The 144,179-nt window shown below is 39.1% G+C and overlaps 1 protein-coding gene and 1 non-coding gene across 5 annotated transcripts; both read right to left on the bottom strand.

Annotated features, from left to right (window-relative positions):
• Positions 1-3,358: 3,358 nt before the first annotated feature.
• Positions 3,359-116,600, bottom strand: LOC145986682 (putative fatty acyl-CoA reductase CG8306). Of its 4 annotated transcripts, none has more exons than XM_083120987.1 (9): positions 116,463-116,600; positions 33,961-34,223; positions 31,445-31,693; positions 29,142-29,287; positions 27,582-27,691; positions 11,799-11,991; positions 7,622-7,861; positions 5,746-6,003; positions 3,359-4,151 (listed from the first exon to the last, which is right to left on the bottom strand). In XM_083120987.1, exons 2-9 carry the CDS (start codon positions 34,159-34,161, stop codon positions 4,013-4,015), a joined length of 1,536 nt encoding a protein of 511 aa, XP_082977113.1. In that variant the 5' UTR covers positions 34,162-34,223; positions 116,463-116,600; the 3' UTR covers positions 3,359-4,012. The 4 variants fall into 4 exon arrangements, with proteins under 4 accessions (XP_082977113.1, XP_082977114.1, XP_082977115.1 ...); XM_083120988.1 differs by lacking the exon at positions 116,463-116,600 and adding an exon at positions 66,165-66,306; XM_083120989.1 differs by lacking the exon at positions 116,463-116,600 and adding an exon at positions 66,125-66,219.
• On the bottom strand, positions 62,648-62,722 carry TRNAA-UGC (transfer RNA alanine (anticodon UGC)). Its single transcript has one exon. It is a non-coding gene; the product is annotated as a tRNA-Ala (tRNA).
• Positions 116,601-144,179: the final 27,579 nt, after the last annotated feature.

A 144,179-nucleotide genomic window follows, 5' to 3' on the forward strand; every position in this document is an offset into this window, starting at 1 on the left:
ATGATATGACTAGGTATAGAGCTCGGAAGATTTTAGAAATCCATCAGTCTACCTTAGTCTATCATCCTTCTTGAGACATCTAATACTAACAATAAAAGTTCAATAAACCTGGTCGGAAGTACCTGACATCTTATTTTTGAAATATGCTCACTTGTACAGTCACGGGCACTGCCGGCTTGTAATGAATACACTGACTTTCAATGGAATCGTTACAAGCCGGCACTGTCCGTGACTGTACTACCCACAAGAGATGTCCCTTTTATGAAAATTTCACACGGGTGACCTGTAACACATGTTTCACGTCACTGGAAGGATTATGCATCACATTGTATCACTATGGTGTGAAACTTTTGCTGGTGATTGGTTTGTTCACAAGTAACATGTGTAGCATGTCACTTAATGGACCAATTGGTAACAATGATGTTTCACACCATAGCTATGCGACTGTCCCACGCTGCATAAGCCTGCAATTGATTTTTATCTTCAAGTGGCATGCAACAGTGTGAAATCTTGCATAGTGCTACTCTTGTAGTTGTCTTATTGTGAATATGCATCTATTTGATCTACCCTCACATTAATAACAGTTTGCAAAAGTCAAGAGTTTGTGTCTATTTTCTGCTAACCTTGTGAACTCGGGAAATAGTAAATGTTAAAACCAATTTTGCATTCTCTCTCTCTTTTCAGAAGATGCACATGAACCTCAAGACAAAACAGCAACTCTTAAACACGGTACAGAAAAGAAGGTTAATGAGGATAATTTTAGTACATGTTATTATCTAAAATAAAAATAATAAAACATGTGTGATCTTTGCAAGTTCAATGATTTTACAATTACTTTTTCCATATTGAACTACCAGAACTACAAATATGGCATTACTACATTAAATATTGCCCTACACCTCATACTGGAAATTGTACGTTAGTAGTTTGTTCACTTTGAGATTTCCATGTACACTGGATACAACCAGGGTTGTATAATACCCCACAAAGCACGAAAGCTTGTGGCAAGCTTGCTTCTAGATTGACAGAGCCAGTTGGATATGGCAAGGTTAATATAAACAAACATGATGCAAGCTTGTATCAAGCATGCAGATTTCTGGGACAAGCTTCCTCTAATTTTGACATGTAACTATTTGGCTTTATTCAAGCTTACTGCAAGCATACAGTATGCTTTCAGCACGTTTTCACTTTACATGAAGAGCTTGTTTCAAACATTACTGTGCTGTGTGGGACATGCATGGATACAATGCACTAGGTGGGAATGCCTATGCAAATTATCATATTGTACTCAAATCACTACGAGAGAAATAACAAGAAAAAAAATGAAACTAACCTATGACTGAGCATTATTGCTGTTACTCACCTGCTGAGAATTCTTTGAAAAAGCCAACATATTGTGTACAAAAATAAATAAGTGTTTTAAGTACAAATAAAACAAAATAAATCTTATGATATTAATAATAATAAACATCGTTGAATTTAAATGTTTCACATACATTGCAAACTCCTTTATTTTTTACTATCCCACTGTGTCTCCATTGGGGAGGCCGGGAGTATGAACCCTATATGGTGTGGTATTTGCATTATTGTTATTTCACTTCACATTTCTGCCACTTTTGACTAATTCCGTTGATGAGGATGAGTGATTATTAGTTGAAGCTGATGAAGGAAAACTCGCAAAGAGCACCTACATAGGTATCGTGTGTGATGCTGCAGTCATTCTGAGAGTATAAATAGACTGTAAGGTTTATATATATATATATGGGGTTCATTGTAAAATATTTAGTGGCACTTGATGTTGAATAAATAATGTGAGACTATGCAGTGCATATCTTTTGTAGTACACTCGATACCTTACAGTGGCGCAACCACAGGGGTGCCATTACCCAACCCCCCCAACCTTGGTTGGAAATGAGTTCTGGGGGGGCAAGGGGGACAAACATTGACGGCCAATTGTACCTGCAGGGGGCAATTACAGCCCAGATCTTTAAATTTTATGCAAATAGAAATACTTTTCATAAAATTTTCTTGCTCGCTTCGCTTGCAATACCTCCTTTTCTTAGTCTTATTAAGTTCAGAACCGTAGCTAGGGGATGGCGGGAGACATCCCTGGGTGCCAAACGATCTTAATGAAAATAGTTGTAAAATTGATTGATTGATTTGTGTTTTTCTAAAGTCTACGTTATGCACAAATAGCCTAATTGAGACTGGGCCTTAAAGTGGGTTCCAAACCACTATGTGCCTCCACCAGGTATCGAACCCGGGACCACTTGATCACAAGACGACGTTGTTACCACTACACCATCGGAGAGGTACAAAAGTTGTAAATGATAAAATGCCATGGCGTTCCGTGAAATTATTTGCACCCTATTAAATTAATATTGATTTCAGCCTGCAAAAAAATTGGACACAAAAATTTTCTTGCTCGCTTCGGGAGCGTGCACATTTCCGAGACAATTTATGCAATTTTTGCTGTTGGTTTTTGTGAGATGGATGAATTGGTTGTGTAATGTATTTAAATAATATATGTTGTATATAATATTTATTAGAGAAAATTTGAATACGTACACAATTTAAGTGTCCACGTCACTCCACTTTGCATATATGTGAAACATATATCGTGCATGAAAGTTAATGTAAAAAAGAATTATATTTGGAATGCATTTATCAAGCATTTTCTGTCTTTCAAAAATATACTGCTGGACAAAAAAAACCGGACACTTGCATTTTTTGTGATAACGCAATGGGTCGATAAAAGCTCTGGTACAAGGGCTAACTAAATGTTGCAGAAACTGAATTAAGTACGAATGCATAAACAAAGTCCGAGCCTATGAATGGTGCATATGGTACTACATGATCTGCCAAACATTCTGTAATATACCTGCGAGCTGTTATTGCAATTCAGATGTCAAATATTAAAGTGTCCGGTTTTCATTGTCCAGCAGTATAGTTTATGTGCTTAATTCCGTTATTAATGTGAAGTTTGAACATGTTAAAAACAATAATCAAATCGTTTCTTCAAACACAAATGCTTTAGCACAAACTTCTACCCTCTTCTTGCATAATTTACGAGGATAATAACGTCTTTGATACTACCACTACTAATAGTAATAATAATGTTGGTCCTGGGTTCGAATCGAGGCTTGGGCATGGATGTTTGCGAGTATCCATTCATCATTTTCATCATGCTCACTCATCCACATCTTCGCAAATTAGCCAAAAGTGGCACAAGAAGCAAAGTAAAATAAGCAAATCAATAATAATAATAATGTTATAACATTATTAGTAACATTGTTGTTATTATTATTGGTATGTTTATCCTGGTACTTGCCCCCCCCCCCCCCCCGACAAAAATTCGTGGTTGCGCCTCTGATACCGTAAGGCTTGGGTGGACCATTGGCTGCTGCCAGGGCAGCAGTTTTAAATTTTCCTCGCCTTTCGAAAAACTGCTATGATATTTCAAAATCTGAAAAATTACACCAGTTTGGAATTCCTTCTAGAGCCTTGACATAAATTTTCATGTGGTTTGCTTTCATCCTTATCTAGATATTTTCAATAGTTTTGTGATTATGTAAGTCTATTAAACTATTGATAATATCTAGTTGGAATGTGATAGTGGTTTTTCGAACAGTGAGGAAAATTTGAAAACATCTGCCCTAGTGATAGCCAAAGGTCCATCTGAGACTGAAGTTTGAATACACAACAATATCTGCCCAAAATTAACAAGTTACATTCAGAAGCAAAGTAACAGTAAATCATTATTTTTTTTACTAACTTGCATAATGCTATCTACCTTCCTATTTTGCTTTCTACGTGATTATTCTGTTTTTAACATAAATATCAAACAAGATTTTTATTGACAAAAATACAAAATTAAGTACATGTCACACATTAATATCAATAACCCATTTGTTTCAAAATAGAACAACCTGATTATTACTGGCTTGCGAAGCAAAAGTACAAGTGTCAAACGTCCATTAATCATACACCTTCTCCCACGTTAGCAACCACCTTATAGCAAACTGAGTAAGAAGTATATCACTGGAAGGCACCAAATTGAACCAATCATGCTGAATCCAAGCATCTTTGAAAATATCCACCAAAGCAGTACAAGCAGCAAAACTTGGAGTACAAAGTCCATGCAATTGAATCTGAAAAAGATAATAATAATAATAAATAAGAATGTATACATAATTAGACACGCAAGACACAATGTTGGCATGTACTATTTAAACACTTTGAAAGTAACTTATTATTAACACATTAGATTAACATTCGGGCTCATGCATAGCCAATGGTTAGCACTCCCACCTTTGGTGCGAGAGATCCCATGTTCAATTCTCGCTGGGAGCCCCCAAAATGTCAGTGTTGACCCAGTGTCACGAGGACAATTAAGGAGCTATTTGACAAGAAGTAGCAGGCTCCGGTCTCAAGAGTCGAAAACAGCAGCAAAGGGACTCAATGTGCTAACCACATGTCACAATAAAAAAGCCCCTCTGGCAAGCCCTGGCCCGAAGAGGGTTTAGTTTTAGATTAACACTATTTTGAAATGTACTTTCTGTGGTTATAGTTGTCTATTTGTTTGACATTTTCACACAAATGCATTTGTGTCTTGTCAAAAACAAAAATGATCTAAAAATGAAACAGCGTATAAGAAATTTGAAATTAGGATTGGAACAACAATAGCAACCCCAGTCTGTAGCTAAGGGGAATTTAATTTGTTCCCCCTCTGCCCTTGCACATGATGTAAGAAGGGAATGAATCTTGAAAATCACATAGGAGTTTGTTCTCTCCGTTAATTGTTCATAACAAACATTGAAATCAAAGTGAAATTTGATAAATTTTGCTTTGTATGATTACTTTGCTTTGCTTGTTAATACTGGAAATTGTGAATATTTGTAGTGATGCATTTTATGGGAACTCTTTGTATTTCACAGCATATATGAATAAGTGACCCCAGATGAAAGAGAAATGTTCAATGCCTGATCCTTCGCGCACTCTACTTGATAAAAAATCAACACTTTTATTGTTAATAACGTCAGACAATTATCTGGCAGAAAATGTGGGAGTAGTCTCTTACACTGAACCATGCAAAAATGCCCAATAATTAAACCACTAGGATATGTTGCCAAAACAAATTACAGCAGCTATGATTCATATAACCTGAATACATACTGAGATGTGTTGTCATTCTTTGCAAATAGCGAGTTATTTGTGGAGTGGATAAAATCCCTGACCAGGATAGAAATTTACCTGTATTGCCAAAGCAGGGTGTCTACCTGTCAAGAGATGAACATGTAGGTCAAGAAATCAAGAAATTATATTTGTGGTCAATAATTTTTGCTATTTTTTTTTACAGTATAGTGAATTTACATTGTTATATACCTGTACTGGGATTTAATAAAATTGAATATTTGGAAATCTAAAATTAATTGAGTTGTGGTTAATATTTATAGTCTCGTATGCCTGAAGTTTTGTAAAAATATTAAATAATGTGGCCACTCCCCAGCTTGAGTTTTCATCTTATAGCTAGCCTTGTGGTAGGAGTTTTCCATTGAATAAAAATATCTATTTTCTTAATTTCCGAATGTTAAGAAAAAGGAGGAAAAAGGTCGAGAAAAGGGAAAGAAAGGGCAAGAAAAAGTCACGAATTTGTTATCTTGGGGGAGAAGGGGGTGGGGAATCCAAGTATTAACCATAATTCATTACTGCATGTGAATAAAGTACTAAAATCAAAATACTTACACAGCAAGTTTCTTTCTTGCAGCAGGCAGGGTCCTGTCCTCCTCTTTGTTCAAATATCTCCTGACGCCAAGTGTGAAATCTTCAATGTAGGGACCCCACTCCAATGTGTTCAGGTCAATATCAAAAAGTTCCCTGTCCTTCACGCTCAGTTTGTTAACAAGTTCTCGTGACTTTTCGTTGTTGAATTTCCATTCATTAAATATAAAATACTGAAGAAGGCCCAATGAGGCATTAACTCTCTTGTGCAAACGAACAACACTGTAAAGTAAAAAACAATTACATTAGAATGCATACAGTTTCCCATTAACAGATATCACAAGTATGTTGATATGTTACTATCACTCGAGTATGTTCAGATTTTTCTTGCTAAAGGCACATCATACAAAATACACAAAATCTGACTGACACTTTTAAAACGCAAAATTATATATGTAAAGAATGTATGCAAAATTTTTCAAAGTTACTGACGTAGATTAATATTGTCTGTCTGTATAATTTCTTAAATCTATCTTAGCCAAATCTGTTGTTCAGCATGAAAAGCATGTTATCACTTGCAAACATGCTACGTCTTAACTGTGTAGCCAGTAGAAGTCATGAAAACCTATAAACTCAACCCTCTTGCCAGTGGCATGCCCAAGGGGGGAATGGTCAGGGTCATAACCTCCCCAACCCCTTTGGCCCAGTAAAAAGCATGTCAAAGGCTTGAAAATCTGGCAGAATATTGGTTGGCTACTGAGAAAACGTCCTTGGACAGTCCTTAGCAGTCTTGGACATGCCCAATGTTAAAACACTATTCACAGTGGACAAACAAAACTATTATACTGCAAGGAAGCTATCCTATACACTAAAATTGTATACTCGCAATACATTTAAAAAATAGCAAAGAATGCAATCACAAAGGTACAGATAGCAGTCATTCAAGTTGCATTTTAGCATTGGTCAGTGATGGCAATAAGGGTGTCTCAGACCTTGCAGTGCAGGAGGGAGGAAGAGGTTAAAGGGGATCCCTCAAACAGTTGGAGCCACCTTGGGGACTGAGCATGTTAAGTGGTTGTCCTTCGATGTTCATCAAAGTTGCCAACTTCAAGACTCAGCTATCGCATTGGTGTTCTTTTCAGTACCATGTCATGGATGATTTATCCACCCATTAACACAATCTAAATTGCTCAACAAGTAGTAATTTATGTCCATTTTAGGTGTTAATTTCCCCATAAAAATGGGAATACAACATAAATTTTCAGTGTTTTTGCAACAGCATTGCGAAGAGATATGAACTGGATGATAAAAATTATTATCTCACATTAAATTATGAAGCAATGGTCAAGTTCCATTGGAATGTTTACATATTAATAAATATTTGAACTACATTGAACTGGTATAATTTTCAGGTACATTGGTACCAGTGGAAATCAGTAAGAGTATTGACATTAGTTTCAATATTAGTTCAAAGTGATATCAGCTCAGTGTTACTTCTAACCACTAATAACTTTGTGTGATTAAATTATACGAGCTTTTCAAATAATGGAGTTTCAAAATGTGATTCATATAGGGGTTCTTCTTCAGTTCTGCAGGCAGGGCCCCAAAGTTGTATTCCTACTACTGACATTAGTCATAACTTTTTACTAATAAATCATGCTTTAATTCATCAACACAACTAATAGGTACATATTGGCTACAAATTGAAAAACCTTTACTCCTGCTGTTCACCTTGATGCCACCTAGCCTTGAGTATATTCACACAATTATGAACAAAATATCATCCCTAATTTATTGGAATACCTTTGTGCAAATTTTAAGTCTGTTTTCAAGTTTTGTTTTTTCATGGAAAAGTTACACGAAGAAAGATAAGAACTTCATTGTATTAGTTCATACTTACATTGGCCTTTGTCCAGTTAATTTTGCAACAGTGTCCAATACATATCCTGGTAAGAAATGAACAAATATGGATGAAAATTTGAAGTGTAGAATAGATGGGACAAACTTCATGGTTGGCGACCATACGGCACCTTTCACTGGATATTTCCTCAAAAGGTGATTTACCTTATCTTTCACATTTGCCCACACGAAAGGCTTCTGTGTGCTCGTTGTGCAGTGGAAGATGGGGATGGTCTCAGAGCTGAAATAATAAGTAAATAAGTACATCTTATTTGATCAGTACAATAGTTCTTAATTGTACACATTTTTTTAAAAAAAATGTAATGCAGGAGTGAAGATACGTATGTGATTATACTAAAGCAAGGATTCAAATCCGATTTAAACAATGAGTTAGAACTTTGCATGGAGCTTTGATAGTTTGTAGTAGCTACATGTGTAATGGTCAATATAATATTCAACAGCAATAAAAAATTAAAACATTTGATTTAATTTGATATTCAAAGCTTTGAATGTGGAACGTGGAGAGTCAACCTCCTTACTTGCCATCTTCTGAAGATGTTACGTGATTGTCACTAAATAGAAAGCAAACAAGAAATATACAACTAATCTCAAGATACGATGTACACAATGATATTTTTTACATGTAAGTGTTTATATGCCATGTGCATTGGTGTAGCAAAATATCACGAGGCACTGGACGAGTTTAGAATATGAGGCCCCCACCCATTCATTAAACTTGAGATCTCAATGTGAATTGCTACAAAATCTTCAGGCATATGTCAGCAAAATATTATCAAATTTAAATGATGATAATTATTGATTACATATTAATATTACAAATATTACAATTAATATCAGTGTTTTCTCTATAGAGCCTTTAACCTTTTGCATCCCGAGCTTCTCGATCAAGATCCTACATGTAACCCCTTGCATCCCGAGCATCTCAATCGAAATCCTCTAGCATGCTCGTAGTTTTTACGTTATAATGTCGCTATTTTTGGCTGGATTTGCAATTTTTCTTTTTTTACATTAATGTTAACACTCATATTAAACAATTATGACTCTTGCATGTCTTCGCGTCAAACAAAAAAAGGTGGGAAAATGGCAGCTTCTTTTGTGCAGCTTCCTCATAAAGGAAAAATAATTCCGACAAACAAAGGCTGGATTTGTTAGCAATTCTTTTCTTCCACCACTGGAAACTAGACGGGTGAAAAGTTTGCTTCTCGGTACCAAAGGTCACAAGGAATTTTCCCCGTGCCGCCACAAGGAGGGGGGGGGGGGAGAGGGGTTGAGGAAAACTGTGCTATTACATAGAAAACTTTGAAAGCAAGACGAAAACAGGTCTTTGTTGCCAAGCAGATGTTTTTCAAGTTGCTGCAATGTGACATGCATCGTCTAAAAATAGAAAGTTGTTCTTCCACTTACTCGACCAGTCCGTTCTAAACGCCTTGCTCTTCAAGACTTTCCATCCGAATGTGAGGCGCTTGGGGTTCTGCCATCGGTTGACTATAAGTAGCAGCTGCACAGCCCAGATCATCTGGGACCAGAACACCATCTTGTACACACGCTAAGCGGTATGAGGTTCGTGGCTTCTGCCATTTCCCCAAAATGGTAAGAGAACAGCAACAATGTGCACTGTGCGGGCCACGAACCAAACGCTGCAGCAGGTGCCGCTGCATCGCGTGTGATGTGCCGCTGTGTCTGGAGCCATGTTTTATGGAGTATACCATCAGTGAGAGTCATGGCTCCAGATCAAGCATGGGAGCTGCAGCAGCAGAGGTAAGTACAAAAGACATCATATTTGTACTTCTTTTCCAATGACTTTTTGACCAAATGTGCACTTACGTATATTCTGAAAGAGTCAGTGGACTGCAGACATGTCGTTTTGGGGGGTACAAGTCGTGTTCTATTGGTCATATGATAATAGTGAAATTATTTTAGTGTTCCTAGCGATTATTTCCATGTGTATTGTTACAATGTCTTGTACTTTTTGTTGGAGTGGGGGAGGGGGCAAATCCCCTATTTTTTTAAAAAAAATCTTGAATTTTCAGGTTCATCCCCCCTCCCTCCATATATATGCCGAATGTGCATAAATTTTATATAGTCCGAATCTATGGTTCATTCAGAGTAAAACTATATATTATTTTTCTGTTTACGGCAATTAACGTTTGATACAGTCATTTTTATAAAACTCTGCATTTTGCTGAAAATCGGCTCGGGCAGCAAGGGGGTTTACATGTGAAAGAGGCTCAGGTGGCTAAAGGTTAATGTAAAGTTTTAGTTTCATTTTAAAGTTGATTTTTGGAAACCCTTTAAGAAACCTTGATCGTAATTTTCTTTCAAGATGAAATCATTACCAATTTGATCCTTTGTCGAGGGGCCACTAAAAGGTGTGGGACCCATAGGATTGTGCCTACTCTGCCTAATTCAGCACTGCATATTAACATCAGCTACAACACTTTTCCTTATATTCCTTTTCAAATATTTCAACACACACACACCTAAACTTTTATTCTTCTGCTTTGTTATTTCGGCTTTCTTTTTCTTTTAGATGTTTCAGATGAAAATGTTCTTCCCACATTGCAATCTCTACCAACATTAGTGCCTCCCCGATGGCACGGTGGTAGCGTCATCACCTTGTAATCAAAGGGTCCCAGGTTCAATACTCGGTGAAGGCACATAGTGGTTCGGATTCCACTTTAAACTGTAGGTCCAGTCCCAATTAGCCTTACTGTACATAAAGTGGACTTAAAACACCAACTCAATCTACCAACTTTAATGACAACTATAATATCACTACACCATGTGCAGTTGCCGATCTCTGCAATGGAGTGGTTAGCACAGCATGTTACAACGCCAGGGGTCCCCGGTTTAAATTCCAGCTTAGGCATGGGTGTTCCTTACGAGTGATCCTTCATCAATTGCATCATCATCTTTGCAATTAGCCAAAAGTGGCAGAAAACCAAAGTAAAATAAACACACATGATTAATCTATTAACAAAAATTAACCTTTTCCATCTATTTTCTTACTTCTATTTATTACAATTTCTTTGCATCACCCCATGGGACAAGAGACCCCTTCAGCTGAAGGGCCATGGGCTGTCTCCCACTTCGCCCATCCCTTGCTATGCCTATCGCCATGTGCTTCACATTAACTGCTACATCAAAACTCTAATTTTACATTTCTGGAATTGTACATTTTCCTGCAGACTGGCTTGATGGCCAAGCCGATAATGATTGAATTTCGATATTGCCATCCTGTTCCAGGCAATTCCCCTTCATCAATAAAAACATCAATATCCACGATTTGCGAAAAGCAACAGAAAAGCAACGCAAAATAACAATAGAAAATATCCTGCATCAAGCTCCATGGTCACAATAAAACATCATCTTATGAAATTTTCCCAAATTTTACATTATATTCAAGTCACAAACACCTGAAAAATTCTGATCAAACTTTTAATCAATGAGAGGGCAATGTACAGTGTCAGAGAAATCTCCGTGCCCCTACTCGCATGTATTCTGTTGCGACCGTGTTGGATCTAGCCACTATTAGTTTGTTTGGGAATTATTTTGTTTTCGTGCTTTGCATCCCTGCCCTGAAGGTCACATGGAAAGTTTGCTAAAACTCATGTCAATTGTGCCATAGCTGATGTGAGTGGACAGTTACAGTGCTGAGGAACAACTAGTGATATGTGTGTGGGAGGGGGGCACAACCAACAACGCACAGGGCAAACAATGTACTGTAATAAAATGTAATGTTCCCAAGTATATTATGATGTAAATAGATACATGTGTTAAAATAAATAAATATGTCATCTATATCTAGGGGTAATATGTACTGTGAAATATAATCTAAGGGTACAGAAACTTCTCACACACACTGTACATTAGGTGCAAATTTAGGAAATTTACGATTTCTTTCCCGTGCTCTTTCATTTATACAAGAACAACACTATATGATGGTGCGCCAATAGCACTGAATGTCTTTTTCTCTCACCTCATTCATGAACAAACAATAGCAAAATCTAGTTATGGACTAGTTACATTAAGTTTGAATTGCAAGGCAACAAATCTATTTAAGTGTAATGAATCGAAATAAATTTGGCAGACAAGAAGCTTCTGTTTTCCAGATTGATTCCACCAGTAACTTAATGTTTATTGAGATTTAAACTTACTTTGTTGTTCCTGCATACCATCCTGCAACAATCAGTTCATTCACAACTACATCAACAGGAATGTAATCATACACGACGTCTTCTTTCAGTGGAAGCCTTCGAATTATTCCTCTCGCAGCTCCCATTATAAAGCCTGAAGGTCCGTTCATCGAGTTAATCCATCCAGGTACAGGTTCCTTTCTGGCTCCAAGAACTAGAAGGTGAATGGAAAATTTTAGCACTTTACTTACTGTTAGTTTTATGAAAGAAAAAGCACCTTTATAAGAATATTTCATATCTAATTTTACTTCTATATCCATATTGTCAAAACTATACCTAATTTTACTTCTATGTTCATATTATCAAAACTATGTCTAATTTTCCTTCTATATCCATATTGTCAATGCTGAAAAAATACATTAGACCAAGTTTATTACAACAGATTAATGCAGATTGTATCTCTCACATTTATTTTATTATGGAGAACTTTATGTAAAATTTGTGGTGTAGAAAGAAAAAAAAGTGTTTTAAACAATGTACAGACAATTATAGGTATGGACCAATATGATTTTTTTTTTTGCTGATACTACAAAATATAGATATAAAAATTACTGATAATGATACTGACAACCAATATTCTATCAATCGACATAAAATTACATTTGATTCTTAAATAACATGAATAGTTCATTAACCTTCTCATGTATTACATGTAACAGGTGACTGCAGTTTGGGTATATACAGTTATGAGTTTTCTCAAGTTACATCATCTAACGCAGAAAGTTCTGTAGCTCTGTCAAACGGTATGAACTAACTTCAAGCTTCATCACTCTCAGAAGACAAAATACGTGTTTCTGCATCAACATTTACACTCTGTAAACAGTTACCAAAACTAGTGAAAGGATGCCAGATTCTTTGTATTTTTTAAACTTATTACTTTCTCCTATATACTTTACAGTTCTTATTTCTGTAAGTTCCCTGTACATGGTGGTGGAAATATTGAAGAAACATGAACTTAGTCACACAAGTTATTGTGTGTGTTTTAGTGGTGGCTTTTTCCTGGGCTATCAATAGCTTTCAAGAGCTAACATCACCCATCTTCCCAATATACACACTAAATTCCTGATGATCTGGCTTTCACCATTGATGGGTAAATATGATTATCATTAAAAGAATTCCACAGAAATAGTGTGAACTCATACTGACCTTTCCTGGACCAAATCGTGGTTATTGCCTAACTTGCCTACAGCATGTATATATTGGACAAAAAACCTGAATGAATAGGTTCATGAACAAATACATAAGTAAGTCAGTAAGTAGGTCACAAACGTTTATTCAAAATTACTACACGAGATACTGACTTGGAAGCTTGTTTTTATTTTTCAACATCATCTCCATCAACATTGATGCACTTATCCCATAGCTTTATCAGTCCCCCATAACATGCCGCATAAAAGTCCTTGAGCTGTTGTCCCAGCCACGGTTGCAGCTCAACATCTTCATCCGCGAAACGTTTGCCTCCATTGTGTGCACACTTTTTGGAAATTTACATGCTCATGCATTATGCTGAAGGCTAAACCATGAGAACATCCTATTGCAGTTGCTATGCTGTGTATCGTCACTCGCCTGCCAGGTTGAATCATCTCCTCCACCCAGAGGTGTCTACAGGGGAGGGGGTATTCATGATGTGCCTGCATCATGGGAATTTGGGTATATCTTCACGCAAAAATAAGGGGGATTGTTTTCTTTGATTCACTTGTTATTAAGTTATAGTTATTGTTATTATGTAGTTTTCTACCTATCTGTGGGTGATTGTGGCAATGGGTTTGAAGTGAAACAACACCTCTTATGCCTTTAGAAACGGTTTGGAAGGGGGGAAACTTGCTGTTTGCATTAATACAAGGATGGTGAAGCAGACAAACTCTTAAGGCGAAGGGGGACAATTAGAGACTCAGAGGTTTGTGGGAACACTGACCAAGGGAACGGATGAGGAGGCGTGGCTCAGCGAGAGCAGGCCTAGTCCACAGCTGCCTCCCTCGTCCACTTAGCGCCCAATACAATTTATGACTGTTGATGGGAGCGAGGGAGAACCAAACAAGTCCGCGGTCAACTTTCTTGCAATCTGAGAAGGAAGCCACCAGATGGGGCCAGAGAGAGAACTTGCCCTGAGATAACTGTTCATGAAATTTAAATTTTGAGTTTGTGCTGACATTTCTAGACTTTCGTTTTCGGTATCCAGAAAGTGCAGAAATCATTTACGGAAGTCTGAAACTGACTTTGACAATACACGCGACGGTATTTTCAATTATTATTTTTTTCTACAGATCTTTCGACGCGTAATATTATGCATCAGGGATACCATGAAGGAGAGCAGAGAAAGTGATCTCCGTATGTTTGTCTTTTATAATAAGACCTCGATTCTTTTATAATAATAATGGACTCAAATATGAACTTTTCAACAATAAAGTATTATGAATTCAATTACAATTTTATGATTTGTAAAATAATAATATTAATATACGTAATACATATTTTCTTAACGACTGAAAGTCAAGACATGGAATCTTACTCTGCCACTCCTCCCTCCGCAGAAAAATCCTTCGGGTGCCCTAGGTCGTCTGAGGAATGAAATGAATTAACTTTACTCCTATTTTTATGTGATAAATCAAATAATAATGTATTTATGGTTTTGGGTGTTGTTCAAACCCCATAGCCTACATTACAGTTTACCAAAGTCTCCAACGGGGAGACATTATCGAACAGTAAGTCTCCGTCTCGTCTCGATTTTACAAAGTTTGACTTGTCCTCGGTCCTGTCTCTATTTTCAAGAGTTTTCTCATTGGAATTTTGAATATTAAGATGTAACAAACTTGTACCAATCCCTTCGAGTTCTGAGATTTCGTGCGAATTTGGTTTAGGTTAATTTTTCAAAGGTCACACATTCTGATTAACCAACTATCCAACGAGACGAGAGTGTCGAACAGTAAGTCTCAGTGTTTTCAGTCTTTAGAGAAGCACGTCTCAACTTTGGTCTCGTCTTGGAAGTCAAGGAAAAGTTCCCCGTGCATGTAGCACCGTGCCGAGGAGGTACATTTAGTGGATGTGGGGGATAGGGCCCCACATATTCTCGATCTCGGCAGCTTTGGAGGTGATGTTATCAGCATCACGCTGCGACCGCCTTTACCTCCCACGGTTTCCTCCAGGTAACCACTGATTTGAGGCTGGGTGAAAACCGGATCCGTTTTTAAGTGAGGACAAGGCCGGAAAAATTCCGACCTTAATCGAACCCGGGTATCCCGCGTGGCAGTCAGATACCATACCGACTAGTCTTGAAAGTCAGGTATCGAATATCAAACAGCCATCTCAGTCTCGATCGACTAGTCGCCAAAACCTGCCCTTCAGTCAACCGGTAAACTATCGTTTTCTACCGAATTATAAGTTTCCTGTCCTTCTCCAACAGTGCTGATTTGAAAATCGCAATCTAAAAATGTGAGCTATAAAGAGCGTCCGAAAAGTAAAAAACAGCCAAATGCGAAGAATACACACACACACACACACACACACACACACACACACACACACACACACACAGAGAGAGAGAGAGAGAGATGTGTGTGCGTGTATACAACCATTATATATATGCACGCAGGGTAGACCAAAAGTCGCAATACATAGGAAAATACCATTTTGTTTTTAAGTTTTTCTATTTATTTATTTTTTAAAGTGTTCTTTCTAATGCGTGTTCATCAAGAGTGGAAGAAACGTATTGCAAACCAATGGTAACCACGTAGAGGATATTATATGAATACATTGTTTCTTATCACAACATATTTATTTGTCCTATGTATTGCGACTTTTGGCCCACCCTGTATATATATATCAGCCACGTATCTAGAAATATGTTTCGGGGGGGTCCGAACGAAGTTTTTCAGGAATAATAATATTTAATAACAGTAATGTTTAAATTATTATATAAAATTAAATTAATACTAATTACAATATATAAATTAATATTATATTATTATTACACGATTAGGTAAAATGACTATAAGAATAGAGATATAACAGCGCATATTCATTACGTAGCTTATCTGTAGTTAAAATCGAAATAATTTACATAAAAACAAGTGACCTGGCAATGAAATTATGTCAAATAGATAAATAATTGAATATTTACCGAATAACAAAAATGATGTTACATGTAGTTGGAGAAAAGTGAGTTTCTGATATATATTTTTTGCATAAATTATTTTGAGTAGTAGTGCACATAAATCCTCTTTGTAGTGTCATTCAAAGCAGTATGATCCCAATATAATCCTGGCCTTCTAAAAAGTTCAGAGGAAATTAATAACCATCGACAAATGCTAATATTTTCATTACTTCATTTTAGTACTTGGTAAGGCTCTCAGGGCGTCCAGACCCCCCCCCCCCCCTTCTAAATACGTTCTTCCTGTTCTTCCAAGCCATATGATCCCAATATAATCCTTGTCTTCCAATAAGTTCAGAGACAATTAGAAGCCCAATATTCACGAAGAAATTTTACAGTTAATTGTTGGATTGGAGATGGTGTGGCAGATTGGATTTTAACGAAGTCGAAGTTCCTGTCCACTGTGCGTTTGGTCCTGAAGTGGCAGCCGCTCACCCCCATCACCATGAAATATTTTGATGCAAACCTACAAAAATAACATGGATAATTTTTTTTAAGATTTTGCAATCATTTAGATTTTCTTCTTGTATAAATGTATAGGTTGTCTCTAAAGAGATGCAGAAGTCTGCAGTCTACTATATTTAGTAATTTTAGTTTCTTAGTAATTTTAGTTTTATAACAATTTCTGCGAAGCTAGTAAATGTTCCAATTTGGTCGGGACAGTTCACCATATTTGATCCCTCTTTTGACTTTTTTCGAACTGCAGTCTTCAGAAAATGCTCTCTTTTTGTGGTTAATTCACATTCAGACATGTTCTTCATTATTAGGATAATTCCATAGTTTTGGTGGATACATTCAAGGTACGAATACATACAAGGAAGGAATGACAAAGAATGATGTCAGCCTGTGTGTGAATGTTGCATACATCTCTTGCTCTCTCTCCCTCTTTTTTTAGGGCTGGTAACAGCTTTAGGTAAAAAAGTACTTCTACAGTCATTGATAAGACTTTAAAATTATATCAAATTGGACTAGTAAGAAATGGAGCTGTAGCTGCGAAGGTTGTTGTCATTGTCACCCTAGGCCCCTGGATCATAGAAATTAGACCGACCTGTTATTTCTCGTACATTTCTCACCTTCCTTCGTCGGGAATAAAACATAGCATTACAGGTTAATTTAATAGGAAACTAATGTCTTTAAAGTTTCTCATTTTTTGTACATCCACCTAGTTATTTTTAATTTGCAATCGATGTTGCAGATGTGAACAATAACACACACTGCTTTAATGAAGACTGTTCTTCTATTAGTCACATTTCTTGAATGCTATGTTCTCTTTTCATCGAATTCAACGGAAAAGAGTAGGTGCATAAAATTCCTACAATGTCTAAGTATGCCAGCTACGTCTAGGTAGGGGAGGGTGCAAATTTGGTGCAGGGATGCGAAAATCATTCTCGTCCTGGACACTGAAATCTCTAGCTACAACTCTGATAAGGAAATATTTCCTTTCGAGAGACCATTAATAGATTTACACCATTATAGAAGCATAACACAATAAATGTATGAAAATTTAATTATCATTTTAATAAAAAGCAATACAAAATTACTTTGGTACATTTATAAAGTAGCAAATTAATTCCTTTGACTGGTTCAAAATGTCAAGAAATTAGAAGATAGGTGAAATGTTTTTAATAAGTGAAACATTTCACCTATCTTCTAATTTCTTGACATTTTGAACCAGTCGTTAAAGGAATTAATTTGCTAGTTTATAAATGTACCAAAGTAATTTTGTTTATATATGTTTATAAATATAAATATATATAAATAAATGAATTAATTAATGATATTAATTATTTAATAATTGACATATATTTCATGACAGTCCTCCTCCGTAGTCGAGCGGGTTAAGGCGTTCCCTCGTCTTGAGATCGTTCGCTGCGGGACGGCGTAAGTTCGAATCCGGCTCTGGTCGGAATTTATTCGGCCTACGTATAGGGCCGGTGGCAACCCACCATCGTGAGGAAATTGGGAAGCTACGAGTGAGTGAGCGTAACCCGGTCGAGAAGACCTACAACAACGGCTGGGGGTTCGTCGGGCTGATCACCCGTCACCCCAATACTGGTCTGAGACCTCCACGCTATAAACAGGTGACGGAGGAACAGTGTGGGAGGGAGACCAGCAGTCGGTAGGTAAGCCAAGGCCCTTCAAGGTGCTGTAGAGCTGTGGGTTATGTTATATTTCATGACAATTTATATATATATATATATATAACCAAGGTTTCGGACTTGGCCCGCCTCAAAAACATCCTGGTACTGGCCTGATCGCACTCCCTAAATTTCTTTACGCACCCCCTCAACACCCCTAGATGATAAATCCAGGCGCCCCCGCTGCCTTTGCCTCCTAGTTTTGGCACCCAATCGCCTCTTCTGTATATAACCATATACCCAGAACATTTTGAACGGCACATATTCTTGTTCTAGAAATCGAGATTTGTGCATATTGCATGATCTAGGGCTCACGAATATTAAACCACGAAGGTCTCCACAATAATATTTCCTTCGGAAAAAACATCAAAATGTTATATTATTTACTATTATTAACTAATATTTGTCACAACACAATTTACTGGGGCAAGGGAGGGGTCTATCGTTAGATGGTTGTAGGGAATCTGAGAAAATGCTCATGGGAGTATTGTTTTTATTATACTCTTGGGAATATCAAACTTCCAATGCCGCAGAGATGCATAATATAATAAATCAACTATCCTTTCACAATGTGAGTTGATTGAGTTTATTTCACTTCGCTGTTTTTCCACTTTTGGCTAATCGCGAAGATGTGAAGATACACTCACAAAGAACACCCATGCCCTCACCGGGATTCGAACCCGGGATGAACCCTGCACGACGTGCTAACCACTCCGCCACGGAGGCCGGCATATGAACTGATCACATTGAATATTTCCGTCATGTGATGTAAAGTGAAGTTTTTGCGTTTTTTTCTCCATAAGGAATGAAGGGGATTCTATAAACATTTATTCATCATGATTTTCAAACATAGTGTATTGCTAATGAACTAGAAATCGCTTACACTTGCAACATGGGGAGAAATTCACACTATATCATGTGGTATGGTTATATTTTATTAGCAGTACCCATTCCGACGATGTAGAAATAAATGTACACCTGGTACGAAACTGCCAAGTCTTCTAATATATCATGCAATTAATATGAACATCAAACCCAAATATGCACCAAGTGTTTTAAATCGAGTCAAATGAATTAATTCGTTGACAGCATGTGGATTTTCCTCAAGGAAAAAAATATGCAAAAATCCGCCGGCGAATCATCACCACTCATCTTCATCTTCGACATTAGTAAAAAGTGGCAAAAAAACCCAAAGGTAAATAGCAAAACTTTAAAAACCAAGCGGGACTCCAACCAAGTATAAAAAATTGAAGTACTGGCCTGGGTTTGTAAATAAAGATACAGAAGGTTCGAAACATGTAGGGGAATTCGTACCTGTAAGTCCCATGACGTTACCAACATCTTATACTAGCACGACGCCCTCTCTTTTTACTCTTGGAAACAAATGATTTTCAAATTACTGTATAAATGTTGACATTCCTACAGTAGCAACCAATGTCCCGGATGTTAGTTCCCCAACAAACTTTCACCCCGCTTACTTCTTGCCTTTGTCCTTGAAAATGTATCAGAAAGAGGTAACTTTTGTTACAGTGACAACAGTTAGAAAATAAAGTATCAGTGAATATATATATTCAGTGTTCGAAAAATCTTCTTCAGAGCTAGGCGCCAAGAAACCACCTACTAGCAATTGTGCATACTATAAGAAGCTGAGCCGGCCCCCGAGGCGGAGTGGTTAGCACATCGCGATACGAAGCAAGGGGTTACGGGTTCGAATTTCGGCCTAGGTGTGGATGTTTGTGTGTGTTCATTCATCAATTTCATCATATCACTTATCCCCATCTTCGCAAATTAGCTAAAAGTGGCACAAAAGGCGAAGTAAAATAAAGGAAGTCAATCAAAAATCGATCAATCTATAAGAAGCTGAACATCACCGTATTCAAAACATCGCTAAATCGTGTGAGAAAGCTGGAAATGGGGGGGGGGACAAAGAGTAAGAAATTGTTACTGATTCTATGGAATGTTCACAACGTTGATAAAAAAATCATTTGCTAAATACGTTGATAAAAAATTGCTAACTTACGCTGTACTGCAATTTGAACTTGGAATCTTTAAAATTTCGTACATGCAAACTTAAAGAAAACGACAATACTACAGCAAAATATCACAGTCGCCAGGCTGAATTTTTTAGTCGCCATGGCGACCTGGCGACAGGGATTTTTCGAGCCCTGTATATATATATAAAATAACCCATGGCTTAACAGCCCTCGAAGGGCCTTGGCCCTCTCTCCCATACATATATACTATATACAGTATATTAATAATTACTTACAGATTAGGGGTTAATTAAGTAATAACATAAGAAAATTGGGTTTAATTTTGTAAACGCATTGGAAATTGAAACTGATTATCTTTTGTTACAGTCACAGAAGTTAGGAAACAAAAATACTGATATGTATCATCTATCAGTGTAAACGTTAGATTCTGGAGAATGCCTGGATAATTTGCCCATTCTTCGCAAATGAGGAGTTTATGAATAAGTGATGCAAGGAAACCGGATATTTTTCAGAAAAGGATTGATACACACACATACATACATACATACATAGAGAATGAACTTCGATGGAAAACATACCACTTACAAGTTTTCTGAAGTGCAATTTAGATCCACTTTATGCTCAGGTAGGCAAATCGGGACTAGACCTACAGCTTGAAATAGGATCGAAACCACTGTGTCATGTGCCTCCAGCAGGAATCGACCCTGGAGCCAGGTCACTGGCACTGTCACGCTTAGCCAGTCGATTGTTCCTCAAGGACTCATCGGTTATGACGCACAAGCGGCTACAATCAGTACTCCTTGAAAAGCATAATGTATGAAAAATACACGAAAAAATCTGACAAAATTTGTCTATTTGTGGATCACTGTATGAATCTGTTTGAAATAGTTCCCTTGTACGAAGAAAAAGTAAACATAGTATTCGATGGAATTCTGATCATTTCCAAAGCATTTCCATGATGGAAAGTAAATTCGGCAAAATACAGAGCATTCCCTGACATTCGCTATGAGACTCGGCGGAAAGCGGCCCGGCATCGGCGCTTGTCTTTCCCGGTGAATGGATCCGCGACAGTCGCTTATATTAAACCTCGTAAAAAAGTTTAGAGTAACAGGGTCAGTTCTGAATAAAAGTGGAAAGAAAAATGGGAAAATAAAGTATACAAAGACAATCCGCACACCATCCGTGAGTTAAAATATAGTATTGTACAAAAAATCGGGAGAATGACAGTAGACGAACTTGCACGTGTAAATGTCAATTTCCTTCGGAGATGCCAGGAATGTGTTCAGGCCCGTAGCCAGGAATTCTTTGCAGGGGGGGCAAAGTCAATCCTAGAGGGGGCAAATTTTTAATACCTTGCATCACATTGGCAAATATAGCAGGGTACACAAAGGCATTTGCCCCGTCCCCAAAAGAGATAAGTAACATAAAAGGGACGATATTTTGAAACTCAACGAATATAAAAAAAAACTTCGAGCAACATTAAATAGCAATATTTCGATATGACCTTTCCAGACTGCTAAAGAATATAAAGTTTAACATAAATAGGCTAATAGGGACTGTATCTACTTGATATTTACAGGTCGATAATGTTAATAGGCGATTACTATGTACCAACAGATTTGGGCCTATCTGCAGAACTGATTAAGGGAGCCATTTATAAATCATGCTTCATAATGATTCCCTCTAGTTTCCAGTATGAATGATTTTTACGCACAAGGGAATCTAACGACAATCCAACAACACTATTCTGTTGTGTTATGCAAGAAAAATCGAATTAATTAAATAATAATGGTTGCATATTATCTACACTTGATGAATTGTGTAAAAATTTGTAATATAGTTTTTTGTACTTGCTAAAACATGAAAACATGGGTCCCTTAGTCCACCACGGAATCTCTTTCCTTCAAAGGGGAGTCTCTTGCATAACTACAGAAAATGTTTGCCTACTGGTTACGTTAACAATTTGCAAAATTTTGTGTGAATTGTATTACATCATAGTTGAAATGCATGTTTTGACACATGACAAACAAATTGGAATCCCTTGATTGATCATTGAGTTCTTGGATTACAGTGTCATCATTAATATTTCATATTAAGTTTCATAGAAAGAAACTGTTTTAATAGGGCACAAATAATTTTACAGGATGCCATGGCATAGATCGTTTGGCTCTCAGGGCCGACTCTCGCCGCCTCATAGCTATGGCTCTGAGCTTGGACTATAAGAACAAAAGGGAAGGCGAGCGAAGCAAGCAAGAAAATTTTACGAAATGTATTTCTTTTTGTATAAAATTTGAAATCGAGGGGGGGGCAGTTGCCCCTCTGTCCCCCTTGCAAGTGCCCTTTGCCGTCTGGAAGAAAAATGCAAGAAACACGTAAAAACTAATTCCATCATGAGTATCCAATTGTCCTGCTATTCTTATATTCTCCTAGTCTTGTTATTTTACTTCAATGTTTGCTTCCCCTAGAATGGATTTCCGTCCAAGGTAGGGGGGACATTGACCCCTGCCCCCTGTGCTTGCGGCACTGTTTATGAGTGTATCTTCATCAATTTCACGTCATCACTCATTGTTGCGATTAGCTACGTGGCAGAAAAGCAAAGGAAAGTAACAAAAATCAAATATCCACTCCCTCCTCTCTCTCCCTCCTCTCTCTACCACATGAATCACTATTATCAAAAGGTAGACTTGGAAAACAAAAAAAAATTAAGCAGTTCCAAGTTCATAGCAACACATCCAAGAAAAACTTCCGAACACATTAGGCGCTTTTAATATAAGCCTACTCAAAATGTCACAACTGTTCTAGATACTGAAAATTGCGAAATCATTTCCCGAAGTTTGAATCTGGAAGAGAATTTTCCCCCAATCCTGATACGACATTATACGGAATCCCACACACCCTAATAATGATTGATTGATTGATTGATTTGGTGTTTTAAGTCCACTTTATGCACAGTAAGGCTGGACCTACAGTTTAAAGTGGGATCCGAACCGCTATGTGCCTCCACCGGGTATCGAACCCGGGACACCTTGATTACAAGACGACAACGCTACCACTGTGCCATCGGGGAGGCCTATATACACCCTAATAAATCACAAAATCAATAAGTGTCTTTATGTTGCTAGAGTAACACATGATATAATTGTAAAGATTAGTGAGAATTCTAGGTAGGAATGTGTACGGCACTTTTCACAGGGGGGCAAGGCAGGCTCTCAGGGGGGGGCAACTGCCCCCCCTGCTCCCCCTCTAGCTACGGGCCTGAATGTGTTGCAGCAGAGGGACATCATTTTCAACACCTTCTGTAGTCAAGGTTAGTACACAATATGAAAACTGTAATTTTAATAGCCGATTCTAGCGACTGTCGCTGACCCGTTCACCGGGAAAGACAAGCTCTGATGCCGGGCAGCTTTGCGCCGAGTCTCGTAGCGAATGTCAGGGAATACTCTGTAGTAGTATGCTTGCAAGTTGGAAATGTAAAGTATATATTTTTTTTCGTTTTAAACATACGTTCAGTGTGAAATTCACATTCAGTAAAAGCAAAATAAACATTCAATACACAAAAACCTGTCTATTTATCGTCCGAAGTCACAGAGCATCCCAAAATTATCCGGACAATTTGTTCATGGAAATTAAAAAAAAGCCCTGTGAACAAAATAACACAGTTTTATTTCCCACCCCAGCACTAATAAATCATCGTTCTTGAAGCAGAGATGTCCCATAGTTTAATATATATTGTGCGGAAACGAAAAATTGCAATGAGGAGAGGTACAAGTTACAGTAAAACAATAGTTAAACAATGGTAAACCAAATAAATATGGATATAATGTAAATATGTACTGTATTTGTTCGGTTACATATACATTGAGACAAATCCATGAAGAATTACATAATTATTATAATAACTCCATGCCTCTCCTGCATTCTGCCCGTAATTTTCCAGGCTTGTTCAAGTACGTTACTGCATATTACAAGAAACTGTATAATATGTTTCCTGATTTTCTACCTGAAATCTATTCCCTGTTGTCTGCTTTGTTTTTCTACCGTCTCTACTTTTCAGAGCTTCCACGGCCTTCTTGCCTGTCGCGAATCCCACCCTGCAAGCTTGTTTACTCTGGAGGACCCTTCAGAAATATTTTTCCTCTAAAACGAACATGTGTTTCTCGTTCGGTGACCAGTAGACAGACCTCTTCTCGCCCCTCCCCCTCTGCCCTCCGCGACGAGCCTCGAGGGGTGAAGCGTGTGCCGTGGGTAGCTAGCAGGCAGGCAGAAATTTAACATTACGCATATGGGAGAATTACTTTACTGGTACTCTTGGGAATATCAAACTTCCGATGGCGGAAAAAAACATATGATGGGGTAGAGGATCCATTGAAGATTATATTTTCAGAAGGAAAATACAAAACTCCCATTGGTTTAGCCGTAACTTGAATTTAAAGTTGCTCCTCCATAAGGAATACATGGGATTCTGTAAATACTAATTCCTCATTTTTTTCAAAGACCGCATAAGGCGTAATAATCAACTTAAGAAACCGCTTCCACTTGCCAAATGGGGAGAAATTCATACTCTTCATTTCTGGCGGAGATCTTTTTACTAGCATTGCTCATTCCGACGATATTGGAATAAATGCATGCCTGGTGCGTTATTGTCCCTCTTCGCCTTAAGAATAAGTTTCAGTACACTAACAATGTCAGTGAGCCTGAGCAGTTTTGTATGTTTTATGTTAGCAAACATGAAAATGAGTCGTGCTTTTCCTTTCTCTAGTCTTTTAATTTCAACTGCAATGAAAGGTTTCAAATGTCATGCACTTTTCAATTGTTGGCATCTCAGCCAGTCTGGTGTTTTCTTTTTGGTACATACATACATTCATTCTTTTTTGATACATTTTCCGACATTCAGGCTACAGTTTTTAGTGTTGGATGATTTCAGGCATGATTTGTTTCTCTTGTATGTGTTCCTGTGCTACGACTGACTGGATAATTGCAAAATACTACCAGTTTTCAATGTCTAAAGCTTACGAAAAGCTTTGAAAATTTAATTTTTAAAAAATGAAATCAAATTATCGACATTCAAACAAAAATCAATTACTGCATGTTTATGCAAACTATATTTGTATGTGTATGTTTGGGGGGTTGTGATGAACATTTCTTTTAGGGGGAATTTTGATGAAGAACTTTGGAGGGGATGCATCCACCCCTGCCTCCACCCGTACCATCTCCACATACAGTCCTCAAGTACGATCGCTATTTTTAAAATGAGCTGCCTATACGTGCATCTGCTATAATGACACCTTTAGAGGCTACTCACAACTATTTTCAGCTATCCCACACCTATTTATTGACTTCCTCTCATAGTTCACAAAATGCATGTGCTGCCAGCACAGAGGAGAACAGATTTTGCTGCAGGGCCACCAGGAACCATGGGGCCCAAGCAAGGGTCCGTCCAGAAGAACTACACCTAGGGCCAGTCAGCGAGATCAATCTGGAAACCAGAGGATGAGGACACAGTTTTCTCCAGTTAGTGTGCTCACCCATGCTTCTTACATCTCCTCTAAGTTGCATCATAACAAGAAAATAAATATATCCATTCAGAACTCTTAATAATTAGCTCTACCTCTGAGTAGCTGCCCATTAGTGACAATCTGGAATGGCTAAGGAAAATCACTCCATTTGGATCACAAGACACACCCCTGGTGAGCTTTTAGTCTGTTCCACTGTTGTGGCACTCCTCACTAAATTGCTGACACAAGCTTTCTTTCAGTTACTGGACATGATTGAACTATTCTAGTACACATAAATCATATCTACGAGTGCTGCAGTTGGCAGTACCGTGACAAACTGACGGAATGGTGATGCGATCCTCACTCTCAGAAACCATAGCCAAATTCTTCATGGAGAATTTTGAGCATGAGTCACTTTCCACGGCTCTATTGAGGTCTACTGACTTCTCCAGACATTTCGATCATCACCTAACAGCATGCCAAAGCAAACTTGGTGGATTACCTAAACAACCAGCACCCAAACATTACATTCAGATATGGAAATCCTCCACTCCTGAAAATCTTCCCACTGGAACATAGGGCACCGATCTCTATCTCAATGCAATATTCACGCCTCTCTCACAGCAAGCCCAGTACTATCTGTCTTCGCTGAACCTTCTCCATCAGATACACAGAACATCAAGACAAATACAGCATCTATGCACAGTGTTCAGGTAAAATAAGTACTCTGAAAAGCAGACCAGCAAACCTGAACATTCCAGAGACACTAGCATACTAGAATTCTGGACACAACGCATAGGACAAAAGATATCTGTGGAATTATCAGCAGCATTCCGAATGCTGCACCAAGATCACCTACGAAAGACAACGGCAGCAGTCTATTACACAAGCCCTAGGATGATCATGGACAAAAAGCACTGAGTTTGCAGTATAACTTTAGACAAAACTACAGAAAACACCAGAGCAAAATTAATATTTTTCACCCAAAGACGCTGAAATTAGCTGAATACTCTAATAATGAAGGTCACAGAATTGGTGCCCTTCATCGACTGGGACCTGATCTTTTAAGAGAAAATGAAATTGTAAGGGATGGACATTTCGGAAGGGACCCAAATGTCAACCTTGCAGTATGTACTCGATTGCATTTTGCAGATTAATTAGGTTCTGGCATCTGAACTCAGCATAATTCTCTGTGGGACTTGTGTTGCGTGCCCTTGATTGTAGTTTCATCCATTTCAACTTATCATCATTCATCCTCATCTTTGCGATTAACCAAAAGAGTCAGAAAAGCGAAATAAAATAAATCAATTCAATCGATCTTAATTTTTCTTGAATGTACGCATTGTAGAAAGATTTTATAAAAAATAATGTGATCAAAATTTTTATCTGAAATGAAAATAAAACAGACTGCTTGTTTTCACAGTTTAAGTTGATATAGTACAACAATGTAACATTGACAACATCCATTCTATAACTGATTCTTTTTTGTTTAAAAATTTTTAACCATTGTTATAACTGTATCTTTAATCAAACTAATAAAAACGTCACAACGAAAAACTGTGTTTTTATGCATGTAATAACCGTAGACTACAAGAGAAATAATTCAATCAGGAATAGAAGTCATGGCATCCGATTGGCTGGCCACCCACACCAGGATCCTCCCACACAAAATACATACATACTTACTTCTAAACTTCAATGCTTCAAAATGGGAGTAACATTACCTCTTGAAACGTCAGAAGCCTATCCAAAACTCAATACCTATCTGTCACTTACCCATTCAAACCCAAGCTTCAGATATACATAGATACACATTTTAAGTTAATATGAAACTATTTTAAGTAGCACCATTTTTTTGTTAGCATATTAGCAAGTGTATATAGAAATATGTAATGATTTTTTTTCCTGAAATGAAGAATTAGAAACTTATTTCCATAAGAAACATGCAAAATGCGAAAATTAATACTAACTGATAGAAGGCCTCACAATTGTTACAGGAAAGCTCCCCATTGCTTTTGCTACCTCATGCTCAGCCAAAGCCTTTGTGAACGTATACGTGTTGGGATATTCGCCCAAAACGCTGAAAGCAGAAATAAGACTATGTAAAACATTTGGAATTTACACATTACTTATGAAAGAAGCTAGAAGAATATAAAACAATTACATGAACGTCTATAAAATTGAACAGAAAAATTGTTCAAATGCTTACAAAGAATTTATAACATGGTATATTTACATGATAAATTTACCATGCTGACATACCAGATTTTTTAATATTTTTTTATTATTTTATTTTTTATTACTGCACATGATTAGTACAATATTCTTTTAGAAAATCTTGTTTTTAATTTTTATATTTCTTGTACAATTATTCAAAGTTGATCTGAATCCAGAACAATTATTGCTTCAGTGTGCTCCAAGTGTAAATTCCTAACTAGGAACCACCACTGCGAAGGCCAACGCTTCAGTTGAAGCTGAGCGACGGGCACATAGAGATGTCTGCTACAATCGACTCTCTCACCAAGTGCGAGGTGTGTTACTGGTTGACTTTATGGAGCCGGGGATCACAATCAATGTGGCTGCATACTGAGATACATTCCGCAGACTATGAAGAGCCATCCAGAACAAACTGAAAGGCATGCTGTCTTCATTGTCTTGCTCCATGACAATGCCCGACCTCATGTTGCTGCGTCAAACTCAACACCTTTATCAACTATTCCACTGGGAAGTATTTAATCACCATCCCTGCATCCCATACCTGGCGCAGAGTGACCTCCACCTTTTCCTGGCGGTCAAGAAGTGGTTTGGAGGACGGCCCTTTCACACCAATGAGGAGCTTCGGGACACCATGAAGACCTGGCTCAACAGACAGGCAGCACCTTTTTTTGCAAAGGGCATTGGAAAGCTGGTGCATCACTTTGATAAATGGTGATTACGTTGAAAAGTAGATTATACATGTATGTAACTTTTGTCAATAAACCCATTTTGTTATTCACTGTGGTTTTGATTTTATGCCACATCAGAGGTTAAAAAAAATAGCCCTCATAGATGCATCCGCACATTCGTTTTACCATTACATCACAGTAAATAATAACTATGAAAAGACTTCCTGCATAATGAAGCTAAGGAAAGCAATCTACAAAGAGTATTCTGCCACAAATTGTAAAATGCAGGAAAACACTCATTGGAAAAAAAATATTTTTTCGGGAACTGACAAAGTGTCAACAATGGATTGTTTGCTCACATAGACTAACAAAAGCACGAAAAAGTAGTGCCTATAAAAATGACTCACCACAATACAACAACAGTTAATTTTAGAATATATTCTATGTTTAGACGCTCCACAAAAAAGGGCCACTCAGAGTCTAGAAATAGATGTGCCGTAGGTAATACGTAGGTTAATAACAGAAACAGAAATTTGTCTAGTCACTTCAGTGGATGGAATAATCTCTTATTAATGACTAACTTAATGAAACAGCATTCCATTTAATCTATCCTGTAATTAAAAGCAAGTAAGAACAGTTACAAACCTGGGCGTCAATTCATTAAGTGCATCATCCTTCAGACAATCAGTGAAGCTAATAACTTTCTCTGCATCCCCAGGGGTTGGATACAAAATTTCATCTACTTCTTTCCTTGGGCAGTTTGCATAAGCAGTGGATACATGTACTAGAACCTGAAACACAAAGGCAATATTTCACATGACATTTTCTTGGGGTTGTTTTAGCATTTCATTGAAGTAAATAATGTGGTAAAAAACTGTTCAAAGTCTCAAAATGAGACTTAGAAATACATTTACAGATTTACACATTTGACAGAATTTATGTTGAAAATATTTTACTTGTAAGGGGGGGGGGGGGCACAGAGAACTCTGCTATGCCACTGACCTCAGTCTTTCATTCTTGGAGGGTTTTAAGTTTGTCTCAGTGATAAAATTTTTAAAAAAATCATTTTGAAGATCCGTACAGATATTATAAATTCTTAGAAAATTATATCAGCTTAAGTGTTCCTGTTAAAGCATCATGGAGAATCCTCTTATTCAATGCATTGGCACTTTTGGAATAGAAATAGGCTTGCAATTCGTTTGTATTTGTATTTATGTTATCTTAACATTGCATTATTGCCACTTTTGGCTACTTACAATGATAATGAGTAGAGGCATGCACATTTTGTTTTTGATGAAAACACAAAATATGAAATAACAAGCTGTAATGTTCATTTTTCATGTTTCTGAAAGGTCTGAGGTGCATTTTTCTACCCTGTTTTGTCACGAAATAATGCGAAATGAACTGCAAAATGCGAAATTGACTCTTAAACACGAAATTTACCATTTATATACCGACGCGACACTTTCTGAAGTCTGAAGTATCCTGAGAGTTATGCAATTCATGGAAAATTGATTAATTCTGCTGTAAATATTTGAGAAGTAAAAATGGACCCCTTTACACAGGAATCAACTTAATACTCTGGTAACTACATAAATGTGCTATTAGAAGGGATAAGTTTATTTTGTGTAATAAGTGCAGTTTTTAAATCAGATTTAGGATTATATTCACAATTTTAAAACCAAAATGTCATTTTATATAGCACTTTTGATGTGATTATAACACCAAAATTTTATTTTATTTACCGCTTTTGAACCTGAAATTGACTCTGTTTTTGTACCAAAATTTTGCTTTTTTATTTACCAAAAATATGTGCCTTTAATGAGTGATGATTAATTAGTTCGATATTGATTTGATTTTTGTTATTTAGGCATGGCATATTATATGTCATCTAATACAATGATTAACATATAATAAATATATACAATAAATATAAATTATTGTGATAAATCAGGTCAAATTTTCAGAATATGCCATTGTTAGTATCGCTCTCCTGCCAATTTTGGCAGACGACGAGGATAATAAGAATAAATTCATGAAGGAACACTCACAAAGAACACATGTCCAGAATGGGATTCGAACCTGGGACCTCTGGGGTTTCATAGTGTTCTGTGCTAACCATTCCACCATGGTGGTTGATGAGTGATAATTGATTAGATGAAATTGATGAAGGGGTGCTTGCAAAGAACACCCGTACAAAGGCCAAGACTCAAACCCAGGAACTTCAGTGGCAAGATCAAAAGTTTAAAACTTAAAGACGTCTGCTACCTAGTTGGGATGATTAATTTTCCCATCAATTTTTGTTGTTGTTATACCATTCTATTAAGGGTTGGGGCAGTTTGAGCTTACAATGCAACAAACTTCTATACAATATCAAGATAATGAAAGGTGATGTTGTCAGAATTTACAATAATGTATGGTTCTTTGACAGCAGACACATTCATTTTGAATATCAATGTGGTTCTTCCAAAAACAACATACATTTAGACCAAATTATTGGCACATTGTTTTCAAAACCAGAGATACTTGCAATTTAAAGTGTCAGCATTGTTCTTGGAAATCAATTATACTCAGAATTTAGAATAGTTCTTCGAAACTAAGGTATTCAGAATTTAGAATATTGGCATGTCTTTTTTTTTAAATTAGAAACATTCAGACTTTAGAATATTGGAGTGGTTCTTCTAAACTAGAAACACTCAGAATTTAGAATATTAGCATGGTTCTTCAAAAGTACACACATTCTAAATTTAGAATATTTGCATTGTTCTTTGAAACCAGAGATATTCAAAATTTAGGATTTTTTTTCTTTAGCATACAGTGTTATTTTGAAACACTACAAGGCTATCCACCAAGACAGGTTTCGAAAGATCAAATATGATCTGTGTTTACAGCAGCTCTTGGGTGAAACAATTCCGTATCATGAATGTAAACAATACACATAATTATACCTTGAGCTTCGGTAGCTTGTGACAGAACTGGACAACCCTCTGTGTTCCAAGCAGATTTGTTACAACAGTCGGCCTCAGAGTTGATTCAAAATCCAACGTTGCAGCAGAATGAAACACTATTGACACAACATTCACAAGTTTTGCTAAATCATCCGGGCTTATACCCAAACCGTCATCTGAAACATCTCCACCAATAGGAATGATTTTCTTCAAGACATCAGGGTTCTCCTTCTTCACAATTTCAAATACCTACAAAGAGAGATTCAACAAATAATGTGCTTGATGCTGTTAAAAATTTGGCACTGGTCACCTAATATATCATACCTAACTTATTTCAACAACCAAACACCGGAACACTGTATCAATAAAATATACTTTATCACTACAAATATTGATATTCTTGATTCAATTCTATGTAAAGCATACATACATGTACATGTACATACACAAAAACACACACATATTGTGGTCTATAAGGTCTGCCAATGTCGTTAGTTTCATGCCTAGGGACAACTCAGCATTTAGAAAAGGTGCCTACTTCTGCTGCCAGAATATTGGTAAAGAAATAAAGATTGAGGTCGGGGAGAGGAAAATACAGTTTTTTAGATACATGTAGGGTGTGAAAATGCTGAAAACTGGTGGGGGGAGGCAGATCTTAATCTACACACACAAATATATAAATTAATATGTGATATGCATATTTATAGTGTTATTAAATATAGAAATAAATTACTAAATATTTAAAAATGCATTATTGTTAAATACATATTAAGGAATTAATTTGTTACTTTATATATTGTGAAATGAAACAAGGGAGCCATCATAAAAATCTCAATTTTCTAAAACCATTCACCAACACTCAGTCAAGAAGTCAGCTGTCACATTCCATCGCTGCGTAAGCAATGACGTCAGGGTATGCAACATTTCTATAAGCGCTACCGGGTTTTGTGGTGTATCAGACTCATCAAAAACACAAAACCCGGGACGATTCATCAGCAAAACCAAGCAGAGCAATGACGCTAAAAAGCCCAATAAATTTGGAAAAGATGCCAGTTGATCGAAAACGCTCCATGAGAAGTCTGTTAGCTGAGGACACTGTGACAAACGTCGAAGGAGACCCGAGGGCAACCACTACTCCACCATTGTCACACGGCAGCCAGCCTTGCTTCTTGGGCTGATGCTGTTAGCAGCCTCCTGCTCCGTACTACGAGGCAGACGCTCGTCATCTACATTCCCGCGAGTCCCAAAGGGAACCCTGCCACAGCACCCGGACAGCCAAGGTCTGCACAGCCATCCATTGCCACGGCCAAGTCTTGAGGCCCGCGGATCCAGACATGACACTGGCCAACCAGGAGCGAGAGGCTACGATAGTCATGAGAAGTCCAGTCGCCACTACCCAGGCAGCCTACATTGCCACAGAACCAGAAGACTGTGGGTTTCACGGACAACAGAGAGTTACACGAGCCTAATACCTGACGTCTGGGCCGGACTGCCTGATCGAGATGAGAGTTCGTCGACGCATAACATCCCTTGTTTCCTTCCACGCCACGGCCAAGGGGTTGATAAGGGAGATTGTAGGGGGACCATAAACTGGAACCTCTAGCTCTATCATCTGAGTCTGACAGCATTCACAATACGATCCCGTGTAACCACTGAAGAATCAGTGAACGCATCAATATATATCAGAAATATATAAAGTAGCAAAACAAATTCATTTACTAACTAGTTGAAGATGACAATACATTACAAAATAGTTGGAATAGTTTTATTATGCATAAGTTTTTGTTTCATTTTGGCTTTCTATTAATATAAATCAATAAGATTTAAAGTTATATTTGTCTGTTAATGATCTCTTGACACAGAGAGAGAGAAAGCAAGCATGCAACACTCACACCCACACTACTATGTGTTTGTTTTTAATAGTATATTTGAAAAACCTAAATGCTTATCTTTTGTTATAACAAGAACTGTAACCCCTCCCCTGGAAATTTTTGGTGGGGAATTTGTGAGGACAAGATTGTTGGTTGGGGGAAACCCAGGATTTTGCACCCTACACAAGTGAGAGACAGATAGAGTTGAATGAATACATGTCTGTGTGTAAGAGCCCTAGGCAGGACATCACAGGCCATGTACTCCAAAACAGGTACATGTGTTTTGGGCTGTGTTAATTACGATTGTCATTCAGTCAAGGCAGTCATAATCATACAGTACATACACCAGATAAGTAAGAAACAAATTACATAACATTCATGACAGAACAGTGTGTAGTGCACGTCAGTGCATTTCAATGATGCACTGTATCCTTAAAGTCAACAATTTTACAATAACAAAAAGTTGTGTTAATATTTTATTACTTCTACTATTAAGGTTTATTGCACTTAAAAAATGTTAAATTGTGGTGCGAGTCAGAAATGCTTAAGTAAAGTTTTTGTGAACAACAGAAGTTAAATTTTGTGCACAGCAAAGTTGAATCATTACATAACAAAATGTAATGCAATGTTTAACACAATACGTACTGGATTTTTTAGTAATTCCTCAAGTCTTGTGTGAATATCCTTTCCCTTCTTTGGTCTCATAAGTGCGTAGATGTTGGCGATTCCAGGGCATGAACGCAGGAGCTTTTCAATCAGGGCCATTCCGAGGAAACCGGTGGCCCCGGTGAGGAAGATGGAATTCTTGTCATAGAACTTCTGCACAGGACTCAAATCAGAAGCCATTTTGATGGGCTGTTCTACTACTGTCGTACCACTAAGAAAGAATTATTTCTTGCATACAGGGCCTGGAAGAAAAATAAATAATTAGATATAAGTCAATACTATATGCAATAATAAAGATTGGCAAAACATTAATAATAATAATAATAATAATAATAATAATAATAATAATAATAATAATAATAATAATAATAATAATAACGTAAACTGTTTGTTACATTTGTTAGGTAAATAAAATTGGGCTCTAGTATTTCAAGAAAGTGAAACCGAAAACATATGGGAGAAGTTCATGACCATACTAACTTACTTCATAAATCTTGCATGCCCCTTAAAAATAAAGCATGTTCAACCAAACAAAAAAAACAAAAACTTGGGTCACAAATGAAATAATACACAAAAAGAATGACCTCAAAGATATTTATGACAAAATGCGCATAACTAAGGAAAACAAACTTTGTGAGTCATAAAGAATAAAGAAAAATGAATTTAAAAAACTAATAAGATACGAAAAATCCAAACACCTCAAAGATAATATCAGAAATAATAGTAATACATCAAAGGCAATTTGGAATATCATAAATGAGCAAAGAGACAAAAAACCCAATAAGCGTAATGAAAATACCACATTATTTGGAAATGAAGTAGAAATAACTAACCCTAAACACATTGCGGATACATTCAATAAGTATTTCTCAAACTCCTATGTAAACTGTCCCATTGACCCCAAAAGTGCCCAAACAACTAAAATTGAATCAAATACTGTACTGAACTCCATTTATTTAGATGAAATAACCTTAAATGAACTAGAAACTATGATAAAAAATTTAAATAATAAGAAATCAGCAGGTCCAGATGGTTGGTCAAATCATCTAATTAAAAAATGTTCTCAATACATTACATTACCACTACAGTATGCTATAAATGCCTCTATCAATAGTGGAATTTTCCCAAAAGTACTGAAGAAAAGCATAATCAAACCAATACTCAAAAATGGAATGGAGACAGAAATAAAAAACTATAGACCAATAACAATCACATCATCTTTATCAAAACTGTCAGAGTAAATCATTTTTAATAAAATATACAAATTCTGTGCCAAATATAACATAATTAGTCCACTACAACATGGTTTCCAAAAGGGTAAATCGACAAGTACAGCTACTTCTCAATTTATTGAGATAATTATAGATTCATTAGAAGATAATGAGATACCCTGTGCTATTTTCCTGGATCTGTCCAAAGCCTTTGACTGCTTAGACCACTCTATGCTCAAGCAAAAAATATACAATCTTCGCATTAGAGGAAATACATACAAACTGATACAATCTTTTCTCACGGATAGACCACAGTACACCCAGATACTACATACTGAAAGTATGTCCCAGGTTCGATCCCCGGCCGGTTCAAATCTGGAAACTTTTCTAACATTGGAAGCGGCGCGACCTGGGGTTAACCCTGGGGGGTAAAGCTGGTCAGGGGCGTGATTCTGATCACATCACCCCCCACTCACGACCGGATCAAGAAAGTGTGGGGCGTTACCCCCACACCCCATATACGCCTTCATGGCATGGTGCTAAGCACAGGGGAACACTTTACCTTTTTTTTACCTTTATTATTGTCATGAAATATATGTCAATTATTAAATAATTAATTAATATAATTAAACATGTATAAAAAAAATTGGTACATTTATAAACTAGCAAATTAATTCCTTTAACAACTGGTTCAAAATGTCGAGAAATTAGACAATAGGTGACACTTTTTTAATAAGTGTTAAGATTTTATTTAATTATTGCTTTCTATTAAAAATGGTCAATAAAATTTCATACTTTTATTGTGGTATGTATCTCTAATGGTGTAAATCTGTTAATGGTCTCTGGAAAGGAAATATTTCCTTATCAGAGTTGTAGCTAGAGATTTCGGCAGCCAGGATGAGAATAGATTTTCGCACCCCCTGCACAGAATTTCCAACCATGTACCTACTCTTTTCCGTGGAATCCAACGAAAATAAAACTTAGCATTCAAGAAATGTGGCTAATAAAAGGACAGTCGGTTGTGGATCCTACCTCATCTTCATTCAAGCAGTGTGTGGTATTGTTCTCATCTGCAAATTTGATTGCAAATTAAAGATATGATATATGCAACTAGGTGGAGGGGCAAAAAATGAGACTTTGAGAACACATTAGTTTCCTATTAAATTAACATGTAAGTGCTGTGTTTTATTTTCGATGAGAGGAGGTGAGAAATGGAGGAGAAATAGCAGGTCGGTCTGATTTCTGTGTTCCAGGGGCCTAGGGTGACTATAATGACAACCCTCTTCGCAGCTACGGCTCCGTTCCTCACTAGTCCATTTTGATATAATTATAAAATCTTAACTATGACTAGTGGCGGCGATTGGGTTCCAAAACTAGGGGGTGCAAGGTGCCAAAACTGGTGGAGTGGGGCAAGGACAGTTTACTTTCCCTTGGTAGATAAAGTTTAGCATAGTGCGGGAGCAAAAGTGGCAAAAAGTGGGGGGCAACTGCATCCCTCGTACCCCCTAATAGCAGCCATTGTCTGTGGCTATAGAAGTATAGAAGCTGTTACCAGCTCTCAAGAAAGAAAGAAAGTGACAGGCAGAGCGAACGAGAGCAAGAGATGTATGCAACATTCACACACAGACATTATTCTTTGTTCTTCCTTTGTATGTGTTTCTGATATTATTATTAGTAAAGTATGTTTGAAGTCAAAATTAATTGCTTATTTTTATTGTTATAACAGAAACTCTTCCCCTCGGAAAATTTTGATGGGGGGGGGTGAATTTTAATAGAACAGCATCATTGGTGGTAAGGTGAGATACCCCCCTCCGCCATGGGAATTCGTAGCCTGGATGTGACCACCAACACTATGGTAGTATTGCACCTGGAGGCTGGACGTGCAATTGTAGTGTTGCAATATGATGGACCAAAGTAACGGGAAAAATCAACTCAGTGATAGCCTCCCCCCCCCCCCTCTCTCCCAGACCCGACAATCAGCAATACAGTTGCTTACAGAGAAAGGCTGTCACATGGCATACAGCTCTGTGCTTATTGCTTACAGTCCATTCTGAAAAGTATTTGAATAATACAATATTCACAAATTAACAATGTTTTCAATTTTCTTATACCACCACCATTGAATAAAGATAATCTATGTTTACAAAGTAAGATATTTATAAGTTAAGTGACTTGTATTAAGAATGATTCTTATAATGAAGAACATGTCTGAATGTGAATTAACAAGAAAAGGACATTTTCTCATCAAGTCTGCAGTTCGCAAAAAATCAGAATGGGGATTGAAAATAGTGAACTCTCCCGACCAAATTGGGATGTTTGGTAAGTTTGCATAAATGGTTATAAAACTAAAATTGCTAAATATACTACAGTGCAGACTTCTGGAGTCTACCTCTCTCCAGAAACAACCCCTTCATTTATGCAAAAAGAAAATTGAAATTCTTGCAAAACCTGAAAAACCGTACGTGTTTTTTTAGTATTTTTTTTTTTATAGATTCACATTAAAGTATTTCATGGCTCGAGGGGGGCCATGCCCTCCCTTGGGTACGGGTCTGCCTTGCAGCATGGTTTCGTGAGTTCCCAGAACGGTCTATGTTTTTTTGTCAATGAACAAGTTTTGTGTTATTAGATCACCTCAATATGTTCCTTAGGGGCATATGGTGTTAAGTATAATGGGGTACTACCATAGGCGCCAACTTTGGTGGGGCAAGGCGCTTTCTGAACCCCCTAAAAATGCACGTAGAAGGACACATTTTATATATATTTACAAAATATTGTTTATGCCAACCTTGCCTCCCTCCCCCCAAATTTACATTACCTTCGAAAAATGTATCTTGAGTTGGCACCTCTGGGTACTACTCAGTTTTGCTTCACATTGTCTTTGGACAATACATTACTATATCATGCATTTATGCATAAATTTATATTTGTCATCTCAGGTATAGACACTGAGGATGAAGACACCATTCATGTTTGCATTTTATGTGAGAAATAAGTGCATATGGATGAATTACTATTGTCTTAACTAGCACTACACATTTAATTCCTTTCATGTTGAAATTCAATTTTGGGGGTGAATAAATGGAGATTTATAGCCCCACCTATGGAAGGCAAAAAACGTTTTTCAAATATTGATTTCTAAACCAATTATTCATGCATAGTTGTTAGTTTCAATCATCTATATATGTAAAGAAGGGTTCAGTAAAGGGATCTGTGTTGAAAAAATAAATGAGGTTTGTTTATGATGTAGTCAATCAATGTGGTTGAACATTAAGTACTCTGTCTTGTCTCAGGTTCTCCTATAATTATAAATATTTTTTGTCTTCCCTTCTCAAACATCGCTGTTATGTAATGATTACATGAATACATATAATGGTTCCATCACAATGTACACATAAAAAAAGTAGCCTAGTCAGAAAGAAGCATTTTTATTTCACTATTACGAGACGAGGCCTGTTACGCAAGCGTCCTGATTATGCAGGCCAGGATTTATACCCGAGGCTAACAAATCGCGAGACCTTGTTCATGAAAACTTAATAGATGTACAGTGGCGCACAAAACTGAAGCAACACATACATAGTTGTCTGCTCCTTCAACTCATAATACGCCAGCACATTCTTGTTCACCTGATCTCTTCATCAGCAATTCTTTCGCGGTACATGTTTAGCATGTAATGTCCTGTTTTACTGTTTCATTTTTCCAGCTTTAAAAAGCAGTAAAAGGCCTTTACGGAAAATGTATGACATTTGAAACCAATTTAAGTTATAATGATTCTTCAGAGTTATCGAACCCGTGAATTCTGGATTTCGATAACTCGTCACTCTGAATTCATTCCATGAATATGAAGGCTGGATTGATTTAGAAGGGGTGGCAGAGCGATCGTCCCTCCGAGACGCTCAAATTAAGCGATAATCATCCCACCAATGCGTGCAGAACTAACAGTAAACTTGTAGTTTTCTTTTTCTTATTACTTTTCTGTCTATCTTTGGGCTAATCGCGCCGATGAGGATGAATAATTTATTAGATAAAATTCTTGGAATACTAGCAAACCCTCATGCCCAAACCAGGACTCGAACCTCGAACGTTCGGTGGTGAGATAACGATCCTAGCACTCGAGGCGTCTGCACACTTGGCCAGGATAATTCTGTTAGGCTTGTCCCTGTGTTGTAATTGTCATCTCACGAATATAATCTCTTGGCCCTTCATCCTCATTATCACAATTAGCCAAAAGTGGCACAAAAGCGACGTAAAATAACCAAATTAGTCAAATCATCTTTGACGATCGAAATTAATCAACCACCCCCGGTTCGAAGCCCCCTCGCGACACTTGTGATCACTCGTGAATCCTAATGATTAGCACTGGCGTACACCGTGGGGGGAGCTGGTGTGGCTATAACCCCTCCCGAAATTTTGAGAAAGATCAAAATTTTCAAATGAAAGCAGCAAGAACTCGGGAACTGAAACCCCCCCCAGAAAGCAAATATTACAATTCCATCCCCCTCCGAAAGAAAAATCCTGCGTACACCACCATTCATTATCTGTACGTACAGTGGGATGCACAAGTTTTATCAAGAAAATTGTCCACCACCATGTTATTATCTTAGTCTTACGCAATGAGATCTTCAAAATTTCAAACAAAACGCCTAACAAGTTGCTGACAAACCTCTACACAAGCGTACGTTAAAACCCATTTCCTAAAAACATGCAAGATGCAAAATAAATATCAATGAAACGAGTGATGAACAATTTGTCGAGCAATACTTGTGCATCCCACTGTACACTCGACGGGAAAAGCAACAGTAAGAGAATTGTCCTTCACCAAACTCATTCAGCCTGTTTTCCACAATGTGATTATCATGAATTGAAATAAAATCTCCATAAGCAGACACCAAATATCTGCTTTGCATCAACAAAATTACATTCCTTGAAAAAATAGCGATGGACAGGTTGCCTATTATTTTTGCTGTTGGCTGTGCGCTATCATATTTTTTTAAAAAAATGTTAATTCTTCTTCAGCGTTCAATTACAGTTTCTGGTCACGATTTGAGCGTTCCTACGCAGCAAAATAAACTTGGAGTTCTCACAAGTCGCAATAGGTGGCTCGACAACCAGTTCCCCTGTGCAAGTCCAGACGACAAGAGAGTGGTTTGACGACCCGTTACATAAAATCAGGAAGAGTAGATTCACGTAACCCAGTCCTGCGGACTGGAGAAATCCGAACTTCAAGGTCAAGTAAGGCTGGCGATGTATAGGTGAAACTGGGTGAAGTAAGAGAAAAGTTTCTGTTTAATATGATCCTTTTGTGAGAGTATAAGGAACATTCACGACCTGGCAACGGAGCAAGTGAATTACATAAATACGAATTAAACAGCCAATTATATGTGCAATAGGGAAGAACGAGTTATATTTATTCCTGAGACGCTACATCTTGGTCATCGGACAGTGCTTGATTGTAATGACCCCATTAACGTTACATGAATTTATAGGTTACATAGATATATGTCACAGATTATATGTCACTTAGGTGACAGTGTAGCCATATGATGCACAGCAGATTTATGTGTTTTATTTTACTTCGCTTTTCTGCCACTTTTGGCTTATTGCGAAGATCAGGATGAGTGATGATATGATCAAATTGATGAAGGGACACTCACAAGAAAACCCATTCCCAGGCCGGAATTCGACACCGGGACCCCTGGTTTCGTAGCTGTGCTAGCCATCAGAAGGTGCTTCCAGCAAACATTGAACGTAACAAAACTGTTACTGTATACTATTAATGAAAGGTGGAAACTTCCAAGACAAATCAATAACGAAAAAGAAACACTAAATTTAAAACTCAAGGTCAGCTTCAAACGAAAAGTATTTTCTTTTCTTTAGCATTATTCTTAACATTTCTGCTGCGATGGAAATTCTATAAGTAGCATTTGGATGCCATAACATATTTTACAGATAGAATCGGTCCTTGCGTAACATAGCCAATTAGTTTCGTTTCTTTACACGATATCGCACCAGTTAAATAATCATTACCTCTCTTCCTCTTTAAATTTATTAGTTATTAAATTAAAACCGTGTGGCTTTCATGCTGTATCTTAACTAATGATTTTCGCACGCTTCGCATCGTAAATGCTGACCGGAATGTTACATGAAATTCTTTCGTGTAAAGTCCTGCCTGCTATGAAAAATGCTACAACTCCGTCGCAGAGTCGGATTGATTCAAAGAGTGTAAGTTTGTAGTGGAAACGCACATCAGCCAGTATTTTCAACGGCAAAAGCGGACAAAGTCTTCATGTAGGGAAACATTTTACGGCAAGATTCCATTTCTTAATCTTTCCTCTGATCATGGTATCATTCCTTGAATTTCGTGTCCATTTTTAGGTGAAAGGCGCTTTCATTCCCACATGTGGATATAAGACAATGTCCTGTTGAGACGTGCAGTGCAGTAGAAAGCTGACAACTGAAAGCAACAATAGAAAACCAGTTTTCACTTAAGAAGTGTGTACGTAACTCACTTTAACAACAACGTACACGTGTTTTGTTTTGCAATAAAAGCCTCCGAACTCGGAATTTGTTTATAACTGTTTCTAAACTTGTGCAAACGGCCTTCACTAATATGGAAAAGTTTCATAGGCAAGGGTGGTATTAGAGGCTTCGTTTTAATAACTCGAAGTGCGTTCGCAGTCTCGCTTTCGTTCGCCTGTTGCGAATTCCAGTCTCGTTCCCGAGTTACGAATTCCAGTTTCACATAGAAATAATTATTACACCAATCAAGAGTACCATATCGGGGACCTCTCCACTCAGTAGACCAACGGTTTCCTGGGCAAAATATGTAAATTTTTACCCCTACCAAGGCTCTTTTATTCCTTCCAACCGTAAATAGTAGGCTAGTCATGTGTATGCAACACGAGTATTTTAAATATATTTCCAAATGTAATCTTATTCATGAAGAAAGCATAGTTTCTTGTTTTCAGATGTCATCGCTGTAGTCGTTGCAACTACAACTGGCTATTACGAAACTTATAAGTATCCAGCTTATTATCAAGAAACACTAAACAATATTTTATGTATTTAATATTGTTGACTGAAAACGAGTAAAGAATATATTAATATATTTAAACTCTTGCATAAAAAGTACGATGCTTCTCGGTAATTCATTTATAAAGATTCAACGAGCGTTAATTTATAAACAAACTGGTGCTGTTAAAAAAATATTTTTTTACGAGAAAATTACTAATATATATATGTTGTGTGTGACTAATGCAGCAACAACAATGAATTTTTAGAAATCAGTGAAGACCAAGAGTATTTTGTGAAGTCAAATTTCAATCATTTTAATATTTCGTTATAACAAGTAATAGCAGAGTATATATCAGCCCTAAAAAAATAGTAATTTACTGTTTACACCTGAATTTAACAATTAAAATGGCATGCAGTGGCTGGCCCAAGGGGTTTGTTCAGAGTCATAAGCCCCTACTTGGTCCAGCATACGTGAAAAACGTTAATGCAGAAAAGTAAGGAACTAACTACGAATATTCTCGTCTACTAATGACATGTCATCAAAGCAGAAACTATAATTCGCACACTGACACGTTAAAACTTTGCAGAACGAATAGACAGTGCTATGGAAAGTGTAGAGTAGGGGGTGCTTTATTGAAATTTTCCTATTTGGTGTGCACACCCTCCTCCCGCCCACCCAACCTAGATAACCGGAAGCTTTTTTTTATTTCTGTTGTTTCACGCCGCTTTTCTACCTATTGGGATAATCGCGGCAATGAGAATGATAGGAACCTGGGCGCGTTATGGTCACCACGAAGGCTCTTCAGACATCATCACCACTACCCTCTCGGCCTTCAAACATTGGCCTCGACCTTGCCTGCATGGCTAAACTGGCTAGCTTCAGATTTTACAGCTTTTGTAATATTTTTTTCCGCAAGAAAGATTGCATAAACTTAGCTGTCGTTTTAGTTCTAATTAGGCTCGTTGCATAAAGAGGCTTTAGATATAAATCTTGACTGTAATTATAGCAGAGACCTTGTATTTTTTTCATCTTGTCATTAATTTTCTGTACATTAATAGGTAATCAGAAAATTCTTTGAATCCCGGAACGAGTGTAGTTCTGTGTGAATCCTTATCTCGAGCGTCAACAATCAACTGTACCGAGATATCAACTGCAATAGATTATCAACAATGTTTTGGAAAACAATCACCACATTTAAGAGAAGGGCTTAATGGATGAATACCTTATTCCCACAATGGGTTAATAAACATTTTGTATTAAATAAATAAATCACCAAAATAACTGAAAACTACAGTCATTTTATAGTACCGTACCAATTAACTAGGCGTATATCTGTTAGGTTCATAGGTTCAACCAATAACAGATCTTTCGTGTGAAACATGGACTTGTAACGGTCATCGTGGTACATTATTACAACTGAAGTGTGGTAAATTTAAATTTTAGTTTCAACAGTCGGTATTCGATAGAGATTATACTTTGAAAACGAAACGTCAACGAACAAATGAATTGGTAAAGTCAGTGCTCGAACTGAGGATGGGGGGTATTCCCCAACTAGCAAAATTTTTGCAAAGCATCCCCCAGAGGTCTCATTGCATCATGTTAAACCTTAGGAGCAACCCCTTCCCCCCCCCCCCCCCAATCCTCAGCTAACCTCAAAGCTCGACCAAACATCCCCAAGCTAACACTTTTCTCATACACCAACTCGCTACTAAAGCATTTTACCTGCAATTCGTTTTATTACACTGCTAAATTGATACTGCAAAAGACATATTAGTACTCAGCTAGATACTTTACCCTTTGTTATTCGTTGTTCCAAAATCGCTGTTTGTACGAAACCATCCACACACCAAAATCACTGTCCGTACGAAACCTTCCACACGCGAACAACGTAACCACGGAACTGGCTGAGGAACACTTCATTCAGGTCACGCTCACGCCTTACGTTTCTCAGTGTTGCCAGCCATTGATATGTCAACATCAAGGTTAGGACCACAGACAAGTTAGGACGCTTGTTCACTTGCTCTCTACGAGGAGACTCGTCCAACCACTTTCACTAACCGAAGCTTTTCCAGCCTTGAGGCTCAGCTACGTACTGTTAATGCGGAACTGTTCGAAGAAAAGTATGCACGCGTTATGTACTTTACTGTCAACACGGAATTCGATTCCTAGTTTCTATCAGCGGTGAGCTCCTTGCCTCCCTAAGGTTCATCCCGACGATGGTGATGTATGGTGAAGCGAAGAAATAGATAATGCCTCTGTGCAGGCACGTAGCCAGGGGGAGGGCTAAGGGGACTCATGTCCCCCCTCGAAATCCTACAAATATGTAATTTAAATAGTGTATAGTGGTAATTAATTTTATTTCCTTAGCAAGGTTAAACATTAGATCGAAAAAAGTTTAGTGAATAATAGAGCAACCAGCTTATATTTTTATATTCTACAATTTAATCCAAAGAATAAATGGATCCTCAGCTCCCAAAATTTATAGTTTTCTTTGTGAGAGGTCTCACAATATAAACTTTATGAGTAAAATTTGCACCTAACTTTAAAAGTATTTTTTTCAACCGAATTTGTAAAAGTTAATTAAAAAATACAATAACAATGAATTTCAGTACACTAGCTGTACAAAATGTATGACAAATAATGCCACTTATACGGTGGATAGAGTAGCAAAGTCGCTCCATTTATATGATTATAATTAGACCTCGAATTTTAGGTTTTTAACCTATTTTTTCCTTTACAGGTATGTATTGTAAATAATAAGTTATGTCAGTGTCTCGTTAAGAAAAGGCAACAACTGATGAAGGTTTATAGTGCATAAAAAAACTATTTTGCTTGTTAGAACCTATTTTAGGTTTATGCGCCTAAATGAAGCCTTTTTTAGGTTTTTATATATATTTCAAAGGTTTTACAGAATCTTTGTCACACAGAGGCATTTGCTTTGTTTGGTCACGAAAAAATTCAAGGACGAACGTGTTTCAAACGTAGTCTCTGTCGATTTCCTTTCCTCCAAGTCCATGGTTATTTTTCTAAGCTCTAAACAAAGCAAAATGTCTGGTGCCACTGTTAACTGTACAATCGAAAGTAGTCTGATGTGTATGGTCCTGCTCACTTTCGCGTCACTTTGGTGCTTTGTGGCATTCACGCCTTGCAAACTAACATTTCAGCATTGAAGTTTGCACCACTGACTATGTTTTTGTTGAAAGATTATTTTCAGCATATAAGATGATCCTCGCAGACAAAATTGCTGAGTTTGAATGCGGATAACATGAAAAAAGATTGTTGCCTAACTATACGGCGAAGAGTGGATTTTAATAGCAAATTTCCAATGTTAAGTTCTGCCATCGCCGTAGGGTTAGGCAACACACATAACGTTATGCAAGATAGTGCGTATTTCAGGATATAGGGTACCTAATTTTTCAGGAATTTTGAACTATTTTAATTTTTTTAACCTACTTCAGGATTTTTCGAGACTAACTTAAGATTTTCAGGACCTATTTTAGGATTTTTAGAACCTATTTTAGGATTTTAAGCGCCTATTTAAGGAACCTAAAAGAACACTTTTTAGAACCAAAATATCCGAGGTCTAATTATAATAATAGTAACAACAATAAATTTGGATTAAAATGGTTTATTTTTAATTACTTTTAATAGTTATTATTGTAAAATTACAATTATAACCGTGGTAATAATTATTTTGTCATCATTATTTCTACTAATTAAGTTTTATCAATGGTCTGCCCTCCTCTACAAATATTTCTGTCGACGCTTCTGCTAATAAGGGATGAGCCGCCCGAAATAATATCCTGACTACCGGCCTGCCTCTGTGGCCGAAGGCATGATAGTATCACCACTAGGGATTATGGGTTCGAGCCCCGGCATTGTTTTCGTTTGTCTCTTTTTCGTCGCGATTAGCCTAGAGAGAAAGAAAAATGGCGCATTTTTTTCAATAAATACATTCATGCCTGAAACAGGATGTCCTTTCAGTTCTTTCACAAAGTCTCCCCCCCCCCTTATTCCATCAGATGGGAACTTCTGGATAAACCTTGAAGCTCACTCTGCCAGTGAGCAAACTGGGAAAAAGCAGACCAGAGATGCACAAAGTGTTGTGATGTCACAACAACTATCTTTGAACTTAATTATCTTGAAGAATATGAGGCCCAGCTCTTTTGAGATAGAGTATGGATTTAAGTCGTGCAAGAGCAGTGATCGAAGCGGAAATCGTTAACTGGGGGTGGGGGTGGGGGGTTTACTTGGGGCTAGCTGGAGGGATGCGTCTACGTTTTAATATATATGGACAATGGGACACCGGGAGGGGGGGGGGTGCTTTTGTGCAGTGACGTGCGGTGATGTCGACACTTGGGGTAGCAATCAGTGGCGTGCCCAAGGAAGGTTGGTGTGGGTCATAATCCACCTCCCCCCCTTTAGGGCCCAGTATTCTTAAAAATAGAACGTCAAAGAAAGGAAAGGATTGCAAAATGAGGAAGGACTACTTAAAAGAAGCAGGTGTTAATCCCACCCACTTTCGAAAATCCAAAACTTGTTGATTTGACTATTAAGCCAGAGATCCCGGGTTCGAACCCCGACCTGGGCATGGGTGTTATTTGTGTTTGTCCCTTCATCAATTTTATCGTACCGTGTTTGTCCCTTCATCAATTTTATCGTACCATCTTGACGATTAGCCAAAAGTGTAGGAAAACCGAAGTAAAACAAACCAAATGAAACAATCAATCAATGATTTGATTTATGCTACTTAGCGTCGCTGTCACATTTGGAAAATCGCTAAGATGGTACAATTCAATTAATGAAGAGACAAACACAAAAAACACCCATGCCGAGGTCGGGGTTCGAACCTGGAACTCCTGGTGTCATAGCGTGCAGTGATAACCACTCCCCCGCGGTTGGTTGATTTGGTGTTTAAGTCCACTTTATGTACATAAAAGCTAATCGGGACTGGACCCACAGTTTAAAGTGGGATCCGAACCACTATGTGCCTCCACCTGGTACCGACCCGGGGCCACTTGCACTCCCTAACGGAGGTCGGCCGACAACAAAGATGAGTGGAAAGCTCTAACTATTCGGATACGTGGGTATCGGTAAAGAAAACTGCGTATTTACTCAGTGGTACGTAAATTTCAATTGGATTTTTGAAACACCATATTTGTATATGATTAACGTTTTTCCAAAAAAAATTGCATTGCTTGATTTCCTTAATTTCTCCATCTCACGATCTCGTTACTCAAGGATCCGGGCTCGAGCCCTGGCCTGTGCATGAGTGTTTCTTTGTAACCACTCTTCATTCGTTTAATTTAATCAACGTTCATCGTCATTGCAGACGTTAGGTAAAGTGGTGGAAAAGCAACACTAAAGAAAGGAAAAAGAAAATACAAATAATTTCCTCCCAGTGCATCTGCAGGGCACTGTGAAATCAGGAGTTCAGAGTTCTCTGTTTATGATTGTCCCTCGTGACTTCCATAAGCACATTAGCTTCTTAACGCGATTAAATGTATACAGCTATAAAAAGTGATGGAAGGTGGCAAAAATTAAATATATTAGAGGGGATGAACAGGTAACACAATATTTTTTTTGTAGTTTCTTCAACAATATTCATTTGGCTTTTTTAGTTCTGGGATACATTTTTCATTCCAAATTATTTTGTTCTTTGTGAGGTACCTTCATCAATTTCATTATATCATCACTCATCCTCATTTTCGCGATAACCAAATATAGCAGAAAGGTGAAGTAAAATAAACCAAACCAACAACAACAATTAGGACGCGCGTTCTCTTGCCCAAATTAATACACTCGTATTTATGACTGTTTAGCTTACCCATTTTATTTATTGGAGGCCAGATTATTAGTATATTTAAATAAAACATTACTAAAACGAGAGCGAGAGAGAGCGTGAGCAAATATTTGTTATTTAATCATTATATATTCCATATTTGAAAAAAAGAAAAGAAACCATAACATTTTTGTTTGCACATAATACAAGTACGTTCCCATTCATATACAAATAAAACTACATCCCATATTATACATACATATTGTACAACGTTTAAGTAAAGGTTGTGTAAATACAGAGAACATAAGTACTGCAGAAAATTTTCCCCTGAGTTCTTTAGAGGATTTACAAAGAAATCGAAGTGAAACGAATCCCCTATCTGTCCTATAGGAGATAGACTGGAGGACCTGAAACCACGGGCTTTCAACCATTGAAGCGGGGGGCGAGGGGCAAGGGAGGTACAGGCAGAAATCTTCCCTTGCCCTTCGGGTGGTTGTCTATACCTGGAACTGCTTAGGCGGAAGAAGAGCCAGCTAGGGTATCCAGCCTTGCAAGCTGATCACATCGAGGGACGAGAAGCGCTTGTAAAGAAGTGTTGCATATGAACTGAGGCTTGAAGACAATACATATTGTGATTTGAAAATAATTAGAGACGTGAGATTGATTGATCTATCTCTGCTAGACTAGCTACTTCTCAGTGCACGTCACTGCTTTTGTGTAATTCTCCCTAGCTGGGGAAATACCATCCTCCCCCACCCCCTCTCTCTTATCATCATCATCATCATCATTTCTCTCTGCAGTGGCGTGCTCAGGATTTTCGAGGGATTATATCTATTTTTTTCTAGCAGTCAGCCCTATATTTTGCTATACTTTCCTGCATTTGACTTTCTCGTAGGAATACGGGAAACGGGAGGGAAAGATATGGCCCCTACCAACCCCCTTTAAGTATGCTACTGCCGTCCCGTTCGCTTGCTCCGGGGTTTGTATTCATTCGAGCACAATATTTTTCGTACTTATTTTTTTGTTCTTGTTTTGGTTCGGTGATTTTTCCTTTGCACGGTTGTTCGTTACGTTATTCGAACATGCCTTTTTTGAGCATCTAGATTCGATGCAGTGAAACGCGTGCCGAAGGATGGCAACACTGCTTGCACGTTGATTGACCCGTCGCATTATACAAGAACGAGAACAGCAGGTAGCAAGCATTACGTAACATGCGAAGCGATATTTCCTTGAGTGAAGGTGCGTCTGCAAGTCAACCATAGGCGTGCGCAAGGGGGGGGGGGCAATTGCCCATTCCCCCCCTAACCATGGACGTTCGCAGATTTTTTCCACGTAGTGACAAGCAAGGGGCATATTACCCCGATAATAGTGCTGCCCCCTCAAAACACCACTTGAGTTTGAGTTGGTTTGAGTTGGTATTTTAAGTCCACTTTATGCACAGTAAGGCTAATCGGGACTGGACCTACAATTTAAAGTGGGATCCTAACCACTTGTGCCTCCACCGGGTATCGAACCCGGGACCCCTTGATTACAAGGCAATGACGCTACCATTGCGCCATGGGAGAGGCCCAAAACACCACTTGAATTTCAAATTATCGCATACTTGCGTCCCCCCATTACATAATAATTCAAGTCAATTGCTATGACTGAAATCAAATTATACGTGTGGAATATATACTTTTAGGTTGATATTCGATTTCGAAGAGGGAGGTGTGGTCATCCTTGCGCCCCCCCCCCTTTTCTAGAGGTTCCATGCTCCTACATTATTATACTTTCAACAAGAAATTTAGTGTAGAGGAATATTATGACTGTTATTAAACGATATTATTGGAGAAAATGAAGTATTTCAAGCCGATGAAAATTCAAAGCAACTACGGTGGAAGGGGGTGCAGTGGCTCAACCACAAGGGGGCAGAGGGGCATTGCTATTTCCCAACCTTGGACGGAAATCAATTCTAAAAAAAAAGAAGGATACTCAAAATGGAATTAGTTTTCACGTCTTTCTTGCATCATTTTTTTCAGACGGCCAGGAGCACCTGCAGGGGGGCAATTGCCCCCTCGACTTCAAATTGTATACAAACAAAAATACATTTCGAAAAATTTTCTTGCTCGCTTCGCTCGCAGTTTCTGCTTTTCTTAGTCGTGTCAAGTTTATAGCCGTAGCTAGGGGGCGGCGGGAGTTGTCCCTGGACGCCGAACAATCAGAAAAATTGTAAAACAGAATGCCATGGCGTCCCGTGAAATTTTTTGCGCCATATTAAATCAATACTGTTTTCAATTTGCAAAAATTTGGATCGAAAAATTTTCTTGCTCGCTTCGCTCGCAATTGCTTTTCTGTGATGCATTGTAAATTACCAGAGAAAAGTAAGGACAATTAAGTACTTCAGACAGTTGCTGCTATAACAGTTTGGTTTGGAGGAAAAGAGCGCGCACATTTCAGAGACAATTACTCGTATATCATTTTTGCTCTTTGATTGTTATGGGGCGGATGAATTGATTATATTCATGTATTTAAATAATATCTTAATACATATATATGTATATACATATACACGCACGCACACATATACCCATCAATGTAATAAAACTAAAACAGTGAGATAAAATTAGGTTTTTCTTTCCCGACTGAACTTTCAAGGCTTTGCCCCCCTCCCCCTAATCAGAGGGTCTGCACATGCCTATGAAGTCAACTAAATTTGAACCTCGCATGAATGCATCGTGTTACGACTATAAAAGCGTTATATCCTCAGTGGCAGAGTGGTCAGCGAACCCATTGGTCAGGGCTTCGAATCATGGTTTAATTATGCTCGTCTCTTTTCACCAATCATCCTCCGGTAACTTTCCGGAAGGAACGAATGGACCTCGTTGAAGGCCAACGAGGTTCTGGCGCCTGGAGTTTGTTTTTTCCGTCATGTCTATGCGCGTTTGCTCATGTCCCTCCATCCTCGTGGTTACGAGTAGCCAGTAATGGGTGAAAAGCTATGTAAAAATAAAGCAACTACGTCAACATTCATCATCATGGTCGCGATAAGCGAAGTAGAGTAACGAAAATAGAAGTGCTCGGTTCAAGATTTTCATAATGGGTATGCCTTTCGAGTTGGTTTTGTGTTTTATCCGGCCCATTTGATGTTCCTTTGGGGAAAGTTGTACCGAGGAAGCTTATGGCTCACACAACTCCATTCCCTTGAGAATATTACGTAGAACACCACTCGGTGTCGGGATGGTAGATAGTAGGGATGGCCAGATCCGGATCCTACCGGATCCGAAATCCGGATCCGGTTGGTTCCGGATCCTTAGGATCCGGATCCTAAAATTTTTCGGATCCGGAATTTTCAGATCCGGATCCGGTACTTTCGGATTCGGATCCAGTACTTTCGGATCCGGATCCCGAATTTTTGGATCCAGATCCGTTTTGCCATCCCACATGCGCTTCTTTGGAAAGTAAGAATGTGTTTTTATAACATATTGTTACCTGCTAATATACATATATATGTAATATACATACATACACACATATATATAGTGTGTGTGCGCGCGTGCGCGATTTGTAATTAAGTAATACACTTACAAGGGAGGTCTAAGTCTCCCCCTCCGATTTCCATGAAACTTGGCAGGTGTATAGAGGGGCCCAAAGGAAGAAATACGTGTTTTTGTGTTTCAGCTAAAAAAAACCGTTTTAAGGGGCAAAATCCCCCTCAAAGTCAAAATGAAGACAAATTGACGCGGGGATCTGACCCCTGTGTGCCACTCTGATTTCCATGAAATTTGGCAGGTGTATAGAGGGGCCCAAAGGAAGAAGTACGTGTTTTTGTGTTTCAGCTAAAAAACTGTTTTAGGGGGAACCACCCCCCTCAAATGTCAAGAAGAGGAGAAATTGAAGTGGGGATCCGACCCCGAAACCACGTAAATATGGCATAGGAAGAAACAGGGGGCATACGGCCTCTCTATACACCTGCCAAATTTCATGGAAATCGGAGGGGAACACAGGGGTCAGATGATCCCCACGTCAATTTGTCCTCATATTGACATTTGAGGCGGGTTTTTCCCCCTAAAACATTTTAGCCGAAACAAAAAAAACATGTATTTCTTCTTTTGGGCCCCTCTATACACCTGCGAAGTTTCATGAAAATCGGAGGGGAACACAGGGGTCAGATCCCCACTTCAATTTGTCCTCATCTTGATATTTGAGAGGAGGTTGCCCCCTAGAACAGATTTTTAGCCGAAACAAAAAAAAAAACACGTATTTCTTCCTTTGGGCCCCTCTATAAATCTGCCAAGTTTCATGGAAATTGGAGGGGGACACAGGGGTGAAATGCCCACTTAAATTTGTCCTCATCTTGACATTTGAGGGGGGTTGCCCCCTAAAACAGTTTTTTAGCCGAAACAAAAAAACACGTATTTCTTCCTTTGGGCCCGTTTATACACACACCTGCTAAGTTTCATGGAAATCGGAGGGGAACACAGGGGTGAAATGCCCACTTAAATTTGTCCTCATCTTGACATTTGAGGGGGGTTTTGCCCCCTAAAACAGTTTTCTAGCCGAAGCAAAAAAAAAACGTATTTCTTCCTTTGGGCCCGTTTATACACACACCTGCCAAGTATCATGGAAATCGGAGGGAGAAACAGGGGTCAGATCCTCACTTCAATTTGTTCTCATCTTGACATTTGAGGGGATTTTGCCCCCTAAAACAGTTTTTAGCTGAAACAGAAAAACACGTATTTCTTCCTTTGGGCCCCTCTATAAATCTGCCAGGTTTCATGGAAATTGGAGGGGGACACAGGGGTGAAATGCCCACTTAAATTTGTCCTCATCTTGACATTTGAGGGAGGTTGCCCCCTAAAACAGTTTTTTAGCCGAAACAAAAAAACACGTATTTCTTCCTTTGGGCCCGTTTATACACACACCTGCTAAGTTTCATGGAAATCGGAGGGGAACACAGGGGTGAAATGCCCACTTAAATTTGTCCTCATCTTGACACTTGAGGGGGGTTTTGCCCCCTAAAACAGTTTTCTAGCCGAAGCAAAAAAAACGTATTTCTTCCTTTGGGCCCGTTTATACACACACCTGCTAAGTTTCATGGAAATCGGAGGGGAACACAGGGGCCAGATCCCCCCTTCAATTTGTCCTCATCTTGACATTTGAGTGGGTTTTGCCGCGTAAAACAGTTTTTTAGCTGAAACAAAAAAAACATGTATTTCTTCCTTTGGGCCCCACTATACACCTGCCAAGTTTCATGGAAATCGGAGGGGGACACAGAGGTCAAATGCCCACTTAAATTTGTCCTCATACTGACATTTGAGGGGGGTTGCCCCATAAAACAGTTTTTAACCGAAACAAAAAAACACGTATTTCTTCCTTTGGGCCCGTTTATACACACACCTGCCAAGTATCATGGAAATCGGAGGGGGAAACAGGGGTCAGATCCTCACTTCAATTTGTCCTCATCTTGACATTTGAGGGGGGTTTTCCCCCTAAAACAGTTTTTTTTTAGCTGAAACAAAAAAACACATATTTCTTCCTTTGGACCTCTTTATACACCTGCCAAGTGTCATGGAAATCAGAGGGGGACACTTAGATAACCTCCCTTGTTAGTGTTACACTTTGTAATTATATAACACTGCATATATTATAATGTTTTATTTTAATTTGTAAAACTGTAACTGTAGAAAAATTGTATAATTTTTGTATAACATTTCTATCTTGTTCTATGTGTTAAAGGTTTCATCCTGGAATGAAATTTCTCACATTTATATGTGTTTCCATTTCCAATACATTCGAATGAATACATATTCGTTTCAATGGCATTTACAAAATCACCTCTGACATTTTATGTTAAACAAGTAAGATTATTTTTGTGCACGAGTGTGTTAGCCGATGCGTAGCAAAGTATTTTAGGAACAACACTTGAAAAAAATTATTGTAGGACTAACTAATGAAAAATTTCTTTGTAATCGCAGATCATAATACCTTTTAAGGTGTGGTAATATTATAATGGGATTGAGATACGAAACTTTCGGATCCGGATCCGAAACTGTCGGATCCAGATCCGTAACTTTTGGATCCGGATCCAGAATTTTCGGATCCGGAGCTTTCGGATCCGGATCCGTTTGGCCATCCCTAGTAGATAGGGGTGGCGTTAGCTCATAGCCACTCGCTTAAGCCCCGTTTCCATTACCACAAATTTGGCATGCGACGCGGCATGTGCCAAGCATTTGTTGAAATGGAAACTGTCTGCAATATGCCGCGGCGCAAGTGCCGGGGACAAAATTGCCCCAAACGATTTTGACGAATAAAATGTGCCGCGGACAATGGAAACAGCCTGCAGCAAGTTCCTGGGGCACGGGCATGCGCACTAGAGTAGCAACAGACGACGCGACTACAATCTCTGGTCCAAGATTTAATAACAATTCAAAATCACTTGCAGTCATTTTTACATAGTTTTCGTATCCAATTTGAAGACGAAAGTCTCTCATCAACGAGTTTTTTTTTTCGCTAGCAAACTTCTAATCCACCATCTAGGTCGTTTTCGCCTCTTTTTTTAGAAGTTTATGGTACGCGCCTGCCTTAACCACAAAACCCGCCATAGCTGTATTGTCCATCTTTACACAAGTTAAATCACCACCAGATTATTACAGTACAAGAGAAGAAGCACTGACTACTCTAAAGCACTGCACGATGCTACACTGCGGTCCTGCACTCCAGTGTTTGTTGCGGGCGTATTTTGCAGAAGTAGTTTTGAATTGGAAACAGTGCACTAAATGACGCGCAACATGCGCCGGCGCATGTTGCGCATCATGAGTCTGGAACTTGTCAGAATGGAAACGTAGCTTTATGCTTAATCTTCATCTGCCGAAAGATACCTAGATAAATGTTAATCTATTCAACTCTTGAATGAATGGCAATACATAATTTAGGTTAAATGACATTAAGACTGCATCGGCAAGGTTAGCATTAGAGAGGAAAGGAATTACCTGTCTCGTGTTCGAAGAAATGATCAATAACTGTCCCAAAGATGAGTCTCACACACACACCCATACTGCCTCTTAAACTGTCTCTTAACTTCTCAACTTCTAGCCCTGTACTCCTATCGCCCTCTCCTTATATTCTCCAAAAGGAATGTTCACCTTTCAAGCCAAAGACCGACTCTCCCCCCAAAACTCTCACCTCCGATCTACCTTCTTTCTCGCTCCTCCCGCCTACTTTCTCTCTACAACTCATCATACTCGAAACATATGTATACTGCTGGCATAAACGCATTCTTTGTACATCCTGCCTTCTAAGAAGGCCAGGGTAGCTCCAGACTGGGAGGTACACTACGATTATTATGTTTGAATAGTAGAAATAAAAATTATTATAAAACAATAACTATTATCAAATCATAAAATAACTAATTTTATTCCAAATGTACCCTACTATAACAAACTGCGGTGCCATGGGCGTCGGCAGGGGGGGTCGATCCCCCTGGAAATTTCCATCTACTTTTGTTCAATTTATGGCAATTTATAAACGAAGCACTTTATTTCACCTGATTTTGCGTCATTGTTTAAAAATTGTCTCGAATTTAGTACGAAACTTTCATAATTTGCAACACTGAAACTCTTGTTAATTTGTAACTTTCACACGTTTTCAAGCTTCTTATACTACTGCGTTTGCTGCTGCTACTGCTACTAATGCTAGAAGTAACTACAGTATTATGTAATCTTGGTTATAACAAATACTATATTATTCATATAATAAACTTATTGGATGCTAAAATAAACTAAACTAAAACTAGTACTGCTACAACTGCTGCTGCTGCTACTAGTAGTAGTAGTAGTAGTAATTAAATTTGAATTTGATTTTAAAATTGTGGGAGCGTCAGCACTTAGGCTATTTTGCTCCCGTCACATTATACGGGGGCCAGCCCCTTATCATTACAAAGAACAACTCTAACGTTGCATAATTAAAAAGCTTAAAATGTTCTGACTTGTTAAAAGCTGAGGCTGTAAACGAGCACTCAGCACACACAAGGACAAAAAACAGGACAATACAAACAAAATTATACTAGCCATGGGGCCAGTCGCCAGAGCCTCGTTAGTCTTCAGTCCAGGGTGTACTAACGTGGAAGTGAGGTTGACATTTGGGTGTACTACGTGTAAGGTCACCCCTTACACCCCTAGTAGTAGTAATAGTAGTAGTAGTAATAATAATAATTTAAAATACCGATAATGCAATAATTTTAAAAATGAAACCCTCTTTAACAAACTTCTGTATATGCCACTGGTCTGTATCAGAATATTTTTGAGGGGAGGGGGTGTCCTCGACATCTTCGAATCGACCCCCCCCCTAGGAAAATTTCTGGCGACGCCCAAGTTCGGGGCCTCCTTGACTATGTGGTGGTATCGTCGTCGCCTTGTAATCAAAGGGCACGTACATTGGACTAAAACATAAACTATGAGAAAACTCTCATAGTATCACTGGGGAGATTCTAGACTAGACTCACTAGATGGGTGAAAACCCAGCACAATTGTTTCACTATTCTTTTGTACATTTAATTCAGTTAATGTACTGAAATGCAAACTTATTCTCTTTTGTAATTGCCTTTTACACGCCTCGTTCAAGAAAAAGCTTTAAAAGTTGAGGCGAATTTTAGTCACAAAATTTATGTTCTGTAGCCTCTCGCATAAAAATTTCAATTTTGGAAAAAGATTCCTTGGATTAAATGGTAGAACATTACACTTACCAAGTTACAGACAACACACCTCTTCATGCTTGAGACACATGCTTTTATGCAGTCTATAAATACAATAGGTGAATTTAAGTAGCAGCCCATTTCTTTTCAATATTTTCAAGAACCAAGACGAGACCGAGACAAGAACAACTTCTCTTGTCTCGTTTCGTTACCATAAAGCTTTTAGGACAGTTTAAAATTTCTGCATACACTTTTTCCACGTTAGGTTGTCCATCCAGAACCTGTTTCTAGTGGGAATTATTATGAAGGTTTTCTCTGGAGGAAAAAGTTGCGCCACGTGGACTTGGGAATCACTCTCAACTTGTTTTATTATACTTATCAAAAGAATATTCTACCTACATTTTCATATCAAATTCCCCCTTCTATACATTTTTCTTAGGAACACTAACAACACGAAAGCTAATGACAGATTGTTAGTAGTGTGTTATATCACTTTACAGTGGTTACGAAAACCAGGAAACGTTACAAATTGCATAATTACACCGTGTGCTGTTATATAATCTTCATTTGGCACCACACTATGGGCTTGTTGCTTGTTTTATTCAGGTGCCCGGTACTATATCGCATCACGTTGATAAATTTAGTACCCAGATTTCTTATTTGTACCTTTAATAGTTTCGGGAATTATCCCAGCATTGAAAAGTAATGTTGACTTAAGAATATTTTTAGACCTTCGCATGTATTCATTTCAGAGATATGGACAAAGGCCAGGCGCGGATCCAGGGGAGGGCGATTGCGCCTCCCAACTGCCAGTTTTTCGGATATGTTATGCCTAATATTTTTTAGAACTTAACTGTTATGTCTTTTATCACCAAGATTAACAGGCTCTAGAGTATTGTTAAAGTATTCTTAAAGTTTGATTTAAGTCCACTTTATCCTCATTACAGGCTAATTGGGTCCAAACCACTGTGAAATATACCTTCAAAGGGAGATCGAACCAGATAACCCTGAAGAGAATAGGATTTCCATTGATTCATTGATTGATTTTGAAATTTTGGGTCCGTCAGCTATTTTGCACCCGTCACATGACACGGGATCCAGCTTCCTAGCATAACTAAAAAAGAACTGATATAACATAACTATAATGTCGGAGGACTAAAATATTCCTATGGTTAAAAGCTGAGGCTGTAAAGGGGGACTTAGTACACACAAGGACAAAAACAGGACAACACATACACAGCCCTACAGAGAATTATACTGGCCATAGTCCAGACGCCAAAGCCTCCTTAGTCTGTAAAATGCAGTCCAGGGTTTCGTGGAAGTGTGCTTGACATTTTCGTGTACTACGTGAAAGGATCGCCTCTTACGCCCCGAATAGGTTTTTGTTTTATTTGTTTATTCACTTTACTCTTCATATCTGATCGTTCAGTTTATCGTGGCAATTGGAGGAATTATGATATATAATAATAATATATATTCTAGTTCTGGACCCACTATCATGTACTGTTGGCAGTGCAAGTGTAGGTTAGAATTGATTCTCGGAGAGGTTTATAGATGCCCGGCTGAAATTCGCCCCTACCATCTCTAACGTCTGGATGCGCCACTGACAAAGATCTCTTTAGATCTCTCACAATTAGACAGACAGACCAAGATGTTGCTTGAGTTAATATTTGACATCTAGAATTTTCCATCTGGGGATATAAGTTCATATTTATGGGGCTAAGAGTAAATTTAGAGCTAAATTGACCGTAAATTAACTTTTCGTGAGAAAATTGTAGGGTGTGTCTGGGGAATGTAGATATATCACTGTTTGGCAGGTCCATATCAGTCCACAAAATTTCGTCATTGTAAAAACTAATTTCAGATTTGACACACGCGTTCGGTTTTCATTATTAATATCCTAAACCCAGTATAGGTTGAGAGACACTGAAAATTCATCTATTTCGAAACGTTCTGACAAATAAATAACCAAGGTTGCATGATGGCGCCATCTTTATGACACATGGCAAGGACACGAACGTCTGTTCAATGTTGGTAAAAGAGCGTGGGAAAGGTTACAGAAGCTGAATGAAGGAAATGCGAAGACCGAGACTTACAACAGGCATAGGAATTGAAAATGCACAGCGAATCAAGGCAATTATGAAAGATAAAATCAGGAATCTAAAAATTCCCCTTGCATGCAGTGGTGTATTTGCAATTTAATTTCTGGGACTAACTTCTTTTCACGGTGGTGCTCCCGTCTGCACCTACAAGATTGCATTGCAGTTTTGTTGTAGAACATTCAAAATGTGCAGTATTTTTTTCAAAATAAGAATTCTTACGTCGACAATGCACATTGTTACCTCGGAAGGTGTCCATAATTCCAATTGTTGTGTTGGCAGGTGGCGATAATGCCAATTGTTGCGTCGGCAGGTGGCCTGACAATGCGAATTGTTACGTCGACGGGTGTCGACAATGCGAATCGTTACGTCGACGGGTGTCGACAATGCGAATCGTTACGTCGACGGGTGTCGACAATGCGAATCGTTACGTCGACGGGTGTCGACAATGCGAATCGTTACGTCGACGGGTGTCGACAATGCGAATCGTTACGTCGACGGGTGTCGACAATGCGAATCGTTACGTCGACAGGTGGCGACAATGCCAATCCTTACGTCGACAGGTGTCGACAATGCCAATCCTTACGTCGACGGGTGGCGACAATGCCAATCCTTACGTCGACGGGTGGCGACAATGCCAATCCTTACGTCGACGGGTGGCGACAATGCCAATCCTTACGTCGACAGGTGGCGACAATGCCAATCCTTACGTCGACAGGTGGCGACAATGCCAATCCTTACGTCGACAGGTGGCGACAATGCCAATCCTTACGTCGACAGGTGGCGACAATGCCAATCCTTACGTCGACAGGTGGCGACAATGCCAATCCTTACGTCGACAACGACGATTACGAGACCAAGAAATGCGGACAAATCAGAGGACATATTTACATATAATTGTGCAATTATTAATTGTTTATCTATTATCGAATCAAATGGTTTGGAAATACCATAGATTGCTGAAATCATTATGTAAGCAAAATCCAAACTAAAAACATGTTCTAATTATTTCAGCATCAATCAGAAATAGTTGACATATACTACTCATTGAATGATCGAATGGAACCGTTGTTTTAAAATGTAAGTGTATCTGCAAATAGTATATATTCATTAAATCGTCGCAATTCACTGATAAAATGTCAACGAAATGATAGAAAGTGTTATGAGATATTACGATTTTAACAATTTCAGTCTTATGTAATTCACGAGAAGAGTGTTTGTTATAGGCCCAGTGCATTTCCTGGTATAGATACTCCAAGTGGCCGCCTACTGCCAGCTGTAGTTGATCCCGCCTTTCTCGTGGCTCTCAATCACGGAAGATGAGCGAGATATATCTACATCTTTACTCTTTGTATATGTACACAACATACAGTAACGCAATTAGACTTCCGTTCTTTCCTGGTGATTGTGAAAGTCTTTCAGCGCTTTACCAGCATTGCTGCTCCTGTCTATAACCACCCGTGTTGGTAACTGGCTCATGACCACGTGCAACCAGTATTGGCCTGTTGTCAGTTTGCTTTTTAGTCTCACTTTTATGCTCAGATAGGCTAATCGGGACCGGACCTGCTGTTTCAACTCAAGGGGATCCGAACCTCTGTACCTCCACCGGAAATTGAACCCGGGACGCCTTGGTTGCATATTGACAGTGTTGTCAGTACGCCATCGGGAACACAGTAAGCTTGATCTTATCCATGACGTTTGGAAATAAAGATATAGCTTTTTTTTGTAAGTTTCTGACCAGAAAACTAAATGTACTAACCGTGAAAGTGTGTTGCATACATGCAGAATATGGTACGCATATTGTGGAGGGTTCATAGGAATGAGGCTTCGAAGAGCAAAACTTTAAGAAATGATGCACTCTATGCGCTGTGGAAATTTGTATTGCACGGTGACACCTTACACGCACATCTTTTAGGGATATTTCAGACCCACCTGCCCTAAATACTCGTACTGTTTCAGCCTATCGACACTTGACTCTCCATATTCCCATTGTCTACATACCCATTCTTAAATACCATTATTTTGGTCTTCTTGATATTTACTCGCATAGCCCACTTCCCGCAATATCCATGTAATGTGTCTAGACCGTTCTGTAGACCCGCTGTTCGTGTTCGAAATCAGTACCAGGTCGTCTGCGTACAATCGAAGCGGTACCTTTATGTCGGATATCGTTGGTGGATCCGTGTCCCTCTGCGCTATTTCCTCCACGATATCGTTGTTGTTTCGGTCGAGGAGTGGAATGTACGGTAGGCACTATGATTGAATATTGTCCATCTTTTTTTGTGTAATATAAATATCTGTATCGTCAAACGTAGTATGGAGTGTGTAATAAGGGATGATTTCAGTAGCAGTGAATTAACACTTCAAGTGATAGTTTAAAAGATATAGAAAAATGTAGTATGTATGTGTTATTTCTAAACTTTATGTAACTAAATGACCCCCTCCCCACCACACACATAATTTACCTTCATTTAACACTGTTAAACTTTTGAAAAATTGACTTGATTTACAAAGCCCCCCTGATAACCCGTGAGCCCCCCCTGGAGATCAATTCTGGCTACGGGCCTGACTCCAGCACTAGAGCGGGTTTTGCCGCCAGAACAAAACGCAAGAACGACGCATTTTCAGAACAAGACAAAAACTGGCTGAAACTATAATAGTTACGCAACATTACTTCGGCTCTTTAAGCCATCATTCTGGTTTCTTCTCGAGCACAAAGCTATATAATTAGTCAGCAACTGAAGCTATTATATTCACAGGGAAGGATATTACATGTTGAATTTCGTCACGTACAGCCTTGAGAGAAAGGTTTCCATAAAAGTAACCTAAGGTCTTTGGATTTTTGCCTTGTAATGCAAAAAAACTTTAGTGTTATTAGAAGTACGGTCGTGAAACGTAGGTCCACACTAAAAGAGCAACATAAATTCTTTTTCGAAAATAAAATCACTGGGAAAATATTTTAGATAAAGAAATAGGCGAGTGGAGACGGTTATGTAATATTGAAATGCACATAGATCTTCGAATAATAAAGAAACCCTTGTACATGGTATGTAAGAGGGAAGAAGAGTACACGGAAGCAAGTTGCGAAAAAAACAAACATGGAATAACTTTCGTAGGATTTATATGCCATAAACAATGTAGCTATGTGTATTTTCGAAAGTATTTGGGGCTTTGATCACTCAAAAGCTCTCCCTCAGTTGGTTCTTTTCGGTAAACTTAGTGGTAAGAAACTCTTTTGGAAGGTCCAGACGAAGATGAACCTGAAAGAAATTGGCAAGAATGGTCAAGAGTGTGTTGATCTTGCCCAGGATATGGACAAATGTCTGTCGGCCTGTCTATCCAATTGTCTCCATGGACGTCCGGAAAGGGAGCAAGGGGGACTATATTTCACACATACACTAATTCCATTTCAGTCAGTATTTTTTTGTTAATTTTTATAAAGATGTTGCAAGAACAAGAAAACTTCAAACTGAAGGAGCGTTTTTTTTGAGGGAGGCAACATTATTAAAGGGGGATATATGCCTCGTTTAACCTCCCCTGGAAAAAATACCTTAAGGATTTTTCCATGGAAAAAATCCTAAGGACATCCATGCCTCTCCTATACTCTTCACTTAGTTTGTCTCCATGATCACTCTCCACAGACAGAGCAGTTAGAACAACACAGGAACACTAGTCCTATTATAATTTAGTTTATTCAAAAGAGCTTACCGGTAATTGGGTGTAAATTTACAATTGTAGTGTGGGCATTAATGGTGCATGTCCATCACCACAGGATATCGTATGCTGGAGGCCCGAGTATAATTCTTTGAGTTGCTGTTTTAAGTCCACTTTATGCACAGTAAGGCTAATCGGGACTGGACCTACAGTTTAAAGTGGAATCCGAACCACTTGTGCCTCCACCGGGTATCGAACCCGGGACCCCTTGCTTGCAAGGCAATGACGCTACCACTGCGCCATGGGGGAGGCCCCGAGTATAATTCATACTACGATATAGTTTCCTTCATGTGTTACTATTAGTACTATTAGATGAACATTGGGAGCGTGAGGCCTATAAGAGAGGGGATGTCAAAGCACTCCGGAACGAGCATGTTAGCGGCCAAACATATTGTCTTGGCACAATCAACCTTTGCTACACGAGAACTTGGCGTAATTGTATGTAAATATCACGCACATTTACGAGGGGAACAATGCTGAATATTTATACACTTATTTGGCTCATTTTTAAGTGCAGACATATAAATATGGATAGAATAATTTAAGGAAGTTCTTTCTGAAATAACTTCGGTACCGCCAATACGCATGCTAAACACATGCAAAGATTACTTAACATTTGCCAGGACATACTGAAGCAAAAGTCTCACATGATTCCAGCATATTGAATCCAGGAGTGTAGTGGTTCTCATAAATCCCCATAATTGTCTTATTCTGCCTTTCCTGTCTACATATTTCACCGTATAATCGTCGCAGATTTTGTGCCAAATATTTTTGCGAAAAAGTGAGGGCGCGGGCATCACGTGAAGCTTTTCTTAAAACAATGTTTTGCTGGTATTTAAGAATCATTTAAACTATCTATGGTGCAAGATTAGGATGAACGGAATACTCGTGAGTATATGTTAAAATTGAATAGTACAAATCGATGCACATCATTCGTGACAGCGAAGATTTTCCTGTCTGAAGAAGAAAGTTAACATATTAGTTGTTATTGATTTGTGCATTATAGTCGGAATATTACACTTGAGAAAATTTACAACAGTCTGTGTCCGAAGATTCTGCGCTCTTATTATTGGTTCTGTTATCTGATGCGCCAATGCGATGATTACGCGATGAAAGCTTGTGCACCAATATTTGGATTAAGAAAAACAGGGTGGGACGATAATGCGGTAAAATATAGTATCTCCCTCAAAATCATCTCTCCAGGGATAAATACTTCAAACCAGAAGGAGGGATGCAAGTAATGAGGGGTATCGTCTCATACCCTCTACAAATACAACAGATCACGACAGAGATATACGGCGATATATTTTAAGTATTCCTACACCACAGACCTTAGAACTACCCGTGCTGTAGCTCGGACAATGTTTTTAGACGCAATATTATTAATTATGTAATACACTAGAAACATTCTCGATCACATGTATACAGGGCTCGAACAGAGAGGGAATGCGGGGTATGGTATCCCCTCAGATAGCAAATGTTCGCAAAGCATGGGAGTATCCCTCAGCTAACCCCAAGGCTCGACTAAACATTCCCCCAGATAACATTTTCCACTTCAAGCATTGTGTGTAATTAATTTAAAAATAATGAAGTTTTTAAAATTGTCAACGTGCGGCTTCAAGGACAGGTATGCACGTGCTGCTTTCCTCAGCAACGTTTTACACGCCATCTCTGACCACAACACTCATGTTCTTTCCGTTGTTGGAAAACATAAAGAACAAAAAATGCATATAAAATAAGACACGATAAAGGTGATTGAAAAAAAAATATGATTATGCGCGAAATTCCCGGATCCACTATTAATACAATGGTTCCCAAGGTTATACCACAGATAAGGGTATATACCCTTATCTGTGGTTATACTTTGACCTTGACTATTCTCACAGAAGGCTCCCTGAAGGCTCTGTCTGTCATTTTCATAAGAGATGTGGATGTGCTTGAAGTATTTATCGCGTGCATTGATCGCCAGAGCTCAAAGGAGAAATCTTGAGGCGCTAATTGCGGTATATCGTGAGGAAAAGACCGTAAGGCTTAAAAGTCAAACAGAATTGGCAATTTACAAGCTCCTCGGTACATCTTTTGAAACTATATTATTGCAAGCTATGAGAACATGACACCTGAATCCATAGCCATGTATATTCCTTCCGCAGCCTCAACTATACTAGAGACGGTACTAAATCCTTAGAAACTTGTCGAGGGCAAATCGAGAACGAGACGAGACTTGAAGTTCGAGACTTCCGGTCTCGTTCGACAGTTTGGTAAATTTATATTTTATGATAATTGAAAACGAAATTACTTTAATATGAAACTTATTCAGACATAACAAGAGCATATCTACTCATTATTCATAGAGCTCATATGTTTGGTTTATTGTGATTCGTAATTGACGGGGTTTATCCAAAATTTCCCACCTAGGGGTGTAAGGGTAAATTTAGAGCCAAAATGAACATCAATTGTGCATTTGTGACAATTTTTCGGTGAGTTTTGAGGAAAATTTGGGGGAAAAGGGATGTTAGGGTGCGTGGATAAATCGCTGGTAATCGAATATAGACAGAGAGGGAAACTGAGAGGAAACATTTGTTAAGATCTTATGATAATAATTACGTTATAAGGAGGGAGAACATGAAGATGCATGTTACTTTTCAAGAGGTACATCTCTCACACACAACTCTACACAAAGAAAACATTGTTTTTAAAAAGTTCATAAATACGACCCTTGCTTCCAACCACAACATGCGAATGTTTAAAAAAAAATCCTTCGTAGCGCCATAGCGTGACAAAACAACTGCTTCCAAATGAGCTGAAAAATAGGCCAAGAAAGAGCTGAGTGTAAACTTCGAATCACTGCACTTTTTTTTAAAAAAAAATGTTCTACTTGAAGCGGCAAGACAAAAGAAAGTTCTTGAACCAACTCTGAGATGCAAATGTAGTGACAATTACGCTATTCCATTGCAAATTGCATTGGTAAATGCATTTCACGTTACTGCACTTCGGTCTAGACCTGTTGTAAGACAATACTTGCTTGCAAGTGTGGTAACTGTTGCTTTCACATTTCCACTCTTAACCTTTTCTGTATGTGTTTACATGAAATTGATGACAGTTGAATTAATTGTACTGGAGATACACTAAAGAATTATATAGGGAATAGTGCAGTGGATATAACCACATAGCGAGGCACTCGGAAGCAAAAGCATCTTGAAAAACAAGCCTCCTGTATCGTGAATTACTTCTTGAATTTTACCATTATCTGGCATGTCTTCCAAAATATATAAATTATAACTATGAATTTTAAGCTGTGTTTTAATTATTACACATCAGTCAATTTTCTCCTGTGTGTGCATTGCTGTTTACGGGGAATTCTAATAGTATGTTTTAATTATTACACAACAGTCAATTTTCTCCTGTGTGTACATCGCTGTTTTACGGGGAATTCTAATAGTATGTTTCCTGAAAAATACTAGAGATAGAATAACGCTGAAAATTATAGAGTAACTCAACAAAGGTACTGAAACATTCATATGTTGGGCAGTTTATTCAAGTCAATTATGTCGGCGGATTAGAGCAAAATATGCACTTCTACGAAAAATTTGAAACTTAAAATGATAGTTTTAAATCCCTATAAATTTTATGTTAGCTGAATAATTCTATCTCTACCTGGTCATATTCCGCGTAACTTGTCATCTTATGTACTTACGATCGTTCGTATTTTGAAGTAATAGACCTACTTCCTTGACCTTTCTTTTTATTGCACACTTTAAAGTATACCTTTCGCTCTGTAATGTTGTTATGGAATAAGTAACGCTTTCAAACGTGTTCTTTAGATTCATTCCAAGTGTCCTTGGTTTTGCCCTTGCACATTTCACGGAACCGCATCCTATTGTGTCACAGTTTAACACAGTTAATCCTTGGTTTAATATTTACCACAGACTAAATTCACAAAGAATTCTTCCAAGATCATCACAATTTATGTTATTTTTCCATGCCTAGCCGACTCTTGTATGGTTTAACTGAAAATGTCTATTCAAGTACAGACATCTCGTGTCGCGTGTGATTTTTGTGCCACATTCGCGGATAGAAGTGCAATAAAGTATTCATTTGCGATAAAAATCACGCCATATTTTTTATGTCACTGAATGTTGGTTTGGTGTGATCTTAAACATTGAAATCAGATAGAATTGCTCTTTTGTATGAATAGAGTTTGAATAGAAACTAAAATTATTGATGAACTTGTTTCCCACCTTTTCAAAGCAGATCCTTGTCTGTAAATTTCAAATTTTCACTTCAACTGAAAACCATTCAAAAGTATGCCAAATGATGATGACCCTTCAATATCGTTCAAGTCTCAATGATCTATTACCTAACATCGCTGAGTTAGGTTTCGTTAAGGTCAGACGACTTAAGGGACTCACCGTACAACAAAGAGGCATTTGTGTGTGTGAACAAACATTACTAATAACACCTACTCTATCTTCATTGGATTTTCAAACAATTTCTTCCGCTTAAGTTGAAAAGATATGTAAGGGGCCATGGATCCCATGTTCAAGGGTGTTAAGTCAATCGTCATTCCTGGCGATTTTGTAAGACCACTTACTATCTATAATTCCATTGACTTGTGTATTTAGCGAGTTGAAATAGTCTGCGTATTTGCGTAAATTAGAGAATGCAGTTCAGTTTGTCACCAAGATACAGACACAGTTTATTTTTCTCGTTATTAATTCTCAAGGACACACACAGCGGAATGTTAAAATGAAAGCAAGCTGCAGACGTGCTGATCATTCAGGAAAATAGATTCTACTTTGAAATCTCGAAATGTTCAGTTTGGAATTGTACAAACTCAAATAGGAAACGGGCGTGTGTGTGTTCAATGGAACTTGACACAAGCGAACGATTTTATTCACAAGGGTATTGGAAACGGCTCAATTGACTTCCTTTTTTAAACGAATTAGCATTGCGCTGCTGGCTTTCGTGCAGGAAATGATGTACCATTAAAACTTAGCCTGAAAAACATTCATGTCATTTCTTTTCTGTCACTCAGTCAGATGTAGGAACGTAAATGGGATTCCTATCTTATTATACCGGGTGTTCCAGAAGTCTTTCCCTGATTACCAACTTTATTCATATCCGCTATATACAATGTCAGTGGCGTGGCGTGGGATTTTTAAAAGTGTTACCGGTTATCAGTAGGACATTTAAGGGAGGAGCCGTAAGACTTGGGCGCCTCCCCACCTCATGCCCCCCCCCCCCCAATGTATTCCAAGTAGTTCATATAATATTAATCTGGTACGTCTGCAATTCAATACTAGATTTTGGTAAAGTTATTAATCAGGAAAAAAATGTTGACTTATGGACTGAAGTGAAATCGCAAACATTGGTTGTTGACACAATAATACGTAATTTGATACTTACAGAAACATCGAGGGCTACTTATAGAGCAGATCAATCCGACGACTCTTCTTTGAAAATAGTTATATGATGCTGTGGTCCCGGGTTCGAATCCTGGCTTGGGCATGGACGTTTGTGATGTCTATTCATCAATTTCATCATATCATCACTCATCCCCATCTTCGCAAATTAGCCAAAAGTGGCACAAGCGAAGCAAAATCAATCAAATAAAATCAAAAAAGTTCTATGATGCTGTCATAAAGTGAAGTTTTTCATTTGAATTTGAATTTTTGGGTGCGTCATGGTTATGGTCCTTGTTATCCACACCTGAATTCCACACCTTTTTTTCACCTGAAAATAGAGTACATGGCCAACAAAACAGTTTCGACAACTGCGCACATCCACATAACCACGGATAGTCGTTATACCACGAAACATTGAAATGTCGGTCATATCCAGCAGACGACTTGGTTTTTAAATCGTTCAAAATAGGCTTTGGCCTCCCTTTCCCCACAATTTCGCTTTTTTCTGCAAAAGAACGAACCGAAAGATTGCTTCAAAATATCTTCTATCGCACAATTACACACACTGTTCAGATAGGATGAACCCGCCATCTCGGAACTCTGAGCAAGCTCCATTCTGCTTGTTAATTAATTGATAATGCCCGAAAACAACATAAAGACGAAAGACACCACTCACAAAACTCGCACTGCACAGTCCCTCCCTCAAACCGTTGTTTACTTTTGTAACACGTGAAGCACCTCCTTGCGCCCTCCCCTCTCAGCATCGGCGCTTCCCCAATATTTCCTTCGGAACCTGCAAGAAGTCTAGTTCTACTACTGTTGCCATCTTAGTTCTTTTGAAACCAGATTTGCCCAAATGGCGAAACTTTTCGTTTCAAATAAGACGTATGTAGAGTAGATGTAGTCTTCATCTGTTTCCTAACTACTCCCACTCCCATGTTTCGCTAAATCCACTGAAATCTCATTTCTGACACCACTACTATTTCGTATATTTTACGTTCCTTACTACCTTTAAGGCTTTCGCTTTGTATGATAATCGTAATCGTGACTATGAGAATGCATGGTGAATTATTGAAATAAAATTATTATTATTTTGTGTATGTAATTATTAATTTTTATAATTATGTAAGTAAAAGAATAACAACAAACATTGAAATAACCATTTCTTGCTGAGGATTCGAACCTGCGACACCTGACACTTCAGAGCGTGCTAAGATAACAACCGGGAAAATATGCTTGTAAGTAATGTTTTCACCCAAAAACAGTTCTACCACCTCAAAAACATTGCTTCAATCCGAAATTATCGCATTCCTGCGACAACGTATGTCAATCTCAATCGGCCCTTTCAACAATTATCACAAATTCCTGTAACCGAAATAATATTATATGTGTGAAATATATGTAGAATTTTAGGTTGACATTTTTAGAAGGACAGCGGACCCCTTGACCATACCCATCCCTCTCCCGTCCTTCTCGCCCATGATGTCGAAGAAGGACAAAGAGGACTTTCGTAATCGCTGATATTTAGAGTAAATGCAAAATATCACTTGGTAGTTTGCTTTTCCCCCAGTGCGATTTGTTTTTTAAAATTTTGATTTGGCGATGTAAGTCCACTCATGCACAGTAATGTTAATCGGGACAGTTTAAAGTGGGATCCAAACCACTTGTGCCTCCACCGGGTATCGAACCCGGGATCCCTTGATTACAAGGCGGCGACGCTACCACTGCTCCATCGTTCCCCAGTGTGACTGGACACCTTCAGAGTAAGAGACCCGATTAGGTGCCTTAGCTCTTTCTGTCAATTGAATATGGCAACACTGATCTGTATCCGGTAAGGATCACCGGCAACTGCGGTGGCTAAACAGTCATGCCAATAACCCGCCTCCTCCTCCCGCAGTAACAGTCTTTGCCGCAACGCGAAGTCTTCCTTGCGTGGGCTCAGGGCCCTTTCCTCATGTTGCCTGAGGAGGGTACCGGATCAGTCCTCCTCTTCTCTTTTGCCGGTGTCAGAAAAAATGTCAGTCTGCAATGTTTACTTTACGACAATATTACCACTTTATGTACGTAATAATATTTTAAGACAGGTTCTTCAATTCTTTATATTTTGGTGTTACCTACGGTAACAGCGGCTACATGCACGCCACGCCTCTGTACAATGTAGAGATGTGAAAGTGATGCCAAAATGTTGGAAAACTAACCAAGTTTTTTTGTTCCAGGTTTAAGTAACTTGGCTGTAGTGTAGCAGTGTCAGGAAACCGGAAATGTTCACAAATCAGTAAAAATCTCAGTGTGTCCCCTGGTATCATTAGGCAACACTTTTTTTTACTACGACGACGCTACTACGTTTGAAATTTAAATGTTCGGTCATCAGCTAAGGGTATTCACGGAATTTACTTCAAATTATTTAAGAGTAAAATATTGCAAAAGATTCTGTTTGTACATTTTAAGAGGCAGACATTTTATACTAGTAACTACTCCTGAAGTACCGGGATATCATATAAAAACATATACCCTTCCTCCTCAATTAAAATCAAATGCCAAACTCGCCCCCCCCCCCCCCCCCCGTCACCTGCCTTCAAATATCGCCCTGCGTATATGATAGGAATAAAAATACATTTGGAACATTCCAAGAGAAACGAGCTTGAGAACCACATCTTCCCTTTCAGGAAAATAGTGCACTAATGATTTGATTTATTTGTTTTATTTTAATTCACTTTTCTGCCACTTTTGGCTAATCGCGAAGATGAGGACGAATTGTGCTAGGATGGAATGGATGAATGGACGATCACAAACACAAATGGATAGCACATAACACAAGTTCTACAGGATTATAATGGTTGCAAGTTCAGATGCCAAATCTTCGTTAGTCTGGAAAATGCAGTCCAGAGTGTACTATGTGGAAGCGCATTTGACATTTGCGTGTCTTTAAAAATTGTTTTCTGTATTAAATTTGGCATAACCACGTACATCAGTATATCCGAGTCTCAAAAATCCAGACGAAAACTAGGCAGACTTCTGTAAAATCAAGACATGGCCATTTATCACTTAGATATAACTGAATACCGATGCAAATACATACTATATCCATGTCCTATACAGGGGGTCCCAATTAAAATTCTTCTATATTGTGACTGTTCTCTACAGGGCAAATTTATTTTTCTTCTTTATGTTCATTTGAAAATGTACAATTATAATTATTATCTATGTCTAACTTCAAATGTTAATGTTCAAGTTGCTGTTTAATAACGTTTGTTTCCTATTTATGTTAAATTGTACAACGTTAATGTGTCTGGCAACATTGTCGTTGCTATGGTAACAGAGATAACAGTCATGGAATTTTTTTGTAACAGTTGTGAAGTTTTGTGATAAAACTTTCTATCAAAAAGTGATTTGCTGCGTTTCCATTTATGCTAATATTCAGGTAATTTAAATATGTAATCAGCACACAGAAATTTGGCTTCGCCTTAGCGAATTCTGAAAGACATTTTTAATTTAATAACACTACACGAATAATTAATCATCGACGGCAACAGCACAATATCTCCTGGAAAACTTCGTCTAATGTTAGAATGTTAGAATATGTGTAAGTAATAGAAGCACTAGGCAATCGATAATGTCCAATTAACATTGCATGCTAATAAAGAACCATCGTCACTAACATTCAGAGAATTATCATGGTGGAGTTGGTGTTAATTTTCTTAACTCCAGGAGAGACAATTTTGCATCAGAAACAAAACTGAAGAGTTTTAAGTTGGACACCCTGTACATTGGGTCAATTATGTATGGTAGGTGTTCAGGTGTTGAAATTGACCATGAGATGGGATTAGTATTTCACAAAATATTAATCGCCATCCTTATCTCAAAATTGCTTCAATTCCTGTTCGTATTTGCATTTTGGGTACTTTTCTGCCTCTCACAGTTCATCAAAAACTATGAAATACGAACGAATATGATAAAACGCTCATGCATCATCCAGGATTCGAACATACCAGCCCTAGCTAACTATTTCAAGGTGTTTGTATGTTCAAGTATCGTGCAGCTACCGGCTCCGTAGGTTCAAAGACATCCTAGAATTGCAATTACAGACCAAGTCTTAATTGAACGTTAATAACCCGCACAAGCCAGAATGGCACACAACCAGGAAACTAAAAACGTCAAAACCTCTCTAATTTCGCCAATAGGAAGTCCGCACTTTCACCGATTCAAATTACAGCAATTCGGAAGGGGCCTGCACAACGAAGTCTACTTTCACGTAATAAAGTCCCTTTTTTTCATTTGCTTGTCTGCAGTTGGTCAGTTTCCTTTCTGTTGCGTGCTGAAAATGACCATGTAGAAACTTCTTGTGGCAACTCTTGCGGAAGTTTCGTTATACTATACTATACTGTGTGTACACACTCGTGGAGAACTTGACCATACACGTAAAACTGTATCGAAACCACAGTTTAACATCGAAAGGAGATAGTTGTGTGTAAAATCTAGATAATATCGAGTCTTAGTATTTTTGAGTCTCTCCTCGTTCTTAAACTTAAGTAGAATGAAATTATTTTCGTAACATTTCTGGCATGGACGTCCGCAGGAATGTTTCCAGGGAAGGGCAAGCAAGGGGGGGGGGCAAAAGAGGCATATTTTCCCTCATAATACTGATGCACACTCAAAAACACTGCTTCAGTATGAAATTATCATGTTTCTTCAACGCCCTTGTATTAATTAACATAAATTACTGTGACTGAAATGAAATTATTTGTGAAGTATGTACTTTTTAGGTGGACATTCATTTTCAACCCCCCCCCCCATACCCTATCGGAAGTCAATGATTTCTGGCTATTCTGCATAAGCAGCTTCGGAGCGGGTCATCACTAGACATTGGATTTTTAGGTTCTAAAAAGTGTGCTTTTAGGTTCCTAAAATAGGTTCTGAAAATCCTAAAATAGGTTCTAAAAAGTGTGCTTTTAGGTTCTTAAAATAGGTTCTGAAAATCCTAAAATAGGTTCCAAAAAGTGTGCTTTTAGGTTCCTAAAATAGGTTCTGAAAATCCTAAAATAGGTTCTAAAAAGTGTGCTTTTAGGTTCCTAAAATAGGTTCTGAAAATCCTAAAATAGGTTCTAAAAAGTGTGCTTTTAGGTTCCTAAAATAGGTTCTGAAAATCCTAAAATAGGTTCTAAAAATTGTGCTTTTAGGTTCCTAAAATAGGTTCTGAAAATCCTAAAATAGGTTCTAAAAAGTGTGCTTTTAGGTTCCTAAAATAGGTTCTGAAAATCCTAAAATAGGTTCTAAAAAGTGTGCTTTTAGGTTCCTAAAATAGGTTCTGAAAATCCTAAAATAGGTTCTAAAAAGTGTGCTTTTAGGTTCCTAAAATAGGTTCTGAAAATCCTAAAATACGTTCTAAAAAGTGTGCTTTTAGGTTCCTAAAATAGGTTCTGAAAATCCTAAAATAGGTTCTAAAAAGTGTGCCTTTAGGTTCCTAAAATAGGTTCTGAAAATCCTAAAATAGGTTCTAAAAAGTGTGCTTTTAGGTTCCTAAAATAGGTTCTGAAAATCCTAAAATAGGTTCTAAAAAGTGGGCTTTTAGGTTCCTAAAATAGGTTCTGAAAATCCTAAAATAGGTTCTAAAAATTGTGCTTTTAGGTTCCTAAAATAGGTTCTGAAAATCCTAAAATAGGTTCTAAAAAGTGTGCTTTTAGGTTCCTAAAAGAGGCTCTAAAAATCCTAAAATAGGTTCCAAAAATTCTGAAATAGGTTCCAAAATATTAAATTAGACTCGAAAAATTCTGAAGTAGGTTCCAAAAATCATAAATGGTACAAAATTCCTGAAAAATACAATCGTTAGAAAAAAATGACGAGAACATTTTAGTAGGTAAATGTTAATTGTTAATTTTCTAATCAAATTTTCATTTGTATACATCATTTTCAAAATTATCCACACATTATTGTAATACTTTAATTGTGCTGTTAGCATGTTACTTGTTGATATGAAAAGTGAATTACGTACGTACAATTTGGTGCATATCAGAGTGGCTACTCACTTGGAATTCTTTGAATTCCGAGAATTTGGCGTGAATTATTGGCTCTGGGAATTATGCATGAATTTTCGTAAAACATGAAAAAAAAGGTACAAGCAGATGTTTTATTTTATCTTTTAATTATCTTTCAACGGAAACATAGTCAGTGTGGTTACTTCGCAAGGCGTGAATGCCACAAAAGGACCGAATTGACGCGAAAGTGGTAAAACCACACGTGTCAGAAGTTTGCACTTTGGACTGTGCAGGTGGTAGAGACGATTGAGTGCCAAAACTGGGAAGGGAAGGAGGGGGGGGGTCAAGGACATTTTACTTTCTCTTAGAAGACAAGGCTTAGCATTAAGCGTCGGCTGGATGTTTCTCTCAACAGCTGAAAACTGCTTCTCCTTTTAGTGACAAAATCTCCTAACATATGCTTCCAATTTCGGTGATACTCTGCAAGGCTTTTCTAGTAGGATACACGAAGTGACGTAGATTCTTAGAAAACAATTTGGGGTTCTAGTTTGGCACACAAAAAATAGTGAAGTAGCATTAATGGGATCTGAAAAGCAGCTTTAAATGGGGCGTTTGAAGAGTTTTAAAATTCTATAATAATTAGGTTCAATATTGTGGATCTTAGTATCGTGAATTTATATAGATAATTCCAAGCGTTTGCACAATATTTTCACTAAAAAGTTTATAATTTTATACAGGTATTTAGTTCCCACGCCTTCTGAAAGTTCGAGGATTTTCCGCCTGTGGCGCTGCTGTCGTTTTTAAACACGCAACCCTCCTCTTACGGTTCTCGCGTCTGCGGGACGTGCCCCTCAGAGCGCGGGGGGAGGGGGGAGGGAGGTTTCACCCGCCAGTTCGTATTATAACCTTATCTTTTCTTGCCATCTGGGTTTGTGTTGTTCAGGCAGAGACAGACCTTTATGAAATGAGGGAACTGCATTACTTCAGAGGCTCCTGTCAAAAAAACAAGACACACAGTTTTGGAAGTCGAAGCAGTGAATCGTCAAGATTATTAGACACACGAATTACGGCAGTTTATGAGTCTGATCCGAAGGAAGAGGCAAGTTACGTCGTTCAATTATTCTGTGATTAAAACTCTTCACGTTTGTTTCTATATATTTACTTTATGCATAATAATGGGAATAAATATACGCAGTAATCGAATTGAATAAAATGTAGAAAAGAAGGGACAGAGATTCCTATTTTAACATTTTTTTTACTTCATATAGTTATAAATACTTCGAAAGTCCAGAACTCACAGAATCTTTGCAGGCGGGAAGGTTTCAAACATTCGTTCCGATTTATATGAATTTATTGAAACTCAAAGTAAAGAATAAAATATTCTCTTCCTTGTATAAAACGTAATATTTTTAGTTCGAAGACAATCAACGCGTGTGTACGCGCGCGTGCGCGCACACACACACACACACACACACACACACACACACACACACACACACCTAGTCCTGCGTTCATCCCAGCAAAAAATTTACCTGCGGTATTAAGACTGCAATGCTTTCAAGTATGAACGTGGTGAGGAGAAGGGAAATTATTCTAAATTTCTTTGCACACCATGAATTCAAAACAACATTTATTATAAAAATTACCAATTTAAATTGACGTATTAACGTGACGTGTAACGTGCAGCTGCCCCTTTACTCAATCTCTGGCGTCGCGTCATCGTTTCACATTTTCAGTGTATCTCGCTGGCTATTGGCCAATATTAAGTGAGGGTCGAGCACAGTGCTGTCACACAGAACATAAAATCCGCTTTGTATGGGAAATTATTCTTCTGGATTATTTTTTAGATAATATAGAAGATTTCACTCCTTGCTTTAATGTTAACAACTACATAAGCACTTCTGACAAGCAGAAGCGGCGCAGGAACTTTTTTCTTGGAAGGGGCACAAGATTAAGAATGTAGGGGCATGGAAAATTCCATTTTAGAACAGGACACATGAATTTCCTGTTTCTTAGTGAAATATTTATAATTATTATTTCTTAATTTTTGAGGAATTTTGATAATTTTAAAAACAGATACTTCCGAAATATATGAAGATCTTGGGCCTCGTTCTGCACTCATTAGGGATTTAATGGAAATTGTGAATTCCTCAACATGTATCAATTTTAATGCCTGATGGAATTTAAAAGGAGGATCAGGATGAGAATGATTCCACCCCTGTTTTAAACCATCCAAACCTCTAGTTGTGAATGATACAACTTTTATTTCATAATTATTTTTTTCAATTTCAGAAACTTTACTAACCACAATAACTTAATGAACTTGAGAAAGGAAATAGCAATCTACGTATGTGAATTATCTAATTTTCGAATTCTCCGAATGTCCGGATATTCTGATAACCATATTACTGGTTATTATTGGTCCTTCCTTAGGCATTTCAGTGGGTATGAGGGGTAATTTTCTCTCTGGATTCTGCATTTCGTTACATCTGTGGACGATATGTTGATCCTACGACACCAGGTGTTCCGGGTTCGAATCCCGGCCTGAGTATGGATGTTTATGAGTGTACATTCATCAGTTTCATCACATCATCCATCACTCATCCCCCCCCCCTTCGCAAATTAACCAAAAGTGGAACAAAAAGCGAAGTAAAATAAAGCTAACCAATGAATCAATCAATTATGTAAGGAGAAAAAATATCTTTCTGAGTTTTTGTAAATCTTCAATTTTCGTGATTTTTTTTTTCATTGTTGTAAAAACCCGTCTTCTAATTTTAGGCTTCAAGGCTGTGTTTTCATTTTCTTCTGCGTACTTGAAAATTGATTCTGAAGTACCTTACTATCTAAGGACCCTACAACAGTCTTAGTGTTTTGTAGATAATAATTATGGTAGCACACATAATAATACTTCATCTGGTTCAGCATTCCCTCCCGCCGCCCCCTGGCGGATTGGTTAGCACATCGCGCTACGACGCCACGAGTACTGGGTTTGAATCCCCGCCTGGGCGTCGGTATTTGTCAGTGGTCAATCATCAATTTCATCATATCATCACTCATCCCCATCTTTGCGGTTAGCCAAAAGTGTCAGAAAAGCGAAGTAAATTAAAGCAAATCAATAAACAATAAGCACCCCCACCCCTCCCCCAGGCTTCCGGTCAGCGGCGTCCCTGATTTTCACTTATGAAATGTAGCAACCTAGTTGTAACTATTCGCCTTTGTTTCATCTCTCCAAAAACAAACCAGAGCTAAATAGAAATTCCTTTGGTACTCGTATTTTTGTCGAGCTTTTATATATATATATATATATATATAAATATAAATAAAGCACTAGACCATATATATATAAGTAGTGTCACAAATGTACCTTTGATGACAACCCTGATTTTTCGACCCCTCAGAAAATCGCATCGAAACCTCAAAAACTCACTTTCTCTCCACGTTCCGCGCCTCATTTATTGCGCTGACGATGTTTCACGGCGCAGAAAAGCCGTGATGAGTAAATTCACTTTCTCATCCTTGAAGGATGAATGCACCTTATCGTAATTTTTTTCTAAGTCCCGGCCAAATGTTTATATATCGCGAGCTTTGTAAACCTCTCGCGAACGATGTGATCTCTCTGCCACACACACACACACACACACACACACACACACACACACACACACACAAACACACACACACACACACACACACACACACACACACACACGCGCGCGCGCGCGCGCCTCTCATTATTTGCGTATTGTGACGCAAACAAACAAAATAAATAATAATTGTTTTTTTTTTAGGATCCCTGGCCCCTACAACCTCGCCAGGGGTGCGTGGTGGTGGCGAAATCATCACCAATTTGGATTTGTATTGCGAATGTTGTCAAAAATTCAATCAACGTTGTTCATTCTCGATGCTAGAATCTTACATAGATCATTCTCTAAAACGAAAATCGATAATCATGTGCAAAGCCCCCAAGGCATTCAGGCAATTTCTGACGTTCGCATGGATAGCGACGCTCGGTAGAACTTTTCCCGTCCCTGTGGAAAAATTGTGTTTCATCGCTCAATGTAATATTTTCATCACGGACCAAACTATTTTTTCGAACCAAACCAGAAGCATTCGCGCAAATTCGAAATTACCGAATGTCGTTCGAGAGTGGCGTGGAAAAATTAAAATCAATTTTCGATTCGTTGAGAGCATCAACTCAAACGTTAGCTGAGCTTACGCAGCGAGAAATAATTGTTTCGTCCGAGGTGAAATTATTGTTTTCACGCAACGTGCAAAGTATATTGCAAGCGTTTCCAAAACTGACATCATACAATAATGCAATTTTAAAAACAACGACAGGTGTCGAACGTTCATCGTGGCTTCGAAACCTCACCCATTTTTTTTGTTCCGTGCCCGCATATTTGGAGCGATTCACAATTTCGCTCACAAGTTTTATCTTTTTTGGAAGCGTGCACTCGTTTAGGTAACGTTATCTTTTCGAAAGAATTACTACATTCACAAGAATTGATCGCAGTACTACCCGCGCTGCTACCATCTTCGACACATACGACCGACACGCCGTCGCCGCCACAGCCTCACCCCGAACCCATTCCTCTCGCATCAAGTTCGACCCGAAGAGATTCTACTTTTTCAGCTTTCCCACGGTCCCTGGAACGAAGAATCCACCACATCCCCCCTATAACAATCGAATGAGAAGCGGATGCAACGGAAAGCGAGCACAGCAACAGCATCCGCTGCTTTGGAAATTTTATCTATCCACAATTATGCTCGACCGACAACAAAAGCTGTATTGTTTTTGCACATGGAATTTTTCAACCTTTTCGCGTATTATTTTTTATGGAATCACAAGCACAAAACAAAGTGTCCACCGTTTTCGTTTCAGGCATGGTTGAGTTTTTTGTGTGCTGGTTCTCACAGAGCTCTGGTGGGGATCGCCCGTTTCACACACCACACCCTCTGACGGGGCGTGTGGAATAGAAAGACCGAGGAAATAATCGACAACACATGCATGGGTGGAACTGTCAACGCCCGTTCATTTTGCTATTTGTCCCCCACAGGATATTGTGCGCATTGAAAAAAAAGTATTTTGTTTAAAAAAAAAGTATAGCATTGTTCGTTTGTACCACATGCATGAGTGAATCGGTCAACGGGGGAGTTTATTGCTAGGACATTGACTATAGCGCTCATTGTGTTTTAACCAAGGGGGTCGCGTGGGGTGGGGGTTCCTATATAACACACCAGTTTCCTCTTTTGTACATCATTATCATAGTGAACGTCAATCGTGGCAGTTCAGTATTCTTAATTGTTTTGTCTGACAGTATACATATATATGATCGTGGAAGTTTTAGTGAGCTACAAGTTTTATTTTGAAGTCTCTCTATCTCTCTTGAAAGGTGAACGTCAATCGTGGCAGTTCAGTATTCTTTAATTTGTTTGTCTGGCAGTATATACATACATACATATCATCGTGGAAGTTTTTTAGTGAGCTACAAGTTTTTTTGAAGTCTCTCTATCTCTCTTGAAAGGTAAGTTTTTTATTTTTTTCATGATATATTTATATTTTGTTTTGCGTCTGACACACACATATTCAGAGGAGTCATAAAAAAATGACACACACACTTACATGTCGCATATTTTTTACCTCCTACAACAGTGCACACACACACACACACACACACACACACACACACACACACATACTGTTCGCGTCTTATATATATATATATATATATATATATATATATGCACTTGTGGAAGGAAAAAATGCTAGACATTTTTTTCAACTTTTTTTTTCCTTCTGTTTCAGTGCACTTTCCCCTACCACCACCACAATCCCCCAAAAAATGTCTCTGTGTATATATAAATAACAGAGGAAAAATATGGAACCGCAAGCAGGTCCCTCCGGTCTTTGCGGGAAAGTGGCATGTCGCAACTGTGGAAAATTAATTTCTAAACCTAATATTGCTAGGCATTTGAAAAAATGTCGTCTACCGGAACATGATGTCGTAGTCCCCCCGGCAAAGAAATCTCGCACTGATGCACATGAAGGCGGCGGTGCTTTGAATAAAAGTGCACGCATCATGACGTATAAATCTGGAAGTGACGAAAAATGTGACTCGAGCACCTTCCTCGACAATGTGAAATCTATGGTAGTCGATCAATTACGGGATTGCATCGTTAATGTTGCAGTTAAAATTCATCTCGTCTTGACCCTGCTGTATGAGAAAGTTGTCTCGTCCAAGACAAGCACTTTCAGCTTTTACGTAGGGTGCGAAGGCTTACATGAGGGCAATCACGAGGATCTTGACGAAATTGTGACACGGCTTTTTGAGCATCTGGGAGAAAAACAAGAAGACTTTGAAGGTCGCGGAAGTGGATGGAGTCTTTGCGGTCACAGCCACATGCTAGAGCTTCGACTGTGCAACTTCAACCCCTTACGCAGCGCTCAAAAAAACAAACAAAAAAAAAAAAAAGCAAAATGCAGTGTTAAACATACAAAGTAATGATCAGAAGAGTTTCCTATGGTCTGTCATCGCCGCATTACACCCAGCTAATAATGATAAAAACCCGAAATGCCTGTCCAATTACAGACGATACGAGAGGAAATACAAAAATGTCATGCGAGGAATTTCCTATCCTGTGCCCCTGAATGAGATCGATCAATTTTTAAAAAAACTATAGAGAGGAAAAAGGAGAAGATATCGATATTTCTGTGTTTGGGGTTGACGATTGCGGCAACATTCGTGTGGTAAGACCTGCTAGAAGCCAGAATAATGTAATTCGACTCTTGCTCGTAGATGGTCGTTACAGTTTAATACGGAATTTCTCACGATTAGTAGGAAGACAGATCAGCAAGCATCACGATAAGATCGACATTTGCGATCGATGTTTGAGAATTTTTCGCGAGGGAAAGAAGACGAAAGAACAGCACAAGTGTTTTGGCTCCGTGAATGCAGAACCCGAAGATGTCATGCCGGAACCCGGAACCAAGATGAAATTTCAGAAACACCAGGCTCTTCTCCACCATCCCGCTGTCCTTTATGCCGACTTTGAAAGCTTCCAAGTTCCCATGACGTCTTGCAACCCTGATCCCTCTACCTCAAGCACGATCCAAATTTTTCACCACGAGTTTTGCAGTTTCTCCATCTACGGAGAAAAATTAAATGATGTCATCTTGTATTGCGGACCTGATGCGGCAAAACATTTTGTTAAGAAGATAGCGGAATGCGCGAGAGAACTTGCACCCAGCCTGAAAGGCTCTTACGTTTCTCCACCTGCTCTCACGACGGAACAACAACGGAGACATGACACGGCGACAAGATGCGCGGAGTGTAACCAGGCTTTCACCCCCGAAAATCACAAGGTCGTACACCATGACCACCAGAATGGATTATTCCTGAGCACGATCTGTAATTCGTGCAATCTTAAGATTAAGGAGTCGCATTTCGTTGCCGTGTTTCTGCACTACACGGAGAAGTACGATACGCATCTGTTCGTCAAAGAGCTCTACAACATAACTTCTCGAATCAGGATCATTCCGAGAACGAGCGAGAAGTACATCGCGGTGAGAGTGTGGATCCCTCTCGAAGAAGGAGGAAGTGTGGAAGTTAGAATCCTGGACTCCTACAATTTCCTGTCCTCCAGCCTCGCCACGCTTGCAGCTCAACTCGGCGACGAAGATCTTGTGGCCACCAAGCAAAAGTGTTTTTCGGGAGGAGATGAAAATTTGAATCTGTTGCGTCGCAAGGGCGTCTACCCCTACGAGTACGTCAATGATTTCGACAAATTTGACGAGACGGAACTTCCACCCCGGGAGGCATTTTATTCTCATCTCACGGAGGACGTCTGTTCCGAAGAGGACTACGAACACGCTCGTAGTGTGTGGACGGCCTTCAATTGCCAAACTTTTCGCGACTATCACGACCTGTATTTGAAATTGGACGTGACTCTCCTCATGGACATTTTCGAGTCGTTTCGCAAGAGATGCATCTCGATCTACAAGTTGGATCCTGCGTATTTCTTCACGACGCCGGGATTGACTTGGGAATCGATGATGAAATACACCAACGTGGAACTGGGACTCATCGCAGAGAAGGAACAGTATGCCTTCATGGAGAGTGCGATACGCGGTGGCATCGTCCAATGTCCCCGACGCCATGCTCAGGCAAATAATCCTGGTACGCCTGGTTACGATGCATCGAAGCCCAACACCTACATCGTCTACTGGGATGTCAACAACCTGTATGGCCACTCCATGTCCCAGTGTCTTCCCATCAGCGACTACGCGTGGATGACCGAAGAGGAACTCTCCTCCGAGGATTTTTTTCTCAACTGGAGCGAAGATAACGAATGGGGCTGTTTCTTGGAAGTGGATCTCGATTAGCCCGAAACGCTTCACGAGAAACATCACGGATTGGCCCTGGCCCTCACGAAAATGAAGCCACCTGGAGGATCATCGGAGCCAAAACTCATACTGAGCGTGGAGAAGAAGCGGAATTACGTTCTGCACTACCGACTCCTCCAATTCTACGTGCGTCACGGCTTGCAGCTGAAGAAAGTACACAGAGGATTGAAATTTAGGCAGAGTAGGTGGCTGGAACCCTACATAGCCGAGAACACGCAACGCAGAGCGCAGTCGACATCGCCTGCAGACAAGGATCTGTACAAACTGTTCAACAACGCCATCTACGGCAAGACGATGGAGAACGTTCGCAATTACATCGACGCAACCTTGGTCACGGACGAAAAGAAATTCGAAGAGATTGTCGCGTCCCCCTACTTCAAAAACTTCACCATTTTCGACGAGAATCTTGTATTCGTCGAGAAGAACAAGAAGCAAGTGATGCTCAACAAGCCGATTGCCATAGGTGCCACAGTCCTTGAACTATCAAAATTGCACATGTACCAATCATACTACGATCAGTTTCAACCCTTTTATGGAGATAACATCCAAATATGTTACATTGACACGGATAGCTTCGTTTTTCTAATCCAAACACCAAGCCTCGAACATGATCTGTCTAAGATGAAGCATCTTTTTGATTTCAGCAACTTACCATCAGGCCATCACTTGCATTCAACAGAAAATAAAATGACGATTGGAAAATACAAAGATGAAGTTGGCGGGGAGTACATCAGCGAATTTGCGGGGCTTCGTGCCAAGATGTACTGCGTGAAGATTGCAGAAGAAAAAGAGATCAAGAAAGCGAAGGGTGTGGGAAAAATAAGCACGAGTAAATTCACCATGAAAGAGTACAAAGAATGCCTCTTTCAAGGTAAAAGAAAACTCAGCACAGATCATCGCATTGCGAATAAATTACACGAATTGTATACGACGCGCGTAACTAAAGTCGCACTGGATGGCAGAGACAACAAGTTACGTGTTCTCGATTGTCAAATCCACACGAGAGAGTGGGGCCACTGCAATGGAAGCGATAAATGTGACGTGTGTTACTGTTAACTGTAACCGCATAGCCATGAAGTCCGCTGTGTCTTTTGTCATTCTTCAAAAACAGACGGAGGAAAAGAATGAAAGGGGGAGCCCTCGGGCGATGAAAAGTTGGAACTCGTTATTATGTCGTTAAGCCCGCTCTAAACACGAGGCTCATTAAATTCAACTCTTACTTTTTTCTTCTTCCTCGTGATTTAATGACATAATTACATGTTAGAGTCTCTTTCTATTGCGGACCGCTGCAGATAAAATCTTCTCTTTTCTTTATTCGATCTACGAAGGGGTATAGCATGTAGAAATTTAATTTAAATAACAGGGACAATGAATCTTTTTGGTTTCCGTAAACAAAGCAACATGGAAACTCCACCACCAAATTCCAATAATCTCTTACCTTCCGTGTTATCTAAACTCAATGGTCTTTTGATAGTACACCTCAACAGTATCTGGACGAAACTGAATGACGATGTGGGCAAGATGTTTTACGTCTTCAATAACAATTTACATTTCTACGAGATTCCGATCGATGGGAAACTTCAAATCACCGTGAATCCGGAGAACGCAGGCGAAATCAAAATTTCTACCGGCAAGAACATTTTTCGAATGAAGCACGACAAGGTGGTTTCTAACATTACGTACGATGTGTCTGCAGGAGATTGTCTTTACGTGGAACTCCTAGGAGATTATGACAAACTCATTCCTCTCTTCGTAGAATTACGAATCTCCTATCCTATTATAAGTAACCGATAACAAAATGCCTAACGACATTTTCGGCAACACCAAGCGTGTAGACCACGCAGAAGAGATTCTCATGCTGGACGTTCGAGTCAAGAAGTTGAGGAGCGATTTGATCGCTTTGCAGGAGACCTTAAACAAAAGTTTAGAGTCGGAGATCGCTACGCTCCAAACGCAATGTCTCGACCCCATTCTGAAAATCGATTCCGAACTGAAGACGCTCATAAAAAATTATGTCGACGTACCTTCTTACGACAACGTTCAAAATATACAGTTGAGCGTGGATTCGCCTCAAAATGATTTGGCCAAATTACAGCAATTTCAATCGAAAAATGAAGATTTGGAAAAATTGAAACTCGAAATCGAAGAACGAACTTCGGCAATCGAAAAGAATTTCTCTGAACTTCAAACCGTCGTGAACGATATCGATGTGGAACGCTTGCACGTCGTCGTTTCCAAATTACAAGAAGAATTCACCAGCACGTTGGAAGAAATTAAATCCAAGTTACAGACTTTAGAAGATACCATGACGAACCTACCATCGTCAGACGAACTGCAGGTCATCGGTAAAAGCGTAGCGAACATAAAAATTCAATTGGAGGCTTATCAAGATTTCGAACACATTCAAACCACCATCGCTACGCTTCAGGCGTCTCTGGAGTTGATCAACGAAGAGATTAAAAATATTCACGCTGAAGCGAGTGCGTTGACGAGCATTCAAGATACGTTAAACACGGTTCAGCAGAAGATCGAATATTTAGAAAATTTGAACGTCGAATCCAATCTCGCTCATTTTCATCACGTACTGGACAACATACAGGGTGACTTGGAATCGTTACGGGCGAGCGTACCTTCGAGCGAAGATTTGGAAAAATTGAAAACGGCGGTGACAGCATTATCCGATTCGAGCGACGTCAAAAGTTCATTGAGCGATCTCGAGAGTAGGGTGGCCAATCTCCCCACCTCCAAAGAATTGCACGCTTTGAAAAGGAACATATCTCGTATGCTGAAACGACTGGAAACGGAAACGGCGAACGTGGAACAGATTCGAGACGAACTTGCTTCGCTGGTGTCGACACTGCCCACTTCGCAGAGCGTCGCCGATCTTCACACGCAGTTTACAGAGATGCGAAGCATCGTTAACGATCTCACCGAGAAGAGTTCGAAATTGAATCAAGTCGAGAACCTTCAGAGTATCGTCGTCAACATCAGAGATCAAGTTGGAGTGCTGGAATCCACGCAGGAATCGACGCTGGCCTCTTTCGGTGCCAAGTTGCAAGAACTCAACGAAAACTACAAGCAGTTGAACGTGGAGGTGAAAATCAAACCGTCATTTTCTACAGTAACGGATACCATAGTCGAGCATTTGTTGCCCGTACAAAATACACTGGGACAGCTTCACAGCAACCTCGTTAGCGTCGATACTAAATTCGCTAAACTGCATTCTCTGCAAGCCATCGAAATCAACAGCGTACCCAATCAACAGAGAATCTCCACGTTCGTCGAAGGTAACAAACTGTACATGTTGCATCCTTATCATCCGTACTACAAGTTTCTCCTCGATGGCACGATTCAGGTAAACGAATTTTCGTACTGGTCTCACGGCAGAAAAGCTAGCGTTCCCACCATGACCTTAATATCGAATCGTGGTGTCCAGAAAGCAGGAAACATTCCTCTGGCACGTTGGAACGAAACGCGCAACGTATATGAAATACACGAAGACGAAGATCTTACCGTTTTCGACGTGAGTGCCGGCGATAAGCTGATCGTTCAAAACACAGGTGAGGTACCACCCTCTTTGAATCCCATCACGCTGGTGCTTCTCTTCAAACGTAATCTCTAAAAAAATGTCTAGGCAAGCCATCGTCCAAGAATTGCATAAACCTGCACGCCGCAACTACGAACGTTTGGCGGTGGTGACCAAGGGCATCGACGACCTCTGGGAAAGCGACCTCGTCGAGATGAGCAGCGGCAAGTTAAAAAACGTACATAAATTGAACAAGGGCAACAAGTACCTCCTCACCGTCATAGACACATTTTCGAAATTCGCATGGGCTCTACCTTTGAAGGCGAAAACAGGAACGTGCGTCACGGAAGCATTCAAGACAATTTTTCGCGAAAGCGGCGGCAGACGACCACGGTTTCTGCACACGGACAAGGGGAAGGAATTTTACAACGTTGTATTCCAAAAGTTCATTCAAAAACATGACATTCGACATTATTCAACTTTCAGTCACATCAAAGCCAGCATCGTGGAAAGATTCAATCGCACTCTGAAATCGCGCATGTGGTCACGCTTCACGCTTCAGGGAAACTACAAGTGGGTCACCATTCTTCCGGAACTCGTTAACGACTATAATCTCACGGTGCACGGAACGATAGGCATGAAACCAGCTGACGTTACCAAGTCTGACGAGCAGCGATTAATTTCCAGCGTTTACTGTCCAAAGTACACGCCCACGACAAAAAAATCTAAATACAAAATTGGAGACCAGGTGAGGGTCAGTAAATTGAAGCGAACGTTCGACAGGGGTTTCACACGAAACTGGAGCACGGAACTTTTTACCGTGGTTCGAGTTCTACCCGGGAACCGTCACACGTATATAATAAAGGACAGTGGCGGTGAAATTTTATTGGGGCGCTTCTACGAGGAGGAACTCTCTAAAACTAAATACCCCGACACGTACCTTATCGAAAAAGTTTTGCGTAAGAGAGGTGACAAACTTTTGGTGAAATGGCTGGGACTTCCGGAAACAAGTTGGATCCATTCAAACGAAGTGATTCTATGAGTGCGTGGAATGTCGTGAAACGTCTACCTGATTCGGAAAGTCGAACGAAGAAAAGGAACGGCGAATTGCTCCCCGACAGCATACGGTGTCTGATCGTAGGACCTTCGGGGTGCGGAAAGACGACACTGCTCATTGATAATTTTATTCTCTCACCCAATTGGTTAGACTGGAAAAACAGACACCTCTACGTATTTTCGAAAAGTCTCGAACAACCGAAATACCAGCAACTTATGAAACTGTACGAGGGACTGGGCATTGCAACTTTCGCATCTGAAATCATTCCACTGGACGATTGTCTCGAGAATTCCGTTGTGGTGTTCGACGACATGATCTTGGAAAATCAAAACGAGATTCGTAATTTTTTCACTCGAGGTCGTCACAAAGGATTGGATTGTTTCTACCTGGCACAAACTTTTTCCAAGGTTCCGAAACAACTGCTACGCGACAACGCTAATTTCATATGTTTGTTTCGACAAGACCACACCTATTTAAAACACGCACACGATGATTACGTGGGGGCTGACGTAAATTACAATCTATTTTCTAAATTCTGCTCCCACTGTTGGAACAGCGACGATTTCGGATTCGTGACCATCGACATGACTCGAAAGGCAAACCATGGAAAATATAGGAATAAAATAAACGTTTATCTAGACGTCTCAAAGGCTAACAAGAGGACAATTTCAGATTTGCAACAAGAAGAAAAAATCCCCCCCAAAAAAAATCAAAGGTCGTGAGAATCTAAAAAATAAAATTTGAAAAAAAAGTTCTTTTTTTTTTTCAAACGTCTGACAAGCATATATAAAATAACCATTACAACAAAAAGTGAGTGTTAGAAAAAGTGGATAGTCTCAAGCGGGTGACAGCAGAAAACTAGGAGAACCGAACGTATAGGCTGAGAATTCGACGTTTCAAAAACGTTTCAACGTATATAGCAAAATGTCAAAACGTCAATTTCAAGAAGACGAAAATCTCGAGTTGCGGATATACCTCGTGAAACGCTTCAAAGGTTGGAAATCCGAGAATCGCGGATCCTACGAAGAGAAGAAACGTCAAGATAAACCTGTGATCGATGCCATCAGCGGTCTAGGTAAAGAAATTAAAAGCGTCACGGAACAAAATAAAAATTTGATCAACGAACTCGTACCACTCGCAGCTAAAAGTTACGCCGTACCCACGCCCATTTCGAGCATTCCTTCGACGCCGTTCGAACTGAAGGACGTACCGGCACGACGTCGAGCCATAGGTAGCACGTCTTCGGATAAGATCGAGTTGGGACCTTTGGCACGAGACTACCTGAGCACGGGGAAGTTCGACAAGGACGAAGTGTTCGGATTGTATCCCACCATGGAAACCAACGAAGGCGGCGGCGTGGTGTGGAAGATTGGAAAATCGAAGGTCACCTTCGAAGGCAACGACATTAAAGTCAATTTAGGCGATAAGGATAGTTGGACCAGGTATCCCGGCACTGTGGGACTGTGGGAACTCGTTGCCAAAAAGCAGCCGAAAGATTACACCGACGAAGATTACCAAAGTTACAAGGAAATTCTGATCATGACGGATGCCTTGTACCAAAACAACGACGCCTCGCAGAATCGCGTCAAATCCAGCAGCGGCGAGAAGTACAGGAATCTCATCAAGCCGATATGGAACCAGGTCAAAACAGGCAGCGGCGTCAAACTCTACAACACCCTGCCCAAAGAATTCGTTTGGGTGGACGACGTGCGCAAGCTTATAGACAGGTTGTTGGTTATTGCAGGAGAGGAGAATGCAGACAATCGTAATTTCTACAACGAGAAGGTTGGCATCGTGGACATGATCAGCACCAAACTTTCCAACTTCATCGTGAACGACGACAAGGGCATAGGTTACCTCATCAAGATCATCAACACGCTGCCTCCGAGATTCTGGAACGTGGCCGAAGGAAAGGGACTCGTGAACGACATCATCAACAAGTTACCTTTCGAGATGCATTTACCTGGCTACCAGTACTGCGGACCGGGTACCAAACTCGAGAAAAGATTGGAGAGAGGAGACAAGGGTGTGAATCCGTTGGACGCGGCATGCAAAGATCACGACATCGCCTACAACAACACGCAGACGGATCTGGATGCACGTCACGAAGCAGACAAGAAATTGGAACATGCAGCTTTCGAAAGATTCGTCAGCAGAGACGCATCGCTGGGAGAAAGAGTTGCAGCACTGGGCACCACCATCGCCATGAACACGAAACAAAAATTTGGGTGGGGTGTATAAATAAATAACATACAGTAAAAAAAACAACATGGCTTGCATAACCGATTTACCGCACGAACTGCTATATAAAATATTCCAAGAGGCAGTAAAGGGAGATGTTAATAAACTTTTAATCATAGCGAGATCAACGCCGGCATTTCGTATCCCTTGTGAAATGGCTGTCAAGGACCGTCTTCGGAAGATCAGTGGCATGAGGTGCGGTGATCTCGACACTCTTCTTTCGGCTGCAGGAGAAAAATTAAACTATAGGTTAGATGAACTTCACGAGGCGAGGCAGGGGAGAAGACGATACACTGATGATTGGTGTGTGTCTAAACAGGAGACCGAAGAAATCATCACGCACATCATCGCGTTTTCCGAAGCACGGACTTTCTTTCTCTAACACAAACAAAAAAAAATCTTCGATACAAATATCTCGTGAAAGAAAAAAGTATATATAAATAACACACATCGTGAAAAAAAAAATTAAATTTCTCTCTAACACTGAAAATTTTTCTCCTTCGATATGACTGAAAAAAAATGAGTGATCTCCAAGCATTAAAACAAATGCTAAATTTATCAGTCGAATATGTAAAAATTCAGGAATTGGAAATCGACAAACCTTACACGATAACTTCCGGTTCAATCGTTTCTACCCAGTATGGTCCCAAGGTGCGTCTGTTGCTCAACGCACAATACAGTCTATTTTTACCAGATCGATACGCTAACATGTTATCCGACGAGAAGCTATCTATTTTAATCGAGAACAAAACTCGAATCGTGTACAAGGGTACAAAGGAACTTCTTGGTAAGAAAACAAAGCATGTAATAGTATTTGTTTAACGACGCTGCACGGAGTATATATAAAATAACATCCCTTGAAAAAAAAATTACACGAAACAATCTCAGAACATTTATATATAAATAACATACTGTAAAAAAAAACTACACGAGAGAGGGAAACAAAAAAAATCTCAGAACATTTATATATATAAATAACATACCGTGAAAAAAATATATATATAGAGCATCAACATGAAGCCCAAGGGTGTCGTGTACCAGATACCATATTCGAATCTAAAAAATCTAGGTGCCCTCGATGGGTTACTCACCAAGAAACAACGCGAGAAGAAACGTTCTTGCTTGACGAAAGGACACGGAATGAAATTACTTCTCAGCACACCTCAATTGAGACGCTTGCAGCGTTCGCGGAAACAGCAAAAGATCGGAGGTTTCATATTCAGCATCCCGGCCATCCTTGCGGCATTGGGGGCCGTTGGAAGTTTGGCCGGCGGAAGCGCCGCCATCGCGAAAACCGTCATCGACTCGAAGAGGAACAAGGCGGAGTTGGAAGAACAGAAACGTCACAACCTGGCCATGGAGAAGAAAGGGGGGAAGGGCGTGATGAAAAAGTTTAAAAAAAAGAAACAACAGCACTCACCAACCGAGACATTGAATCTCTGATCGAACCTTTACAAATCAAACACTTCAGAGGAGTTTTCATGTCCGACTCGTTACCTTCAACCGTTAAAAATAGAGAATGTGGAGTAGTCAACTTGGACGGTCAAGAAAATCCAGGCACGCATTGGATATGTTTCCACAAAAATTATAAAGCATTCGTTTTCGATTCTTTCGGAGGTGTTCCACCTACAAATTTAGTTCGTTATCTGAAAACGAACAAAACCTCTATATACTACAACGACGAACGCATTCAAAATTTCGGAGACGTGAACTGCGGTCATCTCTGTCTCTCCATGCTGGCGTTTCTCTCTAAAATAAATAAGCCACAGGTGGAAGATTTCCAGAAAGCATTGTGGAACCTCAAACACGATGGGCGTTTTCCATCTCACGAGCGAATCTTCGATCTTGAAACTCACGCTGCACGACGACATCGTCTATCCTAAATCCGTAGCTCTGCGTGCATTCTACAGCATGTACCTCATACCTAACGTCACGCAGCACAACAACAAAATTAGCGTCGGAAGCGAACATATCGTCGTCACGCCAGGCCAATACAATCTTTCTACTTTGCAAGCTCAATTACCCAAAGGCACGTACCTTTCTCAAAATTCGGTCACGCACAGAGTGGAAATCGTGTCCGCGACGGAGACCGTGGACCTGGGCACCATGGGAGAACTTTTAGGTTTCGAGAACGACACAAAACTCGAAGCTGGCATCAAGCACGTAGCAACCAACATTCCTAAATTTTTGGCCATAGAGACTCTGAACGTACACTGCAACGTGGCGGAAGGCATGATCACGAAATCCTCGGACGGGGGGTTGCTGGGAAGTCACAAGCAGACGGGAATCATAGCTACTTTCAAACCAAGTTCCGAATTCATGGAACCGATCATCTACACGCCATCTTCGCCGATCTATTTTCCAGTATGTCGCAACCGCATAGACGACATAGAGTTGGTGGTGACGAACGAGAAAGGAGACGTGGTGGATTTCGCAGGTGCAACGACCACTGCCATCGTGGAGATCAACGTATAATAAATAACCATACATAGTGGAAAAAAATGGAGCAAATCGAAAGTTACGAATTGCAATCTTTCCCTCCCAACCGTCGCACGTTCGCCAATTTGAACGAAGCGAACAGGGAGATCGAATACGACGTGGACGTAGGGGATGGGTTCGTTCATCCTCACAGAGCGGACCTCTACCTTCAATTCGACGTGGTGAAGAAAGAAAGCGGAGAAGCGTTTCCCGCAGCAGCAAATTTGATACTCGTGGACAACTTCGTGCCTCACCTGTTCTCGCAGGTGGAGGTGAGGAAACACAACACCGTCATCGACAGAATCGATTATCCAGGCATCACGTCGACGGCAGTGGGAACATTGAAATTATCCAAAACGGACGCAGCATACTACCAGGCGGGAGGATTCGAAGCGGGGACCAAAATATCGACGAGAAATCACACGGTGCTCTTTCCCATGCGTCTACTGCCGGGATTCTTCTCGGACTACAAGGAGATCATGTGGAAGGGAGGACTGAGAGTCACGTTTCGAAGAGCGGCCAACGACAACGACGCACTGATGCGATACACCAACTTGAACGCCGACGGCACGCCACTGCCCAACACTTTACCCGAAGCGGCGAAATGCGTCATCCGGAGCATGGAATTGAGAATGCCGATCGTGGAATACGAAACGAACTACGCCCTCAAGTACAAAGCGGAGATCTTGAAGAATCCGCAGGTGCCGATTCACTTTCACGGTTACCAGTGCGTGCAGAAGTTAGCGTCGGGAAGTCACATGGAATTCGACGTGACGACGCAGTTCAACAACATACAGTTCGACATGCCAGATTTCGTCATTGTACTCTTTCAGACCGGGAGGGACAAGAATCAGGAAAAAGATTCCAGCAAATTCGACGACTGCAAGATCAAAAACGTTTATCTCAAGAATGGTAGGAACGAAGTGTTCCCGCGCGAGAATTACAACCTCGACATGACCAAAGACGATTACCTCAAACTTTACGAAGCTTACACCTCTTTCAAACGCGTGACCGAGGGAAGCGTGGACATGTACTACACGCCCAGCGAATTCAAAACACGCAGACCCATGACCGTCATCAACACGACAAAACGGAAGCAGGTGGTGGTCAATGATCGCACCAACATCAAGGTCGTCTGCGAGTTCAACAGTCCGTTGCCCGAGGATACTCTATGCAGTGTCATCCTGGTCGCAGAGAAGTCCTTCGTCCACGACGTGAAGAACGAGAGGGTCACAGAGCAGTTTTAACAGGTTTTTAACATCTTTTCTTGCACAATAAGGAATTTTTTGTACTAGCACAATCAGTTACAATGGCACAATACGAATTTCACTAGTTCAGATCAGCTACAAATGTCAATTTCATCAGTTATCAGTTACAATTTTTTTTTTCATCACTATAGCACGAGACAATCAGAATTTTTGCACAAAATTTTGTTGCTTTTTTTACACGAGAAAATTAACAATAAAATTCTTTCTTTTTTTTATCGTTTCAGACGCTGTCGAAACATCAAAAAAACACATACACATACACACACACTAGAAAAAAAAACATGCAACTTTATTTGTAACACACACATTCTCCATCTTCATCAAGAAAATATTATAATAAACATAATTATTTTTTTATCTATCTCACAATAAAACTCTATATCCAAAAATATTACAACATCAAAATAACACTAGAGTCGTTAGTACACGTTGCATGCAATTACGGAGGTCCTCTGTAGAGTTTCATGGAAGTTTGAGAGAAAAAAAAAAACACGTGAAACTCTATAGAGGTGTGGTTATCTACAACCGCAGCCGTTAGAGAACCTTTTACTTTTTTCTGGTTGGGCACCACGCACCCCTGGCGAGGTTGTAGGGGCCAGGGATCCTAAAAAAAAACAATTATTATTTATTTTGTTTGTTTGCGTCACAATACGCAAATAATGAGAGGCGCCAGCGCGCGCGCGCGCGCGTGTGTGTGTGTGTGTGTGTGTGTGTGTGTGTGTGTGTGTGTGTGTGTGTGTGTGTGTGTGTGTGTGTGTGTGTGTGTGGCAGAGAGATCACATCGTTCGCGAGAGGTTTACAAAGCTCGCGATATATAAACATTTGGCCGGGACTTAGAAAAAAATTACGATAAGGTGCATTCATCCTTCAAGGATGAGAAAGTGAATTTACTCATCACGGCTTTTCTGCGCCGTGAAACATCGTCAGCGCAATAAATGAGGCGCGGAACGTGGAGAGAAAGTGAGTTTTTGAGGTTTCGATGCGATTTTCTGAGGGGTCGAAAAATCAGGGTTGTCATCAAAGGTACATTTGTGACACTACTTATATATATATATATATATATATATATATATATATATATATATATATATATATATATATATATATATATCTTGCGTATTACGTCTTCGGATAAGCATTTTTTCCTGTGGTTGGGATCGAACATATGACGGGATCGTCTCCACGATATATATCGCCAAATATCATGACGATATATCGTCTAGTTGATATCGCCTGGACGATATTTTTTCAATATCGCGATATATCGTCTTCGCCCAACACTACTAACAAATTACTCTACGATGCACACCGGTTTTGTAGTAAAGCTTAGGTTCGTGGACCTCCCCAATGGCTCAGTTACAGTGTCGTCGCCTTGTAACCAAGGGGTTCCAGGTTCAATTCCAAGTGGACGCAAGTAGTGAATCGAATCTCACTTTAAACTGCAGGTCCAGTTCCGATTAGCGTATCTGTGCATAAAGTGGACATAAAACATCAACTCAATCAATCATAGCATAGGTCCGTGTCTTCTCATCTCACCAAATGGCCCATAGGCGCATTGTATCAGATTTCCCACTTGAGTAATATTTAAGGCGAGAAGGGAATTCCTGTTTCGCCGAATATTTTGAAGGGAGAGAATTTTCCCTCCGCTGGGATATTCAACACACCTAAATGTATTTAAGGGGATGCGATACAGTCTCCGCTCGGCTTTTTCATAATATTGTTATTAGGGAATCCTTGTTTTTGATTTCGTACGACCATGAGATGGGTGATACATGCCGCCGGATCTAAATGCTGAAAACTAAGAATAAATTGTCATCAATTTAGAGTTAACGATAATAGCAGCGCCCCACCCCTTTGACAAATAACATTACTCTAGAAAGCACTTCGTAAATCTAGCTCCTTGAAAGTCAGTTTAACTCCATTTAAGGTGAAATTTACCTCTTTTATGCGCACCAGGTTTGGCAACACTGCCAGGGGGCAAGGAGAAATGCATTGAGCATATCAGAGTATTTTTTATCTTGTCAATATCAAACTTTCGATGGAATAGAAAATTATATCAACAGGAAGAAGGAAGTTTGAAGAAGTGATTGCCCAGCAGAAATTAAAATAATTATATTAAATAAAATTAATACTAAATACAATACATAAATTAATATTATATTATTACTACACGAATAGATAAAAGGACTGTATAAGAATAGAGACATAACAGCGCATATTCATTACGTAGTTTACCTGTAGTTAAAATCGGAATAATTTACATAAAGACAAGTGCCCTGACAATGAAATTATTGTCAAATTGATGAATAATTGAAAATTTATCGAATAACAAAAATGATCTTACATGTAGTTGGAGAAAAGTAAGTTTCTGATTAATATTTTATGCATATTGAGTAGTAGTGTACATACATCTTCTTTGTAATGTCATTCAAAGCCGTATGATCCCAATACAATCCTTGCCTTCTAAAAAGTTCAAAGGAAATTAATAACCATCGATTATGCAACAAACACTAATATTGTCATTACTTAATTTTAGTACAGTAGAACGTCATTTATCCGCATTACTTGGGACCGAAGGTTATGCGGATAACGATTTCTGTGGATAATCAAACATGTGTTTTATTTAACAAAGAAAAGCACGTACATTACAGGTTTATTTTATACATACAGTACACAATACTACATACGTATACAGTACAAGAAAACAAACGACATGAGAAAACACTCGTTGAATCTTGCTTTTTTAATGTGCGGATAACTAGCGTTGCGGATAATTGGCGTGCGGATAAACGACGTTCTACTGTACTTCGTATCTTTTGAGAGGGGGGGGGGTCCGCACCCCTGGATCCTCCTAAATACGTCCTTTCCTGTCCTTCAAAGCCCTATGATTCCAATATAATTCTTGTCTTCCAATAAGTTCAGAGTACAACAAAGGCTAAAACAATATATTTTTCATTATTTAATTTTAGTACTTGATAAAACTTTCGGGGGAGGGGTCCGGACTCCCTAAACCCCCATAAATACGTCCTTGCATCTATTTAGCAAAACTAGTAAAGAACTGTTTCCAGAGTATGAGGTGCTAATAATAGAATGAAGAAGAACTGAATGTATAAGATTTGCAAATAACATGACTTTGTTAGCAGAAGACGTGAGAACGGTGAAAACGTAAGTGCCGACTGTAAGCATTCGGGATGAAAATAAATGTGAATAAGACAAAGGCCATGGTTAATGGGAAAGAAACCTAAGAAAATTAACGTGAGACTTCAAGGTCAAAGTATAGAGCATCTTAAATGTCTAATTTGCTGTTACATTTGGAAGAGGTAATACAACCATCATCCACTGCTCACTGCTTCGAAATAAAGTGTCGCAAATGAATGAATTGAGGTAGTTATTTTTGCAATAGTTAATTGCATATTGAGTTTTTCAAACAATTTTTCAGGAATTTTTACTTGCCCTTAGACTGTAAAATTCGATACTGTATTGCATTAATACTTACAAAGCAGAGCTTTCCTGTAACCGTTTTCTATGTCTTATCGATTCAGAAAATTTCCTGCGTGTTGTGGACAATTTTACTAGTAATCGAGGGTGCTGCTTTTCGAACATTTACTTCCGAGTGTACTGCCTCACTCGATCTCCGACGGTTGGTTTCATCTCAAAGGAGTATGCTACTTTATGTGAACATAATTGTACAATGAGTTTCTGACTTCGTTTAAATTATCTTTCACTCAAGTCCCTGAAATTTCCAAGAAAAGGGAAAATTCTCTCCATTGAAAATATTGATTTTCTTTATTTTACTTCGCTTCTTGTGCCACTTTTGGCTAATTTGCGTAGATGGGGATGGGTGATGACATTATGAAATTGATGAATGGACACTCACATACATCTATACCCAGTCCAGGATTCGAACCCAAGACACCTGTGACCTTCAAACCTAAAACAGGCGACTTCACAGCGCAACGGGGCTGGTTATCTCAAAACTCAAAGCAAGTTGGAAAAACTTTCTGGAGTTTTAAAAGAAAACATGCTTCAATCACATCTGGCAGTAACCACGAGCATTCCCTCCTGACTGCCTCCCCTCCTCCTCTTTCGTCCCTTCACTTAATTACCAGATCGTAAAACCCTCACCGTACAAGGCGCTGTAGCCGCGAGGCCGATTTGCCGAAAGGGCATGGTTTATCGCACCAAATTCGAACACCATTTTGGTCACGCACCGTATTTCATCTTCTGACTAAGCGTGGAATGATTTCGTGGTTAGGGAGGCTTGTTAGTTTCAATCTCTCAGCATAAGTACACTCTAACAACGAAAACATTTAACCTGGTCTGGCTTCAGAAGACGAAATACAGAGCTAGACCAAGAAGGGGTTTGAATTTGGTGCGATAAGTGAGAGCAGTTGCAAAAACTCGGCAGCAAAGATGGAAGACGTCTGATAGGGACAGAGGGAAATTCCTAGACAGCGATGCCAACGCCTCCCTCGCACTTCTTCGTACTATTGTTAGGAAAGGGACTAACGACACTCTCGAAATCGCAATTCCTTTCAACATCCAGCCGAGGCTTAAGAGTCCACAGTGCGGGGTTAAAAAGTAGGGGGAAAGTGTCCCTCTAATCGTCGCCACTGTGTGCAGGTAACAGTGGTGGCAGATATTTTGTTTCGTTTAGAGCTTTGAAAAACATCATAGACTTGGAAAGGGGAAGGGGGTCGACAAAAACATGTTTCAAACACGCTAGTCATTGAATTTTTTCATCACCAAACCGAACAAATACCTCTGCGAGACAGAAATCATGTAAAACCTAAAAAAAAAAGGTTTAATTTAGGCACATAAATTTAAAATAGGCTCTAACAAGTAAAACTTCGCCAGTTGTTTAGTTTTTTTAATAAAACGCTGACATAGCTTGTTATTTCTTTTTTACCTGCAAAGGAAGAAAATAGGTTAAGAACCTAAAATCCGAGGTCTAGTCATCACTCTCGAAGCATCCAATCAGCAAGCGAGCCGTTGACGTCATCTCAACCCTGCACCTATCGCTAACGCTTTTGTTCATGCTCTACGCTGTCGGTAGGCTCGCTAGCTACACTTGCGCAGTCAGCCTGAGATGTTCCGAAAACATGACTATACATTGCGATGCAAAGTATAAGAAATTACACCTAATTCGAATTTGCTTTACTCTTCGACTTGTTCATTCCAAGAAGGTAACCTAACAATTCCTAACCTGCAATTCCCGCTTAGTCTAATAGTGCACATGTGGTTTAGGTTAGGAGGACCAGGTTTAGAACTCTTAGCATTTAGTTTTGGAGTTTGTGGAAGCTGGGTGTGCTCTATCTAACACTTGCAACTATCAGTTAGCGTGGTTAGGTTGATTGCCTTAAGTTAAAATATAAACAGATACTTCAAATTCAGAAGCATTTTGTGTGTAAAAAGTACTAAAACCAAGTATTAACAAGCAAGCGCGCCATTTCAGTGAAAATATTGGAACATTCCGCGATGCACACTTTGGGAAACACTGGTCTAAGGTAAAGAACGGTATTCATTCTACCAGTTTTACTCCATCGAGGTAAAAACGTTCACACCTGCAATATGTGCACAATGAGTTCCTTTTGTGCCTGTGCCCGGCGCCGCTGGGAACAAAGTGCTAAAAGGTATACTTGAATTCAACAGGGAGAGGCGGTCATTAACACGTGCTGAAAATATGCAGCGTAACTGTTAATTCTTATGGCAACGTTTGGTTTGGAAGGAGGCTTTGAAGGTGCAAAGTGAAAGGTAGCATTGCGGAATGACTTGCAGATTTATTATTGATGTTGACAGGTCGTTGTCCACGTAGCTCAAAAAGACCTGACGATGACAAAGCCACAGTACGACTACATAGTTGGATACCCACCATGGACTCCTTGAGTCTTATCCCAGCTACTGAAACCTTTTTTTTTAATATAGCCTTCTGTCTACGCAACGATTCAAAAGTCGCACAAGTCGAAATTACGTCAGTAATGCTTTCATGCACGTTTTAGTTGCATTACATAAAGGTTCTGTTTTATAACTATCATATTTCTGGTTGTTTCAGAATTTCCCGCACCCTTCTTCAGACCTTTGAAAAAATATATAAATATAGAGGTAATATGAAAACAATAGGTATCTATTACCAGATTGGTTAACACTATCGCTTTGTATTCATGGCGTGCCAGGTTACATTACCAGTGGGGTCAATTAAGTGGTTCGGTTTCTACACTATTCCGATTAGCCTATTCGTGAAATCCACGTGTTTTTCCCTACAACGCTCATCAACTGAGACTTATAAAGTTCTATTCTTTACCAGGTGGTGTCAAAAAGATAGTATAAAATTATTGGCGCCTATCTACATATCAGTCACGTACCGTGAATGTGCGGTCTAAGGCGTCAGGCTTTGGGACGCATGGTGGTTCGAGTGTCCTAGGGCAAGCGTAACTGAGGAGGAAACTGAGAAAATTGGGGAGCTACGAATGAGTAGCGGTCATAGAAAACCTACAACGACTGGGGTTCGTCGTGCTGACCACACGTCACCCCACAACTGGTTGGATTATCTGCCAGCAGTCGGTAGGTAGGCACTGGCCCTCATGGGCCGTTACTCCACGGGTTATTATTATTATTATCATCTACATGTCAAAATTTGCCACCTTCCGTAATCCAAAGTATTGTTCTCTTTGGAACCGGATTCGTGTGAAATGCACGGTAAGTATGAGAAATATGAATTTATAGGCAAATCAAAGTGTCATCTTAGTAACCGGTAATCCAAGATGTAAACATTGGAAGTCCAGAAATGTGCATGCAGATACATAGAACAGTGCACAGTTATCTTGCAATAGTTCCGGCTTTCAGGGTGCTCTACGAAGAACGGACTACAAGAGTTACGTGCATAATTACGAAGAAATAAAAGTAATTATCTACAAACATGGGCTGTATTCTGTGACTTTTTTCAATCCAGATTCAGACGAGTAACGGACGAGGTGTACAAATGGCTAAGCATCCACCTCCACAGTGGATGATCATCTATCTCACTAACGTTAGTGCCACAGGAGAGAACAAAGTCCTTCAACTGAGTCACCATGTACAGCAGCTTTCGGCGTAGGTGAACCTCGATGAAGTAGCGCAAGCTGTTTATTCTTTGCTGCAATATCTCCACTACCTGCAGCCGCTCCTCAGATATCAGCCTGTCCACTTCCTCAAAGCTGGGCTTCCACAGTCGCCTGTGCAATGTCTCCAGCTGCTCGGTGACGTTCCGCCCCAACTGCTCCAAGGACTCGTACATGCTACAGACCTCGTGCATCTTATCCAGCGTGATCAGGATCAGCAGATCGTTGGAACAGTCCGATGGGTGAAGCGTGTACACTTGTATGAGAATTTCCCGAAGCGAATCCTGGAACGACTTCCATAAACTAGCCAAGTGACTCACACTCTCAAGGGTTTGACGTACTACCATCTGGCTAGAGCACTTTTCTGCAACTTGCAGAACCATGAACATGACAACAATTGCTATTCTTGATATTTTCAAGCACCCTTCAATTTCTCCTACATCATGTGACATTGCTGGGTCATTCCTTCCTCGATATTGAAGGCATTGTGGAATGCACACTTTTTTTTAGGTGTTCAAGGGGGGGTACACTCACCACCCGAAGTTCGGGTGGTTCTCCCGATAACCAGAGGAAGATGAAACCAAGGAGATACATTACACTGCAAAGTTATTGTTGGCATAAAACAGTTGTAAATGTAATTGCTTGCAAAGAACGCCAAGAATCCAAGTCTGTTTTGGATTGCGTTAATCAGATTTTTATTACAAAACCAGAACCGTCATTGAACGATACCGAAATGAAACTTAACACTTTGAGGTGGAAATTGCTAGATCAGGGGACGTTTGCTCTAGCCTGAGGCTAGACGAAGAGGATGTCCCTGTGGTTTATAATTGTAACAATGAGACAATGCTTTGCTTAAATTTTGTTACCTGGGGGAGAGCTCCACTCCCCGACTTCATGTACTGCGTCTAACATTACTTTTATAGATATCACAGGCAATGGCGCAGGAACGGGGTGGTACAGGGGTACATTGTACCCCCCTAAATTTTTGAAGGGGGGTACTGTACCCCCTAAATCCGTAAATCTAATTGTACCTCCCTAGGTGCTACTGTTAAAATACCCTATTTTCAATTAGCTCAATAAAAAAAGTTTAAATTGTTTATAACTTTTAACCATTATCTTCCTTACCACAGAAAATCAAAGCACTGTAAACTTATTTTACTACATTGTGCTTGCAATGATTTAGTTCATTGACCTGTGTTCTTGGAAACTTCTTTAAGGAGATCAGGCCCGTAGCTAGAATTGATCTCCAGGGGGAGCTCAAGGGTTATCAGGGGGGGGCTTTTCCCTTTGCAAACCAAGTCCATTTTGGCAAATTTTAACAGTATTAAATGAACGCAAATTGTTTGTGTGTAGGGGGGGGTCATTAAGTTACATACATTTTAGAAATATACAAATACTAAATTTTTCTATATATTTTAAAATATCACTTGAAGTGTTGATTGAATGCTACTGAAATCATCCTTACTACACACTCCATACTAATTTTGATAATACAGATACGTATTTATGTCATGCAAGAAAAAATTGACAATATTCAATCATAATACCTACAGTACATTCCACCTCCGGCTGAAGCAATGAAACACCCCTTCATTCCCAAAACTTGGGAGCTGTTAAACTTTGACGGGAATTTTCATGATGACGTCAAAGTCACAGATTTCTGTATAAACGTGAGGTCGCAACAGAGGCGGCGAAGTCCTCCTATGAAGGAACTATCTAAAGTCTAGAGAAGAGAATCTTCTAAATACTTGCCGCTGCTGTTCATGCTCTGTGAATTTATCCTTCTCCAAAGTTGTGAGCAAATAATATCTGCTGTCTACATTTTCACTCTTCACTGCAATCAAATTATACAAAATAGTTTTACCTAATGTCAAGGGAGCTGACGGCAATGCCAGGGGAGGCTCAGCCCCCCCTGGCCCCAGCCTGGCTACGGGCCTGAAGGAGATGAAAATTGTTTGAAATGTGTGTGAAACAGTGGAATCAGGTAAAGTTTAGCCTATTCTCAGAAAATCACTCTCCAGGCGAATGCTCTTTTGCTTAAGGGGGGTACACTTTTCTTAAGAAACGGTCGCGTCTATTCGAAGATATATAAATCTTAGTCAGAAGAGTATATGACTGACCTCCTTTTCTTTTGAATTTTTCAAATGGAATTTTACGAAACGAAATACTTACACAAACGAGACTAGAGACGACTGACCAACTTGGGGGGTACAAGCTACCCCTGTACCTCACTCATAATTTTCATAACTATGTAAGAGGGTATTTGGAAAACTATACTTAAACCTATATACCTCATATTAAGAGATTTGTTGAAAATTCAGATGTTACTAAGACAAGAAAAATCTGTTTTCTCTCAAATTTCAAGACGAGAATGAAATAAATCTCTGCAAAATCAAAGCGAGACGATACTTGATGTAAGAGACGATCTCGCTGGAAACTCTGGTTATCATGTTTGAAGAAATTGCTTAAAATAAATTTAAAATGCTATCTCTCTTTCAGACATACCAAGTGTATATCTAATTTATTTTTCAAATTTACCGTGTATTTAATTTATTGTAATTGCAAAGTAAATCCAATTGCAAGCCTGTGCTGTCCATTTTAACCTATTCAGGATAAAATTCCGTATTTCGATGGTTCGTAGTGTCGAAACAAGATGTAAAGCAGAAAAACGTTATCAACTAAAGTTTTTGCTTTAATGAGATATTGTACGTTGTGAGAGTGGTGACACAATGTACATGTTGCTTATACTAAACATTTCGTGGGTAAGGACTAGATAATCATCGTAATCAATGCACAGTGCTTTGGATTCCACTTTAAACTGTAGATCCAGTCCCGATTAAACCTATCTGAGCATGAAGTGAATCTAGAAAAAGTTTTAATAACTTCTGATCCGAAACCGAGACAAGAATAAGCACAAACAAGAACGAGAAGGACCTCACCACAACAGGAGACGAAATGAGGCTATGACAATTCTCGACTCGTCTCATCGCGATATAATTCCTGTGTGAAATGAAATGCTTCCTACACACTAAAACGGTGCGATTTGTGATTTTATCAGAGGGAGGAGGACTTATTTTTACCAATGTATTAGGTATACTTAGAATTAGACAATAATTGCTTAAAATATAATTTGATATACAATGAAACACAAACACAACACCATTTTAAGTTAAATCCTAAAGTCAAACTGTAAGAAAATCAGATGAATGTACGAGAGAAATGAGAATCACTGCAGGTTCTATGGTTTGTCAGTTTGCTTGTCAAGGGCACTGTGATGCTTAGACTTGATCCAACTTCTTGAAAAATTTTCTGCATTTAAACAATGCACTGGGGGTCTATTTATTGAAAGGAAAAGTAGGTTTAAAACTTCTAAATGATTTCCCTAATCAGTTAAGTTAGGTTTATTGCATTGAACCCGCTTTCACATTTAGTTGATTTTGGATTGGATTCACAAGGTCTTTGAGTGAGATGAGAATGTTTGATTGATTGATTTGGTTTATTTTACTTCGCATTTCTGCCACTTTGGGCTAATTACGAAGATGAGGATGAGTGATGATTATGATGAAATTGATACCACTACATATGAAAATAAACCTTGGCTGGCTCTTCATATTGTCCACCAAACATTGAAATGAAAGAAACTTTCGAGCGTATGGTTTTTCATTCTTTCTCTGAGATCTGAAGGATTTCGGTTTTGTATGTGTAATAATAGTACTTTCAGTGCTTGAACAGCGTCATTAGGTACAGCTAATTATATTACAAATAAATGCTTTGCCATGAATTTTTTAAAGATATTTTTATATGTAGGTATGGGACATTAAAATGATCTGAACCGAAGTGGAACTCTACAAGTATGATATATTCAATAATATGGTTTCTATATCCAGTAGGTGGGAGATGATTATTCCTGATTGGAATGGCTCAAGATAGGGGAGGGGGGAATCTTCCTCACACCCTTTAAATCGAAACCTGCATTAAAATGAAGAGATGTATTTTTGTTCGCAATTTTCACATTTCGAACTATTGATTTTCCGTTCCATTAAATTCAAAATGAGCCCAGAACAAGGTTCAGAGTTTTATATGTTTCGGAATTATTATCTGATCTTAAATTATAATAAATTCTAAGAAAAACAAAGAAATAAAAATTATTTGTTCAAATTTAGCATTAAATAACAGGAAATTCGGGTGTGCTGTTCTAAAATGGAATATTTCCCATGCCTTCACATTATGCAGGAATGGGAACCTGTGAAGTAATATACACTGGCTGACAAAAAAAGTTAAGCACCCAGAAGGAGTGGTTGGACGTGAATGAAACTACATATGTTGAAAGTCCATGAACCTTTATTGAACTGATTACAATATAGGATGCAAGAGTCAAGGCCGTTGGCAGTTACAGGTGGAATGGTGGCGCCAGGTCAGTAGGGTGTCGCACCCCCTCTGGCCGCAATGCATGCCCTTATGCGGTTCGGAATAGTGTCAAACAGCCTTTGGATCCTCTCCTGAGGCACGTTCGTCCACAGGTGTTGTAGCTGTCCCTCCAGATCCCGCAGGTTGGCACTAGGACGGAGTCCCCGTCCAATGTCATCCCACACATGTTCAATGATGGAGAGGTCCGGGGATCCTGCTGGCCACGGGAGGACCTCAACATGCTCTAGGCAGTCCATAGACACATGGGCTGTGTGTGGGCGTGCATTATCTTGTTGGAACCCTGTCCCAGGATGCTGTGCCATAAGGGGTAGGACGTCTGGACGCAGAATGTCTGTGACGTATCGCTGTGCCATCATAGTCTGCCGAAGCACTATTTGAGGTGACCTGAACGCATATCCAATGGCTCCCCACACCATGATGCCAGGGGTCACACCTGTGTGTCTGCCCACAATGTAGGCAGGATGTGCCCTCTGCCCTCGACGCCGCCACACCCGCACACGATGGACATTGGAGGTCGTGGAGAAACGGGACTCTTCACTGAACATGATGCGACGCCATTCGTCCTCTGTCCATGCCTCCCGAGCACGGCACCACACCAACCGCAGGCGTCGGTGTTGTGGTGTCAATGGCAACCGGCGCATGGGGCGGTAGGACCCGAATCCGGCGGATGTGAGTCGTCGAGACACTGTGAGGGAACTCACAGGATGTTGTAGAGTGTCCAGTACATGTTCTCGGATGACGGGTGCCTAAGTTGTGGAATCCCGCACTGCTTGGAGCGCCATACGACGGTCCTTCCTAGGGGTGGTGTTTCTTGGTCGACCTGAACCTGCACGACGTGCATGGGTGCCCTCATGTACCCATTGATTCCAACATCGGGCCACTGTGACATCTGAATGGCCCACATGCCTGGCAATTGCCCGATACGGCCAACCCGCCTCATGCAGTCCCACAATGCGGCCTCTGTCAAATGCTGTCAATTGCTGGATCGGCTGTCTAACGCGTCTGTGAGGCATCACTGGTGCTTCGTTTTCTTCTCTGAACTTCGTGCTGCACTGTCTGACTCACAGCAGGTGACTGGTCCCACCTTATCAGCAACAGGAGGTGACGTCACAAATGTCCTCTGGTGGGCGTTCTACACTAGACCATTGCAAAAAAAATTTTTTTTCGAAAGTTTCTTGTGCACCCCTGCCATATTGTTACTATTATTGAAACATAATTGCCTGCAAATTTTCAGGTCTGTAGGCCATGTTTTGACCCCCGCCCACCTCAAAAACAGTTGCCTGATCTGTTGTTTGTAATTTTATATACTTTGTTCATTTTACGGACATTGACAACATGGCAACAAGTTGTAACCTATTATATTTTTCTTTTATAGGTTGTAACCAAGGCATAAATGAGTGTAAATATGGGAAAAGAACCACCTCATGAAGCAGTTCCTTCAATTTCATCCACACCAAACCGCCCGGTACTTAGAAAGGATGATAGAGAAGTGTCTGAAGCGTGGCTCTTAAGTAATTTACTGCAAGATTTGACCCCGAAAAAAGGATCTCAACTGCCCACCAATGGAGATGTGCTTCGCTACTTTGTTTTTCTCAATCGTGAACCCATGCAGAAAGATAAAAGGGATGATGTTATAAAATTCGTTATCCTGAAGGCAGAAAAGTTCTGGGAGCTTTCTGGCATTCCAGTGACGCCTGCCAGAGCGGGACATTCCAAAGCAAAACTCAATAAATTAATTGTGCAATACGAAAATCTTCGGAAACATAAAACAAGGAAGAACTTCCCAGCTGAGAGTGAAAGCTTTCTCAAATCTCTTCTTCTACTCTTTGACATAGCACATGACAATGCTATTTCTACAAGTATTATAGAACATGACAGATATAGGACTAGAAAAATGATTCTGGAAGATGTGCAATTCTTAGAAGATCAAAGATCATGTCGAAAAATGGAGTTAGGTGATTTTGATAAGACATACTTTGCAGAAGTTATGAGGAAATTATCTCATAACGAAAAAGAAATTGAGCGTGCTGCGAGGGAGAAGCGTCGCCAAGAAGAAGCTTCAACCAAGACAAACATAAACACAAGTACTAGCCTAGAATTTGATAAAGTTGGTAGCCTTGATTCAAGTGATTCGGATGGTTTGGATGCTGAACCTGATGCAATTGAAGATCCTGAGTTTGTATTTCCTTCAACTATCATTGGCGCAGCAGGTACAGGTACAACACTTCGTAGAAAAAGTTCATCAATTGCTTTAAATCTACCAAGAAATCCATTTACAAGCAAAATTATATCAACCATGGGAGACAGGCTTAATCTATCAGCTGGTCAACGAACAGCATTCATGGGAGCAATTCTTACAGAAGGTGGAGTTCCACTGAAAAAAGCAACTCTTTCAATTAAAAGCACATGGACAGCAGGTAACGAAGTTAGGAAATCATCAGCGCAAGCAATTAAGGTTACATTCACAGCACCGAAGCACTCAACACTACATTGGGATGGTAAGTTGGTTCCAGACTTCAAAAAAGAAAACAAAGAAAGACTAGCGATTTTGGTATCTGGTATGCCAGTCTGTGAAGAAGGCAAAGTACTTGGTATCCCTGTAATTACAAACACAACAGGTGAAGAACAAGCAAGCGCTACGTTTGCCCTAGCAAACGAGTGGGAGATTTCAGATAACGTGAGATCCCTTGTTTTTGACACTACAGCTTCAAACTCACGGTGGAAAATTGGAGCTTGTGTTAGGCTGGAAAACCTCTTTGACAAAAACTTGTTTATGCTGGCTTGTCGGCATTTCATATTTGAAAGAATTCTGACTTCAGTTCACAAAGAATTGTTTGGTGCAACATCAGGTCCTGAAAACACCAATTTCATTCAATTCAAAGACTCTATTTGGTCAAGTATTAACACAGAAGCTGGTTTTGACATCCTAGAAATCAAAGACAGGAGTTTGAAACTCACTATGGAAAATTCTATACAATCACTGAAGAGAATACTTTCTACTTCAAATAGAAATAACTTGCTACCTCGCGCTGACTTTCGGGAGCGTGCTGAATTGATGTTGATACTTCTGGGTGAGACACCTGAAAGGGGAATACACTGGCTGAAACCAGGAGCAGCGCATCAAGCTCGATGGATGCCATCCATTTTGTATCCTGCAAAGATGTTTGCTTTCAGTGCTCAAGCAGGATATGACAAGGACATGATTAGTAAACTGGAAGCACTATGCAAATTTAATGCACTATTCTACGTTGAAAACTGGCTCTCTTCATCCATTGGTGCCAATGCAGTGTATAATGATCTCAAGCTATGGCATGAATTGAACAAGTATTGCAAGAATGATCCTCAAGTTGCAAATGCAGCCATAAAAGCTATGGAAAGGCACTTCTGGTATTTAACCGAAGAATGTGCTGTGTTCTCTCTATTTTCAAACAGACGTTCCTCTTCAGAACGGCAGCAGATTGCTTGAACATTGGTCCGAATTCCTCGACCAAAAGCGTTTGAAAGGGGCCATCCAACTTTTCCTATTCTTAGCCACAGTACAAAACTATCATCCCTTATTGGGCCTAAATCCTGGTTCTTGTTTCACAGTATGGGAATTGGCGGCAACTGGCTAAGAAAACCTGTTAGTGAATGGCATAATGATCCCAATTACCAAGAAGCTGAGACATATGTGCGGCATGTCAAAGTGGTGAATGATCTGTCGGAACGGGCTGTGAAACTAATCCAAGACTTCTCAACTAGTGTTACCAATGATGAAACACAAAAACAGTTCTTATTGCAAGTGGTCGAATATCACCATAAAAAAATTCCCAACTTTCAAAAAGAGACATTAAAGAACTTAACAGCACTCTCCTCCACAAAACCATAAATCCAGTAAAGTGATTTCATATGATTGTGTGTACACTATTACCATACTTGTTAGTTACTATATATGGAGTTTGTCTTCTCTGTATAATAAACCGTCTTATATTGCAAACATTTTTGTCATGATTTTAGTGTAGGAAAACGATGATTAATAAATTAATTCAGTTAATCGTGTTGGGCGGGGGTCAAAACATCACCAAATGACCTAAAATTTGGTATGCATTCATATTTTGCCAGTAGAAACAACATAGGAGGGGTGCACTATATAATTTTTAAAAATATTTATTTTCCATACCTACATGCAATGCCCTATTCTACACATTACAGATCCTTGTACATCTAATAATTTACTCACACATCAATGGTATGCATGTATACCGAAATGGGGTAATCTTCGACCACTCCTTCTGGGTGCTTCACTTTTTTTGTCAGCCAGTGTATATATATATATATATATATATATATATATATATATATATATATATATATATATATATATATATATATATATGGGAGGCTGAATTTTGTACCCCCCCCAAATTTAAAACGTTTCTGCGCCACTGATCACAGGTTAACCTTATGACAGAGCTAAGACTTGAAACTCTATCGCCAGAACGAAAAATTCGAAGTAAAATTGAAGTTTCAATTGCTGACTTGTTGTTCTACAGTCAACGGATTTAGTACAATTTTGATACACTCATTCTAACGTTTTGTAAAATTAACTAGAAAAGTGACCACTTTCACTAAAAAGTATTTGACTAATTTCACGAAGCGATAGGAAATTCTAGTTAAAAACAATCGAACAATGTCGAACTGCACCTTGGACAAAAATAATGTATAAAGAAGTGAATTGCGGCGCTACTAAGTGAAGAGAGAGTACTCTCACCTCGGTAGTTTGTTTCTTTATGCGTACAACACCTTTGCAAATTATGAAATTCAACCGCTATTACTCCACTTATTTAAGTAGTGTGTGTGTTTTTATTTATTTCGTGGAATCGGGACAAACTGTTCAATATTATTACGTTCTTATAAATTACATTACCACTTAACTCGTTGAGTAAATCGCAAATGTAACGATTTTAGGATCAGTTTACATTTATTATATATAATTACCCACTTCTTTAAAATAATATATCCATCATTCCACAAGACTAAGTAATATTATACACCTGAAAACGGGCAAGTTTGGAGTGGCAATATATTGTCCAACAGTTCAATGTGAGCGGTAAGGATCACGAATGACTATCAAGCCACCTCCACAATAAATGTTCATTTGCGTCATTTATGTCGCACAACAAAACAGACTCTTTGAATTGCGGAAGTACATGCACTATCTTAGAGTGCAGAGTTCTTTCTATTAAAAGACGAATGAAGGTCACGGTTCTATTCACATTTCGAATGGCCATTATTGTTCTCGTGTTTTCGTTTGTCACCATTTTTAGATTTTCAAATGTCAGCAGCCGTGTTACAGCCGTTAGTAGTTCTAGACTATCAAAGTTATTCAAGTTGGTATGCAACGACTCAATATCTTGTGTTATATTCCTTGCTAACTGCTTGAGAGAATCGTAAAGACAGACGAGGCTATGCATTCCGTCCAGTGCTTGTAGCATTTGCATATCGTTTGCGCAGTCCGTACTTTGGAGTATGTTGTCTACGTGTGCAAATTCTGTTTGGATATCATTCCACAAGTTGATCAGATTCCTCACACGATGGAAAATCTGAAGCACTGTTACGTAGGAGGAACACTGTACTGAAATCTGCAGTGCTATTAACACAATGATCGCTGCTGTTATTTGCATATTAACACAATATTAAATTTGACTCGAGGTCCATGAATTACCGTATTATCGTTTGACGCACAATCTAATGATCATCATTGTTATTTATTGGACTTGCGGTTGTACACTTGACTGTTTTTGCCCAACATAGTACAGTCTACTTAAAATCTCTCTCAGAGACTGTTCGGTGATTTTTCTTTCAACTAAGATTTTATTTTATTTTTTGTATTTAGTGTCGCTTTTCTGCCACTTTTGGCTAATCGGGACGTTGAGGATGAGTGATGATATGAATTATGAAATTGATGAAATGACACTCACAAAGAACACCCCTGCAGGGAATCGAACCAGGTGGATCCCAGTTTAAACTGTAGGTACAGTCCCGATTACCTTTCTGTGCATAAAGTGGATTTAACACGAAAACTCAAACAAACTCATCCACATAGCATCATGAGCTGCACCAGGAGCTCGAAACTACTCCTTTCCATTCCTTCCTCCTAGAAACAAAAATTAGAGGAACAGAACTCCTTTATAATCATTCCTTGTAATAGTTATTATTGTATGTTAATAGTCATAACCATGATAATGATAATTACTATTGTTATTATTTCCACTATTCAAGTTTTATCAATGGCCTCACCCCTTTAAAAAAATTTCCCATGGCGGGGGCGGCAGATCACCAGTCCTCACCTTCGGTAGCCCGTGGTATATTGTGCAACTAAATTCCAAACTTTGCAGTCGTTATAGCAAGTTCTTTGGAGACTCCAAAATTCTTAGTTTCAGTTTTCCTTAAAAAAAAAAAAACAACTTAAGCCCTACATTTTACAACTGCAATTCACATCCAAGTTGAAAACAAACTTCCCGTTTTCACAAGCCACGTTACTGCATGAAGACCATGTCGCCGTGTATGTGCACAGAAAGTAGGTAAGTGTTTGCTTACTCGCCAATTCCCGATTTTGTGCTGAGCCAAAGCTAAACCGTACGCTGTAAACAAAGGAATGGAAAGCGTCGACATTGCTGTGCATGCAAAAAGTAAGACTCTGAAAGCGGTGGACAGGAAGTGCAGAAAGATTTCGACATACTTGTAGCAAACGAACGTAACACGAGACGCCAGAAAACTACAGTCATAACCTTTATACTGTACCCCCAAGTAAATGATCATTCATTACATTCTGCATCAGCGGCGCATTCCAGTGTGTACTTCGCAGACCCGTACCCAGGCAGCCCCCCCCCCTGGAACTGCCGTCAGCCCCCTTTACATTAGGTAAACTATTTTGTATAATTTGTTTGTAGTGAAGAGTGAAAATGTAGACAACTCACAACTTTAAAGGATAAATCCACAGAATATGAACAGTATCTATTACATTCGCTCATTTTGTTTATGAGCAGAAGTAGCTGCAAGTATTTAGAATATTCTCTAGACTTCAGAAAGTTCTTTCATAGGGGAGCTTCTTTATCTGTATCTTCACTGTCCCTGTTGGAACTCCCATTTAGACAGAAATCTGTGACTTTGATGTCATCATGCAAGTTCCCTCCGCATCTGCGTCAAAGGTCAACAGCTCCCAAGTTTTGGGAAGGAAGGGGAGTTTAATTGCTTCGGCCGGGGGTGGAATATACTGTAGGCACTGTGATTAAATATTGTGCGTTTTTTGTGTGTGATATACATATCTGTATCATCTAAAATAGTATGGGGTGTGTAAGGGATAATTTCAGTATCAGTCAATTAACACTTCAAGAGATGTTTTAAAAGATGTAGAAGAATGTAGTATATGATATTTATAAATGAATGAGCGCCCCCCCCCCCACACACATAATTTACCTTCATTTAATATTTCTTTTTTAATGGACTTGGTTTACAAAGCCCCTCCTGATAACCCGTGAGCCCCCCTGGAGATCAATTCTAGATACGGGCCTGGTACCTCGTGGAAGTGATGCCGACACTTGGTGGTGTTAGAAAGCGTCACCCCTTACCACAAAGTTAATTGAAGTGATAATGACGTTTATAATGAGATGGCATTTCCAACCAGGACATGAAATCCAATAAATGATTCTTATTGTATTTTTTTCTATTTTACGCCACTCTTCTCTCTCTCTCTCTCTCTCGGCTAATCGCGACCACAGACGCAGCTTGATCTTTTGATTTTGATATGCACAAAGTTTAAAAAAAATCATTCAGAAGGTTTGAGAATTAACTACAAAAAAGGGAAAATGTTTTAGACGGCTCTCTCGTATGCTCTTTCAAAGATATATTCATACGGTAAATAAACAAAACATATTACTTCTTTTCTTTTTTCAAAATTGACGCTGCGTAATTGATTAAGGCCGTGAGAATGAAACTTTTAAAATTTCGCTGTTCTTTTCTTGAAATGATAACACGAAGTTGTCTTTGATACGAAGACCCTTGCCAATAAAGCAACAGAACAATGTAAAAACAACTGTAAGGAATGTAATAAAGAAAATGCAATTGGCAGGTAACAAAAGAAGATCCCTGCATGAAACTGCGCTGTCACAGAAGTTATTTCTCAAAACTCCCACCTCCCTTGCTCCCCGAATCCCCAGTAAATTATTCTTTAGCTGAATGTTGTTTGGTTATATCTGTAGTTACATTGACTCCTACACACTACTCTTTCGACTTGTGCAGTGTCCCCAAAGTTCCACTTTTAATTTTTTACACAAAGTGATTGTAAAGGAGGGGAGCCAAAGGGGCCGTTTACCCACTGTATTCCCTCGAGAGTTACGTCGAATTCTTTTTTAATCGACAGAGTTCAATGTTTTACGTAATGTAAATGTAATTCCAGCGTTAGGAAAGCACAAATAATGGAGATATTTGATCTCAAGAATTGGCCACGTAAGTTAAAACCTGAAATTTCGGAGCATTTTCGCCGCTTTTTGTTAGTAAAAACTGTTTGTATGTACACTAAAATAGCGAAAGAACACGCCGAAAATTACTATCAGTACCAATCCTAACCTAACTACGTAAAATTATAGCTGCTTTTGTGGAAAGACGTTTTGGGTGCTATATTCACTTCCGTGAAGCCTTCGGGCTGTTCTGCTTCACAGTAAAGTAACATGCTAAGGTAACAGGCGTACTTAACTTCACACTAACACATTTCCGAGAGCTAAAATCAACTGAAAACGTTCAAAAACAACAAAATCTTCATAAGGCATGCTAGATATTTCACTTTCTCTAGGGACAGAGGGTCAAGGGTAGCTAGGCAAACACCTTGCGTCACCGGCACACCCCGTAGCTTCGTCTACGTCACGACGTTGAGGATGCATTTGATAACATACAAACAAGCACCCATTCAAAAATTCGAACCGGGAACTTCCGTGGTGCTATCATGGATTCAACGCGCTTTGCCACTAAGGTGTCCATAACATATGAAATTTCCGGGGTCAGTCATTTTAAAATTTATTTATGCATAAACTGCAAATCTGACTATTAACAAAAAATCATCTCCAATACTCACAAACTGAGCTGTGCAGAAAATAAATACTTCGTTGTTTTTTTTTCAGATTTGAGGCAATATTATCGACCGGGGGTGCCCACTCCCTTCCCCCTCTGGTGTAGTCACTAGTGTTAATGGAGGGAGGAATTAAAAGGCGCAGTTTTTACCAGTGGCGTGCCCAGGATTTTCGAAGGGATCTGTGAATACCTTTCTTCTTAGTAATCAGCTCTCATTTTGCCATCTTCTCCTGCTTTTGGCGTTCCTTTTTTTTAAAAAAAAAAAATATTGGCCAAAGGGGGTAATGACCCCCCACCAACCCCAAACCCCCTTAGGCACGTCACTGGTTTCAACCATCCACCACACAAAATTGTTAAGCCGCCATTAACCTTAATACTGGAACTAAAAAAGATTTCCCAAGTTCCTTTTTGAGTCGATTTCATGCTCAGATAGGCCAATTGGAACTGGACCTACATCAAAATGGAATTGGCCAGAACCATTACGGGTTCCGCAGGGAATCGAACACGAAACTCCATGAATACAAGGTGATAATGTGAACCGCTACGCTAACGCGGAGGCTCTATATACTGGAAGTTGTCAACCTCATTCCCCGCCACTGGCAAGCGGGAATTTTTGGGGGGGAAGTGGGGCTGGATAGTGCGTAGCTGCTTTCTAGGGGGGCGGCATACACAGTAAGATATTTCGTATATTAAAAACTTTCCACTCTCAAAAATAACAATCAGTGGTCGGGTCATTTCAAGGCGAGTTTGCATTTGCCACTCTGATTTTTTCCTAGTTCTTCACTTCTTTTATTTGAAAATGTTGATTTTCTCAAAATTTCAGAAAGGGGTTGTAACCCCTTCAGCCTCCCTCTGAGTACGTCAGTGTCTCCCGCCCAGATAAATTTTATACCACTGCATTTTCAGAACAGTCGTAATTATCGCGCAAAATATTTTCTTTGAGATTGAAAATCGAATGCTAAATAAACGCAGGGTTGCCAGATCACTATGAGGGAAAAGTAGGATATGCTGTCCCAAAATGTAGGACCGTAAGTTAAAATGTAGGACACAAACATTCGGAGTGAATAATACACGTTAGAAAGTAATATAAAATTGCCACATTTTCAGTTTTATAAAAAAATATGGTTTCTTAGTGATTTCCTAAATGTAAAGATTCCAAACTTGTAATCAATATTAAACAATGACTTGTACACATGTTTTAACTCGTACTTCTCAGAGGAGACAATTTTTCTCAAAATTTCAGGTTTAGTCAAAATATACTTGCGAAACTATGTATGAATAGTCAAGCTCTTCAAACTTACTTATACTGGATCAGTACCAGTACATACTCTATCATGACTCCGTTGTGTTGATATTAATGAAAGTACTATCTCAACATTTGCATTATGACCTGGAATGGCCAACAAATATTCAACCATTATTAACATAACTTGGAATGTTTCCAGAAGTTTCATTTTGGGTGTTGTTTAGTTCAATAACTTTGTTCTGTATACCCCCGGCTTTACAGTCAAAATATTGAATAAGAATGAGAAAAACCTTATAAATTCATTGATTAATTCCGTCCGTATAAACCCCAAAGCAAGAAATTCCACTCACGCATTGAAGTGACCCCAAAATTTTGTTCATTCATAGCTTCCGCTTTGTTCTAGCAGGATCCACCTGGGAGCGAATTTACAATACCGGACCCCTCCCCGATTTTTGTAATATTTCGCATACTCACTAATTGAGGCGTCCTAATCATGAATTTGAAGTTAAAATTTGGGTGTCACGCGTAGAAATTGCAAAATAAGGGGGTCCGTGATTGCAACCGACAATGCACGATTGCTCATTATTTATCGCAAGATTTTGCGTTTCGAATACTTAAGGAACGAAACATATATTACTGACATTACTACGAGCCCAAATTTTAACTATGCTTGCCTAACCTAACCTAACCTTACCGTGAATGGTTCGTGAGGCTATCCGTCAATGGTTTGTGGGCCTACCCGTGCATGGTTTTACGAACCCAAATTTTAACTATGTTTGCTTAACCTAACCTAACCTTACCGAGAATGGTCAGTGGAGCTATCCGTGAATGGTTTTGCGCTAATTGTGATAGATAACGAACTGATAAAAAATCTTATTTTCGTAGCACTTTAACGGCAAACGTTCTTCATCGTATCCTGCAAATTTTACCATCGATGCATTGTTGCCAAACTTACCTGTAATCAAATCAGTCCACATTCCACATGCTCTTCTACATCGTGATTGTCACTGTCACTGTTGTCTTCTTCGTCATACTCGACGATTTCTGTGTGGGATCGTAGAGCTTACCAGCTAGGCGAAAGAATTATAAGGCACGGTCCGATTAATCTGTACAACATTAACAACTTTTTACTGTTCTCTTCCGCCATTCTTACACGATCCATGCTCTCGAAGTATGAAATTAACAGTGTGGCAACGCTGTAGACAGTTTAACTAATTGCGAAAGTCAATTGTTTATATCAACAAATATGGTTCCCATACTTGTATACGGAGAATCGTTGCGAGAATAGAAAAGCTTATTTTACAACATCTACAGTATAATGAACAATTTCTACACCTCACCCCAACATGTTAACCTGAGATAAATCATCGCGATTAATTATTTCGTGAGTATAAGCAGCAGCATAGAAATTACAGAAGGGTCCGGTATTGTAAATTCTTGCCTCCACCTGGACCCACCTTTCTTTTCTATTTGGGCAATGTCTGAATGTAAATAAATTTCACTATTGAGTTTAGGATCGCAGTCCATAGACTTGTAGCTTGCATGATTTCTCTTTCTTAAACTGAAACACGTATTTTCCTAATTTATAATATCTGACACTCAAAATGTAGGACATGTCCGGGAAAAAGGGGACGTCTGGTAACCCTACATAAACGTCATTGGCTAGTGGAAGGACTCTCCCACCCCATATCCCGCCTAAAATAAAGATATACTTCAACAATAAGTCGTTCAGTAGCATTACAACTTAAAACGCACAGTAACTTACCGGGTTCTGCTTTGCAACGTCACTTAAAAGGCACAATGCTGCTTTTAAATCCCTCTCCTGCACGTCTTGTCACCTAAACTGACTTCGCAGACGAAGGGTTACGTCAAATCTGCCTCATTCCTCATGTCTTTATCCACCACTGCAGTGACTGCACGGAAAAAACGCAGCGCCGCCATTCGAGAACGGCGAAAGTTGAAACAATTCGGCGTTCTTTTCGTAAAAGGTACTTGTGAATCAAGTGTTGCCACATACATAGAAAACTCCCTAAATGCAGGGAAATTCAGGAAGTATAAGTGAAACGGAAGATTTTGAGATAAATAGAAATGGCACCAGAGGCGTGGCGTGCATGTAACCGGTGTTACCGCAGGTAACAGCAAAATGTATAGAAATTAAAAAGTTTTTTTCTCAATAAAATAACAACATTGTTAAGTAAGTTAACCGACAGCGTTGCAGTTGAGTGTATATTTTAGAGGACATTTTTTCTACAGCCGCCAAAAGCGAAGAGACAGGCCGTTCCGCTACCCTCAAGAGGCAACAAGAGGAAAGGGCGCCCGCCAATGCAAGGGAACAGCGGGGAAAGACTCGGAGGCAAGTGTGCTAGGGGGTTATTCATATGCCTGTTTAGCTAGGGGCTCTGTTGCTGCTGCGTCTTACCGGATCAGCAAGTGTTTGTCACATTGGATTTCCAGAAAAGAGCAAAGTCCCGCCTAAAACGGGGATACTATTTCTCTGAAGCAACAAGAGCTAGACTGCAAAGCCAAAGCTGGATTTAACTACAACTGATACCGTTTAGTAACAGACGAAAAGATAAGTACTTGATGCGATTCGTGATTTGGACTTACCTTGCTCCAAAAAAACTAAGTTGGCAACAGTAGTACGTACATCTGGACTTCCTCCCACCGCTGGAGGAGGGGAATTCTGTCGTCTGCTCAACGCAGAAACGTCGAACTGACCCGAATGTGTGGTTTTTATTCCCCTTTCCACCTCTTTACAAAGAAACAGAGATGGTTGACAAGGCTCGACTACCATTCACTGGATTTTCGCGTTAACTCTCTCATGAGTAATTTCTAGGAGTGATTGTGGCTAAATAAATCATTGAGGGGGGAAAAAATCCAGATCAAAGGCATGTTTTGGGGGGGGGGCGGTAGGGTGGAGATGATAACGTCTGATGGCCGGTAACACTTTTGAAAAAGTCACGCCACGCCACTGAATGGCACATACATTTGAAGATATAAAGTTCTTTCTTATGTTGTCGCATTTTTATCTCTGGCATAATACGAACGTACGTGGAGGTTAATCTTAATACCAACACATACGGTAATTGATTGATTTGCTTTATTTTACTTCACTCTTTGTCACTTCTGGCTAATTTGCGAAGATGGGGATCTGTGATGATATGATGAAATTGATGAATGGACACTCACAAGCATCCATGCCCAGGCCAGGATTCGAACCCGGGACTCCTGGCATCGTAGCGCTATATGCTAACCACTCTGCCTCAGGGACCTGCACATAATGATATCAAAATAACAGTAACCTCTTAGCTTCGGTTGCGGCGATTAGGGGGCGCGAATGAGGCAACTGTCCCCTCCCCACACTTTTTAATTTTTTGGTGATTAAAGTGTCCTTGCCCCCCCATTTTTGCACCTTTCCTCCGCAGTTTTCGAACCCAATCGCTCCCCCCCTGCTTAACTTATATTGTTGCATGATTTTCCAATATACTTGTTATGCAGCAGTAACTTCAATTTGTTTTTTGTATGTATAAATTCAACTCTTTTTAAAAAAAATTGCCACGCTTATATAACTTATATAACCAGAAATAAGGTTTTGGCAATACTCAATGGGCCCCTGGAGTCGGCGGCGCCCCGGATGGTTGTCCGACCATTTAGCCGCTTCTGACAGCCATTAACAACTAAAGCATGTAAGATAAGCTAATCGGGACTTGACCTAGGGTTTAAAGTCGGATCCGATCCACTACGTGTCTCCACCTAGTATTGAACCAGAAACCCCTTGACTACAAGGTGATGACGTCATTTTATTTTTTGTCACTTCTCCAAAACATTATACATGTTGTCCATGCATCGAGTAACAGTATGCCATCAAAATATATATTTTCCATTTTAAAATCTTCAGCAGTTAATGAATTTTACACTCTCAAAATGTAGGGCATTAAGTCAAAATGTGGTATACAATCATAGAAGATATAAAAGTAATGTAAAAATTACATATTTCAGTTCAATTATTATTTTTTAAATGAATACTTGAGTAAAAGAAATCTCAAACTTATAAACAATAATACTGCCATATGTACAGGATAAAATCTAGAAGGCTTTCGGGACTGTAAATGTTAATAATTTCCAGACCAAGTCGCGAGGATTTCGGTACGGGAAATGTTCTATTTCCAGACAGTGGGGGAAAATCTCCAATTCTACACACTCCTCTCTATGAAGTGATTGTTTCAGTGCCGGATCTACAAATTTTGGGCACTCCGGCAAAGTATTACCAAAGGTCCCTTCTATGTATATAAAATACGTACACGTCCTTGTGAAAAGACATGTCAAAGCTTTTGCTGTTATTCAGTTATACTATGTGTGCGCACGCGTATACGTATGTGTGCGTGTGTGTGTGTATCATATATATATATATATATATATATATATATATATATATACATATATATATATATATACAGTATGTAAGATTGTTATTCGTACACACAGAATTTCCGAGGGAAAAATGTCATATCATATCTATGTTACTAGTAAATATAATCATTTTCATATGTACCTCGAAATTAATGTTAATGAAGGTTTCACCAAGAAATGTCAATAAAAATGTATGTTCAAAGTGTATAAACAGAACATATAATTTGTGTGAAAAGACATTGTGCAACATTGTTATTCGTACAGGCAAGAGTTTCAATCTTCCTCGCATACAGCGCCACCGCTATTCGGGTGTTTTCGTGCAGTTTGCAACTTCGTAACAAGTTTGAACTAGGGATGGCCAAACGGATCCGGATCCAAAAATCCCGGATCCGGATCCAAAAGTTCCATCCGGATCCGGATCCGAGAGTTTCGTATCTCAATCCCATTATAATATTACCATACCTTAAAAGGTATTATGATCTTCGATTACAAAGAAATTTTTCATTAGTTACGTAGTCCTTCAATTGGAGGCAAGTGTGCTAGGGGGTTATTCATATGCCTGTTTATAAGGGCTCTGTTGCCTCTGCTCACTTAAATTTCTCCTCATCTTAACATTTGAGGGGGGTTGCCCCCTAAAACCGTTTTTTTAGCTGAAACACAAAAACATGTACTTCTTCCTTTGGGCCCCTCCATACACCTGCCAAATTTCATGGAAATCGGAGATGGACACAGGGGTCAGATCCCCGCGTCAATTTGTCTTCATCTTGACATTTGAGGGGGGTTTTGCCCCCAAAAACAGTTTTTTTTAGCTGAAACACAAAAACACGTATTTCTTCCATTGGGCCCCTCTGTACACTGCCAAGTTTCATGGAAATCGGATGGGGACACAGGGGTCAATTCCCACTTCAATTTGTCCTCATCTTGACATTTGAGGGGGGGGGGGGGTTGCCACCTAAAACAGTTTTTTAGCCGAAACAAAAAAAACACGTATTTCTTTGGGCCGCTCTATACACCTGCCAAGTTTCATGGAAATCGGAGCGGGAGACTTAGACCTCCCTTGTAAGTGTATTAATTACAAATCGCGCACACGCACACGCACACGCACACTCACACACACTAACTACGTGTGTGTATATATATATATATATATATATATATATATATATCTGTGTGTGTGTATGTATGTATGTATATTATATATATATTAGCAGGTAACAATATGTTATAAACACATTCTTACTTTCCAAAGAAGCGCTCAAGTGGGATGGCAAAACGGATCCGGATCCCGATCCGAAAGTTTCAGACCCGGATCCGGATCCGAATATTCCGGATCCGTGGATCCGGACCCGAAAAATTTTAGAATCCGCTAGGATCCGGATCTGGCCATCCCTAGTTTGAACATGCAGGCGCGCTCCCCGTCAAGCGGAATGCTGGCGTAGGTATTGTTATAGGCCTATCGTCTATCTATCAGCGTGTTCGAAATGGGCAAGGTGAAGGAACTTAGTTCCGATCTCAAGGATGTTATTATAAATTTGGCCCTTAGAGGTTATTCGTTAAGAGAAATTGGACAAACAGTCAATAAATCACATTCCACAGTTCATTACATAGTAAACAAATTTAGAGAGACACAGAATGTGCCGAGAAAACAAAAAGAGAGACGGTTGAATAAACGTGATGAACGCGAGAAAACCCCCGACTAAGTGTTCCTCAGTTACGACCGTTAGTAGAAAATGTTGCTGGCAAGATTATGTCCGATCAAACTGTCCGGCGTGCCTTCTAGAAGCATGGATATCATGGCAGAATACCACGAAAGAGGCCGTATGTAAATAAGGTGAATCGCAGGAATAGACTTTCATTCGCGAAAGGGCACATCCACAAGGACCAGGAATTTTGGAATAGTGTCATAAGGTCAGACGAGTCCAAGATTAATATATACGGGTCAGATTGGATAAATAGGGTCTGGAGAAAATCAAATAAAGACAATGATCACATTAACACAGTTCCAACAGTTAAACACGGTGGTGGTTCATTAATGATTTGGGGCTGTATGTTGTCCAAAGGTGTTAGTACGTACCATCCAGTTTATTGATGGTATCATGGTTGCATATGAGTCATTCCATGCGAAATCAACACAGCCTTTGACCTGACCATCTCCGATTTTCATGAAATTTGGGGAGTTGAAACTATGCATGGAACTTAGTAAGTATAAAAATTTTTAGTTTCGTGCGTCTTGTAATTGTTAAATTATTCAAGGTCAAAGTTTGCAGAAATTGCCTTTTTTGAGCCCGCTTAGCTATACTAAATGTGCTGTAACTCCGCCACTATTTTGCCTAGGAAGCTCAAATAAAGTTTATTGTACAGGGAATTGAACAAGCTTTCCAGTGATGTATAACAAGCCTACCTTTGGATAAAAATATAATTTTGTCACGTGACCTTGACTTTTGACCTTGAATATCTCAAAACATGTCATCACCAAAAATCGTGAAAAAAATGTATTTGGTCCCTCACACCATACTCTAAAACATACCAAAAAATCATTCTGGGACTGCAATGGGATCAGAGGATACAAAATAATATGTGTAACTATGTGACTGATAAAAGCCTCATTACATGAACTATGAAGAGTCAAATGTCCCTTAACACACCCTACAAAATGTGAAGGAGTTATCCTGGGTATAATTGGTCATGAAAGAAATAGGTTAGGCACAGGGAGATCCCTAGCCGTGTGTGTCAAGCGCAGGTCCGGCATATTGTTGACCGCCATATTGAATTCAACGCAAAAATTTCAAAGGAAAGGGGGTGATGTGATATATCAAATCAGGCTAGAATTTCACGAGAAATGAAGTGACGAAGGATTTTCCAACGTATCTTACGCCAGCAAAAAGTTATACACATATCTTTCAGTTACGATATATGCACATTATAATGTTGTCAATGTTCCTGTGAGCACACTCGTTGACGTCTCTCACACTCGCATAGAACATTTGGTAATGTAGCATGTGCAACAACATCGCAAGCAGCAACTATGCCTTCTCTCAGATGGTCAATATCAGGGACTTTTAGTGCATGCACCATTCTTTTCAAATGTTTCTGAAGGTAAAAGTCCTCCTAAGATGTTAGATCTGGGGAATGTGCAGGCCTTTTAATAGATCCCCGTGTGCCCATCAATCTACCTAGAAAATTACCATGAAGAAATTGCGAAAATGTCCACATAGTGTGGTCACACTCTGTCCTGTTTCAAAACTCTCGAAAAGTGCCATATCCCGTAAGCAAGGGTGAAAAAACCTGTTCACTTAACAAATCCAAGAAGCCCTCACCATTTAAGGTTCCGTTGTTGAATATGGACCAACCATTTCCGTTCGCCATATAGTGTACCACATAATTAGCTTACCAGCAACAACCATTCGACTGAGCAAATCACAGGTATTGCATATTATTTTTATTAACTTCACCGTGAAAATAAAAATTTGCCTCGTCACTGAAGAATTTTTCATTCCAAAGGAAGTGTCACGTAATTGTTTGAGATACTTTTCCCAATATTCTTCACTATTCAACTATTTGGTGAATGTAGCTGATTAAAATCATATGCAATGGTGCGTATACTTCTTTCTCTCCCAAGATGTCAGCGTGATCTCGATGAGTTCCTAACACGTTAGGAGCATTCCAATGCTTTGTTTTTAACACCTCGAAAAGGAGAAAATGGTTACAAGCATGCAGTAATAAATTTTTGCTGGTTAAATATATGTTGGATAAACTTTCGTCACTTCATTTCTCGTGAAATTCTAGCCTGATTTGATATATCACATCACCCCCTTTCCTTTGAATTTTTGCGTTGAATTCAATATGGCGGTCAACAATATGCCGGACCTGCGCTTGACACACATGGCTAGGGATCTCCCTGTGCCTAACCTATTTCTTTTATGACCAATTACACCCAGGATAACTCCTTCACATTTTGTAGGGAGTGTTAAGGGACATTTGACTCTTCATAGTTCATGTAATGGGGCTTTTATCAGTCACATAGTTACACATATTATTTTGTATCTTCTGATCCCATTGCAGTCCCAGAATGATTTTTTGGTATGTTTTAGAGTATGGCGTGAGGGACCAAATATATTTTTTTCACGATTTTTGGTGATGACATGTTTTGAGATATTCAAGGTCAAAAGTCAAGGTCACGTGACAAAATTATATTTTTATCCAAAGGTAGGCTTGTTATATATCACTGGAAAGCTTCTTCAATTCCCTGTACAATAAGCTTTATTTGAGCTTCCTAGGCGACATAGGGGCGGAGTTACAGCACATTTAGTATAGCTAAGCGGGCTCAAAAAAGGCAATTTCTGCAAACTTTGACCTTGAATAATTTAACAATTACAAGACGCACGAGACTAAAAATTTTCATAGTTACTAAGTTCTATGCATACTTTCAACTCCCCAAATTTCATGAAAATCGGAGATGGTCAGGTTAAAAATTGCACATATCTGTGTTGATTTGGCATGGAATGACTCATATGTCTGTTACGACCTTACTTATTTTGTAACTTTGCAATTCTGTGTTAAAAGAAAATTTGATATAGTGTTACCTCAAGTCATTGTTAATGTCCGTGATACTACATCTTGTGACGCAAATATGAACGCGCCAATCAAGGCGTTGTTGAACTAATGTATTCACCTTTCTGTAACTATCTAATGAAGACAGCTCGCTTAAGACAACGGGCAATTATTATGATGTAAATATAGATTTGCCAATCAAAGATTATCCATGTTTGATGCACTAACCTAATTGTAATTAAATAATGGCGGAACATTTAAATTTGTATATTTCCGAAATGTAAGATTTTATCAACGTTAAAGAAATAATTGTTAACTCAAATGAATATGTAAACTTTCTTTGTAAATTATTAATTGCCAAACTATGTATTTTTCAAATATCTTTCTGTTGTAATTTAGAGTATTGTAATAAGAAATTACCGAAAGACAGGTGTTCGAGGCTGGAACTTTGGGTATAAATACGAAGGAGTTTGGTCCGTAAAGAGGGTCTGTTCTGGTGTCAGTCTAGGAAGAAGTGAATAGGTGCAAGCCGCTCTTCTGTAAAACCTAGACTGGCCAAATAGGAACGGTCTAATCTAGGAAGAAGTGAATAGGTGTATGCCGCTCTTCTGTAAAACCTAGGTTAGCCGAATGGGATATAAGTTCCAATTTAGGAAGAAGTGAATAGGTGCAAGCCGCTCTTCTGTAAAACCTAAATTGGCAATCTCGGGTGATAACTCCAAGTCTAGGAAGAAGTGAATAGGTGTATGCCGCTCTTCTGTAAAACCTAGGTTTGGGCCACCCTAGTTTGACCTTTCCAGTAAGTTCGAAATTATCTATTAGCAAATGATCTCCAAGTTCCAGTTATGAATTACCTAACCACTGGCTGTAAGTACTCAAGCAGTAAATAAACATTTCATTAAAACTTCACGACGTTGGTTGGATTTGTTCGCACCTACCCTGAAGATAGGTTTCAGTGTAGACCCTTAGAGCCTCAATGCTCCCGGCTATAGAAGTAAAGGGTGAGGAAAGTTACTAGGAACGTAACATGTCTATTTGGACATATTGAAGAACAATGTAAAGCCGAGTGCCCAAACAATGGACATGCCGCCTATCTACAGATTCCAACTAGACAATGACAGTAAGCATAAGGCGCGAGTTAACATGAATTGGCTAATATGGAATGTACCCAAACTACTACAAACACTAGCTCAAAGTCCAGACTTAAATCCCATTGAGCATTTATGGGCAATTTTGAAGAGGCGAGTCCATAAAGCAGGCGTCAAGTCCAAACAAGAGTTGAAAACTGTTGTGCAACCGAGTGGAATAAAATAAGCTCTGAAACATGTCGGAAACTGGTTAATTCTATGAAGAACAGGTGTCGAGCAGTAATTAAAGCCTAAGGATTCGCATCAAAGTATTAGAACTGTCAGTCAATTTGCTCTGAATATACGTATAGACGTATTCTTCATTATTTTATTAATGAATGCAAAACCGTATACATGTGAACTAAGAACCACCAGTCTCACAAAACATAAGCAAATGAAAATGTGCATTATTCCCTTGTTGAAAAAGTGGTTCCCAATATGAGACCTTCAACGAAACAGTAGAAAGACAATATTGTAAACACAAGTGTATGCTAAAAAAGGAAGAAATGAATATATGAAAACACATCTACAAATGTAGTACGTACATACCAGATAATAGAACAAAATATGGCTGTTTAAGGTATGTATCATGACACTCGTTTAACGTCTCTGAGAACACATACGACACCAAATAAGGATCGGTCACAGTCCTCGTGAGCCCATCGGTGACATCCACCAGTCCATTTCGCACATTTTTCTTCATGCTTGTCCCAACTAAAAAAAAACACAAAATAAACACTGTGAATCACGATTGTCCCGAGGAAGATCATCATCATCATCATCATCAGAGGAAGTGTAGAGATATTCACTTGTGTCTGATTCATCAGAACTGGGTATCTTCTGTTTCTTTTTTTTCGGTGCACATTTCGCCGTTGGTACTTTCCTCGCCATTCCCTTCTATGACTGTCCTTTCCCTTTCTTTGCAGTAGGCCTATTGTTGACGTTCCCCATTAACTGATTTCTGTAAGGGGATGAAGTGACTACACAAGCTGATCCCCTCCATCCTCTCGACGACCTGTGCTGCAATGAAGGGAATGGTCGAATGTCTGTGGGTGAGACATTAGTTTGCATGTCTCCATTCCTCGCAGATGAAGAAGGTGTGGAAGGGGACCCCCTGGATGGTCCAGCGATAGTTGAGGGTTCGCCATGAAGCTCGTTTGCAGGTTGCGATAGTGAGCCATTCATAGAAGCAAGGGACAGGCTCTGTACGTCGTCGTCGTTCGTCAAGTGGATGGAGAAATCATGGCCTCGGAAGATATGTCTGTTGCAGGGATATAATCCGGTTTCTTACATTACTACTTCCAAACGTGGACATTGTATCCCAATATGAGATACGTATCTCATAAAAGGGCACCACTCGGATCTCATAGGGCACGACCGCCAATACAGCAAATCGTATCGTATTCGATGATAGTATCACGTGCACCATGCATCCTACTCTCGTTGAAAAGATCTATTCTTTCATCTCTAACGTATCCACACAGGAAAATATTGTACATACCTTACTTTATTGGTGGAAGTCTTTAAACAGGTACTGCATAAACTTCAGATCGCTGACAAGACAAACTTGGAACACTACAGACGACACGTTTACAGCTCACGCACCAAACTCGCTCTGATATTTCCACGTATGGCAAAGGACACGTTCCAATTATTTCCGCTTGGCAGAAGCACCTCCTTCGCACCATACCCATAGGGTCTCATATTAGGACGGGTCTCATATTAGGCTACTTTACCCTATATTTATATATAATAGTAATATGTACATGCCTTTGGAAATATTTGATTTTGTTTGTCTGCTAATTTTGGATAATCGCGACGATGAGCATGCTGATAGGATGAAATTGAAGAAGAAACTCTTACTTAGAACACCCATGCCCAAGCCCGGATTCGAAGCCGGTACCCCTGCCGTAGCACTCCGCCACTGAAGAGCTATAGGTAGAATTGTATCGTACTTTTCACACAGAAGTTTTGTAAAATCATGTGCAGATGGGACTTTTTGATAAATCACTTTTGAGAGCTGTTGAATTGAAAAGGACAACAATTCAGCTGGTAATGATGGACCAATATCAGTTTCATAATATTTCTGTAATTGCTTTGCTTTTGCTATCAGTTCCTCATGCGTTGGGTATTCAGTAGTTTTTAGGTATGCAAATCAGGTTTGAGTGTCCCCAAAATTGCCACGTCCTCTCACGTGAGCATCTGCCAGCTTAGCACAAGGGAGAGACAATGAGATACCTCTGGGCACAGACCAAGGTTACTAACGCTAAGAATATATGAAAGGAAACAACAGATTTAACCCACTACGGAGGATGCAATTCGTACTATATTCTTGAATAATTATATACAAATATTAATATCTTTGTAAATCCTTTTATACAATATTATTCTTCTAATCTTCTTTAGGCTTCTTCTTCTTGTGATCAATATGGCCTCTTCTTCTTATGGCCTCTTAATTAATATGGCATCTTCTTCTTATAATTAATCTGGCATCTTCTTCTTATAGCCTCTTAATTAATATGGCTCCTTCCTCTTATAATCAATATAGCATCTTCTTCTTATAATCAATATAGTATCTTCTTCTTATAATGATTAAGGTGCCTTCTTCATGCAATTAATAAGGCTTCTTCTTCTTATAATCGCTAAGGTAAGGCTTCTCCTTCTTGTAATCAATAATATTTTTTCTTCCTTTTCTTTGTCGATCCAAATTTACGGAAATATTAATAAAATCAATCCCCCAGACAAACAAAGAGAAAGGGGTTAGTTAAAGATCGCCGCCTAGCCGGCGCTAACCTTAACTTGGAGCTACAATGTATGCGCTTCCAACTGTGCTTGGGTGCTGCCGTGAAATGGCGCTACACCTGGGGAAAACAACCCAAAAGCCACACGAAACTCTCAGTTCGTGGGAACTGTAATAGACACAAAATCGAAATTACAACTCGACTTCATTACTTTTGTATATTAATCACTTATGCCATTATTGAATGATAATTCCCCTTTTCTCCTTATTTATATCCTGTTATTACTTTAAACTTATTTATTTATTTCCTTATAATTAGTATTAATATATACAATCGTTATTTCATCACATCTGCTCTTTCCGTTGTCTCTATTTACAATCGTATAAGTTCTCCTGGGTGGTGCCATCTCTTACCCACTTTCCCAACTTATTTATGCAGCATCTCTTATAACCGTTGTTCCTCTTGCATGCTGCCATCTATGGTCCTTTATTTCAGAGAAAAGCAACGCAGTTTGTGTACGTGACAAAATATATAGTACTATCGTCCCTTGCTCCACCGAGTTGAGCTTCTATGTACAAGGTTCGCCCATAAAAAACCCGAACTTTTCTTTTTATGAAAGAAAACAAGTAATTATCTTCAAATGACTTTATCACCTTCAAAATAATCACCAGAGGAGGCAATACACTTTGACCAGCGTTTGTACAGTTCTTGGAAACACTGTTGATAGTCATTGATAGTAAGTGTTCGCAAAATACGCGTAACATTTAATTTAATGTCCGCAACGTCGTCAAATCTTCGCCCTTTCATAGCAATCTTAAGCTTGGGAAAAAGGAAAAAATCAGCAGGCGATAAGTCCGGAGAATATGGAGGGTTATTTATGAATGCTTAGCAAGGTATTGATGTACAGACAATGCGGTATGCTACGTCCCGCGTAGCGGTGCACTTCACAAGTACACTTACCTTATAAGCTCAGCAGGGCATGCTGGATAATCCCAGGGATCGGGTTGAGATACTGCGTTCCTTCCCCTTGGATCCACAGGTGAAGTCCAATGACAACCCACGAGGTTGTCCTCCTGATGCAGGTATCCACAAGTACGAAATACACTTTCGAAATAAAGAAAAACCGCAATATGTTCAACTTTACGTTTATTATAGACACGCACGTATATCATGTAAGACTAAAAATTACAATTCAAATACTTTTGAACGGTACAGCACGAGATGCGTAAGCCTAATCTTTTCCGTAACGCGAAGCACCTCTTGCTACTTCAAATCTCTCCGCGCGACTCCTAACCGTTTTCCTGGAAGGCGGAAACACCTCCTCAGTTACACAGTGTTACCAGACACAATAACCTTTTATACTAGGAAGTTTGATAAAAGCCAACAGTAATATATTAGAAATGTACAGTAATCTGGCACAGTGAATTTAGGTATGTGGTGGCAACAATGCAATGAAAAGCACGTGATCTTCTCACACCACAAGAGTTTAAATAAATCAACAATGGCTTTCAAAATATAAGAGAAACGAACGGCGTTTGCCAGAAACATGAAACAACAAATAGATATAAGGAATTTAACTCAGAAATTATTAACTTAGGCTTCATTAACTTGATTAAAGTGAAACTTACAACAATCTTTAGAACATTTAAAAGCAAATGAAACGATTAATGTTGAAATGTAAATTGCTTAAATTTGCAGCTATTCATATTTGTAGATATGTGTATTGATTATAAAGGCGGCCATATTAGAAAATTGGTTGAAGGCATTAATATATTATGAATATATATATGAATAATCAACTGTATAATACTAATAATAATAATATAAAATATAATAATAATAATAATAATATAAAACCACGAAGTAATGGCAAACTCGGGGTCATTACAGGTATGAGGCCGAGCATTATCGTGTAACAGAAACCATTGGCCAGAATCACAGAGGTCCTTCCTAACCCGCTTCATCCTGTTTCCGAGTAGACCAAGCACTTCCTTATAATGTCACTGATTGAATGTTTGATTTTGAGGCACAAATTCATGGTCTAATACCTCTCACCAGTGCACGAACTTTCTCCACATTGTCGTCATTTCTTGACGTTGAAGGGCGTCCTGATCTTGGTTCATCCTCGACACTTTCACGTCCACCTTTGAAACGATTGTACCAGGCATACACCTGGGTTCTTGATAATGCTGCATCACCATACACTGCCCGTACCATCTGTAACGTTTCGGTAAACGATTTACCCAATTTGTAACAAAACTTTTGCTGTAACGTTGTTCCATCTTGGTGCGCGTATTTTGTACGCCGCCTGCACACGACCTGCATCTGACGCACGCTTGCCCTGATACCGACTGCTTGTAACAGGTTGAAACATACACTGACGGAAAGTTTAGATATAGCTCTTTGCAGTGTTGCCAGAATACGGTACCTTTTTATTTGGTTTTTTTTTTTTTTTTCAGTTCGGTTTCTTTATCGGCGGACCTTGTAGTAAGACCCGTCTCACCTTTTAACTCATACGTACGGTACAGTAGAATCGCTACTCCTCGTTCCACACTACAGATCTAACCGCACGTGTTACGAAGAAATTAATATGTAGAACTGTTAGTGAAAACTGCAGGATCGACCAGGTCTCTGGCATTCCGTGCCATTGCTCTACCACTGAGCTACCGAGCCGGCCTGGAATCGCCTGATTTTTCGCTTCCGCTGTTTTAGAAAGAGAGAAGGAAAGAAAGCGGGACCGGGATCGGGAAAAAAATTACACCCTGGAAAAATGACCCCTGCAAGTTCTCGCGTTTCTCTGCGTCCAGTTTAAGGCAGAAACGGGACTTCCAAAGTTGCGAGGCTAGCGTTGCGCTGAAAACACGCCGTCGCCATGTTAATACGTCACGACTTTGAGAGAGCTCGTCGTCTGCTTCGAGCGTCCAGTTTACTGCGGGTAGCCCGCGGTGAGCGAACATGTGCAGCAGTTTTACAAATCTGTACAGATTTAAATAATGGAAGAAGGGGCGATAGTGGAAAGGAAAGCTATGCTTTGTAATGATCATTCGTCAATGAAATATCCCTGCTGCTCACGTGCAAGATAAATGAAAGGCTTCTGCTGCGTGCGTGTTCTAAGGTCATGCGAAAAATATTGCTTGTAAAATTGGTTGCTGACCAAACTTTCAAAAATATATAGATTTTAAACTTATATTTATCGAAATTTACCGTAACCTATGTAGTGCAAAATAAGAATTTTCACATTCTTCACTTTATTTATAAAGCCTATTTTACTTTATTTTCCATACAGCAATTTCAGTTTGTGTTTCATTTCTGTTGCTCAAGTTATGATCAAATATTTTTTGGCAATTAAGAGAAAATACACTGAGAAGGTTATATCAGTTGCACAGTACATATTAATACTTAGTTTATGTATAATTATTACAAGGAAATAATGTGTATAACCAAGGGCGTACTTAAGGGGAGTTCAACGGGTCCACCCCCCTTTGGTTCAGTAAAATTACCAGAGTTACCTGTTCATCCGCTTGTTCATAAAAATTTCTTCAGACTTATTTTATTCTCTTAAATCAGAGACGTAAGACGGGATACGGATGGGAAGGAAATTACGTAATTCCACACACCAGATGGGACTGCAGACCAATTGTCTGCAATTTCTTGATAGTTTCGGAATTTCTGCGATAAGAAACTGCATTGAGACTGTCAAATCAGTTATTTCCCCCCTCGAGTCATCTTAAAGATATTTGGTTTTTAAAAACGCAGTGACACAAGATGAACAGAAAAATAACAATACTAGCGTGACTTTGTGACTACATACACACAACTTTGTCGGGTCCAGCACCCCCTGAGTAGTTGTATTTGTGCTATAACCAGCACAGGAAAGGAAGAGCCCCCCTCAAGCAGGTTTGGCTATACTTAAAACAAGCTCAACATGCCCATATGAGCTTCTTGCTCAAGTGTGGAACCCCCCTCTATTCCAAGATTTTTGTAAAAATGCCCTCAGGAATTTCTCGGAAAGGAAGAGCCCCCTCAGATTGTTTTGCTTATACTTACAAAAGTTGCATCAGCCAAATTTTTGTCCATAAACTTGTCAAAATTGGCCACACCAGAAATTAAGCCAATACACACGCACATACACACCCATATACACACATATTTACTTCCAGTTTAAGTTTAATTGAACCCCAGGTTCAATCTAATATTAAAACAATGCAATATGCAGAGCCTCTCTAGAATTGCTCCGTGACTCTCTCATTTCTTGCATCATAAACATATGATTTTTCACCTATAAGAATAACACTACATATGGTGTCATCAGGTAAAGCCTCATGGAATTCACAGATAATTTTAATATTTGTTCTGTCATTCACCACAACCTGTTTCCTTTTTGAAGCATTGATTACAAACATGGGTCTCTGTGCTTTGAATTCATCTGGTGTGTAATACATGTCAGTATTGCCTGTAGTGACCCTTTTGAAAGCCGTAAAAGCCTCATATAATTTAAGGAAATCATTCTTGGACATGTCTAAATTGTAATTTTCTCTAGGAAAGACCTCATTTCTGCCATTTTTAAGATATATGTTCTTGATGTTGCAGTTATCAAATTTACTTGAATTTTTTTCCTGATTATTGTGTCTTCCCGTCTGAAACAATACTACCACAAAATCAGGCATGTCGTATTGTATACTGGAGAATGAATTTGTAGCATCAAACTCATAATATGTACAGTGGCGAAGCGTAGATTTCCTAGCAGGGTAGGCACAAAAGTGCGACAATTTCCATTAGTTGCTTAAATATGTAAAAAGAAAGGGAGGGGGCTATGTCATGGAGAGTGGTTCAATGTCTCTCCAGGCCGCTTCTTTACTTGCCAGTGGCGTGACGTTCTCGAGCTCTGTTGTCAATTCTTCATCACTTTTATTCTAAATTTATTTTGCAATTGAGGTGAAAAGGGCTAGAACCCCCCCCCCCTCCCATAATTTTCGGGTCAGTCTGACGTTTGTGCCGTGAGCAGACGACAGAATTCCGCACTTTCAGCGACTCTCAGTTTGGTACGTTCTACTGCTGCCAACTTAGTTTTTTTTTTAGCAAGACTTCCTCGCACCGAGGAAAACACCATTGTTATCTGTTGTCTAACTAAAGGAATGATTGTAGTTAATTGCAGTCTTGGCTTTCTAGATAAATGAATTTCTAACACCTGCATGTGTAAGTAAACATAATTTAAATTTTGAATATTTTCGTCTTATTTGTTCTGCTCTATGCAAATCGTGACGATGAGAATGTATGGAGAATGAATTAAAGATGATCAGGAAACATTGACATGACCACAATTAGGTCACCTGGCTTCGTAACGTGTTAGGATGACCACCACGCGGCTTTCAAGAAATAACATAAGTAAAGGTGACCTCTCTCATTCAGTGTGTATACTTCGCATCCTAGTTTGTTCTACCCCTTATGTTAGCAGACACCTTTACGTGATAATAGAACATAGGATCTTTGTTTGGGACCCGGCAACACGACATGTTACTATGTAACATATAAACAGGTTATAATAAATGTAGTTGCTTGAGAGAATAGAATCCCAATTTTTAGGCTCAATTCAGCTCTTTTCTGCCAATCCAATGTGACAACACTGGCCTGTTCCGCCAGACCTGAAACAGACATGGCCCGCGCAATAACCCCATAACACGAAACTCTTTGTCCTAAACCCAAAAAAAGTCTTCCCTTGTATTGTACTCTCATTGACCGACCTCTTCTCTTGTTATCCCTTCAGGGTAAACGAAACTGCCTACCTCTTCGCTTGTGTCGGCTGCATAAAAAATGTCTGCTTGTAATATTTATTCAACGACAGTGTTAACGCATTAAATAACGTTTCAACAACTTTGAATTTTTTTAAATACTTTGCTGTCACTTGCCACTGCTACTTGCAAAGGAAAATATAGTTGAAAACATTTTAGAAATGATTGTTATAAGAAGGAAACATGAAAGACCAAAAGTGGGTCCTACCTTACCGATGATTAAATCTTCACTGAATTAAGAACTCGATTGTTCTTGCATTTCAGTCCGGCACTTCTTGCGTAAATCTGATCGCTGCACAACACACGAATCACAAACAAAGCTCTACCGCCACAAACATCGCGCTCAGAGCCACCCTCCCTTGTAGCGTCCTGAGCAGGAGGCAAGTTTTCACAGAGGGGGAAAGAAAGAGGGAATCCCCGTTCACGATAAAAATGAATTATTCTATTTCCAGTGAAAGTAAAACTACTTTGTAAATATAAGGCGTAGCTAGCATTTTAATTTACATTATTTGGTATGAAGACTTACTTTACACATATAAGTTATTTAGACTTTCTGTTTAAGCTACGGTGTTGGGTGAATCGACAAGACCATCAGCACTCTGACCAGAAAACGAAGTCAGAACTACACTACTCCGTAATTTTCAATTTCACTTACACTTGTCGATGAAAGGAAGGAAAACCTAAGTTTCGTACAAAATATGGAGAATGTACAATGAAATAGAAATATCTCTGCACGAACACAGGCTAATGTATACAAAAAATGCTGGTACACCACAAATTTCCAACCCTGGCGGAAATGCAGTGTTGCTGATATTCTGTTCCTCCTAGTGGGTAACACCGCGAGGCCGGCCTCAGGAGCACGTTATAAGCATACGTACAGTACTCGTAAGATTAGGCTTCCCGCATATACGACCGTATGACAGAATGTGAAGAGAAGAGGCCCCAGCAAATGTGCCTCACTCCGTGGAAAGTTCGTATACTGGACAGGGTTAGAATTTTTTTGTAATTATCATTACATGTGTTTTGACAAAATAAGTAAATACACCTTTCAAAGAGTAATGGCGTGGGTAGGCCCGGCCTCCTGGCCTCATAGGACGCTTCGCCACTGAATATGTACCAGATGCGGGCTTCTGTACACATTGATATGTATAAAATTGCAGAGGAACCTGTGGATTTTTTATTATATCTGCTTTGTATTTAAGAGCATAACTGGCCTCATACTCAACAACAGGGATTCTTAACTCCATAGTCTGAATAATGCATTTGCCTGCATCTGGTAGGGTATTGGGCAGAGCTTCTCCTGTAGAATTTATTGCACTGTACCTCATCAAAGCATTGTTATCATTGGCAGCTCTTCTAAATGTGATTCTTAAACCACCCTTCCACATAATATCTTTGTAATCTGAGAAGAATCCTGGCAACAGGCGCATGGGGAACAGCACTGTGTGGTTTTTAGATAATATTTTATCACCAGCCTCAAATCCACCTATTTTGTAGTAAGAAGCCTCGGTTTTGGATAATTTTAGTGTGGCCAAAGCTGTGGAGGTAATGCCGGGATAATCTACTCTGTTTATAACAACGCCATGTTTTCTGATCTCAATGTGGCACAAAATTGTCCACCAATCTTATATTTGAATTTGCCGGATAATCTGTTCCATCGAGCTTTACAACATCAAATTTGATGTATAGATCTGCTCTGTGGGGGTGTATAAAGCCATCCCCTACATCAAGATCAACCTCAATCTCTGTGTTGGGTTGATTTAAATTTGCAAATGTCCTCCTGTTTGGGGGGAATGATTGTAGCTCATAACTCTCAATATTTTCCATTTTCTTCTTGTATGTATTTTTATTTAAATATTAATCTCTATGATTACAGTTGTTGTGGCTCCAGCAAAATCAACTAATTCTTCTTTTTCATTAGTGACCATCAATTCAATATAATCTATTCTATTATGGCACACAGGAAAATATAATGTTGGGGATGGATTGTAGATGATGGGCTCCATGAATTCAGAATTAGGTTTGAATGTTGCAATGATGCCAGTTTGTTTGTGAGTGCCTATGCCATTTGATTTGGTGATCATACCCTCGGCCACATTACAGTGAATATTCAGAGTCTCTATGGCTAAGAATTTAGGTATATTAATAGCAGTGTGTTTGATGCCTGGTTCAAGTTTTGTGTTGTTCTCAAAGCCTAACAGCTCTCCTATAGTACCCAGATCCACTGTTTCTGTGGCAGATACAATCTCTACTCTGTGAGTGACAGAATTTTGACTTAACACTACACCTCTGGGTAATTGAGCATTTAGAGTGGACAGATTATACTGCCCTGGAGTGATGACAATTTTTTGATCCCCTACTGCAATTGTGTTGTTGTGGTGTGTAATATTAGGGATTAAGTACATGCCATAAAATGCCCTGAGAGCTATTGTTTTGGGATACACTATGTCATCATGTAATTTGAGTTTCAATATTGAATTTTGGCTGGTGAGATGGAATACCCCCATGATGTTTTAAATACCACAAGGCTTTTTGAAAATCTTCAATTGATGGTTTATTTATTTGAGACATGTATCTAAGAACAAACAAACACAAATGTCCGCAATTAACATCTTTGAAGTTTTGAACACGGGCATTATTGTAATAAAGATTAGCTGATTTTAGATATTTTACTAAATTTTCAGGTGGAACACCTCCAAATAAATCAAACACAAATGCCTCATCTTTAAATATTTAAGATAGCAAATCCAGTGAGTGCCCTGATTTTTGTACTTATCCAAATTAACTATGCCACACTCTTTGTTGAGTGGTTGTTCTGGTAAAGAATCAGACATGTACACACCTCTAAAATGTTTGATGCCCAATGGCTTGATTAAAGCTTCAATATCTTGGTTTGTAAGCGGCTCTTGTTTTTTTTTAAACTTATTCATGGCTCTCTTAACACCTTTGCCTTGTTTCTCCATGGCCAGGTTATGGCGCTTCTGCTCATCTAATTCTGCCCTATTTTTCTTGGCATCTATTACTGTTTTTGCTATGGCGGCTGAACCCCCAGCCAAGCTCCCAACAGCCCCGAGAGCAGCTAAGATGGCAGGGATGGTAAATATAAATCCCCCCACATGTGATTTTTTTCTTGATTGCTGTAATTTTTTTAATTGGGGGGTACTAAGCAACAATTTCATCCCATGCCCCTTTGCAATACAAGAATTTTTTTTCTTGCGCTGTTTTTTGGTTAAAAGACTGTCAATAGTTTTAAGAGATTTGAGACCTGCATAAGGTATTTGATACATAACACCCTTGGCCTTCATTGTAGGTTTATTATATACATATTCACAACCCCCACCCCAGTTTTTGTTTGGTGCTCATAGCTATGGTGGTTCCCAATGCTGCTATTTTTTCACTTAAAGAAGCATCTTTGCTTACAAATCTGCCAAATGCAGCCTCTTCTAATTTCTTGTCTGCAACATGTCTCTTGTCAAGATCAGAATGTGTGTTGTATGCTATGTCATGGTCTCTACAAGCAGCATCTAGGGGATTAACACCAGGATCCCCTCTGTTTAATCTATGATCCAATTTTGTGCCTGGACCACAATACTGATAGCCTGGAATATGTAGTTCAAATGGCAGCTTGTTTATAATGTCATTAACAAGGCCCCGACCCTCAGAAATATTCCAAAATTTAGGTGGTAGAGTATTAATAATTTTTATGAGATATCCAATCCCCTTAGTGTCATTCACTATAAAATTAGACAATTTTGTGCTTATCATGTCCATAATTCCAACCTTTTCATTGTAAAAATTGTGGTTCCCAGCATTTTCCTCCCCAGCTATCACCAATAGCCTATCTACAAGTTTCCTGACATCATCAACCCAGACAAATTCTTTAGGCAGGGTGTTGTATTGTTTGATTCCACTGCCAGTCTTGATTTGTGACCATATGGGCTTGATTAAATTGTTGTATTTTGCCCCACTGCTCGACTTGACTCTTTTTTGTGTGGGATCATTGTTCTGGTATAGAGCATCTGATTTTATTAATATTTCCTTGTAATCCTCATAATCCTGATCTGTATAGCTGCCAGGCCTTTTCCTAGTCATCAGTTCCCACAATCCAGGTGTTCCGGAGTACTTAACAAAAGCACCTTTTTCTCCAAGTCGAGATTCTGAATATACAATTATATCATCTCCCATAAATGTTACTCTGAAATTGCCAATTCTATGTATGATGCTGCCATCAAGCTCTGTGTCAGCATATAAGCCAAAAACCTCATCTTTATTGTCTTTAGGTGTGGTTAAATATTTTTGAGCAAGAAGACCCAATTCAATAGGATCCTGACTAGCCTCAATTCTTCTAGGAGCAATAGGACTAGGTGTATGAATACTGGAAAGTGGGGTGATTGGATAATCTAATATGTTCCTAGCAGCTACAGGTACAAGCTCTGTGATCAAGTTTTGATTTTGCTCTGTAACAGTTTTGATATTCTTACCTAAATTATTAATAGCATCAATTACAGGCTGTTCTGTTTGTTTGTGTTTTTCATAAAATCCACGGTTCTCTGATTTCCATCCCTTAAATCTTTTTACAAGATAATCTCTTAACTTAAGATCATCAATGATTGGCCTTTTCATGTTTATTTATATACGTCTCTACGTCTAGAAAATTGCTAATTTTATTTCTGTATTTGCCACTATTAGGTGTTCTTGTCATATCAATTGTGACAAAGCCATAACTGTCCTGGTTCCAGCACTTGCTGCAAAACTTAGAAAAATCATTGTAGCTCAAGTCCCCACCTACATATTCATCATGTATGTGTTTGAGGTTGGTATGGTCTTGATGAAATATACATATAAAATTGCTGTTGTCTCGGATCAGTTGCTTCGGTATTTTTGAAAAAGTCTGTGCCAGGTAGAAGCAATCAATGTTTTTGTGCCGGCCCTGTGTAAAAAAATTTCTAACCTTGTTTTGATTATCCAATATAATATCATCAAACACAACAACAGAATTATCGAGACATTCATCAAGTGGCTTAACATCTGGTTCAAAAGTGGCAATATCCAATCCATCATATAGCTTCATCAGCTGTTGATATTTTAATTGTTCCAAGCTCTTAGAAAAAATATACAAGTGTCTGTTTTTCCAGTCTAACCAGTTGGGTGCCAATAAAAAATTATCAACCATTAGTGTAGTTTTACCACAAGCAGATGGCCCAACAATAAGACACCTAATATTTTCAGGCAGCAATTTTCCATTTCTCTTATTTTGTTGTTCAGGTTCTGGCAGCCTTTTTATAACATCCCAGGTGCTCATATTATTATTTTGTTTGCATCGATCCAGCTGTTTTCCGGATGACCCAGCCATTTGACAAGTAACTTGTTGCCTTTTCTACGGATGATTTTTTCTATGAGATATGTGTCAGGCTGTTTAGTTTTGCTGAGCTCTTGTTCATAGAACCTGCCTTTGAGAATTTCTCCTCGGTGATCCTTTATTATATATGTGTTAAGAGTCCCGGGTTTAACTTGAACCACTGTAAATAATTCAGTGCTCCAGTTTCTTGTAAAGCCTCTCTTGAATAAGTGCTTATATTTGCTTATTCTTACTTGATCACCCACCCTGTATTTGGCCTTTCTTGGTGTTGGCTGATATTTAGGATAATAAACAGTGCTGATCAATTTTTGCTCATCAGATGAAGTTACTTCAGAGGGTTTCATGTTGATTGTGGAATGGACCGAGTTGTTATATTTATGTAGAAATTCTGGAAGAATATTAATCCATTTATAATTACCCTGCAGTGTAAATTGTTTATACATAAGATTTTTTAAGGTTCTGTTGAATCTCTCTACAATTGAGGCTTTGAGATCACTGTAACTCGAGTAATGTTTTATTGCCTGGCTTATAATAAATTGTTGAAACACTGAATTATAAAATTCTTTGCCATTATCTGTTTGCAAATAGCACGGGGATCTTCCACTCTGATTGATGATTGTCCTGAGGGCTTCTGTAACACATTTTCCAGTCTTGGATTTGAGGGGCACAGCCCAGGCAAATTTTGAAAATGTGTCTATAACAGTGAGTAGATACTTGTAGCCCTTGTTGATTTTGTCTAAGTTTTTCAACTGTCCACTTGCCATTTCAATCAAGTCGCTTTGCCATAAATCATCTATGCCCTTTGTGACTACTGGGAGTCTCTTAAAATTATGTCGGGCTTGTCTGTGTAATTCATCAACAATAATTTTTCTAGACATAATATGTAAACAAGAATATTGCAACTATGGGGTGTTCAGCAGCTGATACTGCAGGTTTTTCTAAATATAATTTGTCCCCTATCTGTATTTTAAATTCCAAAGTGCCATCATCTTCAGTATAGGCTGTTTCCAATGTATTGGGATCTGTAAAATCCTCCAATTCTACACTGGTGATTTTCACTTTGTTATCAGCATTTGTTATTGATAAGGTGGGGTAGTGGTGTGCCTGTGGCTGAAGCCAATATTTGATCTTGATTGGTCTCAATGTGCCCCCAACAAAAAATTGGTAATAAAATTGTGCAGGGGACAGCATATATATTTTGCCACCTGGTGTAAATGGAGAATCATATTCTTTGTTGGGGATGCTGTACAATTCAAGAATTACTGAATGTTTGGGATTCTCGATTATGCCTGTTATTTCCTTTTCTGCTGTGAGCAATCTGCTTGTTACAGATTCAAGATGCTCATTGATGGTCCTAACAATCTCATCGTGCCCCGGCTTGATTCTTATGTCAACAGCAAGTTTCTTGTATTGCTGCACAATTTCTTGAAGCTGGGTGGCAAAAACAGACAGAGCATTTGCTTGATTGGATTCCATGGTCCCTAGCTGTTGCTTGATATTAGCTACAATTTGTTGCAAATTTTCAACAATTGCCAATTTTGAATTTTGAGCTGTAAGATCATGGACCTGTCTTCTGATATCCTCAAACAGGGCATGCAGTTCATTAATATGTTGATTTGTTGGTAGAGTGGCCACTGCCTGAGTGAGATGTTTGATCTCTGCTTGGATATTCTTGATATCTTCTGATTTCAATATCCTATTCACTGCTCTCTTAATATTTTTAAGTTCCTGTGATGTAGGAAGATTTGAGACTGTATTTTGCAAAGATTCAAGTGCCAATTTCACAGTGTTTAATTCAGAAGCATCAGCCACATTTTGCATAGCATTTTGGAGCAGGGCTATATCTGCCTGAGAGGGTGTGGATTGTTGTAAAATTTCAAGTTTTGTTTGGATATCATCTATCAAGTGATGAAAATGAGACAGTTCAGATTCAGTGTTGAGGTTTTCAAGCTTTGTGATTTGTTGCTGGACACTGACAAGTGTATCTACAATCCCAGGCAATCTGGATTCTAGTACATTTGACAAATCACTTTGCACTGCTGCTATTGTACCTTCAAGATGGGTTATGGAACTTTGAATTTTTCCAAAATCTTCATATGTTTCAAGTTGCAGCTTAATATTTGCAACACTCCGAGTTATTGCATTCAAAGCATCAGAAGATGGCAAGTTGTTCATAAAATTTTCAAGTGTCTCAATTTTTTCTTTAACCTCGGCTATGGCATTGTTCAGAGGATCCAGATTAGGTATTTGGAGTGACTGAATCTGTTCCTTTAGAGTGGAAATCACTAGATCAAAATCTTCTTGTGATTTTATGCTTTTGACAATTGTTTGGAGCTGTGCCTGGACATTATTTATCTGTTCTTCCAATTGTTGTTTCAATTGCTCAGAGTTGTTAGCCTGGGTCTTAAATCTGGCTTGAAGAGCTGCTACAGCATCTTCCAAACTTTGAAAATTATCCAATGTCGCCAGGTCAGTATATTTCTGAAGCAATAATTTAAGTTCAGAATCAATTTTAAGAAGAGGGTCCATGCATTGTGATTGTAAATTTGTAATTTCTAATTGAAGACTGGCATTGAGTGTGGTTTGTAAAGCTTGTAAATCACTTCTTAATTTCTTGACTCTGACATCAAGCATCAGAATCTCATCACTGTGATCTTCATGTCTTGTATGGCCAAAAATATCATTAGGCATTTTGTTTAGTAGTTATTTATTATTGAATATCTGATTCTTAATTCTATAAAAAAGGGTATAAGCTTGTCATATGATCCCGGGACCTCGATATATAAGCAGTCACCAGCAGAAACAGTATAAACAGTGCCAGAAATCATGTTTGAGTGCTTAATTCTATAAATATTTCTCCCTATTGAAATTTTAACATCACCCTCAGGAGTTGTAATAAATTGTAATTGCCCACCTACAGGTAATTGGTAATGATTTAAATTATTGTTAAATATGTACAATATTTTGCCTGTTTCATCATCAACATCTGTAAGTATGCTGTTCAGATGAATAATTAACAAGCCACTCAGTTTAGACAGCATAGACTGCATATCAGAAGAGGGTTGTGGTGTTGGCAGGTCCATAATACCTTGTTTTTTAAACCCAAATAAGTTCATAGGCATGTTTATTTATTTCAAATCATGCTCTGTAATTGGGCATTGATTGCCATTTTTCAAATCACAATGACCCCATGGTAAAGTATGTATGCCGCATGATAAAATGCATCTCTTATCATCATGTGGGTCCAGAGCCACTTTTCTTACAACATTTGAAGTCAATAAGTGATCCTCACTCTGAATTCTGGATTCTGATGTTCTGATTAAACTCTGGGATTTGAGGCAATTTTCATAATCTTCAAATTGGAGCTCTTTTTCAACAGTCACTCTGCCAATACCCTTGGCTTTTTTGACAACAGCACTACATGTTTTAAAACTATACACCTTGGCACTTAACCCAGCAAATTTCACAATAACATCACCAAGTGTCTCATCTTTTAACTTGCCAGGTACCTTTTTGTTGTGGGGTTGAATATTCAAATGGCCTGGCAATTCACTGGTATCAAAATATTTAAACAATTCAGGCTGGGCCATATCTTGATAAACATCTTCTGTTTGAATATCAAGAACAAAACTATCCGTGTCCATGTATATCAGTTTTACTCTATCACCATAAAAAGGTTTGAACACATCATAATACAATGTCAACATATGTAATTTGGACAATTCCAATATTGCAGCCCCTACATAAATAGGTTTATCAAACTTAATCTTTGTTTTTTTCATGTTGAAAAGTGCCATATCTTCACCATAAATTCTTCTGTAATTGAAATTAGGCTTTGCAACCAATTTTTTGCTCAGACTGGGGTCAGTAATTATTTTAACATCGGTATGTTTTCTGACATTTTCAATTGTTTTGCCATATACAGAATTAACCATCAATTTAAACAAGCCCTTATCAAATTGGCTCTTTGCAGATGTTCGAAGCTCTGTATTTGTATCAATGTATGGTTTCAACCATTCTGAGTGCCTGAACCTCAAAACTTTTCCAAGTTTGGTCACTTGAACACCATGTTTCATCAGGAACTGGAGGTTTTTGTAATATATGACATAGCCCTGTTTTGACTCCAGTGTCATCATGAGCTTCTTCTGTTTAGAGCCAGGTGAGCACTGAACCTCAGGAATTGGGGGCAGATCAGAAAATTTGTTGTGGAATTTTTTTGGAATTATCAGGTCAACCTCTAAGAAGAGGCCATTTTCACTGTCAACAAAACCCTGAAGATCCTCAATATTAAAATTTTCAACCCACTCAAGCCCTGCATATGGCAGTTTTTGCATCATCGCATGACCATAGAGGCTGTTGGCATCTACATATGTTATATAATTTGATGGCCGTGCTGGATCATGATCACGCATATATTTGTTATTTGCTCTGGCATATCTCTGAGAACATTGCACCATCCCCCCTCTTATACCTTGCTCCATAAACAAGTACATATCTTGATCTTGGATCAGATCCAATTGCTTTTTGGTGTTTAAAAACATTGCAGCCCATGCTAGGCCCGGGGCACTGAAAAAATACACTGGGTCCAGTCCATAATTTTGCATCGAAGATTTTCTGAATGCCTGCATTATATCAGCTAAGATGGTCACATCAAGTTTCAAATATGCCATGTGATAATCACCAAATGTCTTGCATTTTAAATTGTTCCACATCAATTGGGCATGGTGATAATCATCATCACTGATTCCAGAACCTCTGATTTTGCTGTAAAACTCATGTTGTGGTGGCAGAGCAGACTCATCAAATTTAGAAAAATCTGTAACATAATCATATGGATATACACCCTTTTGCCTAATTAATTTCAGGTCCTGATTTGGAAACAATGCACGTGTGATTTTGAATTGATCATCAGATAATTGAGTGGCCAGTGTGGCCAGGCTAGCCGATAAAAATCTGTAAGAATCAAGAAATCTTATGTGAATAGGAACACTATTAACTTTAATTGTTTTGCTAATAGATATATATTTTTCATCATTTTCAGCTAAAATATTTAAATTCTGCTTCTCAAACCCCTCGTACCTGATTAGATGATGGAAATCATAATTGGATGCTCCATGGCAAAATATGGGGATAAATCTTGGTCTCTTGATCTTAATATTACAGCTATTACACAGGGCCATTAAGAATTTACCATCTGTATGAGAATGGTGTTTCACCTTGATATTTGTATCTGAAAATTCAGAATCACATACCGGGCATTTTTCTGCATTGTTGAAATCTTTAATCTGATCCTCTGTTAAAAGCAACATGGGTTTTGATTTTAATAAAATATTAGATGCTATGTCACGGCACTCATTTTCTATTTTATGTGCAAATATTTTGATGGCATCTGCTCCCATGTATGAATATTCTTTACTAACAACACCATCCTGTACAACCACATAACAAAAGCTGGAAGGTTCATGTAGCTGGTATGGTGTAATTGAAGATTCTTCAGGATCTGGA

The sequence above is a fragment of the Lepisma saccharinum genome, chromosome 4, assembly GCF_977018435.1.
Source record: "Lepisma saccharinum chromosome 4, izLepSacc3.1, whole genome shotgun sequence".
Classification (NCBI taxonomy): Eukaryota; Metazoa; Arthropoda; class Insecta; order Zygentoma; family Lepismatidae; genus Lepisma; species Lepisma saccharinum.

Bases quoted from the DNA above. Each gene is read 5' to 3' on its own strand.
- LOC145986682 (XM_083120987.1), bottom strand. From the start codon at position 34,161: ATGGCTTCTGATTTGAGTCCTGTGCAGAAGTTCTATGACAAGAATTCC. The intron at 29,288-31,444 runs GTATAATTATGT...TTTGTGTTTCAG, and splicing joins ACAAGCTACCGAAGCTCAAG to GTTCTAGTACATGTATCCAC. The intron at 27,692-29,141 runs GTTTGTAACTGT...TTCTGCTTTCAG, and splicing joins CTTAATGAATTGACGCCCAG to CGTTTTGGGCGAATATCCCA.